The 139,733-nt window shown below is 49.7% G+C and overlaps 6 protein-coding genes and 1 long non-coding RNA gene across 21 annotated transcripts; 6 read left to right on the top strand and 1 right to left on the bottom strand.

Annotated features, from left to right (window-relative positions):
• The first annotated feature begins 8,825 nt into the window (after positions 1-8,825).
• Positions 8,826-20,149, top strand: ZDHHC4 (zinc finger DHHC-type palmitoyltransferase 4). The gene is made up of 6 exons (XM_036241709.1): positions 8,826-8,949; positions 9,694-9,767; positions 11,146-11,324; positions 14,296-14,421; positions 15,550-15,794; positions 19,813-20,149. The coding sequence occupies exons 1-6, from the start codon at positions 8,833-8,835 to the stop codon at positions 20,101-20,103; spliced, it is 1,032 nt and encodes a 343-aa protein (XP_036097602.1). The 5' UTR covers positions 8,826-8,832; the 3' UTR covers positions 20,104-20,149.
• A 1,096-nt stretch (positions 20,150-21,245) lies between these two features.
• Positions 21,246-37,034, top strand: CUNH7orf26 (chromosome unknown C7orf26 homolog). Of its 2 annotated transcripts, none has more exons than XM_036241707.1 (6): positions 21,246-21,708; positions 22,162-22,383; positions 25,203-25,368; positions 30,052-30,576; positions 31,884-31,923; positions 36,761-37,034. In XM_036241707.1, the coding sequence occupies exons 1-6, from the start codon at positions 21,517-21,519 to the stop codon at positions 36,993-36,995; spliced, it is 1,380 nt and encodes a 459-aa protein (XP_036097600.1). In that variant the 5' UTR covers positions 21,246-21,516; the 3' UTR covers positions 36,996-37,034. The 2 variants fall into 2 exon arrangements, with proteins under 2 accessions (XP_036097600.1, XP_036097601.1); XM_036241708.1 differs by having other exon boundaries at positions 36,260-36,868.
• Positions 37,035-47,161: 10,127 nt separating this feature from the next.
• ZNF316 (zinc finger protein 316) lies at positions 47,162-68,859 on the top strand. Its single transcript, XM_036241701.1, has 7 exons — positions 47,162-47,580; positions 48,315-48,437; positions 61,253-61,622; positions 61,847-61,959; positions 62,795-62,921; positions 63,378-63,491; positions 66,512-68,859. Exons 2-7 carry the CDS (start codon positions 48,408-48,410, stop codon positions 68,857-68,859), a joined length of 3,102 nt encoding a protein of 1,033 aa, XP_036097594.1. The 5' UTR covers positions 47,162-47,580; positions 48,315-48,407.
• Positions 68,860-76,287: 7,428 nt separating this feature from the next.
• Positions 76,288-90,113, top strand: LOC118616231. Its single transcript, XR_004956537.1, has 6 exons — positions 76,288-76,441; positions 77,145-77,336; positions 78,933-78,988; positions 80,222-80,331; positions 80,584-80,679; positions 89,846-90,113. It is a non-coding gene; the product is annotated as an uncharacterized LOC118616231 (long non-coding RNA).
• On the bottom strand, positions 85,450-106,871 carry LOC118616228 (zinc finger protein 12). 6 transcript variants are annotated; one of them, XR_004956535.1, is made up of 7 exons: positions 106,787-106,871; positions 105,680-105,743; positions 100,999-101,125; positions 100,642-100,737; positions 99,068-99,184; positions 87,522-87,765; positions 85,450-85,668 (listed from the first exon to the last, which is right to left on the bottom strand). XR_004956535.1 is itself a non-coding variant. In XM_036241706.1 (6 exons), the coding sequence occupies exons 2-6, from the start codon at positions 105,692-105,694 to the stop codon at positions 87,722-87,724; spliced, it is 399 nt and encodes a 132-aa protein (XP_036097599.1). In that variant the 5' UTR covers positions 105,695-105,743; positions 106,787-106,871; the 3' UTR covers positions 87,393-87,721. The 6 variants fall into 6 exon arrangements, 4 of the variants coding, with proteins under 4 accessions (XP_036097599.1, XP_036097596.1, XP_036097597.1 ...); XR_004956536.1 differs by having other exon boundaries at positions 87,591-87,765; XM_036241706.1 differs by lacking the exon at positions 85,450-85,668 and having other exon boundaries at positions 87,393-87,765.
• On the top strand, positions 106,847-116,140 carry LOC118616517 (speedy protein E4-like). Its single transcript, XM_036242105.1, is given in 8 exon segments — positions 106,847-106,943; positions 110,633-110,729; positions 110,731-110,849; positions 111,373-111,585; positions 112,498-112,556; positions 112,930-113,015; positions 115,730-115,898; positions 116,066-116,140. Coding segments are annotated over 8 exon segments (915 nt in total).
• Positions 116,141-121,645: 5,505 nt separating this feature from the next.
• Positions 121,646-138,856, top strand: LOC118615505 (RB-associated KRAB zinc finger protein-like). 9 transcript variants are annotated; one of them, XR_004956439.1, is made up of 8 exons: positions 121,661-122,082; positions 122,595-122,651; positions 130,324-130,450; positions 130,724-130,819; positions 133,229-133,292; positions 136,124-136,242; positions 137,189-137,315; positions 137,562-137,674. XR_004956439.1 is itself a non-coding variant. In XM_036240500.1 (7 exons), the coding sequence occupies exons 2-6, from the start codon at positions 122,637-122,639 to the stop codon at positions 137,277-137,279; spliced, it is 420 nt and encodes a 139-aa protein (XP_036096393.1). In that variant the 5' UTR covers positions 121,646-122,082; positions 122,595-122,636; the 3' UTR covers positions 137,280-137,315; positions 137,562-137,674. The 9 variants fall into 9 exon arrangements, 7 of the variants coding, with proteins under 7 accessions (XP_036096393.1, XP_036096394.1, XP_036096395.1 ...); XM_036240500.1 differs by lacking the exon at positions 133,229-133,292 and having other exon boundaries at positions 121,646-122,082; positions 137,217-137,315; XR_004956438.1 differs by lacking the exon at positions 133,229-133,292 and having other exon boundaries at positions 121,651-122,082.
• The last annotated feature ends 877 nt before the right edge of the window (positions 138,857-139,733 follow it).

The following is a 139,733-nucleotide window of genomic DNA, read 5'->3' as shown; positions in this document are numbered from 1 at the left end:
CAGTTAGTGTTGGCCCAGGCACCAAAGTGTTGCGGGTTTCAATTCCAGTCAAGGGCACGTACCACCTTGGTTGCAGTTCGGTCCCTGGCCCTCGTTGGGGTCGTGCAGGAGGCAACCAATCGATGTGTTTCTCTCACATCAATGTTTCTCTCTCGCCCTGGCCAGTTTGGCTCAGCGGTTAGAGCGTCGGCCTGCGGTCTGGAGAGACCCGGGTTCGGTTCCCGCTAAGGGCACGTACTTCGGTTGCGGTTTGTCCCCGGCCCTGGTTGGTCGTGCGGGTGGCAGCCACTCGATGTGTCCCTTCACGTCGATGTTTCTCTCTCTCTCTCCCTTCCTCTCTCTCCCTCCCACTCTATCTGTACAAAAAATGGAAAAATATCCTCGGGTGAGGATAAAAAGAAAAAAATAATAATAAAAAAAAATGTTTCTCTCTCTCTCCCCCACTCTGTTTGAAAATAAATGGAAAAATATCCTCCGGTGAGGATTTAAAAAAAAAAGTTAAACAAACAGAAAGGAGACCAGGTCAAAAACCAAATGCTGGCCATGGCCATCTAGGGCTCCGCTGGTAATAGGCAGACCCCTAGAGGCAAGGGCCAGAAGCCACCACCCATCAGCTCCTGCTTTAAGTGTGGCAAGGAGGGACACTGGGCCAAGGCATGCCCCAGTTCACCCCCCACCCCTTCGGGGGAGGATCACATCCCTTCCCTTCGGACAGCCTGACCGAATGGACGTCAGTCTCCCCAGCCTTCTCGGTCTTGCCGTGTAAGATTGAGGGTGCCTGGGCACCACAGCCCACCATAGCCCCCATGCTGATCCCCCATCAGAGCCCAGGGTAAAGCTGATGGTTGCAGGTAAGACAGTCCCTTTTCTTATTGACACTGGGGCCACCTATTCTGCCTTACCAGAATTTTCGGGCCTCACTTAAGTGTCCCTTTCAGGTTTCTATTGTGGGAGTGATGGCCTAATTTCCAGACCCCTGGCCATGCTGCCCTTAAACTGCATCCTCCTAGACACCCCATTTGGTCACTTTTTTTTATTGTTTATTTTAATCCTCACCTGAGGATATATTTCTATTTATAATCAGATAGAGTGGGAGGGAGACATAGAGAGGGAGAGAGAGAATCATCGATGTGAAAGAGACACATTGACTGGCTGCCTCCTGCATAACCCAACCAGGGCCGGGGATGATCTGTAACCGAGGTACATGCCCTTGACTGGAATTGAACCCGAGACTCACTGGTCTGTGGGTTGATGCTCCAACTGCTGAGCCAAACTGGCCAGGGCTAGTCACTCCTTTTTATTTCTCCCAAAATGCCCAAATCCAGTCCTGGGCCGGGATATCCTATTGAAGTTCCAAGGTTCTCTGACATTACAGTCCACAAATACTTCTCCTGACCCCTCCTCTCTCCTCCTCCTGTCCAGCCCAGATATTCCCTCTCCCTGTGACTTCAGTAAATCAAAAAGTATGGGATACATCCACCCCTTCAGTCACTAAGCTGCCACCCATCAGCCCGTACATGTAAAGCTAAGACCCCTCCTCATACCCTTGCCAACCACACTACTCTATCTTTAGAGAGTAGAAGGGGCCTCCAGCCCATCATCAATCATCTCCTAAAATATCGTAATCCCCAGTAATTCCCCCTACAATACACCCATCTTACCAGTAGGAAAGACATAGTTCTTGTCGTCTGGTCCAGGATCTCTGAATCATTAACCAGGCTATTCTCCCCATACATCCAGTTCCAAACCCCCACACTCTCCTCTCACAAACCCACCTAATACCTCAGACTCCACGGTCCTATATCTAAAAGACCCCTTTTTTACCATCCCCTTATACCTGGACTCCCAACACCATTTTGCCTTCACGTGGTCAGACCCCACCACTGCATAATCCAGGCAGCTAATGTGGATGGTCCTCCCCCAGGGATTCTGGGACAGCCCTCATGCTTCGGGTAGGTGTTGGCAACAGATTTATTTGCTCGATCTCCACCCCAGCGTCCTACTTCAGTATGTTGATGATCCCCTTTTGTGTGGCTCCTCTCAGCCTCTCACGCCAACACATCGCTTACCTTCTTAACTGGCCAAAAAGAGATACCGAGTCTCTCCAAAGAAGGCCCAGTTATCAGTCCCCCAGGTTACTGTCTAGGCCAGCCATAACCCCCCAACATCGGGCCATCACAATGGACAGGAAAGGGCTCACTGCCTCCATAAAGCCCCCAGCCTTAAAGCAGGACCTCCTCTCCTTTCTGGGGCTGGCAGGATACTTTCGAATTTGGATTCCCAATTGCAGCGTCCTAGCTTGGCCCCTGTATCAGGCAACAAGGGGCCCATTAACAGAACCTCTTGACCCCCACAGTTAATATCTACCCACTTCTGAAAACTCCAACAAGCCCTTGTCTTGGCCCCAGCTCTGACCCTACCTGACCTATCCAAGCCCTTTAAGCTCTACGCCCAGGAGAGTGAGGGCATAGCCCTGGTCGGGTTGGCTCAGCGGTTAGACCGTCAGCCTTCGGTTCACAGAGAGTGCGGGCATGGCAGTTGGCCTCCTAGGACAGGACAATGGACCTGATTTACAAGCCATTGCCTGCCTGTCTAAACAACTGGACCCCACCGTCAGGGGGTAGCTAACTTGCCTGAGAGCTCTCGCAACTGTTGCCCTCCCAACACAGGAGGACAAAAAGCTGACTGTCCCCCAACCCACAGTGGTGTACTCCTCCCATAACCTCTTAGACCTCCTGTTCCACCGGGCCACCCAAATGCTTCCCTCATCTAGAACACAGACCTTCACATAACCTTCATTGCATCCCAAATGTCTCCCTGGCTAAACGTCAGACACTCACCCCGTCCACTCTACCCATCCCTCACCGTGAGACCTCCCCTCTGCCTAGAAATCCTAGAATTTCAAATGCCTTTCTTCCCGCATATTACAAACTAAGCCCTGGCCAAACCGCAACGTACCTGGTTGATAGACGGGAGTTCATACACCTTGGGGAAAGGCTGGCTGGCTATGCCTTTGCTTCCCCTAAGGAAATCTTAGATGCAGAACCCCTTCCCGAGGGAACTACCTTCCAACAAGCTGAACAAGTCAATTAATATATATACAGATTCCAAGTATGCCTTTCACATCAGACACTCACATGCAGCAATTTGGGAGGAGAGGATTTTTAACCACCAAAGGCTCTCCTGTTACCATCTCTCCTCTAGTCCCTAAAGGACTGCAGGCCGCCCACCTCCCCAAGGCTGCAGCAATCATACCCTGCAAAGGACGCCAGACAGGGAAGGATCCATCACCCATGGAAATAATAGGGCAGATAGGAGGCCAAAAGGGTAGCCCGACAACAACTTCCATCTCATCAGCTCTCAGCCATCCCCACCCTGACCCCCAGTACACGCCGGAGGGAACCCAGTCCCTGCTGTCCCTCGAGGCTTCCTGAGAAGACCCCTGGCTCCGACTACAAGGAAGATGTGTCTTACCTGAGAAACAGGCACAAGACGTATTACACAATAGCCACGGTTCCCTGCACATAGTGTATAAACCCCTCTTCCAACTCCTCAGGCCCTCACTTGCTCTGACCTCTCCTCCCTAATCCAGGACGTCACAGGAAACTGCCCTATCCGGCCCCTTTTCCCCCACGCACCAGGCCAGGGGACAAATTCCAGGAAGAGTTTGGCAAATTGATTTCACTCAAATGCCCCCTAATAAAAGAACTAAATACTAACATCAGTAGATACTTTTTGGGGTAGTAGAGGTCTTTCCCACCACCCCTGAGAAATTATCTGAGGTCGTCCACATACTGATACAGGAAATCATCCCCAGCTTTGGTCTTCTAACCTCTGAAGTCGGATAATGGTCCTGCCTTTATATCTCAAATAACCCAACAGATTTCTTCCACACTAAACATACACTGGAGCTCACACATCCCCTACAGACCACAATCCTCAGGGAAAATGGAAAAGGCTAATCCCATCATTAAATCATTAAATCCCTGACTAAACTATGCCTTGAAGCTAAGGAGCCATGGACCGCCTCACTGCCACTAGCCCTCGCCCACATCAGAGCAGCACCCAGGACCCCCTCCTTTCTCGAAAGTCCCTTTGAGTTAGTGTGCAGAAGGCCCTCCCTCCTAGACAACTTCCCTTCCAGAGAAACACCCTTGGGAGACTACTTACCTGTTCTTAACTTGGTCAGACAATTGTTGAGGGATCATGCAGACAAGACTCTTCCTTGGCCATTAGAGGGCAAAATACCCCCAGGCACCCTACAACTGGGAGATCGGGTCTTAGTAAAGGAATTAAATTCCCCACCTAATCTCGGGCCCTGATGGCAGGGCTCCTACCAAGTACTCCCAACTACCCCAACAGCAGCCAAACTTCTGGGACATCCCACCTGGTATCACCTCTCCAGGCTAAAGTCCCTGAGACCTCCACACCCTACGATTTATGAGAATAACAGTCTCCGACCTGCCACAGCCAGGATTCGGACCTACCAGACTCCGCCTGACCCAGATCCCGTAAGAAGAGGGCAAATAAGCAGGTCTCCTTGTTCCTGTCCTGTCTGTGAAGGAATAAGTATCTCTACTTCTGACAACCTCCCTCCTCTAATTTAACAAATACTCCAGGTCCTGGCTGCCGTTCCCCCTCCTCTCTATAGCCTTATTCTAGCTTTCTTGTGGGACTCATACCTACAGGGGACTTTGATTATCCCTGGGATGACATTGTAGAGCGTCTGAACCCCTCTAGGTCCTCATAATTATGGTCTAGTATATCTGGATACTTGTTCTATTTATTTTCCTCCTCATTCTCCTTGCTGCTCTCTTCAAGTGTCATTACAATCCTGCTCCCATACCAAGTAGATCTCTTTTTCTGCCTGTGTGGGGAACTCTGACCTCCACTAAACTTTCCATGTCTTGTGGTAGGACGCCTATCTACGGGGAGGTTTTGATTATCCGTGGGAGGAAATCCATAATTAACCACAATGCCAAATTGGCCCTTCTTAAACTGACATGAGTCCTTTCTTTCTTCTTTTATTTTTTCCCTTCCTACTAGCTTCCAGTGTGCCCTTAACTTCTACTTAATATCTCCCGAATTCTTAACCTCACTCATCGCCTCTTAAATGCTACTAATCCCAAATGGACAGAATTATTGGCTCTGTCTCCCCATGTCCTTTTCCAGATACACAGTGGCCCCACCCTCCCTGCATGCATGGACTAATATAGCTCTCCATTATATTGAGGGGGAGATCATAGGGGAGGTCATGGGGGAGATCCATTCCAGCTCATGCTACTCGATGAACTCTGACTTCAAAAAACCGAAGTCACAAAAGATACTCTAACAGCAAGGGGGGTACAACTCCTCTGATGGTATCTTTCCAATATAACCAGATATTTCTCTGCTCAGACCCCTATTTTAGAACCCATAACCACTGACAACACCCTGACCTTTTAAGCTCCCTTATGCCTGAGCAGGAATCAGGCCTCTGGCAAGGCACTGGGACACCTCAATCCTAGTTTCTGTAACTTCGCTCTCAACATCAGCCCTTCAACAATTCACATTAATTATCGTATTTCCCAATATGCGTCCTTCAGAAACCCTGCTCGATTTTCATGGAAGCCGTCGGTTGCCACCACCAGACTCCTTGACAGGCAGGCCGGCTTCTGTCCAGGCAGACCCTCCAACTGTCTGCCCGTTTCCCGTGGGAAGGTTGCATTAACCCCACCTCTACAGAAGGGCTTCACATATCTGCTACTTCTCCCTCCTCTGATTGGTTCTGGGTAGATGTCAAAGGAACTTTATTCACTGTGAAAACAGAACCCAAGGGGCATCACAGACCATACCCACAGGCCCTTTCCAGCCTCCCACCAGAGCCACCCTGACAGGGACCCTTTCCACACGGGAAAATGAAATGAAAACTTCCACCAGAAATAAAATTGCTCACCTACTCTCTACAGAAACAACCTCTGTTTAGGGAACGAAGGACTCCTTTTCCTCTGTGGCACTAATACCTGTCTCTGCCGTGCAGCGAACTGGACAGGAACCTGTACATGAGTATTCCTAGCCCCTGAAGTCAACATTGCCCCAAATAACCAATCTCTAAAAGTCCCTTTAAGTGCCTTGAGGGTGAGACCAAAATGGGATCTAGCTATTGTTCCCCTCCTCGCTGCTCTGGGTATCACAGCAGGCTCCGGAACAGGAATTGAGGGATTAGCTACCTCCCTCCGCTATTATCAAAGTCTCTCTAAAGATCTCTCTGACAGCCTAGAAGATATTGCAAAAAGCATTGTCACTGTTCAAGATCAAATCCATTCTCTTGCAGCTGTCACTCTCCAAAACCGGAGAGGATTCGATCTCCTGACAACCGAGAAAGGAGGCCTCTGTCTCTTCCCAGAGAGCAGTGCTGCTTTTATGCAAATCAGTCTGGTGTAGTTAGCGACACGGCAAAAAATTAGCTGATTGCCCTGGCCGGTTTGGCTCAGTGGTTAGAGCGTCGGCCTGCGGTCCTGAGAGACCCGGGTTCGGTTCCCGCTAAGGGCGCATACCTCGGTTGCAGTTTGTCCCCGGCCCTGGTCGGTTGTGCGGGTGGCAGCCACTCGATGTGTCCCTTTCACATCGATGTTTCTCTCTCTCTCTCTGTTCCTCTTTCTCCCTCCCACTCTACCTGAACAAAAAAGGAAAAATGTCCTTGGGTGAGGATAAAAATAAATAAAATAAAATAAAAAAAAAAATTAGCTGATCGGGCCTCGAAGATTTGGCAACAGCTCTCGGAATCTTGGGGCTCATTGTTACAAAAATGAAATTAGTCCTCTTGGCTCCTACTAATGCTTCTCCTTGCTCTTCTTTTATTTATTTATTTATTTATGTATGTATGTATGTATGTATGTATGTATGTATTTATTTATTTATTTTTATCCTCACCCGAGGATATTTTTCCATTTTTTGTACAGATAGAGTGGGAGGGAGAGAGAGGAAGGGAGAGAGAGAAACATCGACGTGAAAGGGACACATCGAGTGGCTGCCACCCGCACGACCAACCAGGGCCGGGGACAAACTGCAACCGAAGCACGTGCCCTTAGCGGGAACTGAACCCGGGTCTCTCCGGACCACAGGCCGACGCTCTAACCGCTGAGCCAAACTGGCCAGGGCTATTTTTTAAAATAAGTTTTTATTGGATTTTTTTAAAGAGAAAGGAAGGGAGAGAGATAGAAACATTGAAGTGCGAGAGAAACATTGATTGGCTGCCTTCTGCACACCCCCCCACTGGGGAACGAGCCCACAACCCAGGCATGTGCCCTGATCGTGAATTGAACTGGAACCTCTCAGTCCATGGAACAAAGCTCGATCCACTGAGCCACACTGGCCGGGCTTCTTGCTCTTCTTTTTGGTCTCCGTATCCTATGCCAATTTTCTTCGTTTCCCCAGAACCATGTCCAGGCCTGCACCAACCAGTCCATTGGCAAGGTGATGCTTCTTTAATCATCGGTCCAATACCAACCCCTGTCTCAGGTTCCAGAAGGCCAGTACTGCATTCCAGCTGACTCCTGTCGAAGTCCATCCCCCATCACCCCCGCACCCCCATTCAGCAGGAAGCAGCTACAGAAGAACCGACCTCGACCCCCAGTCCTTAACAACTGAAGGCTGGAATGTTAGGCCAGAAAGCACCCTGCCACAGGAATGCCTCCGTAGATATGGCCTGTTCCTTGTTCTCATTTATCAGAACATTTTGTTTATCTTGCCTTACCACACATTCTCCACTGGTCCATTATGGTTAAGCAGCCAACATCCAGTTTGCCTAGTCGTTGTTTCTGTATATGCCCCGAGAAACCTGCCAATAAAGCCCGCCTGAGACTCCATGTAAGCAGTGAGCCCTGGCCAATCTGGGGCTGATGCCACTGTACTCAGCCCGTCTGCTTTGCAGACGCCCTGAACGAAGTTCTGTTCCTGCATCCCTTTGGCCTCATGCGTTCCTCCCTCAGTGGTCTAACAACTTCCAAATTCTCTCCCATAATATATTCCTCCCGTGCCTCCCATTGCTCGAGTCGTCGTGTGTGAGGGTTGAATGGGTCTGCCTTTGCAGTCAGCTTCAGCCTCCTGGAGAAACCATGTCTCCTGCAGCTTTGGGTGTCACCTGTTGTACCGGGCACACGTCTCTGCACAGGAGCAGATGCCATTTGAATTCTCTGTGCATTTGGGAGGAGGAATGCCAGGGCTGCCTACCGAAAATTATCCGAACAAGAAATATGTGGGCCGGGGACCCCGAATCACCTCGCAAAACTGCTGCTCTTCGTTTCCTCAGTCTTGCCTCACGCACAGTTTCTAGTTTCGTTGTCTCAGTTGGAAGTCTGGCCCGAAATCCCATGTACTCAGGCCCAAAGTAACCATCTCCAGTTTTGAAATACAGGCCTGTACTCATACATCCCGTCAAAGACAGGATGCCTGGTCCCGGGCCTTTGCATTGTCAACAGATTCTCTTGGCTACATTCCGTGTTAATATCCGTGTGAATGTTTATATTTAAGGAAGTAAAAGAATGATTTGTTTCTGGGGGGAGGGAAGGGGGGTGCATTGTTCATATTCCCCACTTTACTTTGGAGTTTACAGATGGGAGATGCCCCAGAGCAGACACACAGTGGTTTGATTCGGAAACTTGAAGGAGAGCGAGCGAGCTAGCGAGCTCAGGATGTTCTCGGAGACCTGACCGAAGAGGCAGTGTGTGCTTCAGGGCTGATGAGTTTTGTCGGGGGAGCCATTTCGGGAGTCGATGTCTGAGAATGTGAGCCATGGAACGTGGAACGAATCCCTCAGTAGAGCCACTCTTTCTGTTTATTTGTAGCTCCAGGATGGACTTTCTGGTTCTCTTCTTGTTCTACTTGGCTTTACTGGTGATTGGTGGTGGTACGATCTGCATCTGCGCGAAAACCCGTCACCTGAAGGGCCTGGTCAGAGGAGGCACACAGGTAACCATGGTGCTTGGAAACCACTGGGTTTTGAATATCACCAGTGTCCTGACAGAATGAGGAAGAGACACCATTTTTATTCAGTGTGTACTTGTTCTTTCACTTACGGCAGTTGTGGTAGATTCCAAAGTCACCCTCCCTTTTTTTTTTCTTATTGTTGAAATTATTCTTGTATCGATGCTTTGATAGAAGGTAGCATTCCTATGGTTATTTTTCTCGGGATCTGATGCCTGTAATTGCCTGACCCATTTGAGCAGTGTCTGCCCGGAGGCTGAGGGGTGAGATGGGGACATAGGAGCAGAAAGCTGCGCCTTGGGCTGCCCATACTCCTTCGAGGATCAAAGTGAGCGAAACGGGGGTGAGCAGCCTCGGGAAGGACTTGACTTGGAAGGATCCGGGCTAATGGTCAGTGGTCTGGAGGTGGGCTCTGGAATGTAGGACTGAATCCGGACAGAGAAAGGAGCAGTGTTCGTATTAGCATTACCTGCTCCACCGCTCTGCTGCCCTCCCTGTGCCCGGAGACCCTGGCGTGGTGCCTTCTTGAGGTCTGGGTGCGAAATGGGGGAGTTGGCTCCAGAGGAAGGCCAGCTGAGGAAGCCATCCTCCTCATTCTCTCTCAAATCTCTTCTCTGCCCATATGCAGAAACAGTATTACCATACTGCCTGCTGAACAGGAAGCATCTAACTGGGGCTAGGGGGAGAATGAAGAATGAAATTGAATGTTTCTCTTTGCTTTTGTTTTAGATATTTTCCTATATAATTCCAGTATGCCTTCAGAGAGCCACGCTAAGATTGCTTCATTACCTCTTTCACACACGGTATTTCTATTCTGTTTTGATCGTTAATTGTTGCTGTCCTGTAGCTTCAGGAAGCTCCTCGTGTTTTCCAGTGTGGCACAGAGAAGGGTGCTGCAAAGGATTGGGGTGTTGGGTTCAGAACTCTCCTCATAGATAATCTGCCTTTGTCTCTGGGGGTTCGCCATGTCTACTTTCATTTATTTATTTTAAATATTTTTTCTTTGCCCTGGCCAGTTTGGCTCAGCAGTAGAGCGTCGGCCCGTGGATCAATGAGTCGTGGATTCGATTCCAGCCAAGGGCATGCACCTCGGTTGCAGTTTGTCCCCGGCCCTGGTTGGGATTGTGTCGGGGACAACTAGTCGATGTGTCCCTCTCACGTCGATGTTTTTCATTTTTATTTTATTTTATTTGGTACATGCCCCTAGCGGGAACCGAACCTGGGACTCTCTGGTCCACAGGCCAATGCTCCAACCGCTGAGCCAAACCAGTCAGGGCCACATCATTTTTCTCTCTCCCTTTCTCTCCCTCGCCCTCTCTCCCACTCTATCTGACGATAAATGGAAAAGTATCCTCAAGTGAAGGGAAAAAATATAAATTAAAAAGAATATATTTTTTTTCTTTATTGATTTTAGAGAGAGAGAGAGATAGAAACATCAATGAGAGGGAACATTGATTGGCCACCTCCTGCATGCCCAGCTTGGGGATCAGGCCCACAACCTGGGCACATGCCCTGATTGGGAATCGAACTGGTGACCTCTTGGTGTATGGGTCGATGCGCAACCACTGAGCCACACTGGCCAGGCTACTTTTATTTATTTTTTTAATATGTTTTATTGATTTTCTTAGAGAGAAAGGGAGAGGAAGGGAGGGAGGGAGGGAGGGAGGGAGGGAGGGAGGGAGGGAGGGGGAGAGAGAGAGAGAGAGAGAAACATCGACGTGAGAGAGAAACATCCATTGGTTGCTTGGTTGCCTCCTGCATGAACCCTGACTGGGCATGAACCTGCAACCTGGGCATGTGCCCTGACCGGGAATCGAAGCGGCGACCTTTCAGTGCATGGGACAATGCCCAACTAACTGAGGCACACCGGACAGGGCCCATGTCTACTTTTAAATAGAAATATTTAAAGGATGAGAAAATATTGATTTGCATTTCTGTAAAAAGAAATATTTTCTGATACCGAGATCTCAATTCCCAAGACAGATGATAATAATAATAATACATAACATTTATTGAGTATTTACCATGTGCTAGGCACTATGTTTGATGATTCAAATAGTTTCTTATGTAATTCTTATTAGTACCTCAAGCCCAAAGGAAGCAGTTGGCCCTTGTCTTAGTACTGTGTGATTTCTTCATGGAGCAGCCCCCAGGAACAAGCCATGTGCTCTTTCCTTTCAGAAACCACACCTTCATCATCCTGCACCTCATCTTGCAAGGAATGGTTTATACTGAGTACACCTGGGAAATATTTGGCTACTGTCAAGAGCTGGACTTCTCCCTGTGGTACCTTCTTCTGCCCTATCTGCTGCTGATTGTAAACCTGGTTTTTTTTACCCTGAGTTGTGTAACTGACCCTGGTAAGTTGAGGCTCTTGGTATAGACAGCTCAACTGTCAGTCTTACTAATAATGCTGCAAACAAGTAGTGATTCCTAGAAGGACTCTGCAAAATATTTGATATTTAGTGTTTGCATGATCTTTCAGGTTTTGTTTTTTGTTTCTGTTAATCCTCACCCAAGGATATTTTCCCATTGATTTTTAGATAAAGTGGGAGGGAGGGAGGGGCAGAGAGAGACATCAATATGAGAGAGACACATCAATTGGTTGTCTCCTACACTCCGACTGGATCTGTGGATCGAACCTGCAACTCAGGTATGTGCCCTTGACTGGGAATTGAACCCGAGACCCTTCCATCCGATGCTCCAGTCGCTGAGCTAAACCGGCCAGGGCTGATCTTTCAGTTTTGAGTGTTTTCTAATTTTAGAAATTTTTTTTTTTTTTATCCTCACCCGAGGACATTTTTCCATTTTTTGTACAGACAGAGTGGGAGGGAAAGAGAGGAAGAGAGAGAGGGAAACATCGATGTGAAAGGGACACATCGAGTGGCTGCCACCCGCACGACCAACCAGGGCCAGGGACAAACTGCAACCGAGGTACATGCCCTTAGCGGGAACCGAACCCGGGTCTCTCCGGACCGCAGGCCGACGCTCTAACCACTGAGCCAAACTGGCCAGGGCTGTTTTCTAATTTTATTTTTTCTCTCTTTGACTCATGGGTTATTTAGAACAGTTCAAAATTTTCCATATAAAAACCTTTTTAAAGATTTTTTATTGACTTTTTGAGGAGGGGAGGGAGGGAGGGAGGGAGGGAGGGAGGGAGGGAGGGAGGGAGGGAGGGAGGGAGAGAGAGAGAGAGAGAGAGAGAGAGAGAGAGAGATACATTGATGTGAGAGAGAAATATCAACTGCCTGCCTCTTGGGAATCAAGCCAGCAACCTGGGCATGTGCCCTGACCAGAAATCAAACTGGCAACTTTTCAGTGCACAGGATGATGCTCAGCCAACTGAACCACACTGGCCAGGGCCAGATACATTTTTTTAATTTAAATTTTTGATGCTTCCACTTAATTGTGTTATATATAGAGCTTATGGTCTGTAGGATACTATTTCTTTGGAAAATTGTATTGATATTTGCATGGTGCCTGGGTATGTGGTTTTTATAAATGCTCTGTGTGTGCTTGAAAAAAATTTGTTCTTGCATACAGAGAAACCATTCATTTTCTCAAGTTTGTTACTTATGTTCAAATCTTACCTTCATACTAATTTTTTTGTTTGATCAGTTTCTGAGAGAGGCATGTTATCTTATTCTGATGATAGATTTGACTGATTTCTTCTTGTAAGTTTTTGCTCCATCTTTTTTGAAACTGGTGTGTGTATATGTATATTAGTTATGTGTGTGTGTGTGTGTGTGTGTGTGTGTATGATGCATTCAAGTTTAGAATTAGTATTATCTTTTCTTTGAATCTTTTTTCAAAATATAATGAGCTCTGGCTGGTGTGGCTCAGTAGTTAGAGCATCAGCCCTTGCACCAAAGGGTCTTATGTTTGATCTCTGTCAAGGGCATGTACCTAGGTTACAGATTTGATCCCAGCCCCAGTGGGGGTGTGTGCAGGAGGCAACCAATCAATGTGTCTCTCTCTCACATTGATGTTTCTCTCTCTCTTTCTGTCCCTATCCCTCCCTCCCTTCCACGCTTCCTAAAAATCAATGAAAAAAATATCCTTGGGTGAGGATTAACAAACAAACAAAAACTACACACACACACACACACACACTGAGCCTCTGTCACTGGTCTGCTCTTTTAATGCTCTTTTGTCTGATATTAACATTGTAACACTGTCTTTTTTTGCTTGTTTTTTCCCTCAGTGTTTTCCTTTTAACCTTTCCTGTCCCGGAAGCATTGAATGTCCATCAGCTGATGAATAGATAAATAAAATGTGGTCTGCCTATTTAATAGACTTTTATTCATTAATAAGAAGAAATGAAGTAGTAATACCTGCTACCACATGGGTGAACCTTGGAAATAGTATGTCAGTGAAAGAAGCCAGATAGAAAAGACCACTCATATTGTATGATTCTATTTTTATAAAATATCGAGAAAAGGCAGATCCATGGAGACAGATGTATTGATCAGTGGTTGCCAGAAGTTAGGGGATTAGAGAGAAATGAGGAGTGACTGCTGAAGGATTTCTTTCAGGGGCGATGTAAATGTTCTAAAATTGTGTGGTTGCACAACTCTGAATATACTACACACCACTGAAGTGTACGTTTTAAGTGGGTGAATTGGTTTGTTTGAATTGTATCTCAGTAAGCTGTTAAAAACTATACAATTAATTTTTTTAGTGTAGTAAATATGGCTGTTTTATTTTTATTTATTTTATTTTTGTTAATCCTTACCCAAGGATATTTTTTCATTGATTTTTTTTAAATCCTCACCCGAAGATATTTTTACATTTATCTTCAGATAGAGCAGGAGGGAGAGAGGGGGGAAGAGAGAAACATTAATGTGAGAGAGACACATTGGTTGCTTCCCACACGACCCCAACCAGGACTGGGGTTTGAACCTGCAACCCAGGTATGTCCCGTTGACCAGGAATCAAACCTGTGACCCTGTGGGTTGCAGGCCAACACTCTAACCACTCGGCCAAACTGGGCAGGGGTGTTTTATTTATTTTTTTAAATGTGTTTTTATTGATTTTAGAGAGAGAGGAATGGAGAGGGGGAGAGAGAGAGAGAAACAGCGATGAGAGAGAAACATCTATTGACTGCTTCCTCCATGCCCCTTACTAGGGCTTCAGCCCACAACCCTGGCATGTGCCCTTAACCAGGAGTCGAACCAGTGACCTCCTGGTACATGGGACGAAGCTCAGCCCACTGAGCCACACTGGCTGGGCTAAATATGGCTGCTGTAATTGTGCTGTGTGGGGACAGGTTTTGTGAATATCCGGACCACTGTATTGCTTGAAACTGACATTTGCCCTCACTTTTTTCAGGTACTATAACAAAAGGAAATGAAGCGTTGTTTCTTCAAGTTTATGAATTCGATGAAGTGATGTTCCCAAAGAACGCGAGGTGCTCTACTTGTGCTCTAAGGAAACCAGCACGATCCAAGCACTGCAGTAAGTGTGGCTCTGGCTGCTCCAGCTCCTCCCTCCCACAACAGACCCTGGGCTTCATCGGAACGGGGTAGTACAGAAGTCGGAAGGCAGGGCCACTGGACTCCCAGACATAGGGCACCCCCTGCTGGAAGAGCCCAGCAGTGGTTTCCTTCTGATGACTGGATGTGAAATGTGTTCTTGTCCAGTGGGCGACCTTCCGCCCTTCCTTAGCCGCATGGCCACGCACGCTGCCCAAGAGCTGTTTCTGCAGGGTTTTGTGCTTGCAGATTTCAGTCCTGGCAGAGCCTTTTCTGGGGAGTTACCAAGACTAGAGCTGTCCAACAAAAACATAATGTGAGCCACATACATGATTTAAAATTTTGTAGTATCCACTTTACAAAATTAAAAAGAAATAGGTGAAATTAATTTTAACAATATAATTTATTCAGTGTATCTAAAATGCTATTTTAACATGTGGTCAATATTAAAAAGTCATTCATAGGGTAGTTTATTTTGTTTGTCATGCTAAGTCTTTGGATCTGATGAATATTTTATGTTTACAGTACCTCTTATCCAGACATTAAATTTTCATTGGAAATACTGAATTTGTATTTAGTTTTCATAAAATTTACAGTTAGAGGAGCAGAATCACTTACCCAAGGTATTCCAAACATTCTTAAAAGTTTTTTAATAACTGAATCAGCACCAAAATGTCATTTCATTTAATACCCACATCTACACTGATGTAACATTTCATCTTTATCAGAAGAATTGATTTGACTTTAAACAAAAAGTATTAGCTTTGAAACTGCCTAAGTTAAGTAAATTCACTAACTCTTATGTCATCTGAGTATTATTCACATTGAATTCAAAAGGAATATTGCACAAACTGAAAACAACTGTAAATGGATCGAGGTCAACAGAGTGTTCTTCCCAGTGTTTCTTGCAGCCACATATCATGTGCTTAATACCCACATGTGGATAGGTTGATGGCTGCTGTGTTGGACACTGCCGTCCTAGAAGTTGGGGACAGCAGCTGCCATTTCCCCCAGCTCCCATGGCCAGTGTGAAGAAGTGTCGGTAGGTGTGCAGGGTATCATCATCTCCTCAAGGACCAAACCAGGGTTGTGGCTCCCTCTTTCTGTGCAGGTGTGTGTAACCGGTGTGTGCACCGTTTTGACCATCACTGTGTTTGGGTGAACAACTGCATTGGGGCCTGGAATGCCAGGTACTTCCTCATCTACCTCCTGACCTTGACAGCGTCAGCTGCCACCATGGCCATTGTGAGCACTGTGTTTCTGGTCCGCTTGGTGGTGGTGTCGGACTGGTACCTGATGACTTATGTTGATGACCTTGGACACTCCCAGGTTATTGACACCGTCTTTCTTATTCAGGTAATTAATTATTCAGGTAATTATGTGGTGGGCTGTATGTTTCTAACATCCGGTTTCAATTCGGAAAAAGGACATTTGTTTTCCCAGTGAAAACATGAAACCATTCCTGTTTTAAAAAAATTGTTTTTCTTAAAAAAAAATTATTTTTAATCCTCACACGAGGATTTCCTTTTTAAAAATTGACCTTAAAGAGAGGAAGGGAGAGAGAGAAACATCGATCGGTTGCCTCCCACACGTGCCCCAACTGGGGATTGAACGTGCAATCTGGGCATGTGCCCTAACTGGTAATTGAACCCGCCACCTTTAGGTACACTGATGATGCTCCAGCCAACTGAGCCACATTGGCCAGGGCAAAGCCATTCCTTTTTAAAAATTAATATATAGCCCTGGCCAGTGTGGCTCAGTGATTAGAGCATCAGCCCCAGGACTGAAGAGTCTCAGGTTTGATTCCAGTCAAGGGCACAGTTCAGTCCCCAGCCCTAGTTAGGGTTGTGTGGGAGGCAACCAATTGATGTATTTCTGTCACATCGATGTTTCTCTCTCTCTCTCTCCCCCTCCCTTTCTCTCCCTCTCTCCCTCTCTCCCCCTCCCTCCCACTCTATCTGAAGATAAATGGAAAAGTATCCTTGGGTGAGGATTAAAAAAATTGATATATAATATTTTTAAATTGATAAATAATTCACATACCATAAAATCTACTCTTTTAAAGTAAACAATTCAGTGGTGTTAGTATATGCAGGGTTGTGTAACCATCACGACTAGTTTAGGAATATTGCCTCATCCCCAAAAGAATATTTCATCACCCCAAATCTATTAGCAGTCATTCCTCATTCCATTCTCCCCCCAACCATGGCCACTACTAATCTACTTTCTGTCCCTGGATTTGCCTTTTCTGGACATTTCATATAAATGGAATCATACAATATGTGGCCTTTCAGACTGGCTTTTTTCACTGAGCATAAGGTTTTCAAGGTTCATCCATGTTACAGCATGAATCAGTACTTCCTTTTTTTTTTTTTTTTTTTAATCCTCACACAAGGACATTTTTGCATTTATCTTCAGATAGAGAGGGACGGAGAGAGGGAGAAAAAGAGAGAGAAACATCGATGTGAGAGAGACACACTGACTGGCCACCAGCCACACAGCCCCATGGGGCTGGGGACAAACTGCAACCAAGTCACATGCCCCCAGCAGGGACTGAACCCAGGACTCTCTGGTTCATGGGCCAATGCTCTAACCGCTGAGCCAAACCGGCTAGGGCAGTATTTCATGTCTTGTTATGGCTGAAATATATTCCATTGTGTGGATATGCCACATTTTATTCCATTCATCAGTTGATGGACATTTGGGCTTTTCACCTTTTGTTTATTTCTTAACAGTGCTACTATGAACGTTTGTGTAAAGTTGCTGTGTGGACAGTGGTTTTTATTTCTCTTGAGTTATACCTAGGAGTGGAATTGCTGGGTCATATGGTAACTGTATATGTAATCATTTGAGGAACAGCCAGACTGTTTTCCAAAGCAGCTGCGCCATTTTACATCGTATAAAGGTCCCAATTTCTCCATGTCTTCCCCAATACTTGTTATTTTTTTTATAGTCATCCTAGCTCTTTTACCTCCTTGAACCAGATCTACTTTATAGTTATGCATTGCATTTGAATTTCCTTCCTTCCTTCCTTCCTTCCTTCCTTCCTTCCTTCCTTCCTTCCTTCCTTCCTTCCTTCCTTCCTTCCTTCCTTCCTTTTGGTTAATCCTCACCTGAGGATATTTTTCCATTGATTTTTAGAGCAAGTGGGAGGGAGGGAGGGAGACAGGGAAATATCAATGTGACAGAGACACATGGATCGGTTGGGAATAAGTCAAGGTGGTCAAAGGGTACAAACTTCCAGTCCACAGATGAATAAGTCCTGGGGATGTACAGCATGGTGACTGTGGTAAACAATATTGTATTGTGTATTTGAAAGTTGCTAAGAGACTAGCTCTTAAAAGTTCTCACCACAGCCCTGGCCTGTTTAGCTCAGCAGTTAGAGCATTGGCCTGAGGACCAAAGAGTAGCGGGTTGGATTCCAGTCAAGGGCACGGTTCGGTTGTGATTTGATTGCGGTTCGGTTCCTGGCCCTGGTCTTGGCTCTGACTGGGGTCATGTGGGAGGTAGCCAACCGATATCTCTCTCTGAAGATAAATGGAAAAATATCCTCGGGTGAGGATTTAAAAAAAAAGTTCTCACACAAAGAAAAATTGTAACTATGAGGTGCTACATATGTTAACTAACCTTATTGTGGTAATCATTTCTCTCTATATATATATCATTATATTTGTTGTGCACCTTAAACTCTCACAATGCTACATGTCAATTATATCTTAAAGCTGGGTGAGGGGGAAGGGAAGAAAATTTAAAACATCTTGAAAATAAATGAAATGAAGTGAAAACTTTTACCCCTCCCCTCCCAACACTTTCACTACCCAGAAGCAACTGCTTTTGTAGTTTGGTGTCCATATGTCAGGCTTTTTTCCTACGTTTCTTTTTCTTTTCTTTTTTCTTTTTATCCTCACCCGAGGACATTTTTGCATTTATCTTCAGATAGAACGGGAGGGAGAGAGGAAGGGAGAGAGAGAGAGAAACATCAATGTGAGAGAGACACATCAACTGGTTGCCACCTGCACAACTCCAACCGGGCCGGGGACAAACTGCAACCGAGGTACATGCCCTTATTGGGAACCGAACCCGGGACTCTTTGGTCTGTGGCCTACGCTCTAATGCCCGAGCCAAACTGGCCAGGGCTCCTACATTTCTTTATATTGTCATATATGTCCATAGAGTCATTTTTGTGTTTGTACACATGGGGTCCCATTGTGATCCTTGCATCTTGAGTTTCTCACTGGGCAATATATTACCAACATCTTTTCCAAATAAGTACATAGAAATTGATCTCTCTGTTAATTTTTTTTTTATTAATCCTCACCTGAGGATGTTTTTCCCCATTGATTTTTTTTTTTTATCCTCACCCAAGGACATTCTCCTATTTTTTGTTCAGATAGAGTGGGAGTGAGTGAGAGGAAGAGAGAGAGAGAGAAACATCGATGTGAAAGGGACACATCGAGTGGCTGCCACCCACACGACCAACCAGGGCCGGGGACAAACTGCAACGGAGGTACGTGCCCTTAGCAGGAACCGAACCCAGGTCTCTCTGGACCGCAGGCCCATGCTCTAACTGTTGAGCCAAACCGGCCAGGGCTTTTCCCATTGGTTTTATTTTAGAGATAGTGGAAGGGAGGGAGAGACGGGGAAAGAGAGAGAGAGAGAGAACGATATGAGAGAGACACACCATCTGGTTGCCTCCTGCACATGCCCTGACTGTGGCCAGGGATCAAACCTGCAACCCAGGTATGTGCTCTTGATTGGGAATCAAACTTGCAACCCAATCAAACTTGCTTGGGCTGATGCTCTAACCATTGAGTACACTGGCCAGGGTGAAATTGACCTCATTTTAATGACTCCTTATTATTCCAATTTGTCCCAGAATTTTACCCTTCCTCATGAATGGACATTTCAATTGTGTATTTTGAGAAGAGGAACTATTAAAATAATTGCCACTGTACAGTGAGTACCCTTGTACCTGTACCTCTGCGGCCATTTTGTTTTGAGAGAGAGATTTTTCTCTTCTGTCCATTTGGACTTTATTTTGATGCATGAACTAAGATCTACATGTATTTCTTTGTGTGTTTTATAAATAGCCAACTGGCACAGCACCATCTCCTGAGTATCTTTTTCCTTTTCCTTCAGTATACACACTTCGTTTATCCTCTATTAAGCTCTTGTACATACTAGGATGTCTTCCTGGGCTGTTGGGCAGTGCTGTGTATGGTTCTGATTTGTGTTCAGAGTGTCAGATGTGCGTGGGGGTGGGTGACCTGGGGAGGCAGCTCTGACAGTCTTATGGACAAGACCAGGACTGGCGGGTGCTGACCCTTACTTGTGTCAGAGCCCAGCGCCTAACTCATTTCTTCTTTGTTCCCAGTACCTGTTCCTGACCTTCCCAAGGATTGTCTTCTTGCTGGGCTTTGTCTCGGTGCTGAGCTTCCTCCTTGGTGGCTTCCTGTGCTTTGCTCTATACCTGGCCGCCACCAACCAGACCACGAACGAGTGGTCCAGAGGTGACCGGGCCTGGTGCCAGCACTGCCCCCAAGTGGTGGGGGCCTCATCAACAAGGCCCCAGGTCTACCGGAACATTCACTCCCATGGACTTTGGAGCAACCTTAGAGAGATCTTTCTACCTGCTGCTAAACATTATGGGAGAAAGAAGAAATGAGAACGGGAAGAGTATTACTGCCATTTAAATAGAGTGTATATTTATTTATGCATATGGATACTTCCCAAGCATTTTTTTCCCCCAGTTTTCTGCTCTGAATTTATAAATGGGCTTTCAGTGGTTAAGGAAGGAAGAGAAAGGAGCGTTGACTGAGTGCCCGGCAGAAATCTCCCCTGCTCATCCTTTGTTCACTCAGCTTGTTGGAACAGAGCCTCTCTGGAGTCCTGGTGCCTTCTCAGGGGTTCTAGTTGACCTTGGTCTCCCACTAGACTCTGCTCCTGGACAGGAGGGGCCTCGTGGTTGTGTCCCCTGATGTGTGGGAGGGTTTCAGCGGCTTGGAGTTGTGTCTGGCTGTGCCTTCCTGATGCCTTCCCATCTCCCAGAGAAAGCCCTTGGCGTTTTGTTTTCTTTCATCTCTTTAACCATACCCAGCATCATCAGCTCAGCCTTTGCACAGGCCGATTTCTGTGCTCGTGGCCTCCTGCTCGCTCTCCACTGGCCTTTTGTGGCCATATTCAAGTCTTCTCTGCCCTGTTTAAAAATCCCCAACTAACCCAGGTAATTCAGTTCAGGGAGATGAATGCAGGAAAGGAGATTCACAAAGTGCTGAGGGTTTTTAGGACGGGAGAATCTTTAGGAGCGGAGTACCCAAGCCCTTGGCCCTCCCAGGCCACTGTGAAGGGACTGGGGAGCTGGAGACTCTGGGGACAGGGACTGGCAGTCGGGTAGGGAGATACCAGCTGTCATCGCAGACCCTTGAGTTCAGGCACCATCGCCTATCCTTACTGGTGGGAAAGCACAGTGAAAGCAAACGTTTAGGCTTTGAAGCCAGGCTGGGGAGGCCAGGGGAGGAGCCTCGGGCCGTGCTGCAGGGGGTGGGAGTGGGGGCAGCGCAGGACATGAACGCTCCCTGCGGCTGTGGCACCCGGGCTTGGCCGCTCCGGACCCGCGCGGCCCAAGGTCCGAAGGAAGGCCAGAGGCGCGGGGGCGTGGCCTTCGGGGGCGGGGCGAGCCTCTGGCCGCGGCGGCGCCCTTCCGCGCCCGCGGGCCGAGCCGCCAGGTGGCGCCCTCCCGAGAGCGCGGCCCTCGCCGCGGAACGTGCTTGGCCCCTGCGGGCCGCCGTCGCCGCGCTCGGCATTCCCCCGCCGTTCCCCTCCGCGGCGTCGGGCTCCCGCGGCTCTCGGTGGTGCCGCCGTCGCACACCTGGGTTTCCTGCTGGCCGGCCGCACGGATGGCCCCCTGACCGAGCCCGAGCGGGGAGCGGCGGGCGGGCGGGCGCCGCGGCCCAGGCCCTGCTCGGCGGGCGGCGTGCGGGTCGCGGCCTCTTTGTCTCCAGGGCGGCGGGCGCGGCGGCGGGGCTCGGGGCGGAAGTCCCGCCGCGCTCCTGGAGCCCCGGGCCGCAGCGGCCGCGCCATGAGCGACATCCGCCACTCGCTGCTGCGCCGCGACGCGCTGAGCGCCGCCAAGGAGGTGCTGTACCACCTGGACATCTACTTCAGCAGCCAGCTGCAGAGCGCGCCGCTGCCCATCGTGGACAAGGGCCCGGTGGAGCTGCTGGAGGAGTTCGTGTACCAGGTGCCCAAGGAGCGCGGCGCGCAGCCCAAGGTGCGCGGGCAGGGCGGCCGGCGGGTGATCGCTGCGGAGCCGCACACGCCTGCTGGAGTGTGAGGCCGGGCACAGGCGCCTCCCGGCCGGGCTCCCTTCTTGCCCTTGGTGTTGCCCCTCCAGCGGCAGCCCCAGCTCTACCCCCTCGAGTCCTGAGCTTCGCTCAGCGGCGAGCCTGCTTTGCCGGGCGAGTGACAGCCATGCCTCGGTGGTCTGAAAGGAAGACACTTGAAAGACCTCCGTGGGCATTCTGAGCCCCCGGGATAGTGCATAATGATGTATCATAACATTTCCTGGGATTAACAGTAGAGATCTCCTTCCTGGCACCTGGGTTTTCGAGGGGTGAAACGTTCCCTGGGGAAAATAGCGTATTTTTCTTGATTTCTTCCTGTATGAGTTCATATGCATGTTAAAACTAAATTTCTCTTCGCTTCTCCTGGATTTGTTTTGTAGAGATTGAATTCACTCCAGGAGCTCCAACTTCTTGAAATCATGTGCAATTATTTCCAGGAGCAAACCAAGGACTCTGTCCGGCAGATTATTTTCTCATCCCTTTTCAGCCCCCAAGGGAACAAAGCCGATGACAGTCGGATGAGCTTGTTGGGAAAACTGGTCTCCATGGCAGTGGCTGTGTGTCGAATCCCAGTGTTGGAGTGTGCAGCCTCCTGGCTTCAGGTACTTCTCTAGTAAATGGCTTTTTCCTGAATCTCTAAAGAGCTTAGTGTCAGGAATTTTCAGTTAATTGGATTTTGAGAGGCCTTGGCCATGTAGTTATCTCCTTGATGTCACTACAGTGTATGCTGCTGCACAGACCTATGTTTGTATACAGGTAACAACCATTCTTGAGGAAACGGTAGTTTGTGATGGTAAATTAATTTTAAAAAGAAAAGCTCTATTTTCAGAACAAGTGAAAAAAAATTATTTTTCTTAGTTGAGAATGATAGGTAGGATTTTGAAACAATTGTGCATGCAGCCTCAGTGATAGGATTTGCTTTTTGTTTTTTAAGATCACTACATGTCAAATTTTGGCGTGTTGGCTTGTTTTCTATACAGTTAGGTGTGAGTTGTTTTGCCTTGTTCCAGGATGATATTCAAAAGTGAATGGCTGGTCTAACAAAGGGCATAACAGCTTTCTAGAGTGTTTATATATATCAAAGGAAAAATGTATATTTACAGTAGGTACTGTGGTATTTTGGAAGATTCGTTTTATTTTTCTTTTTTGTTTCTCAGAAGCTTTGAAACTGATAATCCAGTTAGAGTAATTATTAACTGAAAATTTTTTTTTTTTTTTTTTTTATCCTCACCTGAGGACATTTTTCTATTTTTTGTTCAGGTAGAGTGGGAGGGGGAGAGAGGAAGAGAGAGAGAAACATCGATGTGAAAGAAACACATCGAGTGGCTGCCACCTGCACGACCAACCAGGGCCGGGGACAAACTGCAACCGAGGTACATGCCCTTAGCGGGAACGAACCCGGGTCTCTCAGGACCGCAGGCCGACGCTCTAACCGCTGAGCCAAACCGGCCAGGGCTTAACTGAAAATTTTGATTAATAGTCTCAGCTATGTTAACAGAATTGACTGCATTCAGTTTCACAAACCTGTTCATTCTCAAGTTCTTGAAATCATTTTTAAAACTTTATTTAAATGTTTTTCTTTTAACTCTCACCCAAGGATATGTTGTTGTATTTTTTTTTTCCTCACCAGAGGATATTTTTCTATTTATCATTAGCTAGAGTGGGACTGAGGAAGAGAGAGAGAAACATCGATGTGATAGAGCCACATTGACTGGTTGCCTCCTGCATTACCCGACTGGGACCGGGGATTAACCGCAACCGAGGTATGTGCCCTTGGCCAGAATTGAACCCATGACTCATTGGTCTGCAGGCCCGATGCTCTAACCGCTGAGCCAAACTGGCCAGGGCCAAGGATATGTTTTTATTGATATTTTTTTAGAGAGAGGAAGGGAGAGACAGAAAAAAATATCAGTATGAAAGAGAAACATCAATCGTTGCACCTCGACTGGGGATTGGACCTAAAACGTAGGTATGTGCCTGACCGGGAATCAAACTCACAACCTTTTGGTGTATGGGATGATGCTCCCACCAACTGACCCACCCAGCTAGGACATCTTATAATTTTTTTTATCCTTGAAATTTGGCTAGCAAGCCCTGACTGGGTGGCTCAGTTGGTTCAAGTGTCATCTCCATACACCAAGGTTGTGGGTTTGATCCCCATTTGGGCCACATACAAGAATCAACCAATGAATGCATAAATGAGTGGGACAGCAAATCAATATTTTTGTCCCTCCCCCCAAAATCAATAATGATAAAAAAAAATATGGCTAGAAAAAGATAACATTGTTCTTTGTGGTACACAGGTAAATCTCAGTGTAATCTATGCCTTTATTCTCACCAGTATGATTTCTGAGACATCTGAATTGAGTGTGTGTTGTTGTTTTTAACAACATGGTTACCTCTGTCCCTTGGCAGCCTAGTGAAGTCAAGTTTAGTGTCGTGTAACTCGCATGATTTTCCATCTGTCTCTCATGATGCAGTTACTCTGGCAGAATGAGAGCAGATGTGAACAACAGGACTGGTCTTAGTGGTCTGGGTCAGGGTTTGCCACGGGGGTGAGGAATGGCAGAGATGGCTGGTTTGGTGTTGTGGGCAGAGTTCAGTCTGAACGGGCAATCTGGCCTGCTGTCTCCTTGCAGTTTCCCCGGGAGGCCACCTTGGGGCCCTGGCGTCCCGAGCAGCTGCTGAACGTGGCAGTAGTTACAGATCGGCATCTGAGTGAGAAGGAAAAAGGCCAGGGAGTGTGGCGATGTAGGACCTGAAAGTATTATGGACCCTGTAAGAGGATAGACCCGGGAGGGAAGTGGAGAGAATCCTGTGGCAGGTCACAAACGCTCCTGAAGCTCTTTAAAAGGTGGCCGCTGTTAACTTTTACCAGTGGAGTCTCCGCTGCAGCGTTACAGAAGTCGGAAAGGGTCTTTCCTACGTCAGCTTCGGAGCAAGGGCGAGCAGGCCTTTTTTGTAAGGGCAAGATCGTAGTTACATATGGGGTGTCCCAAAACAACATATACACAAAAAAGGTGTAATTATAAAGCCAGTGTTTATTAACATACATTTTATTTTCAAATTGTAATGGAATCCACAACCACTCTGTATACATTTTTGGGGGATACCCTGTATTTTAGGTTTTGCGGGTCCTATCGTGTCTGTAAGAACTGGTCAGCTCTGCCCTAGACATGCAGTGATAGGCTTAGACGATAGGCAGGCATGTGAGCGGGGCAGTGCAGTAAAACTGCGTTCACAAACAGGTGGGGGATGGATTTGGTCTGTGGGCTTGAGTTTGCCAAGCCCTGTGTCAGAGCAAGCTGTTAACCGCCTGGAGGGTTCTGCCAGTGCTGGTGTCTCCACCAGACAGATGTGCATAGCTGCTTGTCGCTAGCTCACGACACCTGTGCTTACACGGACTGTGGCTTCTTTGCAGCGGACGCCTGTGGTCTACTGTGTGAGGCTGGCCAGGGCCCTCGTGGATGACTACTGCTGCCTGGTGCCAGGCTCCGTGCAGACGCTGAAGCAGATATTCAGCGCCAGCCCTCGCTTCTGCTGCCAGTTCATCACTTCCGTCACTGCGCTTTACGACCTGTCGTCAGGTAACCGCCGAACAGGTTGTTGCCACTTTTGTTGCCACTAACACCCAGGTAGAAAAGTGTTCAGTGAGCGTTTTGGTGTTTTGGCTTTTTTTTTTCCCCTCTGAAGTGTGTGTTGTATTTTAGGTTAAAAGCTAAAGGAATGGGCCACCTGGACTTCTGAAATTTGCTAACAGGGAGCTTTCTTTAGTGATTTCCTTCCGTTGCCTGGTTCAGAATGGTCCAAGTGGCAGACAGCTCAAAAAATTAGGGTCTGGTGTCTGGGAAAGATGTGGCTTTCACCATAGGCTTGTTTTTCTTTTTTTTTTTTATCCTCACCCGAGGACATTTTTCCATTTTTTGTACAGATAGAGTGGGAGGGAGAGAGAGGGAGAGAGAGAGAGAGAGAGAGAAACATCGATGTGAAAGGGACACATCGAGTGGCTGCCACCCGCACGACCAACCAGGGCCGGGGACAAACTGCAACCGAGGTACGTGCCCTTAGCGGGAACCGAACCCGGGTCTCTCCGGACCACAGGCCAACGCTCTAACCGCTGAGCCAAACTGGCCAGGGCAGGCTTGTTTTTCTTAATCCTCACCCGAGGATATTTTTCTCTTTATCTTCAGATAGAGTGGGAAGGAGGAGGGGGGAGAGAGAGAGAGAGAGAGAAACATCAATGTGAAAGAGACACATCGAGTGGTTGCCTCCCGCATGACTCCAACCAGGGCCAGGGATGAACTGCAACTGAGGTACGTGCCCTTGACTGGAATTGAACCTGCGACTCCTTGGTCCTTGGTCCGACACTAACCACTGTGATAACCGGCCAGGGCAGACTTGTTATTTTTTTGATTCCTTCTTATTTTGATACATTTAAAAACTTCAGGAAAGTTGCAAGACTGTTACAACAAACACTCCTGTAGCCCACCTAGGTTCACCAAGGACAGCGTTTGCCGAACGTGCTGTTTCTTGCCCTTCCTTCCTCCTTGTCCACACACACTCACAGATATTTTCCCCCTGATCTTTTGAGTTTGTTGCCAGTGTTAAGCACTTAAGCGTGGATTTCCTAAGGACAAGACCATTCTCTTTCATAACCATGGTGTCATTATCACACCTAAGAAATTAAATATTGAGGGAATGCTATTGATTATCTCACACATAGCCTATATTCAGATTCCCCTGATTGGCTCTTGTATAGCCTCCCCTCCCTCCTTCAGGGATCAGGAGATGTCAGCATTCGGCTCAGCGATCATACATTGTACAGGGCTATTATGTCACTTTAGTCTTTAAATCTAGAACAGTTCCCAACATTTAAAAATATGTCTTAAGCCCTGGCCAGTTTGGCTCAGTGATTGGAGCATTGGCCTGCGGACCAGAGAGTCCTGGGTTCAGTTCCCGCTAGGGGCACGTACCAACAAAAATAAAATACAATAACATGTCTTGTGACATTGATTTTTTAAAGAGCTCAAGCCTGTTGTTTTGCAGACTGTCCCTCAGTTTGGATTTCTCTGAGGATTTCCTATGAAAAGATTCGAGTGAGCCCTGGCTGGTTTGGCTCAGCGGTTAGAGCATCAGCCTGCGGTCCAGAGAGACCCGGGTTCGGTTCCTGCTAAGGACGCGGGCCTCGGTTGCGGTTTGTCCCCAGCCCTGGTTGGGTCGTGCGGGTGGCAACCATTCGATGTGTCCCTTTCATGCCAATGTTTCTCCCTCTCCCCCTCCCACTCTATCTGAACAAAAAATGGAAAAATGTCCTCGGGTGAGGATAAAAAAAAAGAAAAGATTCGAGTGAAACATTTTTGGCAACAAGACTCCCTCTTGGTGCTGTGTCCTCGGTGCATCGCACCGGGAGGCGTGCACTCAGGTCTGCTCGTGGCGATGTTTTTGAGACTCCCTTAGCAGGATGCCAGAAGAGGGCCTCAGGTGGCCATTAGATGGCATTTGCCTTCAGCTGGGAGAAGCCCTTGTCCCTGTCCAGCAGCAACAGAGCCCTGGTCAGATCACTTTATGCAGATTCCCAATAAAGGAAACTGATAGCAGCTGCCCAGCTCTGGTTGAACTGGGGCAGGGGTGTGGCCCTTGTTTTCCACACGGGCAGTTAGGGCCTCGCCCTGGTGAGCAGCTTTCTCTGCAGAGCTGTTCAACACCTGCTTTTCTGTTTCAGGTTCCTGCTCTGCCTTCAGGTCTTGCCCTCAGAGGGTTGACAGTTTCCTTTTTTTTTTTAAGTATGTTTTTATTGATTTGAGAGAGAGAGAGGCAGGAAGAAGGAGAGAGAAACATTGATCAGCCGCCTCCTGCACACCCCCTACTGGGGATTGAGCCTGCAACCCAGGCATGTGCCCCGACCGGAAATCAAACCAGTGACCTTTTGGTGCATGGATGACATTCAACCAACTGAGCCACACCAGCCAGGACAACAGTCTCATTCTTATCCCGACCTGGTAGCTAATAGCTGTTAGTAGCTGGGAACAGTATTCAGGCCTTTTGCTTTCCAATAGGAAAGATTTAGTAAAACGTAGCTTACAGCATCGTATTGCTCTTTCAGTCTTCAGTTATTCTAGACCACTGAAGACAGAAATTGGCCTTAGCATTGGGAATGGGTTAGTTAACACATGGAAGAAGAAATCATGTTCGGGAAATACCACTAACATTCTTGAAGTGGATGTGGGACGAGAAGTTTTTCTCTCAGGCAGTCTGATACAACAGTGATTGCTTTTAAGCCACTTGATTGACGTGTGATCTCATAGGAAAAGCTGTACGTAGTTAGTGGGTACAACTTGATGGGTTTGGAGTAACAGGGATCACCAGGCACACAGCAGCCCGAGAAGGGGCTGGGCCTGGAGGCTGCTGTCAGTATGCTGCTGCTGCTGCTCTTGGGCGCTCCTGGTGACAGGAGAGCATTCCTGGGAGTCTGAGCCAGAACCACACCCAGGGAGCCGCTCCCTGAACCCAGCAGGACCTCCTGTGGCCTGAATGGGCTCTGAGTAGGATGGTTGTAGGGATTATTGACTCTCGAGTACACGCTCGTGTACACACATGGCACACATGCACACCCTGCCTTCAGGTTCTTGGAGGTGCCTCAGCTTAGATATAGAGGGAGTGGAATGCCAGAGAAGTGGGCGTTTGGTGTTTCCCAGACACGTGTCTCGGGGGGGATTGGGGACCAGACACAGGATCACCCACTGTTTATTTTGCCATGTAAGGATCACAGACAGCTGCTTCCTGCTGTTACCATCATTTCAGCAGAAGGGTTGGGTGCAGTGGTTTAACACCCAAACAACAGGCAGAATCTCGGTGTCTCCTGAGAAAGAGCACTCAGGAACCTTTCACCGACGTGTCTCCCTCACCCCACACTTTCCCTTGTCATGCTTGGCCCTGGCCGGGGCTCTATCATGAGCTGCGGGGCGCACAGCCCCAGAGACGGGAGGCTGGGGACCTCTCCCGTGCACAGCCACCTAAGGGTATTGCGTGCTGATCCCAGAAAGGGCCGTGGAGCCTCGTGGTTAGGAGCCGGGCCACCTGGCGTTAGGTCTGGGCCCACCATATGCTTTTTTTTTTATAGCATGTTTTTATTGATTTTTTTTTTTTTTAGAAAGAGAGGAAGAGAGAGCTAGAAACATAGTGCACCTCCCCTTTTGGGGATTGAGCCCACAGTTGGGGCATGTGCCCTGGCAGGGAATCAGACCAGAACCTGGCAGTTGACACTAGTCCACTGAGCCACACTGGTCGGCCTGCCACATATTTGATGAGTCTCGGGAAAATGACTTTACGTCACTGAGCCTGTTTCCTCTGGGGTTGTTTGAGGGTTAAATGTGTTAGTCTGTAAAGGAATCAGACCAGTACCTGGAATGTAGTAAGCCCAAAAAGAATGTCAACACATGTATTTATTATTGTTGTTGTCTGTTTAGGCTGTAGAATGTACCCGTTCTAGGGTCACAGGAAATCAGGCTGTTGCTTAGACAAGGGTTCCAGGTTTGGGGCTGGGGTGGCCCTTGGCAGCTGACAGATCATTGACAACGCCAGGCTGTTCCCTGAAGGCCACCAGAACTGTCATGTACCCTGGAGGAGACACCAAACACAGAAATGAAACCTACGCCCAAGGGGAGGGGATGAAGTGTGGTGATAGTTTTACATGTAAGAAGTTTGGAATTTTATTTAAAATGACACGTAGGCCCTGGCCGGTTTGGCTCAGCGGTTAGAGCGTCGGCCTGCGGTCCGAAGAAACCCGGGTTCGGTTCCCGCTAAGGGCACGTACTTCGGTTGCAGTTTGTGCCCAGCCCTGGTTGGTCATGCGGGTGGCAGCCACTCGATGTGTCCCTTTCACGTCGATGTTTCTCTCTCTCTCCCTCCCACTCTATCTGTACAAAAATTGGAAAAATGTCCTCGGGTGAGGATAAAAAAAAAAAAAAAATGACACGTAGGATGAACTTTCAGGTCATGGTGGAGTTCTAGGAGTTGTTGTGTTAACAAGTATTTCTTGAGCCTTCCCTTGGCCAGACAGTCCTGTCACCGGGGATATAACACTGAGGAAGGCGAGAGTCCCAGCCCTCAGGAGGGGATATTCTGGGGAATGAGACAGAAAATAGATGAGGAAAGAAGTAGATAATCGGGCTGTCAGGTGGTAAGTACTGCGAGTTTAGGTGGTCCATCTCCCCATCGCCCACTTCTGTCACGGGCGCTGGAAGCCCCCTGACTTAACGGTGTCTTTGCAGATGACCTCATCCCACCGCTGGACTTGCTTGAAGTGATTGTCACCTGGATTTTTGAGGACTCAAGGTTGATTCTCATCACTTTTTTAAATACTCCGATTGCAGCCAATCTCCCAATAGGATTTTTAGAACTCACCCCGCTCACTGGACTGATTCGCTGGTGTGTGAAGGCCCCTCTGGCTTATAAAAGAAAAAAGAAGCCTTCCTTATCCAATGGCCACGTCACCACCAAAGCTGCCCAGGACTCGGGAGGGATGGACAGAGACTCCCACCTCTTGTACTCAAAACTGCATCTCAGCATCCTGCAGGTGCTCATGGTGCTCCAGGTGCACCTAACCGAGAAGAATCTCTACGGGCGCCTGGGGCTGATCCTGTTTGACCACATGGTCCCGCTGGTAGAGGAGATCAACAGACTGGCAGATGAACTGAACCCCCTCAATGCCTCCCAGGAGATCGAGCTCTCTCTGGACCGCCTCGCACAGGCTTTGCAGGTGGCCATGGCCTCCGGAGCCCTGCTGTGCACAAGAGGTGGGTGCCTTCCTGCCTCCGCCTTCCGGGATGGGGGGTGGGGACACACCACCATCCATCCCAAAGGAAACGGGTTCCTGGACCAGTATGGCCTTCTGCCTCTTTTAAGACTTCTTCCTGTTAGTGACCCTGGGAAGTAGGAGGAGTCTCAGGACACACCCAGGCAGAGCACTGTGACCATGACGTCGCTGTGTCTCCTGACCACCGATGCCCAGGACTGGGACGCCTCGGGAGGTGTGAAAGCTTAGTATCTTTCCTCCTAGGGAATCTTTTCTTTTCTCGTAGTCCTTTATTTATTGAGGCGTAATTGACATGCAGTAAAATGCATAGGTTCAAATGCATAAACATTCCCATCACCTGTTTTGAGGGTTCCTTACATTCTCCTGCATTTTAGTGTTTGCTCCCAGGAGAATAAGCTTGTGCTGATGGCACACCTGTGTTTGCCTTTTTATTTTTTTTAATTGATTTTAGAGAAAGAGGAGGGGGGAGAGAGAGAAACATCAGTGTGAGAAAAACATCAATAGGTTTCCCTGAATGGGGGTTACCCCAACTTAGGTATATGCCCTGACTGGGAATCGAACCCGCAACCTTTTGGTGTATGGGGCGACACTCCAGTCAACTGAGCCACACCAGCGAGGGTTGTGTTTGCCTTTGAACTGTTGGCTCCCAGCAGCTGCTCGTGGCCCCAAGCCATGGTCACTGGTGATGGGTTTCTCTCTTATCACGCTGAGCTCTTAAAGCCTTTGGTGACGATCTGCTCAGTTAGAGCCCTGCCTTAGGGCCCTTTGCCAGCTTTTGACAAATTGCCGATAGAGCTGCCCCTTCCCTAAGTGGTATATTTTATTTTATTAGGGCCCAGTTTATTAAAGCAAAAACTTTAAAAAAAGAGAATAGTCTTGGCTGGTTTGGCTCAGCGGTGAGAGCGTTGCCTTGCGGACCAAAGGGTGGGAGGGTCAATTCGTGGGTTCGGTTCCAGTCAAGGGCACGTGCATGGGTTGCAGGTTTGATCCCCAGCCCCAGTCAGGGTTCTGCAGGGGGCAACCAATCAATGTGTCTCTCTCCCATTGATATTTCTCTCTCTCTCTCCCTCCCTCCCTCCTTTCCACTCTATCTGAAATCAATGGAAAGGTATTCTTGGGTGAGGATTTTTAAAAAAGAAAAGAAAGAATACAGTTTCTACATGATTCTAGGAAAACTTAGTATCAGACAGTAGCACTGTCTCACTGACACTCTCGAAAAGACATCAGTGACCATTTCATCTTGTGTTCTCCACTCCGTCCCTTAATTGTGTATCTTCTTGATTTCAGATGATCTGAGAACCCTGTGCTCCAGGCTGCCTCATAATAAGTAAGTGCTCTCTTAAGACTTCTAGTTGGGTGGGGGTTGCAGGTGGGTGCAAGGCAGGGTGGACCCCTGTCTTGGTGTGCAGGGCCCAGAGCTTCTGTGTATAAGGAGCTCCTTAAGGACTGATAATAAGCGGGGTACAGATTTGATGGCGTGACCCATTTGAGAGGAAGGCCTGGTAGGGGGTAAATCAAAGATTTACTGGAGTCAAGGAAAGAAACCAGTATCAACTTAGGGTGTGATGCTCACTGTGTGCTTGTGCGTACATAGGTTTTGTGGTGACATTGGTGCACAATGTTGGTGACGTGAGTTGCACAGCCATTTGGGAAATACTGCAGAGCCGCAGCCCTGGGGCACCGTGTCGCCCAGGCTGGCGCGTTAGCATCGTTGGGACATTGACCGGTGCTGGGCACGGTTCTGTCTGGTTTGTTGTGATGTTTGGGCCGTCTCTGCCTGTCTGCCTGTCTCTGAGCCTCAGCTGACCCCCTTGTAAAATGGGGGCACTGATTCACCTGCCTCTTGGGGTTGTAGTGAGGATTAAGCTGGGTCACACTTATACATTTCTCAGCATAGTCTATGGCGTAAGGGGCTCTCCATAAAGGGTAGTTATTGTCGTGATTCGGGGAAGCAGTGATGATGGTGGTGGAAAGGAGCTGTGGTCACACAGCTTCTGGGAAGTATTCCAGCCCTGCTACTTTCCGTCTTTGTGCCTGCAGGCAAGTTCCTTATCTCCCACTGCCTCCTTTTCTCTGTAAAGGCAGAAAATAGCGGTACCTGCCTCATGGCCTCTGCCTCCTCCCCATCCTGTTGTAGGAGTCTTGTGAGCATCAAATGAGTAAATACACAGAAAGCACTTGAAACAGTACTTGTTATGTAGCCAAGTGTCTAAGAAGTGTTAGCTGCTGTCACTTTTACTATTACTTCCATAATTTAGGAATTCTACATAACCTAATTAATTTCAGTGACTAAGAAGCAAAAGGCTATGTGTACAAAAATATTTCATGCAAACACTGTATTAGCAAAAACTTGAAAGCAACCTAACTATCCTGCAGGCAGGGATACTTAGTAAGTTTGTAGTGTTACATGAGGATAGAACATTGTATCCATTAAAAGTAGTCACTGGCAACTGGCTGTGGGAAATTAGTAAGTTTGTAGTGTTACATGGTAGAACATTGTTTCTGCCAGAAGTATTCGTTGTGGCAACTGGCTGTGGGAAATTAGTAAGTTTGTAGTGTTACATTGTAGAACATTGTTTCCGCCAGAAGTATTCATTGTGGCAACTGGCTGTGGAGGTGTGTACTGGAGGCAGAACTCCCACGCAGGGCTTACAGAAATGAAACAACCCAGGTACCGAGGTTTGTTGGTTGACATTCTTTTTTCATATGATTGCATTGTTTTTTAAAAAATATGTTTACTTATTTCAGCCCTGGCCAGTTTGGCTCAGTGGTTAGAGCATTGGCCTACGGTCCGGAGAGACCCGGGTTCGGTTCCCGCTAAGGGCACGTGCCTCTGTTGCAGTTTGTCCCCGGCCCTGGTTGGCCGTGCGGTTGGCAGCCACTCGATGTGTCCCTTTCACGTCGATGTTTCTCTCTCTGTTCCTCTCTCCCTCTCCCACTCTACCTGAACAAAAAATGGAAAAATGTCCTCGGGTGAGGATTAAAATATATATATATATATATATATGTATATATATATATATATTTACTTATTTTAAAATTTATTTTAGAGAGGAAGGAAAAGGGAGAGAAAGAGAGAGAGAAACATTGATGTGAGAGAGAAATATTGATCGGTTGCCTCCTGTAGGGGCCACATCTGGGGATTGAACCTGCAACCTGGGTATGTGCCCTGACTGGGAATCGACCCTTCGACCCTTCAGTGCACAGGACAGTGCTCCAACCAGCTGAGCCACACTGATGAGGGCCACATTGGTCTTTAGCAGGGGTGGTAAGGCCCAAGGGCTGGAGTTGGCCGGCAGTGTGGACAGAGGATGAACGAACAGCGCCGTGTGTGCCAGGGCCAGCGAGTCTGGGCAGGGATTGGAGGCTGATACAGAAATGTACGTGATTTGAGGCCAAAAGATCGGCCAGATGCTAATTCATGAGCTACCAGTGAGACAGCTGCAGCCTGGGCACCGTCACCCTCCCGTGTGCCTGGGGGACTCCGTGTCCACTGTGCGGGGGAAGCTCAGTCAGGTCCGGGTAGATATGGAAATTGAGAAGGTGGAGCACAGTAGTTCCTGGCAGGACAAAATGGCCCCGCTTGAGGTTTCTCCATGGTGTGGACAGCTTGTCCAGAGGGCTGCCTTGCCCCCGGAGCCCACACTTCTTTCTTCTGGGCTCCAAGAAAATGCCCTGTCATCTGAGGACGTTAATGGATGCGGGGACCTTTACCCCTCTTACAATAATCCCTTTGTAACATTTCCCTTCTCTGTACACAGCTTTTTTTTTTTTTTTTTTAAGGTTTATTGTTTTCAGGGCCTTAAAATAATGATAGGCTATATATGCTTTGTCATCTGAGTGCCTAACTAGTGCCAGTGGGGACCCCTCTGGGACATTTAACAGCCCCGGCTGGGCCCTGCTTCTGCTGATGTGCCGTCCGAACCCCAGCATCCGGGGCAGCCTGGCCCTGAGGTGGGGAAGGAGAGAGGAAGGTCACTTGGAATACGTCTTTGCTTTCTGATTGTCTCTTTTGTGTTAACTGTCTTTCCAACTAGACTGGAAACTTCTTGAAACCTCGCTGTCTCTGGCAGGGTGTGAAGGAGGTCCAAACTCATGTCCTGAATTTGGCCTCTGTCATTCTCCCCCTTAGGTGTACTCTCTTGTTTATCTCGGTTGAGTTTCCTACGTAGAGCCACAGAAAAGTGACGCAAATGGAAAGGGGCCCCGAAGAGCTTCAGGCCACCGAAAGGCACCCGCTTTCTGCCTACTTGGGTGGGAGTGTCCGAGGGTCAGACTGCAGAAGAGCCAGCCCCTCTCTCAGAGAGGTCACAGGCCGACAGTAGTCAGGGTCCACCCAAAGGCACTGTCGCTGGGGCCAGCAGGACAGTGGCAGGGTAGCGCCCTGAGACAAGGAAGCTGAGAGGTGTGAACGGGACCTGGCAGCTGGGAATTGGTGTGGAGAGAGGGGCATGGACACGGGAACCCGGGAGCCAGCTGGAGCTGAGGCCAGGCTGGGAGGAGGCCTCTGTCCTGGAGGGGGCGCTCCTGAGAAGGTGTTCGGCTGGGGCTGACCTGGAGCTGAGGCCGGGCTGGGAGGAGGCCTCTGTCCTGGAGGGGGCGCTCCTGAGAAGGTGTTCGGCTGGGGCTGACCTGGAGCTGCGAGCAGGGTGGGGCTGAGGCCTGGGAAAGAGAGGTTAGGAATCTCTGTTGCGGGTGCTGGGCTGGCAGAGTGGAGTCAGGAAGGTGAACTAGGAAGAGGAACCCTTTAAGGGGTTTCCGAAGGGACCAGACTGGAAAGGACGCTGAGTTCAGGACGGCAGAGGATTCCTGGGACGGAGGCTACTGACACCTGAGCCAGAGCGAGGAGAGCACGGGCTGGACGAGGTGCTCCGCACCTGGGCGTGGGGTCACGGAGGGTGGAAGGGAGTTGCAGTGGGAAGGGTGGGTACAGAGACCCAGGTATGTTGAAGGAGGGGCGTGCGTATGGGTGGGAGGGGATGCGCCCGAGGCCTGGGAACCTGTTACCCAGGACAGAAGGAGCAAGTGGCCGAACGGAGCTCCTCGGGCAGGAGGGGCAGGGAGTGGGCCCCTGAAGGTGGGTCAGGCTGGGCCTGGCCTGTCCAGGACTCTGGGTGTTGTGTGGCTTTACTGAGAATTCAGTTCGGTCTGTCATTAAGAATGACTGAGGAAAGTGCCTGCTTGCCGCGTGTCTCAGCCCCGCCTCCCCTAAGTGCGGATGGGTGAGGCCGAAACGGGTGCTGGCCTGCAGCCTTGCCCAGGCCCCGAGGTTGCTTTGTGGACTGCAGCCCTCCACCAGGGTCCTGTGGGCCTGCCGCCCCTGCTGGGACACCTGCAGCTTCCTCAGGCTCCTTCCTCCAGTGTCGCCTTGTCCCCTGGAGGATCCTGGCTTTCCTCAGTCCTGGCCCCTCCTTTCTCCTCTGCCCTCCCAGGCTACGTCCATCCACCTCCTCCTGTCCCTGCCCAGCCACAGGCCACCCTCCCTGTTCTCAGTTTCCCCGTCTAGTGCGTCTGTCGGCTCGCGAGTGAGGTCCTGCACATGTCCAGGCCTTCTGTCCTGTCTCCCATGACGCCAAGCCCAGGGAACAGAGCCGGCTTGATGCCACGTGTAGGTGACTGTCACCAGTGGCGCCTGTGTCTGACCCTTCTCCTTGTGTTTGCAGCCTGCTGCAGCTGGTGATCTCGGGCCCCGTGCAGCAGTCGCCACACACCGCGCTGCCCCCCGGCTTCTACCCGCACATCCACACGCCCCCGCTGGGCTACGGGGCCGTGCCTGCCCACCCCGCCGCCCACCCCGCCCTGCCCACACACCCCGGGCACACCTTCCTCTCGGGAATGACGTTTCCGTTCAGGCCCATCCGCTAGGCCTGCCCGCCTGCTGCCGCGTGGCACTGTGCCTTCTGCGCGGGTGGAGGGCCTTGCAGAGCGGGGGGCGACCCCACAGAAGAGGACCTTCGGGAGGCAGCCGGGAGGCCCCTCCTCACCAGCCTGGCTGTCTTGGGGCAGAAGTTTTGTGATGTCACAGGCCTGGTGCCTCCTACCTGGTCACATTCGGGAGCGCCCAGTCCGGGTAGAAGAGGAAGTGTCCTGCCCTCCGCAGAGCGATGTGGGCATCTTCAGAAGGTGCCGCTCCTGAGAGCCTGTTGTCTCGTGTGTCGTTTCAGATGCACACGCTCTGAGCCTGTGCTGCTGGGGACACGGGTGTGCGAGGCGGCATTTGCACGTCCACTTGTCTGCTTCTCTCCTTGCGAAGAGATGTGTCCCTGCACGAACGCAGGTCACCCCAGCTCTGCGAGCTCCCGTGAAGCCTGTGCTGTCGACAGCGCGTGGCGGTTCAAGGGAGCCCGTGGGGATCGCCGTCACCAAGGCAGGGAGCGTCTGTTCCGCTGGGGTCTCTAAAGTTTCTTTCACATGTTCAAATAAATCTTTTCTAAACAGTTTCATAGACTTTATGGCATGTATTGTAAGAACTTACTAAGTGTGAGCTGCAGTGGCTTCCTCCCCAGGCTCTGTGGTCATAGGGAGAGGACTGGATACGTTTTAGCTGCTCTTTCGACAGAAACACCACAAACGGAGGCCCCGCCTGCGCAGGGCGAGGGGCTCCAGGGCGTCGGCTGCTCCCGGTCTGTTTGCTGCCGGTGCAGTTCTTTCCCTCGGGTACAAAGCAGCCCTCAGGAGTGTCCCAGCACCCACTGGAAGGTGTGCGCTTTCAGTTCTCACTTATCCGTTTGGGGAGAAAGAATGACACCAGTAACCACGAGCTCCCCTAGGCCGAAACCGAGGAGTGAGACACGGTCACGGCACACGGTGAGCACCGATGACTAAGGACTCACGGGGACGAGATTTAACCTGGGGTTGGTTTGCCCTTCTGCCGGCTGAGGCCATGACCTGGAAGGTGGGAGCAAACCAGACTGCCTGAGCACTTCTCGTGTGTGTCCGTCCGCTTCAGGTCTGGAGTTGAAGGGTCCCTGCAGGTAAGGGTGCAGGTGCAGTGCGAGGCCTCGGTCGGCCAGGACCTGAGCACAGGTCTTTCCAGGGCCCCAGGGCTCAGCTCCCACAGCCACCGCCGGTGTGAGGACCAGCCTGAGAATGACGCCTGTCTGGAGCCTGTTTTTCAAGTGCTTTCGAATGTGCACATCAGTGGTTTTCAGTAAATTTACAGAGTTTTGCAGCCATCAGTACTATCTACTTTAAAACACTTCACCAGCACCCGGGCTGGTTTGGCACAGCGGTTAGAACATCGGCCTGTGGACCAAAGAGTTGCCGGTTCGATTCCAGCCAGGGGCACGTACCTTGGTTGTGGTTCATCCCCGGCCCCTGGTTGGGGTCATGCAACCAGTCGATGTGTCTCTCTCACGTCCATGTTTCTCTCTCCCACTCTATCTGAAGATCAGGGGAAAACTATCCTTGGGTGAGGATTCAAAACAAAAACAAAAAACATTTCGTCATCCCCCAGAGAAACCCCCACACTCATTAACAGTCACTACCCCTCTCCTCCGAGCCCCTGGCAACCGCTGGTCTACTTGCTGTCTCTGGATTTGCCGCCTCTGGCCACTTCGTGCAAACAGCACACAGGATGTGGTCTCTCGTGCCTGGCTTCCGTGAACCCGGTGTGTTCAGCATTCCTCCATGTCGCAGCAGGGGTCAGTACTTCATGACCTTTGTTTTTCTCCTCACCCTAGGGTATGCTTACTGATTCGAGAGGGAGAGAGAAACATCGATGTGAGAGGACAGCGGTTGGTGGCCTCCACACAGGCCCTGACCGGGAACAGAAGCCACAGCCTTTCAGGGCATGGGTGACGCCCAACAGCCGAGCCACACTGGCCAGGGTGGTACCTCATTACTTTCTGTGGCCCAGTGAGACCATTGTGCGGGTGTGTACCACCTTCTGTTTATCCAGTTTTGAGGAGATGGGTGCTTGAACCCCTTGGCTTCTATGGGTGATGCTGCTACGGACGAGTTCTGCTTCGATTCTCGCAGACATGCACACTGTACACATTTATATGGAAACGCTGTGTGCAGTGTTTTCTCAATGTGGCAAATTCAGAAACAGCTTGAAGAGCCATCGCTGGAGAACCAGCCAGTCCCGGGGTAGGGACGGCGATGGTGCCGTTTCCGGGAGCAGACGGCAGGAGGAGCTGGGGGCCGGGACTGGAGAGGCTGCAGCTGCCGGGTGCTGTCGCTGGGCACTCGGACCCAGCCGAGTGCTGCCAAAACTCGTTTTCAGGAGAAGACAGAAATGCGTTTTCATGCTGTATTTTTTAAATTTAAAAACCACGTTTGGTGTTAGAAGTTGTGGGGGAGTGGGGGGTGGAGAATGGGTAATAATCAGAAGAGGCTTCTTTGGTGCAGGGACAGGTGTGTGCAGTTGGTGTACATGGAAGCTGCGCACCAATGTGCACTTTTCTTTTTCTTTTTTTTATCCTCACCCGAGGACATTTTTCCATTTTTTGTTCAGATAGAGTGGGAGGGAGAGAGAGGAACAGAGAGAGAGAGAGAAACATCGACGTGAAAGGAACACATCGAGTGGCTGCCACCCGCACAACCGACCAGGGCCGGGGACAAACTGCAACCGAGGCACGTGCCCTTTGCGGGAACCGAACCCGGGTCTCTCTGGACCACAGGCCGACGCTCTAACCGCTGAACCAAACCGGCCAGGGCTGATGTGCACTTTTCCATGTGCTATCAGATGCTGACAGAAACGCCCTCCCCCTTTTTCAGGCTGTGCCCTCAAACACAAACAAGAACACCTCACAACACTGGACTAACTGATACGTTCATTAGCCAGATTTTACTGGCGGGCTTCCTGTTTTGGTCCCTGGGCTGCTGACATGGGAAGATCCTCCAGAAATATTGCCACGTTGAAGCATTCATGGCAGTATGGAGAGTGTAATGTCACGTAGGAAAAACAGAACAGGCCCTGGCCGGTTTGGCTCAGCGGTTAGAGCGTTGGACTGTGGTCTGGAGAGACCCGGGTTCAGTTCCCGCTGAGGGCACGTGCCTCAGTTGCAGTTTGTCCCCGGCCCTGGTTGGGTCATGTGGGTGGCGACCACTCGATGTGTCCCTTTCACATCGATGTTTCTCTCTCTCCCTTCCTCTCTCTCCCTCCCACTCTATCTGAACAAAAAATGGAAAAATATCCTCGGGTGAGGATAAAAAAAAAAAAATGAGCCCTGGCCTGTTTGGCTCAGCGGTTAGAGCATCGGCCTGCGGTCCGGAGAGACCCGGGTTCGGTTCCCGCTAAGGGCACATACTTCGGTTGCAGTTTGTCCCTGGCCCTGGTTGGTCGTGTGGTGGCAGCCACTCGATGTGTCCCTTTCACATCGATGTTTCTCTCTCTCTGTCTCTTCCTCTCTCTCCCTCCCACTCTATCTGTACAAAAAATGGAAAAATGTCCTCGGTGAGGATTAAAAAAAAAAAAAAATGACACATACCAAACTGAAACCGGTGGAAACCTCTCGGGATGAGGCTGGGAGTGAGGTCAAGACCAAAGGAGACCTGGCCTTATCTATATAGTTTTAAAGTTTCAATTTTATTTTGAAGTTTTGAATTGAAAACCCAGTCCATCCCTAGTCACCGTGAAAGACTGCAAGAGTTGAGTCACCCCGACTACTGGAAGTTGAGAGAAGCCCCCTCCTGGTGCATATACCAGCCAATACTGCCTGTGTTTTACTTTTTTATAAGAGTGATGTACTCACGTGTTACTTGTCTAATTAAAAGTTGTTTTCTAAGTGCATTTTAGAACTTCTTTGCCGACAGGTTGTAGAGAACTTCCGGGTCAGATGCTGGGAGGCAGGTAAGACAGCACTCAGACTTGCCCCGAAGCCTGAGGGACTCAGGGTCTAGGTGGGAGTCCACTCGGAACCCCTCTCTCCATTGTGCAGGAGCCCTAAGGGCACCATTGGTAAGAACAAAAGACTGGGGAAGGTTCTGGGCCCTAACTGAGCACAGAAAACAGGGGAGGGGGACTTGTTTCTGAGAAGCGAGTGAGAGCTGGTCCTTACCCCAGGCGACAGCATGGGTTACCCCAGGGCATCTCCCGCTGTAACCTCAGTTCATGGGGATCCCTAGACTTGTCCTCTGGAGGAGAGGCATTTGTCCTAGGCCTCAAAGAGCCCACAAACGGTTGTTCAGGGACAACACCACGCAGGGAGAAGTGCCCAGGGCACCATGAGCGGGAACTGTCAGGCAGCCAGCGGCAGAAACAGGCTCAGGCCAACAGGATTGTGGCTCAGACGAAACACTCAGGCTTACTTTGTTTAAAGGAACAAAAGGCGAGGATGGCTGTATCTACAGGGAAAAAGAGCCAGATGGAACTTCTAGAAATGAGAAGTATAATCACACAGAAGTCTTCCAGCCACTTCAAAACGCAGTGTTTTAGTGATATCTATGCCTTCTTCAGCTGAGGAGATGATGCTCAACATCACCAAGAGTTTTTAAAAATGCACACTAAAGCAGTGAAGTAATTTTGCCTGTCACACTGACAGTTGTTAAAAAATTGTTGTCAGCAAGTGTACATGGCAGAGTCATTGGCCAGCTCCTCTTCCTCCATGAAGAACCTCACTTGGGGCAAATACTGCTCACACGCCTGCTCCTAGACCCTGTGTGACTTAAGAAACCCACCCCCAGCCTGGCTGGTGTGGCTCAGTGGTTGAGCATCGATCCATGCACCAAGAGGTCACTGGTTCGATTCCCAGTCAGGGCACGTACCCGGGTTGTAGGCCCGACCCCCAGAGGGGGGCATGCAGGAGGCGGCCAGTCGATGTTCTCTCTCATCAGTGTTTCACTCTCTCCCTCTCCCTTCTTCTCCCTCTCAAATCATTAAAGAAAAACAAAAAACTTCCTTTCATGTACTCAAAGCTGTAAACCTACTTTTGCCCACATATACATATATGGTTTGACCAACAAGTCTTCTGTTAGGGATATGTCTCACAGAAGAACTCTCACAGTTAAATTCAGTTTTAGGTACAAGCATGTTAGTAGCAAAAGAGGAGAAGCAGGTTCATTGGTAGGTACCTGGGTAAGTAAATGAAGGCGTATCTTTGCAATTGGAGGCTGGGGGAGTTTTCCCCAATTAGGTGAATGTCCTATATGGAAAGGTGTCCGGAATATATTTCAAGAGCAAGGTGTTGCCCTGGCCGGTTTGGCTCAGCGGTTAGAGCGTCGGCCTGCGGTCCGGAGAGACCCGGGTTCGGTTCCCGCTAAGGGCACGTACCTCGGTTGCAGTTTGTCCCCGGCCCTGGTTGGTCGTGCAGGTGGCAGCCACTCGATGTGTCCCTTCACGTCGATGTTTCTCTCTCTCTCTCCCTTCCTCTCTCTCCCTCCCACTCTATCTGAACAAAAAATGGAAAAATATCCTCGGGTGAGGATAAAAAAAAAAAAAAGCGCAAGGTGTTGAAGTCCACGTGTGTTATGATCCCAGCCCTGTGAACCCATTATGAACAGCAGTCTATTCTGGTTGTGAAGGTTGTTTCTGCCCACCTCAAACCCAGTCCCTGATGTTACCCCCAAGGCCCTGGCTCCATCTCTGACACCGGCAGGGGGGACAGGCCTGGCAGGGCTGAGCACTGTGAACCCCACAGTGACTGGCTGAACTCATGAACCCAGCAAACCCTAATGAAACCCAATTCCAGAACTTCAGGAGAGAGAATCTCTCTTTGCACTTGAGGCTGGGAGGATGGAAGGGTGTGGGGGTGCTATCACATCGACAGAGGTGGCTGTCACCAAGGAGCATGGGCTGAAAAATGAAGAGCTCCTGAGTCCTGGTGATGTTTTAACCCCGGACCTCAACGTGCCTTGAGACAGTTTCCACACCCTGCCTTTAAACGACGAGCCAAGCCCTGGCCGGTTTGGCTCAGCGGTTAGAGCGTCGGCCTGCGGTCCAGAGAGACCCGGGTTCGGTTCCCGCTAAGGGCGTGTACCTCGGTTGCAGTTTGTCCCCAGCCCTGGTCGGTTGTGTGGGTGGCAGCCACTCGATGTGTTCCTTTCACATCGATGTTTCTCTCTCTCTCTCTGTTCCTCTCTCTCCCTCCCACTCTACCTGAACAAAAAATGGAAAAATGTCCTCGGGTGAGGATAAAAAAAAAAATTAAATAAATAAATAAACGACGAGCCAATAGATGTTTCCCAAACTTTTCTTTTCTTCAGCCACTTTGAGGTGACTTTCTTTCACTCCCAACTGAGAGATTTCTGGTTAATTCACAAATATACACACCTATGTATTTTTTTTTATCCTCACCCAAGGACATTTTCCCATTTTTTTCTTTTTTTTTTTTTTTAATCCTCACCCGAGGACATTTTTCCATTTTTTGTTCAGATAGAGTGGGAGGGAGAGAGAGGAAGAGAGAGACAGAGAGAAACATCGACGTGAAAGAGACACATCGAGTGGCTGCCACCCGCACGACCGACCAGGGCCGGGGACAAACTGCAACCGAAGTACATGCCCTTAGCGGGAACCGAACCTGGGTCTCTCTGGATCGCAGGCCAACGCTCTAACCTCTGAGCCAAACCGGCCAGGGCGCATTTTTTTTGTTCAGATAGAGCGGGAGGGAGAGAGAGGAAGGGAGAGAGAGAGAAACATCGACGTGAAAGGGACACATCGAATGCCTGACACCTGCATGACCCAACCAGGGCCGGGGACAAACTGCAACCGAGGTACATGCCCTTAGCGGGAATCGAACCCGGGTCTCTCTGGACCGCAGGCCGACGCTCCAACCGCTGAGCCAAACCGGCCAGGGCCTCCTATGTATGTTATAGAAAACACCTAGAAGACTGCTCTTAGCGGTTCTCAACCTTCCTAATGCCGTGACCCTTTAACACAGCTCCTCATGTTGTGGTGACCCCCACCACAAAATTATTTTCGTTGCGACTTTATAACTGTAATTTTGCTACTGTTATGTCTTAGGCGACCCCTGTGAAAGGGTCGTTCGACCCCCAAAGGGGTTGCGACCCACAGGTTGAGAACCACACTCTAGAGGTTGGGATTTCAGGAGCCTTAAATCTTCCTGAGTTTATGCTGTCCCATATGGGAACCTCCAGTGGGTGTGACGATTGAGCCCTGGGACTGGGGCTTGGCTGACTGGAGGCGGGCGGTAGGTGTGGAAGACAGATAAAAAAGAACGCAAACCCTGGCCGGTTGCTCAGCGGTTAGAGCTTTGGTCTGCGGACCAGAGAGTCCCAGGTTTGGTTCCCGCTCAGGGCATGTACCTCAGTTGCAGTTTGTCCCCAGCCCTGGTTGGGGTCATGTGGGTGGCAACCACTCAATGTGTCTCTCTCACATTGATATTTCTCTCTCTCTCTCTTCCTCCCTCTCTCCCTCCTGTTCTGAGGATGAATGCAAAAATGTCCTCAGGTGAAGATGAAAAAAAAAAGAATGCAAACGTTCTCAATAATTTTTTTAATCAATTACATGTTGAAATGATACTATTTTGGATATATTGGGTTAAACAAAATATATTGCTAAAATTAAATTTATCTGTTTCCTTTTACTTTTCTAAATGTGGCAACCAAAAGGCTTCCAATTACATTAAAAGTCTGCATCATTTCTATCAGGGCCCGCATAGAGAGCATAGGAAAGTCAACCTGTAAATATTTGGGGAGTGAGTATGTTTAAAATATTTGCAACATACAGCCCTGGCCAGTGTTCTCAGTGGTTAGAGCGCCAGCCCATGGACCAAAGAGTCTTGGGTTCAATTCCTGGTCAAGGGCATGTTACCTCGGTTGCAGATTCGATCCCTGGCCCCGGTAGGGGTGTGTGCAGGAGGCAACCGATAGATGTGTCTCTCTCTTCCCTTCCTACTCCCCCTCTCTTCAACGCTCTCTGAAAAATCAATGGAAAAAATATCCTCAGAGTGAGGATTAACAACAACAAAAAGTGTTTGTAACATTCAGTATTAACTTCGTAATCAGATAAGGAAAGGAAAGTATAGAAATGTTGGACACCGTTGCTTTTACAAAGAGGTGGACTTTTGGAATTCCACTATTTTCATTAGCCCCAACTCCTTAGTATTCTACTGTAATGTATCCTTTAATGTTTTGGCTCTGTGTCTGGTTTTGATTTGTGTTTTCTGAATGTGGTTTTTGTGTGTGTGTTTCTCTGGGAATCATAATGGTACATTCCTAATTGTCACAGTCTACTCAGAGTTTATTAACATTTTAACACTTCAAGTAAAGTATACAAGCCTTACAACTTGAACCCTCCCCCTTTTATGTTACTGTTTTCATATTGTTACATCTCACACACTGAAACCCCACTAGATAATGTTATAATTTTTACCTTCCACATTATACATATTTTAAAGAACTTAGGAGAAAAAGTCTATTCCATTTATGCATATAGTTATAATTTTCGTTGCTTTTTCTTCCGTTCCTGAAGTTTCAAACTTCCCTCTGGTATCCATCTGCCTTTTTCAAAGTGGGGTGTCAACAGATACTACCCACCAAGGAAAATCAAGTGATAGCACCATTAGCACATTATTTAGAAATGTGGCGACACTTACCCAAGGGAATGGGAGTTGCCACTAAAGCCACGGAGAACTACTGGACTTACTCAGTGAGGTACATGTTACCTTGAAAAAGTATAAAGGGAAAACGAGGAGAAAGGATGGCTGTGGGTTGGGTTGCGTGTCCAGGTATGGGCATGAAGAAGACTCTCGGGGGACAGTATAGGTCTGGGAAGACACCGCACTGTGATCTGCATCATGCCAAGGTGAGCAACCAGCCCAGTGAAGGAAGCAGAGCCCTCACAGGAGTCAAAGAGGGGGTGAGGAGAGGCAGGGAACCAAGGCCGTTCTAGAACCTTTGGCAGCCACCAGACAGGTGTCCAATGCTGCCTAGATGTGTAGTCAGATGAGGGACACAGAAGTCCTGTCTGGTAGAGTGATGGGATGGAGGCCAGGTTGGAGAGGGGGAAAGAGAGTAGGCAGATGGGGATGCCGACAGAACCACGATGGGGCATCTTTCCGGGAAGTTTGGCCACCAAGGGCAGGAGAGAGGGGCGTTTGTGTTTTCAAGTGGGAGTGTCGTGAGGACGAGCAAGTGCAGTTAGAAGAACGCAAGCAGAGGGAGAGGTGAAGGATTCAAGGAGGGGCGGCTTCTCTGGACCCTCTGAGCCTGGGGTCTCCCAGGAGGCAGGAGGCAGACAGCCCTGCTCTCAGCCTCCCAGGGAGGGGGGGTGCTGGAAGGAGATGCTCGCTTATCTTTAAACTCCGGGGGCACAGTGCTGTCCCCCTTCCCCAGCTGGAACGTAATCGCTTGTCTCAGGTTTCCCGGCTGGAAGAGGCCGGTGAACCCAGATGTTCCTACCACCAAGGTAGGTTCTAGTTGCTGCCCCTTCGCCTGAGGAGGCAGAGTCTGCGGGCAAAGCCACCAGCAGAGTGCAGGCTTCCCAGGCCAGGGCCAATGGGGACGCCCCGAATTCCAGCGCCTGCGAGGCCAGGAAGAATCAAAAGGTGGAAAAGGGAAGCCGAGTGTGTAAGGAGGGGAGGGGGCTGTGACCACATGAGGGCTCCTGGTCCCCAAGTGAAGCACTCCCGCCCCCCACCCCAGGAGCAGCTCTCTATCCCCAGATCTTCGGGTTTTTCAGAGAACCCAAGTATCTCGATTTTAATGAGAACTCTCTGGATTAGCGAGGTCTGCCTGAGGGCAGTCCAGCCAAGTGATGGGGTCCTGAGCCTGTCAGGTAAGGCCTCTCGGAGGAGAGCCATGACGCAGGCAGGAGGCAGCTGGGAGCCGAGGGGAGAGGGCCGGGAGGGCAGACGGAGGGGCGCGGAGGCCTGGCCACGAGGCTGCACACGGACGAGCAGGGGGTCCGGAGACGGATGCGCTCAGTGAGCGCTCCAGCGAACGAGGGTGGCCTGGACGGCCGGTCTGGCCTTCCGTGTCGCAGCCCACTGCCCAGCCTGGCACAGACTCGTCGCCCCTCAGGCCTGCCCTCGCGTCCCAGGATCCGGGAGGAGGGGTCCGTGGTGTGCAGGGGGAAGCCCCTTCAGAGCCTGCTGGGCCTGGAATGCGGCCTCCTCATTAACTCGGTATCTTCCCATTGAGAGCTAATTGACCACCACTTGTACCCTCCGGAGGCGCCCCGAGGCTGGGCGCCTCCCCCGACACCGGTGCAGGGCTGTCGGTCGCCAAGCCCGGCGCGGGAGCGCGCAGCCGGCGATGCGGGGATGCGGGGATGCGGGACGCGGGGAGCGCGCTGCCTTCTGCACCGCAGGGCCCCCCTCGCGCCCCCCGCGCGCCGGAGCGGCTGGGCCGGGAAGGGTTAAGCCCACCGAGCTCGCGGCTGCCTAGAGCGGCGGCGGCGGGGGCCGGGGCGCGGGGCGCACGGGCGGCGGGCGGGGGACAGGATGCGGATGCCGGGGGTACTTCCTGTGCCGGCCCCCGCCGCCCCCGCCCCGGCCCCGGCCCGGCGGCTGCCCACACGGACGCAGGCCGGCCGGACGCACGCTCGGGCGGGCGGGCGAGCGAACGGGGACCCCTGCCCGGCCGCGCCGCCCGCCCCCCGCCCGAGGCCCGCGGGATCCGGACACCTGTGGCCGCTGGCGGACCCCGGCCCGACCCGGACTGCCCTGGGCTGAGCCGAGACCAGTGTCACCCGGCCACTGCCGACCTCATCCCGGGCCACCCCGCCTGGTCCGCTCTGGTGCTCTCGGCGCGCGCGATGGTCCCCCCGGGCCAGCTCTGAGCCGGCGCTGGATGGGGCTCTGTCTCCTCCCCGCCCCAGGGAGCTGACACCAACTTCTGCTCCTGAACTCTGCTCTGCCGCTTCTTTTGGCCCAGGGCTACCTCGGCAGCCCTGAAAACGCCGACCCTCCCCAGTGCCCAGAAAGGCGCCTGGGTGGCCCAGCGCCTCCCGGGCTCTTTCTGGATGGAGGCGCCTCAGGAAGGAGCTGGCTGCGGGCTCTGGCCTTCACCTTCCAGCCCCTGCTGACCACACCTCCCCTAGTGCAGAGGCTGCGGTGAGGAGCAGGAAATGCTGTACCAGGTGAGGCCCTGTGGGGAGGAGACCTGGGTGAACCTTGGATGCTTCCCTTAAGAGATTTTGGACTGGGTTCTAAAGGCTAGTGGGACCTGGAGTCATCCTGTGGGAGGGGAGGGAGGGCTAGGTGTGGGGACACCTCTGCAGGGGCCAGGGTGGACATGGAGAGGCAAGAACCCTCCAGACCTCAGGAGTCCCTGGCACAGGGCCAGGCTGGCAGCTGGCCAGTTCCATGGGTGCTCTGGAAGCCTGCCTCCCATGGAGCTGAGGCGACATCAGGACACACGTGGCCTGGGGAGGCTGGGAGGTAGGAGACCAGAGAGTGAACAGACCTGTCAGTGCAGGGGATGTGAGATGGATAAAATCTCTTTTTTGCAAACTTCCCACATGTCCCTTTGGGACTTCATCTCCCCATCCTAGTGAGGGTCTGATTTCCCACTATCCTTTCAGAGAGGGCAGCTGCAGGGCTGCCCCTAGGCCTGGGCTGAAGGAGGGTCCTGCAAAAAGTCGGGAGAGGAAAGACCACCTCCGGGGCAGGGGCCTGGGAGCTGAGCCTCCAGGCTGCCCTCGCTCCTCCCATTCCCAGACGTGGGCTGCACTGTCCTTCTCTCCAACGGGGTGGAGCTACCAGCTCCAGGGGGCCCTGGCTCAGATTTGGGGGTTCTCTGGCAGTCAGTGCCATGGGCCGGGGGGGTCACAGCACCACTGTCCACCTGAATAGCGTCTTTCCTTCCTTTCAGCACGGCCGGCTCCCTGGAATCTTGGTCTGACTAACAGGATGGAGCTGGGGCCAGCGGCTGAGACCTTCGTGCTGAAGCTCCGGTGTCTTGAAGATGGGGGCCAAGGGCCTGACACCCTCTCAGGTGAGAGGCTGGGGGGGCCTCTGACCTCCTAAACTAGGAGATCGTCCTCAGGTCCCTGGCAAGGATCCTTTGACACGGCCCTCGGCCTGCCGTGGTGGAGAGAGGGGCCCGAAGGGTGGCAGGCATCCTCCGGGTTATCAGGACTAGTTTTCTAAAAGGAAATCATTTCCATGGAGATATGCCTTGGTTTCATGAAGTCAGTATATTCCTGGGAAAGTGACCAGAAAGGAACGTTTTATCATTCAAACCTCTGCTTTCCATTACGAAACTGAAAACATGTCGAAATCAGAGGTGGGACTGGAGGAAGCCTCAGAGTTTCCGCTAACCCAGTAGTGATGCTCACGATGGGACGCTGCCTGTGGGCGCTGTGCGGCGGGGTGGCTCCTGCTCGGCAGGGCTCCCTGTGTGCCGGAACCACGCTGGGGCTGGGCACTTGTCCTCTCCAGTTCTCAGTGTCCCCGAAAAGGGTCTGTCTTCTTTAGTAGAAGGAGAAACACAGGTTCCCGGAGATTAAGGAGTTGGCCAGTCACCATGTTCACATGGGGCTGTGAGATTTTTCTGTTCCAAAGTAACAGTCTGAAACACTTCCCATCTTTAGGCTGTTTCAGGTGGAGCTAGTTGTATTCCTGGCATTTCCAAACTGCGGGTTAGTTTGCAAACTGATTCCTAGCCCACAGGGCGAGGGACTCCCCAAGTATCTAGCAGGTTGTAGCGGGTGTGCCAGGGCCCTTCCTGCTTCACTCAGGACGCTGTCAGGGTGGGCATCATCAAGCTATTTTGTAGACGAGGAGGGTGTGAGCCTGCAGGAGGCTGGACAGCTGCTAACTGGTAGAGTAAGGGCCAGAGCTGAGTTCTCTGAACTGAGGACTTGCCACTGGAAACCTCGTGTTCTCTTTGAAACGTCGGTGACTTGTAGAAACCGCCTGTAACCCTTCCAGGCAGCTTTACAGAAATGTATTCTTATTTACAGAGAAAGCACGATTCCTTTATTAAGGTGTGACCCTAACTGAGGCCAGAGTGCAGCATGGGCTAGTGGCTTGGAATGGCTGGTTCACTGATCCCCACTGGATGGTGACGGGTACAAGGGACTTCCTGGGAAATGGTGTTGGGGAGCCCAGGCACCCCGGCTGGTGTCACTGCCAAGCTCTAAGCTTGGAGCCTGTGCGGGGGACGGCCCAGAGAGGGGCCAGGGAGCTGGGATCCAGAGTGACACGACCAGCAGTCTTTCGGGCACATTTATTTCTAAGCCAACCCCACACCTCTGGGCATTTCAGTTTCTGCCAAGCTGCCACGGTCACCTGATCCAGTACTTTTGGGTCGCTGCTGAGAGCTCAGTCATGTATCCTAGAATGACGGTACATGGGACAGGGGAAGGGGGCGGTCCTGGGGGTCTGAACCAGAGAGCTGCCTGTGGATCTTTCTCTCCTGGCTTCCTGCCATGTCCACTCCAGGCGGCAGCGGTGGGAGTGAGAGTCAGGAGGAAGAAGAGGCTCAGGAGAGGAGCGGTAGGCCACCACGGCCCGCAGTCTCAGCCCCAAAGGGGGCCAGTGGGATTGCTGAGGACGCCCAGCCAGGACAGCAGGAGTTGCGATGGCAACAGCTAGAGCAGCAGCCAGAGCTGCAACAGCCACAGCAAGAAGAGCTGCGACAGCAGCAGCCATCAGGACACCGGCCAGAACTGCCACCACAGCAGCAGCAAGACAGACAAGAACAGCTGCCTCAACAACAGCAGGAGCTACAGGAAAAACACCAACCCTGGCAACATCAGCAACTAAAGCCACAACTGCGACTGATGCAACAAGTGCAAGAACAACCACTATTGCAGCAACAGCAGGAACAGCCACGGCAGCAGCAGGATGGGCAACAGCAGCTGCCTCAACTACAGCAGGAACGACAGGAAGAACCCCACTCTGTGCAAAATGAGCAACTGAAGCCACAGCTGCCACGGGTGCAGCAGCAGGGAGAGTTACAAGCTCAGCAAGTGCAAGAGCAACAGTGGTTGGAGCAACAGCAGGAACATTTACAACCACCGCAGTTGCCACAACAGCCACAGCAGGAACAGTTACAGCAGGCACAAGTACAGCAGCAGCAGCAGCAGCAAGAGCAACAGGAGCAACAGGACCAAGAACAATTGCAGCAGCAGCAACAACAGTTACAACAGCAGCAGCTGCTACAACAGCAGCAACAGTTACAGCAGCAGCAGCTGATGCAGCAGCAACAAGAACAGTTACAGCAGCAGCTGTTGCAGCAGCAGCAACAGTTACAACAGCAGCTGTTACAGCAACAACAGTTACAGCAGCAGCTACTGCAGCAGCAGCAGCAGCAACAGTTGCAACAGCAGCAGCAGCAACAACAGTTGCAACAGCAGCAGCTGCAGCCCCGGCCGCTGGAGCCAGAGGAGGAGGAAGAGGTGGAGCTGGAGCTCATGCCAGTGGACCTGGCGTCGGAGCAAGAACTGGAACAGCAGAGGCAGGAGCTCCAGCAGCAGCAGGAGCTGGAGAGACAACAGGAACAGCGGCAGCTGCAGCTCAAACTGCAGGAGCAGCTGCAGCAGCTGGAGCAGCAGCTGGAGCAGCAACAGAAGCAGCTGGAACAGCAGCAGGAGGTGCAGCTGGAGCTGACCCCGGTGGAGCTGGGGGCCCAGCAGCAGGAGGTGCAGCTGGAGCTGACCCCGGTACAACCTGAGCTGCAGCTGGAGCTGGTGCCTGCTGCGGGCGGAGGAGCGGCTTCCGGACCAGGGGCTCCAGCCGCGGTCATGGTGGCCCCCTCGGGCTACGTGGTGCTGCAGGAGCTCATGGTGCTGCCGGCCCTGGCCCCGCCGGCTGTAGTGCCCATCTCAGGCCCCGCGGGCAGCGCGGCCCTGACGCCCGCCCGGCAGCGGCGACGGCGGCGCGCCCGCGACAGGCCGACCATCTGCGGGGAGTGCGGCAAGGGCTTCAGCCGCAGCACGGACCTGGTGCGGCACCAGGCCACGCACACGGGCGAGCGGCCGCACCGCTGCGGGGAGTGCGGCAAGGGCTTCTCGCAGCACTCCAACCTGGTGACGCACCAGCGCATCCACACGGGCGAGAAGCCCTACGCCTGCTCCTACTGCTCCAAGCGCTTCAGCGAGAGCTCGGCCCTGGTGCAGCACCAGCGCACGCACACGGGCGAGCGGCCCTACGCCTGCGGGGACTGCGGCAAGCGCTTCAGCGTCTCGTCCAACCTGCTGCGCCACCGGCGCACGCACTCGGGCGAGCGGCCCTACGTCTGCGAGGACTGCGGCGAGCGCTTCCGCCACAAGGTGCAGATCCGCCGCCACGAGCGCCAGCTGCACGGGGCTGGGCGCTCCCGGGGCCTGGGCCTGCTCCGCGGCACCCGCGCGGCCACCGCTGGGCCACCGCGCGCTGAGCAGGCAGCTGGGGACAAGGCTCCGTGACCCGGAGGGGACCGGCTTCTCCGACTGGGGACGGCTCCATCCTGCTCCGTGGCCTTTCGGGCGTCTTGGACTCTCGCTTGGGAAAAGCTTCCTTCTTTCCTCAGGATCACCAGTGGAGTGGGACAGGCTCACCTTCAGAAACAGCCCGCGAGAGGAACGCCGGTGTGGCTGCAACAGCACAGACGCTGCGCATCAGCACGGACAGCACTCGGTGCACATTCGCTGTTCGGCACCGACTGGTGAGAAATCCGCCAAAACGCCTACCCGGGAGAATTGGGCTTCCTTAAAACGAGAGCCACCCGAAAACACTTGCAATGACAGATGGAACAGTTGGTGACGTTGGACACGGATCGAACATGAACCAGGGAGTCAGATGTGCCTGGTGAAATACACAGGAAAATAGATTTGATCCTGGTGAAAATTATTTCAAGGAAATACGGGGGGAAAGGCAACTTGTCTGCACTACGTAGAAAACTGATCAAGGCGTACCATTGCCCTCGGTGGCATGCGCCCTGAAAGTACTTTCTCGAATGGAAATCCATCAGGGTGGATATAATCCTGATTTAAATGTTTGTGTTTATAAACACAGGGTCAGAGTATCTGCTGGGTTAATGTGCAAATGCCAGGAAGTCCCTGCTCTGGGTGGAAGGTAAAACCTTCCCTCTGGGCGGCTCCTGACGGTCCTGGGAGGAAGGCGGTAGGCCTCTGCTGCTGTGTCCCCATGTCCAAGCAGCCCCCTCATGTCCTCTTGAATAGCAGCCTGTGGCTGAGGCAGAGGGCGTTGTGGGAGGGCTACCCAAGGTCCAAGGTAATGCTCCCCACTGGAAAGAGCTCAGAGCCCTCCCCCTTCCCTGCGATCCTCCAGCTTTAGGCTTCTCAGGTGCTGGCCCAGCTACTGAGGCTATGGGGTCGGGCGTGAGAACCAGGGGCAGGGTTCTCCTGGGCCAGGCTATTTAAGGGGCTGGCCTGAGCAGACCCTGCCTCATCGCTGGGGGTCAGAGGGAAAACGTTGGGGACAAGGATGGGAGATATCAGAAATGCTCTTTACATTTACAGAATCATCTGGGGGTCACTGATATGGGAAGGCAGGCCAGTGGGGGAGGCTGCCCACCACCTCTGCCCCCCAAGTGCTTCCTGCTCCTGACTTCCCATGTGTGGCTGCGTAGGTCCTGCCCCCTCTTTTCTCCCTGCTTCTCCTTTACTGACACAACCTGCAACATTTTACAAATGTGTTGGTAAGTGAGGAGCACAAGTGAAAAATAAACTTACATGAAGAAACACATTGTCCCTTCTGTGTTTTCACCTGGAATTTTGTGCGGCTTCATTTCTGGAACATTTTCCTGGTTATTCTGACGTAAGGAACTTCGCCTCCAGGTCCACACCCAGTGCTCCTCACCCAGACCCTTACTTCTGGCTTGAGACCCTCGGCTGGGATGGACTTATGCAGTAAAACCCTGCTGGGTGGAGCCCAGGGGGTAGACGCTTGAAGAGGCCATGCTGGCATTTCCTGAGGACAAGCTCTGAACCAGTCCCTTCCAATTAATACAATTTCCACGTCGCTGTTATGCATGTATAAGCCATTTGGGCAGGCACATCAATGTATTCATGGACCGGTCCACCGGTGGTGCCCTCTGCCTAGTGTCTGCTCTGCCCTCTGTGGTGCGTGCAGGGGGCGAGGAGGCTGTCAGCCCACCCAGTAATTATCATGACACCCATTCTGTGTGTCAGCCTTCCTGTGGCTCACCAGCAGGGACGCTGGGACATGGGAAGTACGAGGACTCTGGGGACGAGTAGGACTCTGAGATCCAGGTCGCCTCTGGTGGAGGCGCCCTGCCTCTGCACAGCCTGCCTGCAGGGCACACTGCCTTCGCCCCCACCGGCTCTCAGCTGCCCCCTCTAGGGAGCCCCTCCTGGGTCCCTCCTGGGCTCACACAGCAGGCAGGAGGGCGGGCTGGCAAGGACCCTGGCACAGAGAGGTGCTGGCCCCACCCAGCCCTCATGTGCTCAGCTCGGGGAGAGCAGAAGAGACTCATCCGGAGCTAGACGGTAGTTCAAGTGGTAAAACATTTTACTCTGGGCCAAATGCAATAGGGGAACAGGGACCTCAGAAAAGCAGTGGACCCAGTTCTGAATTCAGCAAGGACACGTGGGGATTTAGAGCCGAGGAGCAGGGTGTGTGTGTATGGGGGGGCTGGTAGATGGAAAATTACTAAGAGGAGAGAAATATCAGCAGTGGGGGGGGGGGTTCTGGTTGAACAGACCCGACAGGATTCTTGTTGAAGGCAGGCAGGATGGTGGGGTGAGCATTTGGGGGATGGTGGGGTGAGCACTAGAGTCAAATATGGAAGGTAATCAGATATCCAGGGTGGGGATTCTGGCTGAACTGACTTGGCAGGATTTTTGCTAAAACTGGGTGATGAAAAGACAGACACGGAAGCCCAGAAGTGGGGGCCTAGTTGAGATGAGGCTCAGGTGAATAGTTGGGTCAGGCTGAGCATCTGTCACGCCTGCCCCCATGCCTCCTGTCTGTGGTCCAGACCACACCCCTGCTGGGTTCGCTCCGCTTCATTGCAGGGGCCTGTCCCTGTTTTGTGGACACTTCTGTCATCTCTGTCAGCACCTTTTTCCTGCCTTTTGGCAGCCCAGCCTCCCCTCTCCCCAGCCCCAGGGGACCACTCTCTCCCAGCTGGTGGAGGGCAGACCTGAAGGAATGCGGTCTGCTGGGGTCACAAGCATGGGGAATTTAATTTTTTTTTTTATGCTAAAATAAACAGATACCAGGGCTCCTATCAAGTGGTGTAGGCTTCATTCTCACAGAACAGTGGGCGGTCTGCCCCAGCACCTTGCTCCTGACATCACAGGTGCGGGCCAGGGATAGGATAAGCCTAACTGACCTGGGACACGCTGAACCCGGTGAACTGTGAGTCCTCTGTGTGGCTGCATCGCTCAGTGTTCTGGCTGGGACAAGCTTTGAGGACTCTGCCTGTCACAGGGCAGGGGGAGGGAGAGGCTCCTGGGACCATGGGGAGGAGACCCTCCAAGAGGGGAGGAAAGGGGGGCCGAGGGGCAGCAGCCTCTGTGCTCAGCTTCTGGGTGGCTGTGAGCTGAGGGGGGAGATTCAGGTGGTGACCAGATCTCACTGAGGGCAGGCCTGCTGAGTGGGGTGAGTCTGGCACACTCCACGCCCTTGAAAATCTGGTCTTGGGTCAGGTAGTAGGTGGGATGGGCCAAGAGGAGAACAGAGGAGATACTGGGGTAATACTGGGGTGACACTGGCAAGGTGGAGGGTTCGAAGGCAGGAATGGAGCTGTTGGTTCTGTTTCGTCTTCTCCCCCACTGGTTCTTTACCTGGTTCTGGGCACCACTGCAACTGCATCCCTGGGCTCCCGGCCTCCACATTATGAGTGGCTTTGGCTAACGGGCAGAGCTGGTGGGATGGGATGGGAGAGGGCAGGGTTGGGGTATTCTCTCCCCTCCCTCACAGTCACAGACCACCAGCGGCCGCATCCCCACTCCTCCAGCTCTCTGGGCCAACATCTTCCCCTACCTCAGAACCTTCAGGTCCAGGTGCCAGTCTTGGGGTCTCTGTTCCTGTGGCTACTCTGTATCTGGGTTATACTGCTGATGTTAGTTATTCTACATTCTCTCGTGCTTGTAGTGCAGTTAGATTCTCTCACTGCAACCAACTGGGGACGAAGGCTGGGGGGGGGGGCCTAAGCCAGGGGCTGGGGTTCCAAAGCCTAGAGACCCACAGGACCAGACCGGTGATGCCATGCAGAAGTGAGCCTGGTGGGTACTGGGAAAGGCAGGCCGAGTCTCATCCACAGGGACTGGTCACCTCGCAGGCCCCCTTGACCAGTGCCCCACAAACTGGGGGCTCTGTGTTGGCAGAACTTCGGATTTTTTTCTTTTTTCTTTTTTTTTTACACGAGACCCTCCATTTTAGCAGTTAGAGCATCGGCCCCTGGACCAGTGAGTCTCGGGTTCCATTCTGGTCAAGGACGCGTACCTAGGTTGTGGTTTCTCCCCTGCCCTGGTCCGGGTCCTGCAGGAGGCAATCACTGATGTGTCCCTCTCACGTCAATGTTTTTCTCTCCCTCACTCTGTCTGAAGATAAATAGGAAAATATCCTTGGGTGAGGATTAAAAAAATAGAAAGAGCACCGGGAGCCGCACACTCACTGTGAGGAGTGAGATTCTGCTGGAGGGCAGGCACCTGGTGCTCTGGGCTTGGGCACGGAGGCTTCCTGCAGGGGCTGCGCCCCTCTGTGAGACAAGTTTGAGCCCTCCTGCAGGGGCTCGCCAGCCCAGGCTGAGGTTCTGGAGGAGAGAAGCTGTTATTTTAGGCAGGTATGAATTTGCCCTGAACAGAGGGTCCCATGCTGGGAACACTACGGGAAATAGAATAATGGTACCAGTGGGAAGGAACGGGCTACACCACTCCTGACTAGCTGCAGCGAGCCTAAGGGGGCCACCCTCAGTGGGTGCAAGCCTCACCCTCAGACCTCAGCGGTGCACCTGGGGGCAGACGCAGGCAGGTTTGGGAGGGTGCCGCGGGGGCCAGCCAGAGTCCACCGACCTCACCTTATCACAGTGCCTAGGGCCACCTGTCGCTTCACTTCTGACTCCCTCTGCTTGGAGAACCCCTCCCTTCCCAGAGGCAGGCTCTCCCCATGGTCCTGATCAAGGGTCCCTATCTGACCCGAGGCCTTTATTGCTTTTATTCCGCTGCCCCTGCCCCTGAGTAATCGTCCTCATCCATTCAGGGTAACCCTCCGCACCCTCGCCCCTAGTTTCCCTGTCCTTGGCCCTACATGTTCTAGTGTCCCCAGAAGCTGGGCCGGTGAGCTGTGGGCACCCGATCTACCCATTACAGTCCCGCTCAATCGTCCATCACCAGCAAGGGACTGCCCAGCCCACGACCACTGCCAGGCCGACGGTGCGCAGGCGGAGGGCCTCCACGAGGTCCCCGGAGGGGTCCTCTAGTCCCTTCACCATCGTGGGTCCCGGGGAGGGTCCCGAGGCCTAGCGCAGGTCTGGCGTTCAGAGGGTCCCTGAGTCACGCCTGATGGGTTCGGGGAGGGGTTGCGCTCGAGCCGCCGGACCTCGAAGCGGGGGTGGGAGATGGGGTCTCGAGGGTCAGGGCAGGGTGCCCAGGAATGGGGTCAAGTCGGGGGTCTCGGGGCAGGTCGGGGGCTCCGGGGTCCGCGGGGCGGGCCGGCGTCTCGGGTGGGGATCCAGCGTCTTCCGGGACCCGACCCGGGTCGCGGGTGCACACGAGCGCGGGGGCCGGGGCTGAGCGCACCGGGGCACGCAGGGCGCTTCCTCACGCTCCACGCACGCCCCTCCGGGAGCCGCGCTCGACCCCGCGTGACCGGAAGTGCCCCCCCGTGGGCGCGGGCGGGGCGGGGCCGGCGGCGGTACTTCCGGTGCCCACGCGCCGCCGCCGCGCAGCTCCGGGGCCGTCACTTTGTGTAGCGCGGGGCGCGCAGGCCCTGCCCGGCCCCGGCGTCCGGCGGCGGCTCGGCCGGCCCGGCGCGCGGTGAGTGGGTGGCGGGGCCGGCGGGTGGCGGCGCGTGCGGCAGGTGCGGCGTGGGCGTGGGCGTGGGGCTGAGGCTGGGCCGCTCCTCGGCGCCGGGTCGGGGGCTGGGAGGCCGCTGCGCGCGGCGGGGCCGCGGGACCTGGGCCTGCGCCGGCGGGTCGGAGCGGCGCGGGGGCCGGGACCTCGGCAGCCGCGCCCACGCCCGTTGGACCTGCAGCCCCCGCCCAGGCCTGCGCGAGGGGCGAGCTCCGAGCCTCAGGGCCTGTCCCGGGGGGCAGGGCGGGCTGGGGAGGACACGCACGACTCCTCGGGAGGGGGTCGCCGCCGTCTGCGGCGGGGGTTGGGCTGTGGCCGCCCCCGGGGACACACCCATCCAGGAGGGGCTGTCACCGCCAGGGCCTCCGTGGGAGGCCGAGACCGCTGCGCTCTTTGGAGGAACGGAGGGGCTTGGCCTGACCCCCGTGAGCTTGCTTAGAGACCTTGAGGGCCTTGCTGGCTTCTCCCTTGTCTGCAAATGGAGGCCCCAGTGGGCTGCTATGCTGGGTTCTACAGCCAGTACTGGAATTGGATGGGGTCTGGGCTGCCCCATGTGGCCACAGAGGTGGGAGAGGGGCTGGCCTTTGGTGGAGGACCCTGTGTGTGTGGGGGGCAAGGGGAGGTTGTGCAGGGGGATCAGTCCCCTAGCTGCTCCTGTGTGGGGAGACCTTGGCAGTTGATTTGGTTCAACAAGTGTTGATAGGTTTGGGGAGCTGGCCTGCCTGCACCAGGACCAAACCCAGGAGAGCAGGGAAACCCAAATCCATGGTCAGACAGTGAGGACCCTGGTAGTCAGGGCAGGAAGGCTTCCTGGAGGAGGTAAAACCTTGAAGGTCTGAATACAGGGCTGTGCTTAGTAAGGCCACCCAGAGGGAAGGAGTCCATGTACACCCAGTGTGTGGAGCACACCTCCCCTACTTTTGTGTCTACTTACCCACCTTTGTAGAGCATTTCTGACAGTTTTTAAACTTTGCCATTTCTTTCTGTCCTGGGGGCCCTCCTTCTCAGCGTGGAGGGTATCTTGTCACCCCCAGTTCTGATTGTCTGCAGCACCGTATCCTAAGGTGCAGGGCTCCAGCAGAAATAAGGGTCTGGGATGACCCGGGGTTTGTGTTGATGCTGCCGCTTACGTGACCCTCTGTGGCTGCTGACCTGGAATTGAACACTGGGAAGTAAGCAAAGCAAGTTTCTGGGGGGTTGACAGGCTGGGCAGAGAAGAAGGGAGAGTGTGCAGGTCTGGGGAGCATACCCAGCACCCCCCTGGGCTGCGGAGGCAAAGTGAATGTAGTGCTCAAGTTACCGAGGCCCATTTTTCAGAACCACCCTGTTCTGGATTCTGGGTCAGGGTACATGGAGTGTCTGGCTGTGCTGGGCCCCGATCACATCTGCAGGGTGACTGCTGGCCTCCATGGCTGCTGGGCCTTTCCCTTTCCTGGTCACCAGCAGGTGCACTTCTTGGGAGAAGGGACTTCAGACCAAACCTCTTTGGAGGCAGAGACTCTCCAGGGCCTCTGGGATGGAACCCTTGACAGTGGTCAGTCTGTCCTGGAATGCGACAGGCCAAAATACTGAGTTTTTAAAGTTTCACGTGCATCACATTGACAACAGACTGGAGAGTCATTCTTCAATAAATGTTTGAGCACTGTGTCTGGCATGGGGGCATTCAGAGATGAGCAAAGGGAACTTCCGCCTTCTCAGTTGACGGTGTCCCCAGGAGACTGGCAGTGAGCAGACAATTCCATAAGCGTATAAAGTACGGGTGCTGTGAGAGCAGAGGCCAGGTCTCTGCGGGTAACTGGGCCCTTGGAGCTGCCTCCGGAGCATGAGTGAGGAAGAGGGGAAGAGAATTTCAGGGGGAGGGGATGGCACATGCCCCGGTGGTGAGGCAGGACAAGCATAGGGATGATTTATTCCAAAGCCATGGCATTTTTTTTTTTTTTGAGTGTGGGTTCCTGGATCCTGAGACCTGGCCTGTGGGAGTCAGGTCTGGGTGGTGGCCAGGAGGGAGGCATCTCTGCCTGGCTTGGCATGGCCTCTGGGCTCAGCCTGAATTTGCAGCCTGAGGTCTTGGTGAGGAAAGACCCCTCTGAGCCTGAGGCAGGTGGTAGTTGGGAAACCTCTGCTGGTCTCTCATTGCCCCGAGTGCTGGGCAGGGCTGTGTCCTCCTGGAGGTGGCTGGAGTGACAATTGGGGCACCTTCACACACCCAGAGAGCTGTGGAGACCGAGGAGGTCACTTTGGGGCAGGTTGGAGGCTGGGGTTGCGGGGCAGTTCTTTACCTGTGACCTTGGGCTCAGTGATCGTGAATCTAGAATGGGGCTGGAGCCAGCTGGAAGGATCATGAGGGTCAGGACAGGGGTGGCTTCTGCGTGCTAATGAGCCTCAGTTGCTGGACCTGGGCCCTGGTCTCTGGGAGGAGCTGTATGAATGCTCCAGGCTCTCTCACCAGTACAGTGTGGGTTTGAAGCAGCAGCTCAGCGAGTGAGTGTACACTGCCTTATTAGTAGAACAGTGATGAGCTGTGGAGTAAGAGCTCATCGCTGAGCAGTTCTCCTGGGCACCCAGTGGTCTGACCTGTCCTCCTGACCATGGGCATCTTTTTTAATCCTCACCTGAGGATATTTTTCCATTTATCTTCAGATAGAGTGGGAGAGAGTGAGAAGGGAGAGAGAGACAAAGAGAGGCATCGATGTGAAAGAGACACATCAACTGGTTGCTGCAGCACGACCCCGACCAAGGCCAGGAACCAACCACCACCGAGGTGTGTGCCCTTGGCCGGAATCGAACCCGCGACTCTTTGGTCCACAGGCCAGTGCTGTAACTGCTGAGCCAAACCGGCCTTGTCAGACCGTGGGCATCTTTATGCTGGCACTCCTGTCCTGTTTTAGGGGTTCTACGGTAGATGCTGTCCGCTGGGAGAACTGGATGAGCTGGACTGGGCCCAGTTGCCCTGTGTGGCCTGACATTAAAAGACCCTTCCGGGTTCATGTCCTCATCCCAGGATTCTGGGTTTGTTGTGTTTGTAGTGCGCTTGGCTCGTGTCAGAAATGAACCTGTTCGGGTCTGAGCTACTGATGGAGCTGGTGCTGGGTGATGGACCCTGTGTTTAGGTTTATACTCAAGAAGGAACCATCAAAACTGACTCATTGAAATGGACTCTGTCCTGCCCCTCAACTTGGCTGAGGCTGGTGACGTGTTCACAGCTGCGAGGGAAGAGCCGCCCCAGGGCTGGAGGCCTCCCATCTCCGTGAATCCACAGCCCCGGGCTCTGGACCATGCTGCTGCCTGGCTGTGACTCCCCTCAGTGCCTAGGTTGTCTGTGACATTGGTATGAGACTGGGACACCCCCCCACCCCCCCGTAAGCCACTGGGACTTTAACAATTCAGCTCGTAGGATTCTCTGATCTCCAAAATGGAAGAGATGTCCCAGGGTATTTTATTTTACTTTTGCTGATCTGGCGATGATCCAATTCCCATGATCCATTGAGCTCTTTCCAAATGACCTGGACAGAGCAAGGGGTGAGAGAGATGCCGAGGGTGGTGCATGCTCAGGGCCTCTTCTCCGCTGCCTCTCGCAGGCCCCCAGGGGTGAATGACTCAGTTGGTCATACCTGTCACCTCTGCCCTACCCTGTCTCACTGGGTACAGGATGTCTTGTGCCATGTGAGACCGTGGAAAGAGCTCCAGTCCACCCTCCTCTCGCCATCACTGTACAGTGGAGGAAACAGGACTTGCCTCCCTCCCGGGGCCGGGGTGAGGCCCGCGGAGGAGCCCGAGAGCGCGCTGGGGGTGGCTCCTCACCCCGCCCGTCTTGTTTCAGGCCGAGCTGAGGCTATTTCCAGAGAAGATGGCAGCCCATCACACGGCCCAGCTGGAGAGGGCGGAGGACGGGCTGGAATGTGATCCCGAGCAGGAGGAAGAGGAGGAAGAAGAGAAGGGGGACGAGGTGGAGACAGAGAAGGAGGAGAGAGCAGTGGAAGACGAGGAAGAGGAGGACGTGGCGGCGGTGGTACAGGAGCTGCAGGCCAACGGGCCGCAGGCGGGGCAGATAGCGCAGGGGGAGCAGGTGGAGGTGGTGGAGGCCGAGGACGTGGAGGAGGTGGTGGCAGAGGAGCGGAGCCCAGCGTGGGGGACCCAGGAATGCCTTAGCCGTGGGTGTGATGCCAAGTCCCCAGCTCTTCCAGAAAAGGGTAAGAGAAAGGAGCTGGCTCTTGGGGAAGGAAGGAAGGTGGGGGACTTGGGCGGGCAGGCTGGGAGAGCTGTTAGGTCCAACCGGTGGGAGCTGGGATGTCGGGGCCCAGGCTTGGAGGGGAGGGCAGCAGGAGCCCCTGACCCTGCCTGCTGCAGGGCAGCGGTGCCCAGGCGGCGGGGCCCCGGGCCAAGGCAGCTGGCCCCTGAGAGATCTTTCCCTCAGCCCTGCAGGCCTCTCAGGCTCCCGCTGAGCTGAGGGAGGAGGATCTGGAGGACGAGGACGAGGACGAGGAGGAAGAGGACGAGGACGAGGATTTCCTGACAGCTGGGTCTCAAGTGAGCTGTTGTCTCATTTGGAGTTCTGTTAACCAGCCAGGGTTCCCCAGAGGGCTTGGCACCTACTGTCCTGGAGACTCCTGCTGGCAGGGCAGTGGCACCGTGGTCCTCGGGTCAAGCCCAGGCTGTGGAGCCGGGACGTGGCTGCAGAGAGCACCAGGCGTCTCCAGCCCCAAGGCCATGGGGTGTGGTTCTGCTGTCCTGGAACCCACCCCTCCCAGGCCATTGGAATGACCTGAGTGTATTGACCGCCGCCCACTCACCTGCCCTGTGCAGGTTCCTTCAGAAGCCTGGCTCTCCCCTAGGGTCAGGCTGTCCCCCTTACGTGGAGTGCTTGTCACTTGTCCAGGCTCTGGTTTCCTGCTGAGCCCAGTCAGTGCCCACACGTGGGTTAGCTGGTGCCACTTGTCCACCCAACAGTGTGAGGGCCCTCGCTGCTGACGTGACTGCTGGCTTGAGCCAGACGGTGAAGTCCGAGGGGACGAGGCGGCCATACCACAGCCGTCGGGGCTTGAGTGTTGTCGTCCCCTGACCTCCGTGTGGATCGGGCTCTGCCCCACATGAGCTGGGTGTTCACCCTCTCTGAGCCTGGGTTCCTGATCTCTGAATGGGAATGGGGTCCCTGCCTTGAAGGACTGTGGCAAGGCCAGGAAGTCCCCAGTCCTGTTGGGCTTTTGTCAGCCAGCTGGCAATGGGGTTAGGTTGTGTCCCTGTGGGCTCCATGTTTCAGGGCCACAGTCTGTCCTGCTGAGGTCATCTTCCATTGCTCCCTTTGTAGGCCCTGCCCTTCCCCCAGGGCAGTGTAGAGCAGTGACCAGGGCGCTTTGTTTCCCAGGGGCTGGTGACCTTTGAGGATGTGGCTGTGTACTTCTCCCTGGAGGAGTGGGAAAGGCTGGATTTAGAGCAGCGGGACCTGTACAAGGAAGTCATGCAGGAGAACTACGGGGTCCTCGTGTCCTTGGGTAAGCAGAGGCCTTTTGTCCCCAAGAGGCATCCTGGTGCGATGGCTGCCAGGGGCTCATCTGTCTGAGAGGGTCGCAGGGTCTTGGAGAAGCGGGTGCTGGAGCCAGCCCGCCACCCAGGGACAGCCCCGCTTCTGGGTGGGCGGGGTGTCATGGGGGCCCCGCTGTGGCACAGCAGTGCCATGAGCCAGGTGGACATGTTCTGGAGAGCTACCAGGCCTGAAGGGGTGACAGAGGACAGGGGTGGGCACCCTGCAGAAGGTGTGCGGAGGGCTTGGCAGGAGAGCCGGGGGTATCAGGGCAAAGCGCTGGAGAGAAGGGGATCTGGAATTTTCCAGAGTGCAGCAGGGAGGAGGGAGGGCTAGTCCTGGAGAGGACGGAGGAGAGGAGAGGAGCTGGTGGGCGACAGTGCGGAACAGTGTGAGGGCCACAGCCACCTGTTTCTCGCCACACCAGGGTACCCCATCCCCAAGCCAGATCTGATCTTCCGGCTGGAACAAGGAGAGGAGCCTTGGGTGCCAGATAGCCCGCGTCCTGAGGAGGGAGACATTGTCACTGGTGTCTATACAGGTGAGCGTGAGACAGTGTCTCATGGGATCTTTGCCAACACGGCTCCTCAGAGCTTTGCCAGACTTCACCGTCACCTTCGCTCTCTGCTTCGGCCTGGTGCTGGTGGGCTGGGCTGGGGTGGGCTTTGTGGAGAGAGGGTGGCCACCATGGGCTGACCTCTGCCTTCATGGGCTGGCTCCTCTAGGTCTCAGTCTGTGGAGACCTGAGGGCTGGGAGGTCCTTAGAGAAGCTAGAGTTTCCTTTTAGGAGGTTTTAAAAATGACCCCTTGTCCTTGCCTTAGAGCCTCTCAGTGTTTTGTTTATTATTGTTTGTAAATGAGGGCCATTTGTTAAGTTATTGGCTCACGGGGGCTAACTGCAGGTGCAGAGTGGACTGTCGTCCTGGCACTGCACGAGCCGAGCCGGCCCTCTGGCTTCTCCACCCACTGGGCCATCTCCGAACAGCAGGTCCCTCTTAGCCTTCCCTCCGCTCCCCGGAAGGCCCGGAACCAGCCTCTGTCTGGGTGGGCAGCTCTGGATCTTCCAGAGAGAAGATCTTGGAGAGATTCTTACAGGAGGTGCTCAGGGTGGCAGATGTCTCCAGGGACCTGGGACCTGGCTCTGGCTCTGGTTCTGTTCTCCTATCTCTCTGAGCCTAACTTGACTTGTCCGGAGAATAAAGAAGGTGAACCAAATCTGTAGTTTCCAACCTGAGGACGTCGGACTGTTGGTTCTGTGGAGGTGTCTCATCGAGGTCTGTGAGTTATTCTTGGTGTTGCAGAAGGTTCGGGGGAGGCCCTCCCTCAGCACGTGTATTGGGCTTTGGGCTGCAGTGACGCCAGCCTAGTGAAGGTCACGGGATGTCTCATGCCAGTCACGCGCCTGGATAGATTCGGAGTAGCTCATAGACGTGTTTTAAAATAAAAAAATACAGAAAAACACAGACAGTGCTCTGCCTACATGTTTATTCTTCAGAGTATTTCCCCACATACTTTTTATGCTCATAACAGCCCAGTGAACCAGCAGCACGGACATTAGTCTCCCCTCGCACATGCGGAAATTGGCCTTTCGAGGGTGATTGCCTGACTTGCCCGTGCCAGGCTCAGCTTCAGGCCCCACTTTCCGTTGTGTTGCAGGGAGCACTTTCTGCCCAGGTGTCCATTCTCTGGGACCCTCTTGGAATCTTCCCTGGTCTTCAGAATCAGGAGGGCTCTGGCCAGTGAGAAATACTGCCGCTGCCTCCATAATGAGACCGGGATGCCGGTGATGGGTTTCAGAGGGTCTTACAGAGACGTGTCCTGTTCACGGGCACAGCTCAGAAAAGATGCCTGGGGGTGAAGGGCTCACAAGCTGACATTGGCCTGTCTTTTAAAAAAGAAATTCTCACCCGAGGATACTTTTCTCCATATTTATCTTCAGAGAGAGTCGGGGGCAGAGGGAGGGAGAGCGAAAGAGAGAGGCATCGATGTAAGAGAGACACATTGACTGATTGCCTCCCGCATGATCCTGACCAGGGCCGGGGACCAAACCGCAACCAAAGTACGTTCCCTTGGCCGGAATAGAACCTGCGACTCTGGCCCGCAGGCTGACGCTCTACCGCTGGGCCGAATGGCCAGGGCATTGGCCAGTTTTTTGCACGGGGTGTAGATGTGCCCTGTTCTCCGTGGTTCTTCGAGAGTCCTGGGGTGGAGCCACACTGTGCCCGTGAACCAGGCTAGGGGCCTGGAATGCTCTCCACCCCCGCCCCCAGCCCCAGCCATCTGCAGCGTCTGAGGTGCGTAGAATCCAAGCATGGTGTTAGACGTGTCACCTGCTGGCTGGGGTCACTCTTCAGGGTGAGTCCATCTAAGGTCCTTTTTTTTTTTTATCCTCACCCAAGGACATTTTTGCATTTATCTTTAGGTAGAGTGGAAGAGAGCGAGAGAGACATCAATGTGAGAGGACACATCGACTGGTTGCCACCCACATGACCCCAACCGGGGCCAGGGACAAACTGCAACCGAGGTACATGCCCTTATCAGGAACTGAACCCAGGACTCTCCGGTCTGTGGGCCGACGCTCTAACCGCTGAGCCAAACCGGCCAGGGCCTAAGGTCCTCCTTAACCATAACCACAGCCTGTCTGCTAAATGGCCTCACTCCCCTCCCTTCATTTCTGTACAGCTAAGCCAGCTTAAGACGGCTGGGTCTGAGGAGGACAGATGCTGACTGTTCTGAACCCAACAGAGTTTCTGTGTTTCTAGATTGTAGCCTTGCAGAACATAAGCATATCCCTCTATTGTGCATCTTGATAAGTTGGGCCACATCTAAGGCTTGGATTCTGGCCAAATTCTCCCACGCAGGTGGGCTACATCCACTGTTGGACACACACAGCATAACGTGTACATGAGAAAGCATGCAGGTGCTTTGGGACACGTGGGGCCAGGGGTTTTCCCTCTGTTCCCTGTGTGACTTGGTGCTTGCTCCATAAATATTAATTCCCTCCTGGGTGTATCATGATGGCAGGCATACCAGCACTCCCGTGTTACAAAATAGGAAGCTCTGCAGACCTGGCCCCATATCCACACTCTGTGCTGAAGGGAGAGGTTGGGGTGTGGCTTGGTGGAGGGACAGAACAGCAGGAGCTTGAGACTCCTTCTCCTTTGGTGAGAAGTGGCTTGCAGCTCACCTGCAGTCTCAACCAACTAGGGACCATTTCCCAAATGCACAGCTGCTCAGAAAAAGCCAAGCTGGGACATGGCTTACCAGGGAAGCCTGGGCTGTGCCCGCACAGTTGCTGGAGCCTCGAGGTGAGTGGAGAGAGCCCCAGAGTTCCATGGCCCAGGGCGGCCTTTCCTGGTTCTGGTCTGGGGTAGGAGGGAGAGCCCTGGTTGCTGGCCAACCTGAGGCTGGTGGAGAAGAACCCAGAGAGGAAGGAATGCTGAGCAGAGTTTGCAGCAGCAGCTGGTCCCGCAGAAGAGGTTTCCCAGAGCAGAAGCCTGCAAGGGCTCCTGGCACACAGCCTCTCTCAGCTCTCTCCTGGCCTTCCCTTGTTGCCTTCAGGTGCCTGGTTCTGGACCGACGACATGGAGGACCACGAGGAGGAAGATGATGAGGACTTCCTGGCAGAGGTGACCGAGGAAGAGAATGAGCCCCCCGGGTTGTGGTCAGCGGCCTATGGTGTGGGGGACGTGCCTGGGACGTGGGGCCCGGATGACTCGGATTCGGTGCAGACTCCAGAGGGCTGGGGGCTCGACCCAGGCGGCCTCGGGGCCCTGGCCGAGGGATCGGAGGTGAAGCCCTTTCTGCCAGACCAGGAGCCAGGCGTGAACCTGCTGGCGCCTTGGGTGTTCCCAGCTGAAGTGGCTGCTCAGGCAGGGAGACCCGAGACCACGTGCGACGTGTGCGGCAAGGTGTTCCCGCACCGGTCCCGGCTGGCTAAGCACCAGCGCTACCACGCGGCCGTCAAGCCCTTCGGCTGTGACGAGTGCGGCAAGGGCTTCGTGTACCGCTCGCACCTGGCCATCCACCAGCGCACGCATACGGGCGAGAAGCCCTTCCCATGCCCGGACTGCGGCAAGCGCTTCGTCTACAAGTCTCACCTGGTCACGCACCGGCGCATCCACACGGGTGAGCGGCCCTACCGCTGCGCCTTCTGCGGAGCGGGCTTCGGCCGCCGCTCCTACCTGGTCACGCACCAGCGCACGCACACGGGCGAGCGGCCCTACCCGTGTCCGCACTGCGGCCGCAGCTTCAGCCAGAGCTCGGCGCTTGCGCGGCACCAGGCAGTGCACACAGCCGACCGGCCGCACTGCTGCCCCGACTGCGGCCAGGCCTTCCGCCTCCGTGCGGACTTCCAGCGCCACCGGCGCGGCGGCGGCTGCTCCGAGCCCGGCGGTGACGGCCCTCGGCGGGAGCCCTGTGACGCGGTGCCCGCAGCGGGGCCCGAGGAGGCTGAGGCCGGGCAGGAGGGGCCTGAAGTCAGTGAGGTGGACGGAGAGGCCGAAGCTGAGGCCGAGGCCGAGGCCAAGGCCAAGGCCGAGGCGAGAGAGGAGGTTGCAGCTGCAGCGGAGGCGCCCACCCCCGAGACCAAGGAGAACCCTGAGCCGGACAGGCGGTTCCTAGGGCTGGGCAACGGCCTAGGCGAGGGCGAAGGCCCCTCCTCGCACCCGCTTGGCTTCCACTTTCCCGTTCACCCCAAGTCTTGGCTCCATCCGGATGGCTTCCCGATCCTGGGCCTCCCGGACTTCAGGGAGCGGCTGCCGGCCGATGGGCGCCCCCTGTCGGGACCACTGGGGGGCCGGCTCTCCCTGGTGGAGGGCGCAGGGCTGGCCAGCGACCCTTTCCGCGGTGGCGGGCCTGGGGGCGGCGGCGGCGGGCTGCGCGCATTCGGGCCGGCCGTCGGGGGGCTGCTGACTGAGCCGGCTCCCGCCTCCCTGGCCGAGGAGGAGAGCCCGTGGATCTGCTCCGATTGCGGCAAGACGTTTGGGCGCCGTGCCGCCCTGGCCAAGCACCAGCGCTACCACGCGGGCGAGCGGCCGCACCGCTGCGCAGACTGCGGCAAGAGCTTCGTGTACGGCTCGCACCTGGCTCGCCACCGGCGCACGCACACGGGCGAGCGGCCCTTCCCCTGCCCCGAGTGTGGCGCGCGCTTCGCCCGCGGCTCGCACCTGGCGGCCCACGTGCGCGGCCACACCGGCGAGAAGCCCTTCGTGTGCGGCGTGTGCGGCGCGGGCTTCAGCCGGCGCGCACACCTGACGGCGCACGGGCGCGCGCACACCGGCGAGCGGCCCTACGCTTGCGGCGAGTGCGGCCGGCGCTTCGGGCAGAGCGCGGCGCTGACGCGACACCAGTGGGCGCACGCGGAGGAGAAGCCGCACCGCTGCCCCGACTGCGGCAAGGGCTTCGGCCACAGCTCGGACTTCAAGCGGCACCGGCGCACGCACACGGGCGAGAAGCCCTTCCGCTGCTCCGACTGCGGCCGCGGCTTCGCGCAGCGCTCCAACCTGGCCAAGCACCGGCGCGGCCACACGGGCGAGCGGCCCTTCCCGTGCCCCGAGTGCGGCAAGCGCTTCTCGCAGCGCTCCGTGCTGGTCACGCACCAGCGCACGCACACGGGCGAGCGGCCCTACGCCTGCGCCAACTGCGGCCGCCGCTTCTCGCAGAGCTCGCACCTGCTCACCCACATGAAGACGCACCGCGGCGCTGCGGGCGCCCCCGGGCCCGCGGCCGCCGCCCCCGCGCCCAAGGCCGAGGTGCCTGCCAAGGGGCCGCCCGGCGCCAGTGCGGGCGCCCGGCCGGGGGAGCGGGGCAGCACCCTGCTGGAGTTCGCGGGCGGCACGAGCTTCGGCTCGGAGCCCACGGCCACGTTCGCGGGGCCCTCGGGCGCCTACGGGCAGAGCGTCCTCTGAGGCCCGAGGCCGCCGGCCCCTCCCCAGGGCGGCTAGGGTGCCGGCCGCTTCTCGCCAGCCCCTTACCCCTCCGGCCTCTCTGGGTTGAGGGTCCTAGCCCTGGTGCCGTGCCTTCCCTCAGCCCCTGGCCTCAGGCTTCCCTCCTGCCCGCCCGCCCAGCGTGTGAGGGGGCGCAGGTGGCGAGGGGAGCCGCGGGGGAGGCGAGGGCCAGGCGGCCACCCCGACAAAGACTACAACATCCCTGGTTGGTGCTGTGAAGCCAAGTGGGGGGGCTGTCAGGCCATGTTATTTATTTTATTCGGTTTCTGACTTGGTAGCCCTCGGGACAGGTGGCCGATAAGTCTGCATCCGGGTCTTACAGCGAGGGAGGGGGAGCCCTTTTGTCAAGGAGAGGGTGGGGCGGTGGAGGGCCGAGCCTGGGCTACTCTGCGGGTTTGCTGACGACTTCCTCCGTCCCCCAGTGGGAGACAGGGATCTTCTGGTCATTCGAGTACCTCCGGGAAATTTAAGACTGTGCGTGGGGAAGCAGGGGAAGACCGTGGGTTACCAAGGGACAACGCTTGTCCCTAACCCGAGGGATGGAAACGCAGCCGGGAAGCTTTGGTTCTGACTGGCTATTTCTTGCCATCTCTTGTACGGCCTGAGGAGTGGAGTGGAGGAACAAAAGCCAGAAACCTGATCTGTGGCCCTGGGTGGGCAGGCTGCAGGTGTTCGCAGGCCCCCAGGGAGTTTAAAGCCTTATTCTTGGGAGTCCCCCCACTCTCTTCACCCCACTTGAGCACCGAGATGGGTCAGGTGCTAGTTGTCCCGGTCGTTTTAGTCTCAGCCTTCCCTTTGGGCTTTTTAGTACTCACCTCTGGCACTGGAGGTGGCACTCAGAGATCCTTGGGGGCCCTGGGCCCCAGCCTTCAACCCCCTGGACTGCCATCTCTCCTGGAGCAAGTGGACACATGAGGCCCAGTCCTTCTGAGCCCCATGCTCACTTACATTTAATAACCAAGTGTAAAGTTACTGAGGCAGGATCATTTCTCATACCCACAATCAGGGCCCTATGACAACTGCAGGTCCCTTTAACTCTGCTTCTGTCATTATTCTACACCAGAAGCAGTTTTTCTGCTTAGATTCCCATTTCACAGAGCAGGCAGTCTGCACAGTGGTGGTCCGCCTCTGGGGGCGTGGACATGGACCCCTGGTCCCACAACAAACCAAGAACCCAACTATGCAAGGCCCACACCCTCCCCTCCAGGCTGGGCTGTTGGGAACCACTGGGCAGCACAGCTCATGTGAGAACCCTCCCATCATAACGCCTCTTTGGCCAGTGTGAGTGGGGCCAGAAAACCGATTTTGAAGCAACTGCATTCCCTTTTAGACCTAGTTCCTTCTGTTTTAGTGTAGACATGGCCTTGGGGCCTGAGAGCCAGCAGCTGAGCTGCTGGGAGCTGGGAGTAGGAGGCACAGTAGTCAGTGGGTGGGAAAAGGGCCTGGATGGTGGTGGTATGAATTAGCCTGGCTGGGTGAGAGGGTGGGGTGGAATGGTAAGGAGGGTAGGGTTTCTGGTCCCTGGTCTCTCCTCTCCCTGTGGGTCAGGAGCCTCAGAAAGAGCCAAGGGCAAGGTGGGCTGGCCCCGCATGGCTGGGGTCTGGCTCCGGGCTGGCCCTCCTGGCACAGCCTTGAATACATACCTTCGGTGCCCCTCCTGGGCCCAGCTGCTTCTGCCTTGCTCCGAGCGGTGGGCAGGAGGACCTAGCTTTAATAAAGACTGGAGAAACGAGCTTTCTGACTGAGTCCCATGTTGTTGCCACTCCTTGCTGCCCTCGGGGAGGCTCTGCAAGGCCTCGGCCCATCTGGTTTCGGCAAACATTTTTTAGGAGTTTTTCTTTTAGGAGACTAGTATTGGTCCATGAGGAATCAGCCCAAGGTGAGCTTTGTCCCTGCTGTCTGTGTCCACCAAGTGTTTCTGGGAGTCCCCACACTGCCACATACTCCCGTAATACACTCAGCTGTATGGGACAGTAATGTGTTCAGGATTGTTTTGGCCAGCCTTCCCATGGTCCCCTTCCCGGTGGTCCAGAAATGTGCCTGAGTCACGGACCCCCTCCTCGGAGGCCCCAGTGCCATGTACATTTATCCAGGCTTCCCTGCTCTGTGCCAGGGCAAAGTGGGACTCCCCTACCTTTGAACTGATTTATTGACTTCACAGCCCATGGTGTCCCCACAACCAGATCAGACCCCCCACATTCTTTTTCTATGGACTTAGGAACAGTGTAGTAAACTCTTTTCAAATGTGATTTGGGGGCATCAGAACAGAACCCAATATTTCAGATTCAATAAAGACCTAGTCAAAAAAGGATAGCCTTGAGGATCTTAAAGTCTATTTGGGAAAGCTCAATTATTCCCTGGTAGAGCTTACCATTGTCCAGCCAAAAAAAAAATAAAAATTTAATCTTAGGGGAGAAAAACCTCTGGATGGTCATAGAAGAAAAGGATGCAGCCTTCGGGGTTGGAGAGGACTTCCACATTTCTGGAGTCCTGATTCATTCTGCAAGTGTCAGTTTAGCATCTCCCATCATTGCCCAGGAGGGATGGATGCCTGCGAAATGTGACCCATGAAAGGTGGTACTTCGAGAGTCACCAGGCCCTGAGCACCCTTCTGGCCACCTACATTTGTGATTTTCCTGTTCTCTGTTGCTCACATTTCCCCCACCTCCTTTCTTTCTCCTCCCCTTCCACTTAATCTCTTCAAACATTTCCTCCTAACTCTTTTTTCCTTTCTCTCATTGGCTATATATCGAATAAAGTATTTTGAAATTTTGGGTTATATTTATTAAATAAAGCTTCATGATACTGGTTCATTATTTAATTTTTTTTTCTCGATTACGAAATACATATTAGTTGTAAGAATTCTAACAGCACAAAACTTTGTTAAGTACAAACACGTTTCATGTCCTAAAATGTCATACCACGAACAGCCACCGGGCGACACAGTTTCTGCAGGACATGTGGGAGCACATTTCTTCTATGTACATGGAAATATTTTAAAACTAGGAACCTACTTGGCATATTCTCTTGCAACTTGCTTTTATCATTTAACATATATCATGACATTCTTTTCTACCTGACAGAGCTACCTCACTCATTGTAACTGCACCATCACAGTGTTTCATTCTACGCGTGTATCACAATTTATGTCACTCCTCTGTCAATGGGGATTTGGGTTCCAATGTCTCACTATTATAAACAATGCTGCAATGTGGATTCTTGTACATACATACACCTTTGTACAGTTATGCAGATTTTAATATATCTGTCTATGTTGCTGGGTCAAAGGGCATGCATATTAACATTTTTGGATATAACTACATTGCCACCATGAAAGGCTAACTCCAGTCCAACAGCATATTCTCCAGTGCAGTGAGGAGGTGCTGTTGGTCCATGGCCTCAACGACACAGGACATCAACAATTGTTTGAATCTTTGTTCATTCCAGAGAGGTGAATGGCTTGCATTTCTCCATTTCTTTTTATTTATTTATATATTTTTTATCCTCACCCAAGGAAATTTTGTTGTTGTTGTTCAGATAGAGTGGGAGGGAGAGAGAGGAAGAGAGAGAGAGAGAAACATCAACATGAAAGGGACACATCGAGTGGTTGCCACCCGCACGACCCAACCAGGGCAGGGGACAAACTGCAACCAAGGCACGTGCCCTTAGCGGAAACTGAACCCAGGTCTCTGGACCGCAGGCCGACACTCTAACCACTGAGCCAAACCGGCCAGGGCTCCATTTCTTTTTAACATGTAGATACACTACAGTGTTTAAAAAACTCAGGGCCTTTGCCAAGTATTTCTGTGGCTATGGCTATAAAATATCCCCACTTAGGCCAAACATTCTGGTATGAATAGAAGTCTCAGGCTTACCTTAAAATTTCCTCCCCGAAACCTCTAATCAGCCAGTTCTCCAAGGATCCCTGATTCCTTTAGTGGAAAATATTTAGAGACCACAATTTGGGTGCTGGGGTGCTTAATGCCATTGGGTTGATTTTTCCCCCTGAGGAAAATAAACAATTTTCTATCTAGAATTCTATATCCAGCCAAGCTATTCTAGCTATGAGGACAATATTTTTAGTCGTGAAAAAGTTCAGGAAATTTACCACCCATTAATTGATTACTAGCAGGCATATCAGAAAGTGGGAGGATCAACCAAGAAAGAAGATTTGGGATGTAGGAAATAGTGCAGCCAGTCCAGGAGAAAGCTGTCCAGAATGACTGCTATACTTCAGTCCCATTCGAGTAAGAGGATGGGCAGCTTCAGGGAGGGGGCGCTGATAGGGTGGAAAATATGACTGAGAGGTTGGGCATGGAAGGGCAGAGCTGTAGTTAAAGGCAGGTCAGGAGGTAAAAACTGACCTCAGCTTGGAACAGCCAACGTGGGGCTTCTCAGAGCCATTAAGTGAACCGTTTCCAGGCACAAATTGGGTCAGGGAGGAACCAGGGTCTTCCTCCCAACTTGAGACATAGACTGAATGTTGATGCCCCTCCCATGTCTGACCACCGTCAGGTGAGGCTCTGTGCAATTTTTGTTCTGTAATTTTTAAACAAATGTCTTTATTTTTATCTTGGACCATTCTTTTTTTTTTTTTTTTTTTTGCATTTATTTTCAGATAGAGCGGGAGGGAGAGAGGAAGAGAGAGAGAGAAACATCAACATGAGAGAGACACATCGAGTGGCTGCCACCCACACAACCCCAACCAGGGCTGGGGACAAACTGCAACCGAGGTACATGCCCTTAGCGGGAACCGAACCTGGGCCTCTCTGGTCCGTGGGACGACGCTCTAACCACTGAGCCAAACCGGCCAGGGCTTGGACCATTCTTTTTTTTTTTTATCCTCACCCGAGGACATTTTTTCTATTTTTTTGTTCAGGTAGAGTGGGAGGGAGAGAGAGGAAGAGAGAGAGAGAGAGAGAAACATCGACATGAAAGGGACACATCGAGTGGCTGCCACCCGCACGACCAACCAGGGCCGGCGACAAACTGCAACCGAGGTACATGCCCTTAGCGGGAACCGAACCCGGGTCTCTCGGGACCGCAGGCTGATGCTCTAACCGCTGAGCCAAACCGGCCAGGGCTTGGACCATTCTTAACATACTTATTTAAGTTTCTGCCATATTGTTCCAAGAACTTAATTTCTATCTGGAGTGAATTCATGCTTTGATTGGTAAATAAGATTTCTTCATGTTTTGGAAGCCTACTTTGCAGACAGGCTCATCTTGATTAGGAGGGTTATTTTTTATTTTTATTTTTGGGGGCCAGTGTTTCGGTTTTATTCTTTTCCCCCCGTCCAGCAGTCCAGCAGTTGTTGGTTACCTCTGCGGTAACCAGGAGACGTGGTAACAGTGCTCTGGGATGCTGCTCTGTAATGGTACCAGGCATGCTGCTGACCCAGGGAAGAAGGCAGCACGTGTCTGGCCTGGACTCCCCATCATAAAGGTAGCTCTTAGTCCCCTTTGCCCACCTTCCTAGGTCCTCAGCTTCTTATAATCACAGGTCCTAGCAGCAGGGGGCAGCCCTGTTCCCAGTTCTGTTTCACCCAGCGAGCCCGCCTTTGGCTCTTCTTCACCAGGATCTCTTAAAGTGTCCTTTCTCCCCAGAACTGAGCTCCCAGCCCCCCTCACCCCATTCATTTCCAAACCTAGAGCCCAGGAGGCCTTTGCTTCTAACCACTCACATAGTTTTTGCTGATTTTTGGTTTCTGGAGATGTTTACCTTGCGTTATGAGCCTCTTTTTGAGACTTTTACATTTTCTACTTACAGGTGTTATCTTTCACTGCTTTTTTATTGAAGCAGGAATGTGTAGGTAGAAGTGGCCGATTAGATGTAAGATCTTTTTGTGAGGCTTCCAGGAAAGCTTTTGTGTGTGTGTGTGTGTGGGGGGGGGGTTAATTCTCGCCCAAGGGTATTTTCCCATTGAGTTTTAGATAGAGTGGGAGGGAAGGAGGGAGAGAAGGGGGGGGGGCATCGTTGGTTGCCTCCCATACAGTGGGGGGACCAGGGCCAGGGATTGAACCTGCAACCTAGGTATATGGCCTTGATAGGGAATTGAATCTGCAACCCTTTGTTCTGTGAGCCTACGCTCTAACCGCTGAGCCAAACCAGCCAGGGGCGGGAAAGCTCTTTAAAAGAAGCCAATTCACTTGGGCTCTTGCAGTAGACTCATATGAAGATTCCTTTTCCTTTTTTTAAATTGTAAAATTTATGTAACATAAAAATAACCATGTTGAAGTGCACAGTTCAGTGACATACGGTTCTAATCCAAAACATTTTCACCACCTGGAAAGGAAATTCTAAAATTTTACTAATGCGAATTTGCTTTCGAATTTTGAAATCTTGAATCCACATAAAATGTATTTAATATGTGAGCTAGGGCCCTGGCCAGTTTGGATCAGCGGTTGGAGTGTCAGCCTGTGGTCCAGAGAGACCTGGGTTCGGTTCCTGCTAGGGGCGCGTGCCTTGTTGCGGTTTGTCCCGGGCCTTGGTTGGTCCTGCGGGTGGCAGCCACTCGACGTGTCCCTTTCACGTCGATGTTTCTCTCTTCATCTCTCTCCCACTCTATCTGAACAAAAAATGGAAAAATGTCCTCGGGTGAGGATAAAAATATATATATAAATAAATATATATAAATATAAAACCCTAATTGTACTGGAGAGTGGTCACTGGTGGAATATAGGTATTACATATGTATGGAATGTATGGAATACCTTATTCTCCCACAATGCCAAAGGCTCTGTTGTCATTTGGTAAAAAGTTAAGTTCCATTTGTCCCAGGCCTGTTCTCTGGCTCTTCGTGATCCTTTTTAACTTTTTCTTTATGGTAAAAACGTCAGAAAGATGCATACTTTCCGGTTCACACAGTCATCTCTGGGGGAATGTGTGACATATTCTTTTTATTGTTTTTGTTGGTGTGCATTTCGACCTACTTCCAATTTTCGTGTATTGCAATCTAAATTTTGCCCCCGGCCCTTATTTCTTTATCATTCATGTTTTTTAAAATTGCTTGGCTGTGCTAATTTGATTAAATTTTTCATCTGTGTTCCAGAATCTCTCTCCCTTGCTTGGCGGCTGTGAGGAGGCCCCTCATCCCAGGGGCCGGAGTCCCCAAGAGCCGGGACTGGGGGTGACGAAGGGGAGGAGCGAGGTGAACGAAGTGGGGTGTGGGGCGGAGGGGTGATGTGAGGTTGAGGGGTACAGAGAGGGTCCTGCGCAGGCCCCGCCCACGTGTGGGCGGAGCCTCCCTCAAGGTCTGCTTCACGCACAGCCCGGGGCGCGTCGAGCTCTGTGCGCAGGCGCGCGTCGCGTCTCCGCGGGGCGTCCCGGTGGGCTCGGGCCTCCCTCGGCGCTGTCACGCGTGGGGCGGGCGTGGGGCCTGGACGGCAGGCGGCAGGAGGCTACGGGGGCCGTGTCCACACTGAATAGGGGGCCGAGCAAATGCGCTGCAGGTGCCGCGGGGTCTCCAGTCTCATAACCGCCGAGGCGCCAGAACGCCGGCCCAGAGGACGGAGGACGGCCCGGGGCCCCGCCGGCTAGGGAGGTGAGGGTGACCCGGGGTGCGCCCTGCCCTGGGCGCTGCGGCACTCGGGTGGCGCCCCTTCCTCTCTTAAATTTACTTTTTTATCCTCACCCAAGGACATTTTTGCATTTATTTTCAGAGTGGGAGGGAGGGAGAGAGAGAGGGATAAACATCCACGTGAAAGGGACACATCGAGTGGCTGCCACCCGCACAACCCCAAGGGCCGGGACAAACCGCAACCGAGGTCCGTGCCCTTCGCCGGGCCGAACCGGGTCTCTCTGGTCCGCTGGCCGAGCTCTAACGGCTGAGCCAAACTGGCCAGGGCTGGCGCCTCCTTCCTAAGTCCCCAAATGCACACCCGAAGTGTGTGTGCCCAAGGCCTGCCAGGCCGGTTGAGTCCGGAGGCTCCTTTGAGCTTCCTGCGGCCCTGTGGACATCCCGCCCGTGGCCCTCCCGCCCGTGGCCCTCCCGCCCGTGGCCCTCCCGCCCGTGGCCCTCCGCCCGTGGCCCTCCCGCCCGTGGCGCTGCGCGGGCCTGCGGAGCTGCCGGCCCTTAAGGAACAGCCGCACCCGAGGGCGCGCTCCACTGGCGCCGCTGCCGTCCCCAGCCTCCTGCTTTGCGCTTGGGGAAGGGCCGCCTGAGCATTCTGGCAGCTGCGTGTTACTAGACAGGCAGACCTGGGTCCCCTGGTGAAGGTTCCAGCTAAAGTGAATTTGTCCCCTAGGCTCTGCTGGGACCAAGCAACTCGACTGAGGCCAGAAGGAAGGGGCTTCAGGAACCGGACTTTCACCAGGAAGAAACCCTCCTCTCCAGCCCGCCATCAATCAGAGCGTCAGAAGAGGCGGCAGAAACCCAGAAAAGGAGCCTGTCGCTTCGAGGGGCCAAGGCTTGAACGATTTCACCATGTTCAGAAGCTGTGAGTCACTTTGCAGCAGAAAGAAGGGAACTGGGACCGAGAAGGGTGGCTAGGGACACCTGGTGGAAAGGTCACCTTATGGACGTTGGGATGCTGGAGGATTCCAGAGCTGGGAAGCATCTGTCTTCGACCCCCGCCCCCACCCGGCACCCTCCCCTCCCTTTATTCTCCACTGATTCTTTCCAGAAGCTGAGCAGCTTTCTAACCAGTCGTCAGCATGTCAGCATCTGGCTGTGCTGCTGTCTTTCATCTTACCGGGTGGAGAGTAGTCAGGGAGGGTTTGCAGGGTTACTGATTCCGTCTCATTTGAGAAGGAAAAGAGAATGTGAAAGGAGACATGACTCATCCAGGACCAATGAGAGGCAAATGGGGAAAGTCAGTTGCCAACTGCTGTCTTGGTGTCATCCACGCAATCAGACTGAAGCAACTTTCCTCTTAAAAGGTCCTTTTGAGAAACAGCAGTTGAGTTTTTTTGTTTGTTTGTTTTTTTTGTTTGTTTTTTATCCTCACCCGAGGACATTTTTCCATTTTTGTACAGACAGAGTGGGAGGGAGAGAGAGGAAGAGAGAGAGAGGGAAACATCGAGTGGCTGCCACCCGCACGACCACCCAGGGCCGGGGACAAACTGCAACCAAGGTACATGCCCGTAGCGGGAACCGAACCCAGGTCTCTCCGGACCGCAGGTAGACGCTCTAACCGCTGAGCCAAACCGGCCAGGGCAGCAGTTGAGTTTTTAAAGAGACCTTTGTTTAAGGCACCTAGCCCCCTTTCCAAAACTTATGAGGATTCTTGGGTAACAATAGACGTACAAAATAAACCATGTAGGTTTTCCCTCCGGAAATCAGTTTCTTTTTCTTTTTAAAATTTTTCTTCATTGATTTTATTTCATTTTATTTTGATAGAGGGTGATATGATCAAATTGTGTGTGTTTATTTTATTTTATTTTTGTTACAGATGTTTCTCCTTATATTCCCCATTGACACCCTCCTCCCCATCCCCCCACCCCGTCTTCAGCTTGGTTGTCCATGTCCACTGGTTATGCGTATACATGCATATAAGTTCTGAGGTTTATTTCTTCTCTCCCCTCACCACCCCCTCTTCTTCTTTATTGATTTTAGAGAGAGAGGAAGGGAGAGGGAGAGAGATAGAAACATCAATGAGAGAGAACATCGATTGGCTGCCTCCTGCACGCCCCCACTGGGGGTTTGGTCCACAACCTGGACATGTGCCCTGACTGGGAATCAAACCAGTAACCTCTTGGTGCATGGGTCAACACTCAACCACTGAGCCACACTGTCCGGGCCAAATATTCGTTTCAATGATGACATCATATTTCATCTTTTGAGATGCTATTATCTGCCTTGATACTTCAGTTTTAAATGTGTCTGTGTTAGTGAGAAGGGGGCATAAAGAGTTAAAGGAGTTGTGAACACTGCAGGTTTAAAGAGTCACAAAGAGACGGATGTTACCGTCTTCTCCGCCAAGGTTGAAGGTTACCAGCTGGTGTGTAGAAGTTTGTAGGGGGACATTCGAGGGGCTGCAGGGCCAGTCTGCTTTCATTCTGTTCCTCTTTCCTCCTCTTTCCTCCTCTTCCAGATACGCCTTCCCAGGTTTCCACCCTCTTCTGAGAACAGGCAATGAACAAGCCCCAGGTGAGTGGCTTCTTTTCTTGATCCCTTACTTTATTTACCAGTGGAATTCATGGCTTTTGGAAGTGTGTTTGTATGCCAAGATGGAAAAGTAGAAATAGATAAAAAGGCTACTTCCGGGAAAATGAAGTGAGTGAGTGGCACCTGACTAGCAGGCAGAGGTGACTGTCCTCTGCAGGTCACGCGGTCCTACCTCCACCAAAGGTGAGCAGCGCCTTTGTCTTTGACCTACACAGGATTTTCACTGACCACAAAGAGAAGTCAGCCAGGTATTCCCGGGACAGATAGACTTCCTGGCACTGGAGTCTGGAAAAAATGCCTTTGGAGGTGTTCATCAGTGAAGAACCAGTAATTGTTCTTTATTGGAAGTAGAGGGCAGAACTCAGTGGGGTTTTACTAGGGACCAAAGCAGTCACTGCCCTCAGCCCTGCTCTCCTGTTACACTGTGGGTTTCTCACGCCTCTGACGTTGCTTATGCGCTGGTACCACCTTAGTGAAGATCCGCTATTCACAGAGGCCTTGCCTGATAATACAAACCAGAACTATCTTTTCTGCCGTTGTTTAACACCAGCTAGAATGACTCTAGCATAGCTCTCACAATACCTTATTACAGGGGAAATGTTCACAAATAGGGTTGTCTCCTTACTAAGATGTAAGCTCCTTAGGGCTGAAGAAAGGGATTGATTTAGCTCAGTATTCCCGGCCAGCTGGGAGTTTCAGACACATGGTAGGAACTTTCTTTTTTTGATTGTTTGTTTGAATTAATAAGTTAATACACTGCCTGGGTTTTCCTATCAGGATATCACTCTATCCCACAAAGTAAAATAAAACATGGTATAGAATAGACGACCTATATAATATTGATGGTAAACTCTCAACATAAACATGTTAAGAATTATTTTCCAGCCCTGGCCGGTTTGGCTCAGCAGTTAGAGCGTCGGCCTGCGGTCCAGAGAGACCTGGGTTCGGTTCCCACTAAGAGCACGTACCTTGGTTGCAGTTTGTCCCCGGCCCTGGTTGGGTCGTGCGGGTGGCAACCACTCGATGTGTCCCTTTCACATCAATGTTTCTCTCTCTCTCTCTCCCTTCCACTCTATCTGAACAAAAAAATGGAAAAATGTCCTCAGGTGAGGATAAAAAAAATAATTATTTTCCAGGTGTCTCTCGCATGCCACCCAATATTGATCTCTTTGGCTTGAACAGCAATGTGTTGATTAGGGATCTGTGTTATTCAAGGATGTCACTGTGAGCTTCATCCGGGATGAGTGGCTACAGCTGACCCGTGTGCGGAGGACCCTGCACCGGGGACGTGATGTTGGAGAACGACGACCACCTGGTCTCCGCAGGTGAGGAATTTTCCCTGTGCAATGCCTCACAGCAGGTGTTTCTTTTCCTTTCCATCTTAGCTGCCCACCTGTATGGGCCTGTAGAGGAGGTTAACCTTTGTGTGTACATCGAGCACAGAAAGAATGTTTGTGTTCTCACCTCCCTAATGAGGCGTTCAGATGGGCACCTTTATCACGACACCTTCCTCGTCCCTCAGGGGCCCCAAGAGCCAAGCAGCTTGTCAGAGGTCTGACCCCGTGTCTCACTCACAGGGCATTGCATCACCAAACCAGAGGCGATCTGCAAGCTGGAGCAAGAAGAGGGCTCGTGGCCATTGGAGGGAGGATTCCCGGGTTGGAGTGGTCCAGGTGAGTCAGTCATTACCAGAAGAAAAAGAGAAGCCAGTGGAAATCAGGCCCCAGACGGCTGGTTCAGAGGTTGGAGCCTTCCATCTGGAGCTTAGTAATTCTGTTTAGGGCCCTCAGACCTTCGGAAGTAACCCAACAATGAGCCCACACACTTCGGATGACCCAAAGCACACTGCCGTCTGTCCCTCAAATGCAGTGCTCTCCTGTTCTGCCCAACTTCTAGGGAAGCGGACCATTCTTGTGCCCAGTGTTGAACCCCCGCCTGCCTCAGCTCAACCCTTGTTCTTGGTTTCTCTTTCTCTAGTATTTTCCCTCCATTTTCATCGAGTATTTTTTTTAACCCCCCCCCCCCCCCGCAAAGGCTTTCACTCATTCATTCTGCAGATATTTCTAATATGTGCCATGTACATTTTGGTGGTGGGGACGTGCCTGTAAGCAAACGGTATCCCTGAGCTCCTGGAGCTCACAGGCCAGCAGGAGAGCCGGCGTCGTAACCCAGCTTTCTTATCAAGTGGTGACTAACCACGAAGAGAATGAAAGCCACTGGCTGGAGACAGAGGTGGGGTGTGCTCCCTGCAAAGGTCAGAGAGGGCCTTTGGACAAGATCAGCATTAGAGCAGGTAGCTGAACGAAATAAGGAGGTGAAGCACAGGGACTGTGGGGGTCCCGGGCAGAAGGAGCCCGTTCTCATGGCCGGAGGCAGCTGTCGGTGCTGGCTACACGGCTGCGGTAATTCAGAGGGTGCTGCTGGTGTGAAAATCGATGGAGCAGAAATAAGATCCCAGAACCAGCTCCACACGTGTGGAGATCAGAGACGTGAGAGAACAGGCAAAGGGGAGGTTATTCAATAAGTGATGTTGAAATGGTTATTTATCCTCATGGGGGAAAACATTCTGCCTTTACCATTACACAAAAGTGAATTTTAAAAAAACATGTTGCCCTGGCCAGTTTGGCTCAGCGGTTGGAGCATCCACCTGCGGTCCGGAGAGACCCGGGTTCGGTTCCCGATAAGGGCATGTATTTTGGTTGCAGTTTGTCCCCGGCCCTGGTTGGTCGTGCGGGTGGCAGCCACTCGATGTGTCCCTTTCACATCGATGTTTCCCTCTCTCTCTCTTCCTCTCTCTCCCTCCCATTCTGTCTGTACAAAAAATGGAAAAATGTCCTCGGGTGAGGATAAAAAAAAAACCACATGTTATATTTATGTTATATACATTCATTAAATTAATACAAATTCAGTTTTATTTATTATTATTTTTTAGTCCTCACCCAAGGCATTTTTGCATTTATCTTCAGATAGAGCAGGAGGGAGAGAAAGGGGAAGAGAGAGAAAGAAACATCAATGTGAGAGAGACACATCGACTGGTTGCCACGCACACAACCCCAACCAGGACCGGGGACAAACTGCAACTGAGTTATGTGCCCTTATGGCCCTGGCCAGTTTGGTTCAGGAGTTAGAGCATTGGCCCGGGCCTGGGTTCAGTTCCTGCCAAGGGCACGTACCTCGGTTGCAGTTTGTCCCCACCCCGGTTGGGTTCATGTGGGTGGCAACCAGTTGATGTGTCTCTCTCACATTGATGTTTCTCTCTCTTCCTACCTCTCTCCCTCCCACTCTATCTGACGATAAATGCAAAAAAAAAAAGGCCTCGGGTGAGGATAAAAAAAAAAAAGTAAAATATGTAAAACTTGTATAAGAAAGTACAGAAAGTACAGTGGAATATGTTTATAATTACATAGAATGGAAAACATTATGATATTGTTATATAGGTATCATTATCTATATACAATCCTTACGAAAGGATTTCCCCAACGGCATACATACTATTTATAGAAGAAAAGTAGATTAATTATGTTAAGAGGATTCAGTTATCACAGAACACCATAAAAAATTTCAAAAGACATGGCATGCAGTGAGAGAATTAGTTATAATACATATAACCAGCAAAAGTTTAATATCTAACATACATTGACAGCTTTTCTGAAATAAGATGTTTTACATTATTCCTTTGACTTAATTTCTGCTTCCTCCCACTAGATGTAAACCTCACAAGAACAGAATTTGTGTTCATGTCTGTGTCTCCACTGTCTGGGGTAGTGCCAGCCACATTTTAGCATTTGATAAAAGTTTGTTGAATGATGAAATCCTACAAGTTGATAAGAAATAGTAAAACCACCTGACAGAAGAGGGGACAAAAGGCGTACTCAAAGAGGAGGCACGGACAGGAAACAAGCACAAATGATACAATATCTACAATTTCACTGGGACAATGAAATAGCAAATTTGGCAAAAATTAGACAGCTTACAGCCCGGCTGGTGTAGCTCAGTGGTTGAGCATCGACCCATGCACCAAGAGATGGCCAGTTCGATTCCCAGTCAGGTTGTGGGCCAAATCCCTAGTGGGGGGCATGCAGGAGGCGGCCATTCGATGTTCTCTCTCATCCATGTTTCTATCTCTTTCTCCCTCTTCCTTCCTCTCTCTCTCAGATCAATAAAGAAAAAAAAAAAAAAAAAGACAGCTTCCAATACCGAGCAGTTATGATCACATGATCACCGTCCTGGGAACAGTCTGTCGAGACTGGGTCTCCTCATGTTCCTTCTCTGATGGATGCTCCAGCGCCCCAGCCATCTGGAGATTTGAGCACTCTACTGTCCTTGAGGTCTGAACAATCCCCACCTTCTCTGTCCTGTCTTAGTCTCATCTGCAGCCCACTCTCCACTTGATCTGCAGCACTTGTCCTTTCCTCCTCAACGTGGCAGAAACTAGCCCCGAGTCATTTCCTCCGCGGTGTCAGTTCCCACCCCTTGTTTCCACTTCAGGAGGCTCTTTCCCGTGTCTGACAGCATCTAGTCAGGATACTGATCTCTTCATAGTTTCTCTTACTTTCTAGTTTCCTTCTGTAGCTTCTATTCTTACCTTCCCGTGACCTCACTGAAAACCAGAATCTTCCTCTCTGATGCTTCCGTCCCTAATTGTAAATGTGTATCTTTAAAGCTACAGTATCCACTCCGTCTTGTTGCTCACCTTATGTAAATCTATATGATAGGGTTGTCCTCTGTTCCTTAGGACACCTCTTCTTAAAAGGAACGTATCGGTTCACATTCATGCCTTTTTTTTGGTTGCTGTTGCTCAGAAACTCAGGATGCATTCCATTGGCTCGGTCTCATAAGTGAGTATCGCTCTGACCTCCTCTGCGTCGGCGCCTCTTCTGTGTGCGCCTGTCCAGTTCCTAAAGACGGGGTGTGGACTGGGCCTCCATGTCCTTCCCGGTTGTGCTTGTTTTACACGTGTTTACATTTGAGCTAAAGTTTTCACATCCGCTGCTGAATTACTCGAACCAACATTAATCCCTCTCTTCTTAGAATTCTCATTTCACTTGTTGGCTAAGCCACAAGCAGCTCAGACTGGATCATACACTGTGACACCTGAGAGCACCTGGTTCCTTGCATGAGGCTTTTGTCCCCACCTGAAGGATCTCTTTCTTTCCTCCTCTTCAACGCGATGTGCAGTAGATAGGAGATACATTCATCTTTTAATACTGACAGATCTGTTTATTCAGAAAGCATTTTCTGCCCTGACCAGTTTGACTCGGTGGTTAGAACATCCGGCTCGAAGACTGAAAGGTCACAGGTTCGATTCCAGTCGAGGGCACATACCTGGGTTGCAGGTTCGATCTCTGGTCCCGGTCAGGGTTGATATATTTGAAATTCAGTGTTACCAAGTGCTACTTGGATATAGTTCATGCTTTCCAGAGTGTACTAATTAGAAGTATAGGTAGTGACTACTTTCAGTGTTTGAGAAGATGAAGTTTAAGAGACATGATCTGAAAAAGAGCGTGTGGGGGTGGGGGTGGAGGGAGCTGCCTAGGGAGAAATACAATTCCTGGAGGACATCTGAGTTCTTAGTTGAACCAAAGTGGAAAAGCAGGCTAGCTGAGCGTAAGAATCTGTACCAGACTTGTAACTTGTGATTGGGAATGAATATTTTTTAAAATATCGTGTTTTTTTGGTAAGGGTATCTTGAACAGTTGATAGAAATCTTTTCCTGTCCATTGGCATTTGGATAGTGGGCTATATCTACGTAGACATAGATGATCTGTTTTATCCCACACCTAAGACTTCCTGTGATATGTCTCCTGAACATTCATGTACACTAATATTCCTGTCACTCTACTTCCTGGCTGTGGTTTCTGTCGGCCTGACCCCATTCTCCGAGCTCCTGTACAGTGCTTTCCCGCAGTTCTTCATTTCCTGTGTTTAGTTTCCCCTTCTTATTTTATTCCTAAAGGTCATATTTTAAAAATAGCAAATATATATGTGTTCATTGCTAGCTTTGCTCTTTCTTTTCCACTATAGCAGGCATTTTCTATTTTTGTTTTTTTCTGATCCAAGGAGAAATACATGCTTGAGATTTCATCCTAGGCATTTGGGCCTGAAAATTGAAAATTATACTCACATAGGAAATGTGTTAACATTTTGAAAGTATACTTATGTTTTTTATTTCTAGAAGTGAGGAAATTTGGTGGTCAAATAAACAGAAGCCAGGAAAACCAAGATAAACATTTGTGGCAAGTTTCACTCATCAACCAAAAACACTGACTAAGAAGAGAGAGAATGTTTTCAGAAAAACATTTATTCTGGGCACAAACCCAGTTCCTGCAAGAAAAACATCCTGTCAATATGACTCATGTGGAACGAGTTGCAGAAATGTCTCAGAATTAATTACTGGTGATAAAAATCATTCAAGTAAGAAATGTGATGAAATTAATGCATGTGGGAAGTTACTTCTTGAAAATAAGCAAGAAAGCACTCATATTGGAAAGAAATCTGAAAAATACAACGAAGAAGAGAAATCCCTAAGTCATGATAAGGACCTTATTGAGCAACAGAAAATCCAAACGTTGGGACCATCATTTGAAGACAAGGAGTGTGGAGAAGCCGGCCTTAACAAAGCAGCCATCCTTCCACTGAAGAGGGCTCAAACAAGAGAAATCCTGTGATGATAAGGAACATGGGGAAAATATCATTGACAAGTCAGCCCTCAAAGAACATCAGGAAATGCACATAAGGAAGAGTCACTCTGAAGTTACTGAGTACAAGAAGTGCATCCTCTTTAAACATCAGAAAGATAACATGGAGGAGAAAACCCATGAACCTAATGAAAATGAGAATAATTTGAACAAGAAGTCACATCTCATTCAACCTCATAAAACTCACACAGGAGAGAAGACCTTTGAGTGTAGTCATTGTGAGAAATCTTTTGACCAGGAGTACCACCTCATTCAACATCAGAAGACACACAGAAGAGAAACCAGGTGAAAGTAATCAATGTGGGACCACCTCCCAGAAACCACAACTCAGACCCTCAGAGAAATCGCCCAGGAGAGAAACCCAGTGGACGTGACAAAGCCGCTGTGAAGTCGGCCCTAACTGAGCAGCAGAGAACGAAGTCAGAAAAGCTTTATGTGTACAGGGAGGGTAAGAAATCCTTTCGACATAGCTCAGCCCTAAAAGTCCATCAGAGAATTCACTCGGGAGAGAAGACCTATAAATGTACTGAGTGTGGGAAAACCTTCTGCTATAAGTCAGCCTAATATACACCAAGTATCTCATACAGGGAAGAAACACTATGACTAGGATGACTGTGGGAAAACCTGTGTGAAGTCAAATCTCACTGAACATTAGAAAATTCACCCAGGTTTTAGCCCTGGCCAGTTTGGCTCAACGGTTAGAGTGTTGGTCTGTGGTCCAGAGAGACCCGGGTTTGGGTCCCGCTAAGGTCACGTATCTCAGTTGCAGTTTGTCCCCGGCCCTGGTTGGGTCATGCGGGTGGCAACCACTCGATGTGTCCCTTTCACATCGATGTTTCTCTGTCTCTCTCCCTCCCACCCTATCTGAACAAAACACGAAAAAATGTCCACAGGTGAGGATAAAAAAAGAAAAAAATTCACTCAGATTTGAAACCCTACAAATTTAACGAGTGTGGCAAGTCTTTTTCATTGAATTTGATCCTCACTGCACACAAAATCACACAGGGTAAAACCCTATGGATGCAATGACTGTGAGAAGTCCTTCTACAAAAAGTCAGCCCTCACCACACATCAGAGAACCCACACGGGGGAGAAACCACATGGATGTAATGTGGGAAAGCCTTCCATGTGAAGTAAACCTAATCAGGATGAGAACTCACACTGGTGAGAAATCCCTTCCGTGTAATGAATGTGAAACATCATTCTATGTGGTCGCTTGTTCGTATTCACCAGAGAAATCACACAGGAGAGAAACTACATGTAGGCAGTGAATGGGAGAAAGCTTTTCTGTGAAGTCAGCTGATCACCAGAGGACACGTTCAGCAGAGAAGCCCTATGAATGTAATGAATGTCAGACATCCCTTCACCATAAGTCAGTCTAGCTGTTCACCAGAGAACTCACACAGAAGAGAAACGCGGTAAATGTCATGAATGTGGGAAACCCTTCTGTATGAAGTCAGCTCTCAGTCAGCACCAGAGAATACACACAGGGGAGAAACCCTATAAATGTAAAGAGTGTGGGAGAACCTTCCAGAAGTCACAGCTCACTAAATATCAGTGCACGCACACAGGGGAGAAGCCTTGTGAATGTAAGGAATGTGGGAAAACCTTCCAGAAATCACATGTCATTGGACACCAGAGAACACACATTGAGGAGAAGCCCCATGAATGTAATGAATGTGGAAAATATTTCTTTTATAAGTCAGCCTTAACCATACATCAGAGAACTCATACAGAAGAGAAACCCTGTAACTGTAATGGATGTGAGAAATATTCCTGTGTGAAATTAGACTGCACTGTACATCAAGAGAACTCACCCAGGGTAGAAACCCTTCGCATGTGGTGAATATGCAGAAAGCTTTTATGTGACTGGTCAGAGGACTCACACAGGGGTGAAGCCATGCGAAGGTAAGCGGTGTGGGAAGTCCTTCCGTACGAAGCCAGTCGTCACAGCACACCAGCACACAGGAGAGAAGCCTGATGGGAGTCGTGAATGTAGGAACCCCTCTGCGAGAAGTCAGCTCTCATGGAACATCAGGTGATTCACACAGGAGACATACCCTAAATTGCAACAAATGTGGAAAATCCTGTGTGAGGTCAAATTGTGTCACACTGTAGAGAACTCGTGGGAGAAACCTTATGAATGCAGTAATGTGGAGACTCCCTTCGGGGTCAGTTTGGTCCTTAGGTGACACCAGAAAACACACCTGGGGTAGGGGCTGGAGGGCTCCCCATGAATGAAATGAATATTAGAGAACCTGTGTCACACCTTACTAAACATCAGAGAACTCCACACAGAGAGATTCCTGAGAACATCCTGTACTCTAGTATCTACCTATGAGTCAAATATGTACTTCAGAGGAATCGGGGGAAAACAAGAATGCAGCAAGAGTTTTGTTTTGTTTTTTTTATCCTCACCCGAGGATATTTTTCCATTTTTTGTACAGATAGAGTGGGAGGGAGAGAGAGGAAGGGAGAGAGAGAGAAACATCGACGTGAAGGGACACATTGAGTGGCTGCCACCCGCACGACCAACCAGGGCCGAGGACAAACTGCAACCGAAGCACGTGCCCTTAGCGGGAACCAAACCCGGGTCTCTCTGGACCACAGGCCGAGGCTCTAACCGCTGAGCCAAACTAGCCAGGGCTGCAGCAAGAGTATAAAAGCATTTAAAAACTCACAACTTGCTGAATACCAGTTAATTGATACCAGAGTAAAATTATATAAATATTTGATATGCATGAGTGTTCAAGAAAACAACTGTTTGATAAAAAAGGAATTAAGATGGGGGCATCTATCAATTTAGAAAACATGGATATGTTTCTTTTTCTAGAAATAATGTAATATGAGAAGCCATGATTCTAATGAGGTACTGCCTTTTGAAAATGTGACATAGGTGTATCTGATGCTAATGACACTCATTGTTGGAATACAAAGCCTCTTGAAAAACACAAGTTGCAGCAGCAAGGTGACAGCATTAGAACCTTGAGGAATCCTTGAGGTCAGCAAGGCCTAGGCGTGTTAGTACAAATACATATGTTGTGTATGTTTGATTTACGTAGCAGACATCCAGACAGTGGTCAGCCCTGGCCGGTTTGGCGCAGTGATTAAAGCGTCAGCCTGCAGACCAATGAATCTTGCGTTCAATTCCAGTCAAGGACACGTACCTCAGTTGCAGTTCATCCCTGGCCCCTGTTGGGGTCATGCAGGAGGCAGCCAGTAAACATGTCCCTCCCACATCAATGTTTCTCTCTCTCCCCCTTCCTCCCACTCTAAAGATAAATAGAAAAATATCCTCAGGTGAGGATTAAGAAAAAAAAAAACAGTGGTCAGTAGGAAGTATCTCCCCATAGCTTAATAACTATTATGACAGATTTCTCACACTGAATGCCACCAGTGTTTCTTGGTATTTTGACAGTACAATATACACTACAAGTGACATATCTGACCACTTTGAAGTGCTCTATCACAGCATGTTATTAAGTGATAAAAGCAGAGCACAGAAAACTATATATAGCATGCTACCTGCTGTGTGAGAATGAAGAGGAAATGAGCGTGTGTGTGTATATATATCATTGCTTATTTTTGTGAACAGAAACACTAAAAGGATAAACTACAAGCTAATAAAAACGAATACCTGTGGAGATAGGCGTGAGCGGCGTGGTGGGGAGAGGATGGAAGCAAGGTTCTTTGATTAAACTTTTAAATGAAATTTTGGCTTTTGAACAAATGTAAATAATTTACATATTAAAAAAGCAGATTCTAAGGTTGAAAACAGAAACAAATCAACTTTATATCAAATTGGTAGCTTAACCTCAGAAAATCATTTAAGAAACTTTTGAACACGCTATTATGAGTATACATGATACTTAATGGGATGTGTTGAAGGACAAAAAACACCTGCAAAAAATTATAAACACTCATTAATTTTCTTGTTACTAATATTGGTGTCATTTTGAATATTGCATATTTGTGTATATTATAGGATAAAGCAAAAAGAAATTTGCTAAAGATACTGAGAACCAAAATGACCAGTTTGAGAAGACCATAAAAATAAAGGAATTTATGTAAAACTCCCTATAATGATAAATATGAATTGAAAATATTACTCACTAATTTTTAGAATGTGTTTATTTCCTAGCCCAGTCCATGGAGAGGGCCTCGGAGCAGTGGCGCCCCCGCAAGGATGAGCAGACTCAGTCCCCATCGCTGCCCACTACAAGGTCCCGAAGTGTCCAAGGTGAGCCTGGAACCTCTTGTGTCAAAAATCAGGCAAGCACTCAGAGATTAATGGGATGTGCCAGAGGCCACAGCAGCTGGCTAACGGGCTCCCGCTGGCCAGGTGTGAGGGAACCTGATGGTCGAACAGAAGGGCTGTAACCGACTATAACATTTGAATAAACAAAACTCTGCGGCAATACATAAGAAAGGATAAAGGGGTTGAGCTCACTGGAGGCGAATCTTACACAAGCTCCTTACTCTGTCATTAGAGGGAATGAATTTGGTTTTCACCCTGTCCTTTTAGTAGGAGTTGTTCATCTCCAATTATGGGAAGGCTGTTTGTTACAGAAAAATGTCAGCTGACAAATGCAGAAGAAATGGCCGTTCAGAAAGTTGTTAGCGCACCATCCCTAGGCATCTAGGCAGAGATTCTCAGTGGATGCTAAGATCATATGCAGAGGAAACGGTGTTTTTGTGGTGCCAAAGCATCACCCTCAGACACCTCAGTCGCTGAAACTGGGGAAGATGCACCTGTACCTCAGAGTGATTGGGCCCCTTGAACCAGGTGGCCAAACACGGCATAAACAGCGACACTGCGCCTCCTGATGAGATGCTGTGTGAAGGATTCATGTTGTACTGTAGGTGGAATCAAGTGTTTGTAGTCTTCTAGTTTATGGGAAATGCAGGAGATGGAGGCAAGCTTCGGGGGAGAAATTAGACAAATCCTAGACGTGGGACAAAGACAAGACAGCTGGCCTCTGCAGAAAGGCAGTGTCGTTTCAAGAGAGAAGTTTTCCTTCAAAGAGACTGAGACGTAATCAAATGCAGTGCACGAACCCCGATTGGATCCAGACGACACCTCAGTAGATTTGGGGGCAATTGGAGGAATCTGGATGTGGAGTGGGTATTAGGTGGTAGTAGGGAATCAGAGTTCACTTTTTAGGTGTGATCATTGTGGTTATGAACTTCAGCGACCATTTCTAGGACAGGCTGAATACAGACACATGGACTCTCATGATGTCTGCAGCTTTGAAGTGGTTCAGGAAAAACTCATGCATAAGTACATGGAGCAAAAATAGTCAAAAAGTGTCCAACTTCATGGCAGGCACATGGGTGTTCACAATATTTTTCTTAAAAGAGCTCAGAAACTTTTTTAAAATCCTCATTCAAGGATATTTTTCTATTTATATCCAGATAGAGTGGGAGGGAGGGAGAGAGAGAGAAATATCCACATGAGAGGGACACATCGACTGGCTGCCTCCCGCATGACCCTGACCAGGGCCAGAGACAAACCACAACTGAGGTAAGTGCCCTTGATTGGAATCGAGCCCTTGACTCTTTGGTCTGCGGGCCAATGCTCTAACCGCTGTGCCAAACTCACCAGGGCTGAAACTTTTTTAAAAAAATATCCTTTTATTGATTTTTTTTAGGGAGAGATAGAAACATCGATGTGAGAAACATTGATCGCTGCCTCCTGCATGCCCCATACTGGCAATTAAGCCCATAACCCGAGCATGTGCCCTGGCCAGGAATCGAACCAGGACCTCTCAGTCCATGGGACGAGGCCCAGTCCACTGAGCCACACCAGCCGAGCAGAGCTCTGAAATTTATTTATTTATTTTTATCCTCACCCAAGGACATTTTTCCATTTTTTGTTCAGGTAGAGTGGGAGGGAGAGAGAGGAACAGAGAGAGAGAGAGAGAAACATCGACGTGAAAGGGACACATCGAGTGGTTGCCACCCGCACGACTGACCAGGGCCGGGGACAAACTGCAACCGAGGTACATGCCCTTAGCGGGAACCGAACCCGGGTCTCTGTGGACCGCAGGACGACGCTCTAACCGCTGAGCCAAACCGGCCAGGGCAGAGCTCTGAAATTTTTAATGAAAAGTTTCAGAAAAGTATCGTAGCACTTACCTATTCTTTTCCTGGCTTCTGGCACACATAAATTATTCCTGTTGATACTGACCCGCTGTCAGTGACACAGACACTGCCTTTTTTAAAATGGTTTGACTTGTCTTGGGTTTGGCTGGTTTCATGGAAACACGTGGATAAGGTGCACAGGCAGGCACAGCGATGGAAACAGCACAAGCTTGTTCAGAAATAGCTGCGAATGTAGTGCTCATCACGCCCGAAGTAGTGCGGGGATAGAAAACCTTTCTCTCCTGTTCCTGACGGGCTCGGGGCCTCTGGGGCATGGCAGATAGCCCAGGCGGTAGGAGCCCAGGAGGCACTGCTGACAGGGTGCCAGGGGCTGTGGTGATCTCCGCTTCTTCCTTATTGGGGAGACTTGATGTGGCCCATCTTCCCTCTCCTCCCCAGGATGGCTTGGGGTTGGGCACATGACCAAGCGTGGCCTACAGGATGTTTAGGGAAGTATTCAGGGTGACTTTGGGGAAAGGTCTCGTTACTGATAGACATGACAGAATGGCGCTGTCCATCTGGATACCAGCATCAGTTGCATCTTGTGAGTCAGGGCTGGTGGTTCGAGGACAGTGAGCAGAGGGGTCCAGAGGTGTCACCAGCTCTGAAGCGGTGGCGGGAAGACCTGAGGTCAGGAATTTTCCTCATACTTGGAGCTACAATAAGGCATTGGAACAGGGCAGATGTCTTCAAATCATGTCATTCAGAAGTGCTAAATACAGGAATTTGGGGGCAAGAATGATGTGTTTTTGAGAAAATGATTCAGTAACTGCTTTGTGCCTTGTCAATTCCCATGTAATGTTAATTGTAATTTAATGTAAAACTTCCAAGAAATGTTATTTCTTGCTTGAAAGAAATAGAGCACAGGACATTTCCTTCAGGAGCCTAGTCACACATTAAGAATTCTTCCTCTTTATATGAAACAAACATTTCAAAATTTAAATGAATTATTCATTGATATTTTCCTTGACAAGATGTGGCTTGATGAACTGGTCTGATTTTGTTGTTGTTGTTCTTAATTCTCAACCAAGGACATTTTTTCCCACTGATTTTTAGATAGAGTGGAAGGGAGGGGAAAGGGGGGGGCATCAATGTGAGAAAAACATCATTTGGCTGTCTCCTGTACACCCCTACTGGGGATTGAGCCTGCAACGTGGGCATGTGCCTTGACTGGGAATTGAATTGGGACCTCTCAGTCTATGGGACGAAGCTCAGTCCTCTGGGCCACACTGGCTGGGCATAAGATGGTGTTTTAATTGTTCTTATTTTGTAATGATTTTCTATGTATTGAAGAGAAAGCCCCTCTTTATTCTATTTTTAAAAACTTCCTTGGCTTTCCCATTAGTTCTTAGAGGTGACCTATAGAATGGATCTGACTAGGTTTGTGTTTAAACTTAGTCTCAATAACTGACCGAGTGGCGACCAGACACTGTGGGCTCTGCAGTTGGCTTCTGTGAATTCTCTTTCCTGAGAGTGGGCCTTACTTTCTTGTTTCTTTGCATGTTTTATAACTTTTTTTTTTTTTTGGCTCAAAACTGGATTTTTAAAATATTATAATGTGGTTACTATGGAAATCACACATACACCCCACTGCCCCAGGGTTTTTGTTTGTTGTGGCTCCTTGTCATTTGCTTCTTGGTTTTTCTGAACCACTCCAGTGAGCCTGTATTCTTTGTCACATGCAGCCCCTGAATTCCTTGTTCCACTAGATCAGTGGTCAGGTGGGTTTCGCCAATTTCCTTAAACACTTGGAGCCAAAGAAAGCATAACAGAAAGGGGGATACAAAGAAAAAGAGGACAAAATACTCTCCCAGTCTTTGCAGATTGGCTCTGTGTGGGGCCCCCCTGGTTACAGTTCTGCCTCAGCCTTGGCTCCCAGCCTAGACATGGAGCATGACTGGATTGCCCAGCCAGGTATATTGAAATTCAACAAGAATCAGATAGCTGTGGCCGTGTCTTCATTCTGACCTATTTGAGAGGCCACAGGAGCAACTGAACCAACACTTCCCTAACCTTAGGACTGAACACATGTGGGCATCTCACCTCCACCTGCCAGGAGGTGTCGCCCTCCTGCTCAGCCCTTGAAAGTCCTGCTCAGGGTTCCTGATCTGCTCACACCACCAATTATGAGGTCTCTGCTTACAAAGCAAGCAGTCACGTTGTGTCTCAATTGTTTTCAGTTCTTGATGCCCAATAGGTCAACTAGGCCAGGCCCCTGAGGTGCTTTCTTTCACTAACTCCAGCCTGTGTATCTTACATGCTGCCTGAATAGTTCAGACCTTTTCAGATATGCCATCCCATCACATCTGAGTCAAAAATGTTATTTTAAGTACCTCTAAGGAATTGGAAAAACCGGGCCAGTTAAATTAGAACACACTAATTTCAGAGACATAACATGGCAACATGGACATCTGGGAAACTGCAAAGAATTACAAGTCTGGATTACTGAAGAGGCTGTTTAGAACCACTTACACGTACCAGCCCTTGTATGTGCAGGATCTGTCAACGGAAAAGAATGTGGTAAACCACGTAAACTTTTTATTTTTTTTCCTTTTTTTTTTGTTGTTGTTCAGATACAGTGGGAGGGAGAGAGAGGGAGAAAAAAACATCGACGTGAAAGGGACACATCAAGTGGCTGCCGCCGCACGACCAACCAGAGCCGGGGACAAACTGCAACCGAGGTACGTGCCCTTAGCGGGAACCGAACCCGGGTCTCTCTAGACCGCACACCGACGCTCTAACCGCTGAGCCAAACTGGCCAGGGCAACCACGTAAACTTTTCAGATATTTTACTTAAAATGCATACTGTGTATTTAAGCTATAATGGAAGTGTAGGAAACCTTGGTAGATATATCAACAAATATACTGTGAATACATGGTTCCTACACAAAACGACAACCCACCAGACCTTTGAGTCCTGTTATGTGGCACAGTCACAACCACCGAAAAGAACATGGAGGGAAAGTGCTGAGCAACAGAACAGGCACCACCACGAGTGAGGGAAACCCATGAAGATATGGCTGTTCATCTCAGTGATGAAGGGTAAATTATTCAAATAACACAGCATCAGCCTAACAACTGGAAAGCAAGCAAAAGTAGGTCCTTACTTTACACCATACGTTGTCAACTAACATTGGAGCAATGATCCACAAATAAGATAAATTAACCTAAAGGAAATGTATGCCCTGGCCAGTTTTGTTCAGTGGTTAGAGCGTTGGCCCATGGACCAAAGAGTCACAGGTTCAATTCTGGCCAAGAGCACATACCTTGGTTTCGGATCATCCCCGGCCCTGGTCGGGGTCATGTGGGAGGCAGCCAATCGATGCCCCCCTCCACTCTATCTGAAGATATTTGAGAAAATATCGAGTGAGGATTTAAAAAAAAAAGAAGAAAATTTATGTCATGCATTACAAAAAGGAAGATTATATCAGGTTCCAAAGGTCCTTAGGTTAATGATGTAACAATTCAAGAAAACAGACACATTTAATTGTTTCTAATGCTCAAACTACTTACATCAAAATTGACAGAAAATAAGATAAATCTCTATGTCAACATCTCGAAATAAATGATTTACCTAAAGTCCGCTTCTCAATTGTGTAACTCCTACAAAAGTGTAAATTTGTAATTCACTAACAGAGCAACCTAAATCCATTGGCTGAAAAACAAATTGTCTTTCACGGAAGGACAGTCCGGAGGTGCAGTGGCTCCATGGCTGGCCGGTGTGGTGGCTCAGCATCCCCATCCAGGCCCCAGGCTCTTCCAGTCCTTCTGCTCTGCCATGATCCAGTTACACGTCATTGTTGAGACATAACCAGGCATCACCCCAGCAAGGAAACGGAAACGTTCAATGAAAGACTCCACGTTACCCTGCAGGACTCCTTGGATCTTTAAGGAAATCTTTTCCCAAAATAACCCATCAGCTATCTCCTTTGTATATGTGTCTAGAATTGGATCCTATGACCACTCCATTGCTGGTAATGAGAAGGGATTATCATTACTGATTGAAATTGGTCAGGATTTATCCCCTTTCCATAAGCAGAAATGGATACCCTGCCAGCAAACAGTAAGGAGCAAGTGATGAGGGTGGTTACTCAACAGTGTCTACCACAAACCCACATGGAGGTGTTCTTCAATCATTCAGAACAGAAGGAGTCCAGCACAATGTTTAAAAATAGTATCATAGCAAATAAAAACACAGATAGTTCCTAAATTACACTTATATTTGTGTAGGCATCTAAATAAAAATAGTGGATGAAAAAATTAGATAAAAAATGGGAATATTTTAAGTATAATTTAAAACTGTATGGAGTTCATTGAATACTACAGTTGTTTCTCATTACTGGAGACTTCTGGCATTAACAATTTAAAATTTCCTATGCAGTTTTCTACCTATTTTATGCATATGTTTCTTTTTTCTTTTTTTTTCTTTTTTATCCTCACCCGAGGACATTTTTTTGTTCAGATAGAGTGGGAGGGAGAGAGAGGAAGAGAGAGAGAGAGAGAGAAACATCGACATGAAAGGGACACATCGAGTGGCTACCACCCACACAACCAACCAGGGCCGGGGACAAACTGCAACTGAGGTACATGCCCTTAGTGGGAATCGAACCTGGGTCTCTCTGGACCACAGGCCGACATTCTAACCACTGAGCAAAACCGGCCAGGGCTTATGCATACATTTCTATCTCTTGCTGACTCAGATACAGTTGAGAACATTATAAAAAACACTGATTTCTTTATGGAAGATTTAGTTCATTAACAATGATAAAATACATTTATAAGCACTAGAATACAAGAAGAAGCATACTTTATACCTATCAAATATTAGTTCAATGGCAATTCATATTAAGTACTAACATGGTGTGCTATTTAAAATGGGTAATCTTACCATGTCTTACAAATTATTTCAATACGGATACACTGCCTTTTCAAACATGATTCAGAATAAACATATGATTCCTGTAATGACCATCCTAAAAGGCAAGCTAACAAACAAAGGCCTACATTCTCAGGAAACACTCAGGTACGACTTTAATGTGGCTGTTACTGTCTTGATCAGCTATCTGGTTTTACAGTCTCTATTTACAAGGAGTACAATTTATTCACAACATATTATTTTTTAACAAAAAGCTCAATATTATATCAGAAACATAACTTTTAGAATTAATAATTTTCAAAGGAGTGGGTTTTCCACATTCCATAGAATGACACATTTCCCCCTGGTATGAATCCCTGATATGTGAAACAGTTGAACCCACAAAAGTGTATATACATTTTACACATTTATACATTTTACTCCTGTATAGTCGTATCTAACAAGTGATGTGGTCTTGTTGCAGTTGTGGTTTCTACCCTGTGAGTTCTCAGATTACAAGTCTGACTAATGCAGAGGCTGGTCCACATTCCCCCATGGGAATCTGACTTGACCATGGTAGGAGTTTCTTACACATTACAAAGGGTTCTCTGATGTGAAATGAGGCCTGACTTCAGAGAAGCCTTCCCACATCCAGCACATTCACATTCCCTCTCCTATGGATTCTCTGATGGCTATTGAAGGCTGATTTGTGGTAGAATTTTTTCCCACATTCATTACATTCATAGGGTTTCTCTCCTGAATGAGTTCTGTAATGTACAGTGAGGTATGACATTCGAACGAAGGCTTTTCCACATTCATTACATTCAAAGGGTTTCTCTCCCGAATGAATTCTATGATGTATGGTGAGATATGACATCTGAGAGAAGAATTTTCCACATTCATAACACTCATAGGCTTTCTCTCCACTGTGTGTTCTCTGATGTCGATTAAGGGCTGAATTCTGGCAGAAGGTTTTCCCACATTCATTACATTCATAGGGCTTCTCTCCTGAATGGATTCTATGATGTATAGTGAGGTATGACTTCTGAGAGAAGAATTTTCCACATATATAGCATTCATAGGGCTTCTCTCCTTTATGTATTCTCCGATGTCTACAAAGGGCTGAATTCTGGTAGAAGGTTTTCCCACATTCATTACATTCATAGGGTTTCACTCCTGAATGAGTTCCCTGATGTATAGTGAGGTATGACAACTGGGAGAATAGTTTTCCACATTCATTACATTCATACGGCTTCTCTACGGTGTGTACTCTCTGATGTCTCATGAGGGCTGAATTCAGGTAGAAGGTTTTCCCACATTCGTTACATTCATAGGGCTTCTCTCCTGAATGAGTTCTATAATGTACAGTAAGATACGATAACCGAGAGAAAAATTTTCCACATTCGTTACATTCATAGGGTTTCTCTCCTGTGTGTGTCCTCTGATGTGTAGTGAGTGTAGACTTGCGGCAGAAGCATTTCCCACATTCATTACACTTATAGAGTTTCACGCCTGTGTGAATTTTATGATGGTCATTAAGTGCTGACTTCTGGGAAAAGGTTTTTCCACAGTCATGACAAACATAGGGTCTCTCTCCTGAATGTGTTCTCTGGTGTTGGGTGAGGTGTGTCTTCTGGCAAAATGCTTTTCCACAATAACTACATTCATAGGGCTTCTCTCCTGAGTGAGTTCGCTGATGTTGAATGAGGTGTAACTTCTGGTAGAAGGTTTTCCCACATTCGTTACATTCATAGGGCTTCTCCCCTGTGTGTGTTCTCTGATGCACAGTGAGGGTTCCCTTTTGGCAGAAGGATTTCCCACACTGATTACATTCATAAGGTTTCTCTCCTGTGTGAGTCCTCTGATGTATAATGAATTTTGACTTTTTACAAAAGGACTTCCCACATGCACTGCATTCATAGGGCTTCATTTCCATATGAGACGTCGGGTGCACACTGAGGTTTGACATCTGGAGAAAGGCTATTTCAGATTCATTCCATTTATAGGGCTTCTCCTCCATAGGATTAACAAAAACTGCATCCTTTTGAAAGGCTTTCTGGCATTCAATATAGTCAAAGGGTTTCTCCAAAATACGAATGTTCTGATAGATACTTTCTTCATTTAGAGCATAAGCTTCCCCATTTTGATTAAACTCACAAGAATTCTCCCCTGGGTGAGTTTTCTCAAGTTTCACACGGAGACGTGATTTCCCACAGGCACAGCACTCATCAGGCTTCGTTCTTGCATAGCTTCCGTCGCTACTGATGTATTCTGAAGTGGACTTCAAACTCTCTTCGCATGAGTCACATTGATAGGATATTTTTCTTGAAGGAACTAGGTTTGTTTCCACATTAAAAGTCTTACCAAGAACATTACCTCTCTCTTCAATCAGGATTTTGTTGCTGATGGATACAATTTGCTTCGAATGTTTGTCTTCACTTTCCTGGACTCGCTCTGTCAGATCAACTTTCCAGACTTCTTCTAAAAAGAGGCAAAATTAACCAAATGTACATCTTCCTACATAAACTATGGAATGAGACATACACAAACATTTCATGTGGCATAGATGCTAGCTTCATAGACAAGTGCATCCTTTCCCCTTATTCTTTGGTTTGGAATAAACACACACACACACTCCCCAGTGGTGACAAAGGTGAGAAGTAAACTGACAAAAACACAAGCACCTCTAACCTTTACTGCACTATAAGGTCTTGTTCAAAACTGAGTATAGAAGGTAAAATAGGAACAGAGAGCAGTGATCAGAAGACAGGATGCCAGATGAATGACTGACAAGACAGACATGAGAGGACTCCCAGGAGGTGGGTCAAGTGAGGGAAGGGCCTGGAAATTTGAGCTCTGACTTAGAGAAAGTGTCATCTGGCCAAACGAGGTGCACCCCACTGAGACGCAGAGCTGTAGAGACGGTGACCATGTAAACATTTAGGAATATGGACTAAATGGAGTTCAGCAACATTTGGGGAAATAACCGAATATTGATTTTCCAGGTTACACGGAGCTAATATTGTGGTGATTCTTAGAGGATGAGGAATTTAAGTGCCCTCTGGGAATTAACAGGGAAACACCATAGGCTCATCCTGTGAGACAAGTGATAGATCACCTGGAAACTTCGGGTGAACACATCTTGCAAATCCAAGAAGAATGAAGGTGTGCTGTCCCAAGAAATTCTGGACTAGAGGACAGCGGACGAGGCACATAACACAGACCAACAGAAACCCAGAGACCTGAGACAGGAGGAGCCCTTTACAGAACAGATCCCTGAAGGAGGAAACAGATCCTTCAGACACACTTGTGGAGGGGCGGGAGTGTGAATGAGTCAGTTTCTCTCTGTACTTATTGAGCACCTGCTGTGACAGGACATTATGAAGGCACTGGGGACAGAACAGGAAATGAGAGACAAGATGAACAGCATTCAGGAAAAGAGGGAGACCCAGTTCCTGCTGGCACCCCACTTAAGAAGGGCTGGAGCTCAGGAACAGTGAGCAGCACAAGTGCACATGACCACACGGGGAATGGAACTTAATGGTGGAGTTTGGGAAAGAGGATGACAAGTGACACAGGACAGAAACCCATCTGAGGCACTGCACAGTGAAGGAGAAGGAAGGTACTAACATAAGGCCACATAAGTTATTGTTTAGTAATAGACTTATGAACGCCTCCAAACAAAAGGAATCTATGACAACAGGTTACTGAAAATGCCGCAAGAGCGAGTGAGACCCACGGTGTAAGAGGAAGAAGGAAGTGATTACATTTTGGTGCTGGGAGGTAAGCGTGGAAAAGCTCTACAAACATCAGTTTTTGGGAGTGAGAAGCATACAGGTGACTATGTCTAGTCACTTCTAAAAGTTTGAGACCATTAAAAGTCCCTGGGAAAACACTGCCAAGTTAGCAATAACCTCCCCACTGCCTCCCTAACACACCTGGGTGACTCTGAAGTAGGAATTCTCCTTCTACTCTCCATGGCTCTTCTCCTTGCTCCAGCTTGATGATAACTTCCGGTTTGACAATGTGACACCCTGTTAAATGAAAGAGAACTTGAGTCTGGCTGCTGGGTTTCCGATCTCTGCCGTCTGCGGAAAGTACTGCCTTACGAGCTACACAACCAAAGTGCCCATCTGAGCTGTGCCAAAATCAGGACTATTCGTTGGGGAGGTAAAGACCAAAATGCCCTGCCTGGTGCCTAAAACACAGTACTCACGTTCGTCCCATCAAATTCAGTCAGTAAAAGTGAAGGAAATCCCATACGTCTTAGCAACTCAGGAAGCCGCTCTGCTCACCCACGGAGACGAGGTGGCTGTAGTTCTCCAGCATCACATCCCTGTAGGTTGTCTTCTGCTCATGGTCCAGCTGCTGCCACTCCTCCTGGGAGAAGTCCACGGCCACGTCCTTGAATGACACTGGTCCCTGTAATAGCATGATGGGAATTGGGTAATGTGGACAAGACATCTGAAGACTGGTAAAGTCAACTATGAACATTGTATCCCTTTTATGTTACAGGTTATGAAAGGAAAATAAAGCTATCAGACAGACACGGGAAAGAGTTCACTCACTATATATCAAAAAGAAAATGTTGTCTTGCACTACAAGCCAGGAACCATCCTGGCTGTTGGGGACACTAAGACCAGCAGATGCAGCCCTGCCCCCGAGGGCACAGGCCTGAGGGCCACTTGTGGAAACACAGGATGTACTTTGCTCCTTCATTTTGCTTCCACAACATGAACGGTGTGTGTTTGTTCTGCGCGTGCTCCCGGCCACGCCTCCCCTCCAAGTCATCCTGAGCTGTAGGGCCCTGGGCTCCATTCTCAGTCCTTTCCTCTGTGCTTTCTGCACTCCCCGCTTTGATGGTGGTCCCATCCTGCCTCCTGCTTTAATTACCCTCTAAACATTGACATCTCCCAAATTTATATCACCATCCCAGATTCTCTCCTAAATTCCTGATGCACAGGTCCCAGATCTCAAACTCAACATGCCTAAAATTACACTGCTGTTCCTGTCCAAACCTGTTCCTCCTACAGCTCACAGGAGCCAGTCTGCAGTGTCTGCCACAGTTACCAAAGCAACAGGCGAGCCAGGCAACGCCCAGCCTCGTTTTGTATGTTTCTGCACGGGAAGCCTGCAGGTCTGACCACAGCCCGCCACGAGAGCTGTCAGCAACCACCTGTATTTGTGATGCACTGTTGCTGCTTGAAAACAGCACTACCATGACTATTCCAAACCAGGGTTTGATTTGGTGGCAGCTGGAAGTAGCTCGCCCTAGTTCACTTTTTTTTTCTTTCTTTTTCCATTTTAGACAGAGGGAGAGGAAGAGATAGAAACATCGATGAGAGAGAATGTCGACTGGCCATCTCCTGCACACCCCCTACTGGGGATCAGGCCCACAACCTGGGCATGTGCCCCGACCGGTAATTGAACCAGCTACCTCTCGGTGCGGGGGTCGATGCTCAACCACTGAGACGTACCAACCAGGCCAACTTCACTTTTCTGCATAAGGAAAAGGGGAAATTGCACTGTTCTTCCTCTGGCTTAAAAGAAGAAGCTTGACGCGCACTTTTAGCTTTAAACCTGGGTGACATACTAAGAAACCAACAAGAATTGCAGATATTTAGGATTTTAAGTTAGTTACAGAAGATAAGGGAACAGCATATGACAGTGTGTTTTAAAAGATCCCTCTGTTGAGTAACTGTCCAGAGAAAGCTGTGTGATCACAGAATTGGAGCTGCTTATACACTGTCACACAGGGCAGAACATCGGACGTGGCAGGAGGATATTTTGTCACCACTGTCTCAGAGCTAGCTTTCCCTGCTGACGACACCAGCTCACTCACCTGTGGTGGGGGAGGCGACACCAGCTCCTTGCCTTTCTGAGAGGCCAGGAAAGGAAGGAGCACTGGAATTCCATTAGTAAAGACAGGGAGAAAACTGGGATCCCCCAGAGGACTGTAAATGACAAAGACCCAAGAGGACTTTAACAAACAGGCTCAGAAACCTCACAGGCATCACTTGGAAAGGCGAGAGCCTACTGGGGCCAAAGACTGCAGTCCAGGGATCCCCAAGCCAGCAACAGTCTTTCTGTACATCCGGAAAAAGACACTTAGAGACACGCACAGCCTACAGAACAAGAGTCAGTACATCACCTGCGTGGCCTGTCCACAGAAAGGGACTGACGGGGCACTCCAGAGCCACAAGGGGAAGACTAAGAGCAGACAGAAATGTAAGAACTACCTAGATCCACAAATTCCCCCTCCTCACCACCACCACCATCAAAGACGCTACAGTACTCACTGAAGAGGGCGCTCTTGAACTAGGAATCCCACCCATGCAAACTTGCTCCTTTGGGGAAGTTTTATCCTCACCCGAGGATATTTTTCGATATTTTGTTCAGATAGAGGGAGAGGGAGAGGGAGAGAGAGAGAGAGAAACATCGATGTGAAAGGGACACATCGAGTGGTTGCCACCCACACGACCCAACCAGGGCAGGGGACAAACTGCAACCGAGGTACGTGCCCTTAGCGGGAACCGAACCCGGGTCTCTCCGGACCGCAGGCCGACGCTCTAACCGCTGAGCCAAACAGGCCAGGGCTCTTTGGGGAAGTTTTAAAAATACCATGTACTGAAATTCTCAAAATAAAAATATTACAGAATTATATAGTAATCCTGGAAAATAAAGTAAAAAGGCAAATAAATGGGAAAAAAATGTTTACTAACATGACCCAAACTGGAAAAATTTATAAACCTTTAAGACTATAAGTCAGCAAGAAAAGCAAAAGAAAACAAACAGTATCGTGATGAGAAAGATGGGCAGTGGACATGCACAGGCACTTCACATGAAAATAGAAACGGGCCCATCTGAGAAGGCTCCAGACTGCATGGTGCCAACTCCTGACATTCCAGAAAGGGCAAAAACAGACAGTAAAAAGATCAGTCGTCAGGGGCGGGGAAGGGAGGAACAGGTGGCGCTAGGGGACCACCGAGTCCTGAAACTATTCTTTAAGGCACGGTAGTGGTGGATACACGTCGTTATACATGTGTCCGTACCTAAAACATACAACTCGGAGTGAACCCCAATGGAACTACAGACTTTAAACAGTAATGTATTGGTATTGATCCTTCAATTGTAGCAAAGTATCACATGGTAACAATAGGGGAAGCTGAGAGAGAGGAGTATGAGAACTCTGTACTGTCTCCTCAACTTTTCTGTAAACTTAAAACTGCTCAAAAAATAGTCTATTAATGGGGGGGAAACTTCTAAATATGTAGAAATATAAACCTCACTCATGATTAGGAAAAAATCTCAAGCTGACATACTCTTGGGGCCTAGGATCAGCCAGAACACCCCGTCACATTCCTTTTTCTGGCCTCCCACTAGGAACCGGCATCCCCTTGACTCACCCCCACCCCTGCGTTTCATGCCACTCACATGAGCAGCCTCTGCATACGACATCTTTTTATCAGATGACTCATTTGCCCAATGAAAAGGTCTCATTCTCAGGCAGCCCCTCCATGTCATGTCTACCTCCATTCACACACCCCCGTCCTCGGCAGAAGACCCGGTTCTGAGGAGCAAGCATCTTCCCTGCACTTCCAGAGCCGCCTCCAGTCCGCTCATGCTGTCTCTGTCTACGCACCTCACAGCCTCTGCTGCTACTCGGGCCCTGCTCGCTTCAGGGCTGTCACAAACTACCTCGCCGCCTCGCCGCGTGACAGCCGCGTCACCCACAGCAGCTGCAGCCAGGCTGCTTGCCATCACTGCAGCCTCCCACGTACTGACAGACCAGGGTTCCGTGATCTCCCAAAACGAGTTCTATGAATTGCCTCCTCCACGGAGAACAGAAGTTCCCTGAGGGTAAGACCTGCCTCTTGAAATCACCTCCAAGAGAAGATCTTCACAGAAACCAACACGGGGACTGCAGATGGGCAAGGTCCATGGCTAGGACTGGCAGACCTCCATGGGCTTGTACACTAGATCACGGGGACCTTGACAGGGTCAGGTTCAGGGGAGGGGCAGGGGCAGAACCAAGACTATAGGCTGCCAGATGAAACTTGAATGAGAAATAGGGATCTTTGTCAGACACCTCACCTCACGGTCTGCTGTGCAATCCCAACAGACGATCAGAGAAATATTTGGGGAGATTTATTTGATGGGCGAGAGGGCCACTCCTACAGAGAGTCATTGTTTTACCCCTGGATCAAGCAGTAAAAATAATGTATCTATGGGACAACAATGTTTTCGTCACCAGCAAAGGTCTATGCACTGAGAGCTCCCTGGGCAGTATGCCCTTGGATTACAGGAGGCGCGAGGCAGCAATGGTCATGGCTTAGGGCTTGTCACTTAGGAAGGCAAGTCACAATTATAGTGCGATCATCCACAAAATCTTTAAAACCCGTAAGAAAACAAAAGTGTTTCACCTGGTCAGTGTAAGTCAAGTAATGGATGGTATTTGTCATTTTCTGTGACGAATGTCAAGAACACGAGGCATACCTGTACTTTGTCTTTTTTTTTTTTTTTTTTTTTTATCCTCACCCGAGGATATTTTTCCATTTTTTGTACAGATAGAGTGGGAGGGAGAGAGAGGAAGGGAGACAGAGAGAGAGAAACATCGACGTGAAGGGACACATCGAGTGGCTGCCACCCGCACGATCAACCAGGGCTGGGGACAAACTGCAACCGAAGTACGTGCCCTTAGCGGGAACCGAACCCGGGTCTCTCCGGACCGCAGGCCGACGCTCTAACCGCTGAGCCAAACTGGCCAGGGCCTTGTACTTTGTCTTTAAGAGCTCTGAGGATCATGCTATCTATACACATGAACATGACAGAAATGCCTGGTGCTGACCTGCTGCTCTGTGGTTTGTCCGACCATATCTTATATCTGGTCTACTTTCACATTTCAAAGTTTGAACTATTTGTCTCCTAAGGTGTATTATAAAACAAACTAGGGAACACGTAACTAAAAACACTCACCAGAGATTTATTCATTTTCTGCTGCTCTTGGAAAAATATGGAGGGCTGTGAAAGCGGAAGCAACCTGGAGACAGAAAAGGCAACGAAGTTAGGAGGATCTGGCCTGCCAAGAAAGTTCTCTTCCTGCACAAGAACTCACCCAGAAAGTTCCATCAAAGACACCTCTGGGAGACTATCACTTTAAACCTTGGGAAGTGACTGGAAGAATGATAAGGAGGGAGCCCCCATCTGTATGTCTATAATTCCCACATGATTATGTGGTATGTGGTGACTGAGTGGATACATCTCTCATTAGTGAATGAACATCAAAGTCTATTGTAATAATCCTCCATCATTTGCACAAGATAAAAGAAGAAATTTTGTTACAGTCACCTATTTTCTTACTCTTAACATGATCAGCAAGTCAGCAGGATGCTCTGAGTAAAGGGATACACTCAAGCAGGACTAAGTCTTTGCATTATTTGTACAAATGGGTGTGCTGCTCAAAGGGCCTCTTATTAAGAAACTTTGACTTAACAGAAATACAGCGGGCACAACACCTGGCCTGCGAGTCTGAGTGCTGTTAGCAATCCCACCTGCACAGCACACCACCTCCGACAAGTCACCGCCCTTCTCAGGCCCAGCCTCTTCCTCCGGCACCTAGCAGCAGGACGTCGCCTTGCAGACCTGTCCCCGCTGCACTGGCTGCACAGGGCAGGACCCAGGGGAACGGGCACACACTTAGATCAGAGAACAAAGGTCCTGAGGGGCGTTGAGGGGGAAGGGGTGCTGGGTGTGCAGGGAGGAGGGCACACGGCACATCCGCAGCCCAGCCTGGGACCCCAGGTCCCCCAGGAGACCCAGAAGTCACAAGCCCCAGGGGAGCGCCCATTCCGGAGCAGCCTGCCCCTGCCCTCCGGCCCGGACACGGGATCTCCGGGGAGCGCCGGCCGCACACTCTCGTGTCCTCGGCCGGGGCGAGTCCCCAGCACCACCTACCCCGTGGGGACTGCGGATCTGCCCCAAGGCTCCCGAGGCTCCGCCGCTTCTCCCCCGGGGTCCCCGCCTCTGCGCCTCCCCAGGCCGCGTCCCCGAGGACCAGGCTCGGGGCCTACGGGACACACTCACTCAGGAGAATGTCCCTCCCGGGGACGTCACTGTCCCGCGCGCCTCGGTCCGGTCGCCGCGATGCAGACGGGCCGAGCTCGGACCGCGCCGCCGCCGCCGCCCAGCTCCTCGGGCCTGGCCCGCGGGCTCGGGGTCGCCTCGGAGGTCCCGCTCCAGAGTCCGCCCGCGCGCGAGCCGGTCCCGCACAGCCCCGCGCCCGCTGGGTGGCGGCCCGACCCACAGCGCCGGCCCGGCAGGCCCGGGACCCTCGCCCAACCGAGGCCAAAGCCTGGGAACCACGGCCAGCGGTGACCTGGGCACGGACAGGAAGCGACAGCAGCACGGCAGCAGTGCGCCTGCGCGAACACGCACACAGCCCCAGGCGCACATGCGCACGAGGACACCGGAAGTCCGCCTGCCGGAGGCCACCCGGGGCTGTGGGACAACTGCCAGGACTCTATTTCCCATAAGTCTCCGTGCCGTGGAGTTAGGGAGCGTCTCGGTAGTCCCGGCCCTCCCGCATTAGGGGGCGCGTGCGGGGAGAGCTCGCGCCGGAGGGGGCCCCAGTTTCCCGTTTGTCTTGACTCCCGTTAGGGCTCAAGGAAAGGTGTCGCCTGTGTGACTGCGCCCTGGAATCCTGGTCCTTTCCTTGCTCCAAGACCTTTGGGGTTAGGGACTCCCCCACAACCAGGGGAAGGGCAGGGAGGGGGTGTATCATGTCCACGTAACTGAAAAACCAGAAGTTTCACCAAAATGCTAGGAATCAGTAAATGCCCAGCTTATGACATAACATAGTATTGCCCATGGGCATCTGGTTTCTCCAAGGAAGGAAAAGATAATAGAAATTGTAGCTTTTCTAGATTACACAACGAATTCATAGAAACTGTAAAAAGTCAGAAAGTACTCACACACTGAAGAAAGGTGAGCGGATCTTACCTCCTAAAGAGGATGGTTGGGTAAACGTGTCGCTTTTCAAAAATGGAATCATAAGGACAATGATGAACACCTCTTTGTGGTGAAATAATACCGTGTTTGGGGCCAGTTGTTTCTACAAAGCTGTTGTGCGTGTGTGGTGGAGGGGATTAAAAATAATATCTCGAACAACCCAGACAATCATGTCCACAGATGTAGAATAGAGAAGACAATTTTGTTTGTTGTTGAACAGCATTAAACCAGACTGTGCGGGGCATGGCAGGGAGCCACTAGTGAGCTGGCAGGAGAAAGGACCCTCACCTTTGCATGGAGCTCAGCAGGCATAGTCCTTACAGACACACTCTCAAGTTCAACACTAACTCCTCTCACGAGAAAGGACAGTACATTTGCTATACATTCTTCCATTGTCCATTATACATTTACCTGGTCAGCTGAGTGGCCATCCTGCTAGTCAGTTGCCTTTATGCCAAAGGAAAAAGAAAATCTCTCATGTCTCCATGACAAGTAGGTATTTACAGCTCAGAGCAAGGGGCCTGGAGCCTCGCCTCAAGTCCCGGGGTGACTGAGACAGGGATCTTATCTTCCTTGAGCTTGAACTGCAGCATTAAACTTACCCTGCACAAAGCCTGTGCTTGTCCAAAGTTGCTCTTGAAAGTGGCCGTGAAGCCAGGGATGGTCTTTTCCAGCTCTTGCTGCCATTCACCATGGCCTGTGCCTGAATTCTCACCCATGGAAGGCTGGGATGTGAGGAACAGTGACCACACCTCTGGGCCTGAGCCAGGAAAATCACAGGGCTCATTTCTCTATGGTCCTTTCCATTTTCACCAGGTACAGGATGGGAGCTGTGCCAAGCACCCTGGAAGCCCCACGGTGAAGATGAGCAGAGTGCCCATCATCCTGGGCCCCTGGCCTCCAGCTCCCACCTTCCCCACATGCACTAACTGGTGCTCAGTGAAACTCGGGGGTGCCCTCTGCGCCTGGCTCCTCTGTGTGCCCGGCTCCTCTGGTTCTCTGCCCTGCGAACCGCAGCTGCCAGGTCCCCGCAATAACCCATTCTGTCCCTTCAGTTCAAACACGCAGGGTGCAGTGTGTGGCCTGGGCTCTCTATGGGCTGGCTTCTCTCTCCAAATGGCTGAAAACTGTCCTTTTACACACTTCCCTCTTTTTAAAATCTTGTTTAAACTGGGAGGGTAGCCCTGGCCGGTTTGGCTCAGCGGTTAGAGCGTCGGTCTGCGGTACAGAGAGACCCGGGTTCGGTTCCCGCTAAGGGCACGTACCTCGGTTGCAGTTTGTCCCTGGCCCTGGTTGGTCGTGCAGGTGGCAACCACTCGATGTGTCCCTTCACATCAATGTTTCTCTCTCTCTCTTCCTCTCTCTCCCTCCCGCTCTGTCTGAACAAAAAATGCAAAAAAAAAAAAAAAATGTCCTCGGGCGAGGATAAAAAAAATAAATAAATAAAATAAATAAAAAATAAATAAACTGGGAGGGTAATCTGGACCCTGTGATTGGCCAGAAGCAGGAGAAGCCCACCTCTTCCTGCACTTTCATAAAGACCCCTGCATATATTGTAGTTAGAATATAAAGCTTTCTCTTTTTGTATTACTTAAAAATGCAAATATTCCCCCAATTTGTCATCTGTTTTTTCCCAGTAAATTATTTCCAGTTATTTATTCACTTATTTTGGTATTTTTGTGGGCATTATTTCACTTTACACAGTGCAAAAGTACATGAAGATATATAAGCCCCCCCCTACTGCCCTGTAACCCACCCCTCCCCACCAGATACCCCCACACCCATCCACTCCTGCTTCCCATTCCCTAACCCTGAACCCAACCTCCCTAAGTAACCCCTTGTTTGCTAAATGTTTTTCCAGACCTTTTTCTTTGCTTATTCAAACATAAAGCTATAACATAAGGCACACGTAAATCTATAATATACATACCATACATATACACACAATACTTTTGTGGGTTTTGTTTCACAAAAAGCAAAATTAGTCTTTGGTATTTTTTAAACAGTACAATAGACATGCCTCCAGTACAGTACGCAGGGTCTGCCCCTCCTTTTACATGTTTCTTGTATTTTCAAGCTTTCTTCAGCTGTCTCCTTCCCCATGGCTCCAGTTTCTCTCAGATTCTCAAGAACTCTGTCTCAGCTGTGTCTCTCCCCTCCCCCTCCCCCTCCCCTCAGAGCAGGGTCCTGCCCACGGCTCTCCACTGGCTGCACTTCCTCACTCCCTCCTCTCTCCCCACAGCCTATCCACTGGGCTCTGCCCCTCCCCACCTGGATTTGCTCAAAGATCAAAAGTGTTTGCCAGACCCATGGAGCACTTTTCCCTCCTGCCTCAGGGGCCCCCTGCAGTCCTGAGCACTGCTGAGCATGCTCCCCTGGCCACTCTCTTCACCCCATCCTGACTACTCCTAGGTACCTCTCTGCCTCCATGGTACCCAGTGTGGGACGACTTTACTCCCTAGTGGACATGTGGCAATTTCTGGAGACTTTTCTGGTTGTCACAGCTCAGGGGTATGTGCCACTGCATCTGGGTAGAGGCCAGGGATTCTGCCAGACATCCTACAGTGTACCAAACAGTCCCCCGCAGCAGAAATGGTCCAACCCCAAGTGTGAAAGAGCACAGAGGTTGGGAATCCCTGCACTAGAGGGATACAAACAAGCCCAAGGATGAGTCTGACAGGTGCAGGCTAGGTTTTTTGTTTTTTGTCTTTCTCAATCCCTCCACATTCTTATACGATCTTATCATTTCTGCGTTTTTTAAAAGTGATTTTGAAACCTTGAAACTGGGAAACTGGTTGCCAGGTTGGAATGACTGATGACATCAGAGGCTTCCGACCTTCCTGATTGGAAGGACCAGATTCCGTGGTGCTTGGCAGCGAAGGTGGACAACAGCATCTTCTCGGATCCTTTCTCCACTCCCAGTGTCTACTCAGCTCAAAGAAGGGATAAGGGTCTGTGTTCAAATCGAGAACAAGAGTTTGGACAGATCAGAGTCTAGGTTTCTTGAAAAGGAAGAGTTTGGGAGAAATCATGGCCAGTTGTGAACCAAGTTCACATTCTGAGAACCAGAGCCCTCCACCTAACTCCCCAGGGTACCCCTTGGAGGTGAGAGTGGGTGAAGAAGTCCCAGGACCATCAGGTGAGGAAACTAGGTGCAGAAGGGATTTGAGAGGCTTGACCATTACGGAGGAAGGGGAACCTGACTAGGGTGTGTGTGAAAGAAAGGAGAGATTCAGAAAGCCAGGAACTGGAGGAGTGTACAAGAACCGGAGACAGGACTATCCCATGAAAAGAGCCCGGGAAGCCAGGGAGGAGGGTGAGGCGTGAGGTCCGAGGAGAGAATGGACGCGAGGGCACACCAGAGGTTCCCTCCCCCAGCCACGGGAGAAGTGATCTCTAACGAAAGAGTTTTGAGGACAGAGACACAGAACAATGGCAAGATGAATGGGGCAGGGGAGGGTGTGGGGGACAGATGGACATCACCAAAAGAGAGAGAGGCAAAGAGGTCTGGGGAAAAGGCCAGTCGTCCCTGAGACTGGAGAGAATGGAGGGGTTTGTTTTGGGGGGAGATAGGTGGAGTAAAGTGGGGGTGGGGTTTAGGTGAACAGCAGCTGAATTCCAAAGGCAAAAGCATTATATCGTAGCCTGGTTTCTTTATTCAGCACCCTGGGTCAACCCCAGCCCCCTGCCTCAGTCCCCTGACCGGAAGAGGAAGAGGGAGTGGTCCACAGAAGAGGAGCCGGAGGAGGAGGCGGCCCCTGGGGCCCAGGACACCTGGGTTGTGGAGACCCTGTGTGGGCTCAAGATGAAGCTGAAGAGGCAGCGGGTGTCCTCAGTGCTGCCGGAGCACCACGAGGCCTTCACCAGGCTGCTCGGTAGGAAGAAACCCTGGACAGCACCCTCCAGTCCTGTTCTTTAAAAAAACAAAACACTTCCAATAACGACTCTCTTCCAATAGGAAATAATTCCCTGCTAGCTGGTGAGCTTTCTGTCCTAGGAGGACTCTGTACTGACCGCTCATTGGGGACACTTAGGAATGACAGAAGATTGGTCTAGACTTGAAAAGGGTCTGCACTTGGGATCAGAAAGCTTGGGGTTTTTTTGTTTTGTTTTTTATCCTCACCCGAGGACATTTTTCCCATTTTTTGTTCAGATAGAGTGGGAGGGAGGGAGAGAGAGAGAAACATCGACGTGAAAGGGACACATCCATTGGCTGCCATCCACACGACCCAATCAGGGCCGGGAACAAACTGCAGCTGAGGTACATGCCCTTAGCAGGAACCGAACCCCGGTCTCTCTGGACCGCAGGCCGGAGCTCTAACTGCTGAGCCAAACCGGCCAGGGCAGAAAGCTTGGTTTTCACTGCACACTTCGAGACTTCTTAGCTCTGGCCTCGTGAATCTAAATCCTTCATGTGTGTAAGGGGGGTACTAAGGCCACCTTCGCACCCTGACCTGACAGTCAGTTGAGAACATGCCTGAAGGGCTATGGCCTCGGCAGAAGCACATTCGTGCGTGATGAAGGATCATCACTGATTCTTTAGGATCTGAATCGTGCAGATATGCTACTGACCCCCCCCTGTCACTCAGGCACCCTGACCGGGTGGGGCGTGTCACCACTGCTTCCTGGCCCAGGGAGCAGTCTCCTCTGAGCCTCTTCCTGTCAGCCTCACCCTTGGCCACATCCCGAAACTCCCCCAAGAGGCACGTGGCGCTCCTCTTTGCCCTGGACCGCTCCCATGGCAACCCTGTTCCAGCTGTCGAGCTGACCTAGGCCCTCTTTCACAGAGGATCCTGTCGTCAAACGATTCCTGGCCTGGGACACAAAGCTGAGGGTCTCTGACAAGGTAAGATGCACTCCTGCTCCGCCATCTCTCCCAGCCCTCCGTTCTCTCTCCAGTCTGATGCCTTGTCAGGACTTCCCTTCGGGACCGAGGAGTTCTGTGCAGTGTGGACGGGCAGCCCTGCCTCTGCCCGGCTCCTCTGGGACCTGAGCTCAAGGCTCGTCCCTGTGCTTCTGACACATCAAGTCCCTTCTTCTCTCAGCTCCTGGGGACTCCCCTTTGCTCCAGCTTGTCAAAGACCCTCCTGATGCTGGCTGTCCTAACCACATGCCCTCAGACTCTGGCGTCTGCCCTCCTGGGAGCAGCAGCCGGCCCCTTGTCCCTCTGCCCGTCCTCTTTCCCAGTGTGAGTCCTCTTGTTTCCCCCTTTCCCCCAGTACCTCCTGTCCATGGTGGTCGCTTATTTCAGCCGGGCGGGGCTGTTCTCCTGGCAGTACCAGCGCATTCATTTCTTCCTGGCCCTGTGAGTATTCTGCCTAATCCCATCCTCAGTATTCAGCCCCTGGGGGGTGGAGAGAGAGGCGTGGGTCTCTGACCATGCATCTGTTTTTTTAACCTATTTGTACGGTTTAACCTATGTATAAAAATGATAGGATTATAGTATAGTGTTTTTTTTTATACTGTTCTTTGTGAAAACCAACAATCCTAATGTCAGTTAAAAGACTGAACAGAGCCCTGGCCAGTTTGGCTCAGCGGTTAGAGCGTCGGCCTGCGGTCCGGAGAGACCCGGGTTCGGTTCCCGCTAAGGGCACGTACCTCGGTTGCAGTTTGTCCCCGGCCCTGGTTGGTCGTGCGGGTGGCAGCCACTCGATGTGTCCCTTCACGTCGATGTTTCTCTCTCTCTCTCCCTTCCTCTCTCTCCCTCCCACTCTATCTGTACAAAAAATGGAAAAGTGTCCTCGGGTGAGGATTAAAAAAAAATAATAAAAATAAAAAATAAAAGACTGAACAGAGCCCTGGCTGGTTTAGCTCAGTGGTTAGAGCGTCGGCCCGTGGACTGGGGAGTCCCAGGTTCGGTTCCCACTGAGGGCACGTACCCCAGTTGCAGTTTGTCGCCCATCCCCGGTTGGGGTTGTGCAGGTGGCAACCAGTCGAGGTGTCTCTCTCATGTTGATGTTTCTTTCTCTCTCTTCCTCCCTCTCTCCCTCCAGCTCTATCTGAAGGTAAATGCAAAACAATATCCTCAGGCGAGGTTAAAAAAAGACTGAACAGAGCAAAAGAAAACATAAAAGCCTCATAAAGAATTGACACCACCCTGCCCCCAAACAAACAGGCCTGAGACTGACCATTTATCTTTCTTTATTGATTTTAGAGAGAGGAAGGGAGAGGGGGAGAGAGATACACATATTGATTAGAGAGAACATCGATTGGCCGCCTCCTGCACGTCCCCCACTGGATATTTGGTCCACAACCTGGGCATGTGCCCTGACCAGGAATCAAACAGGCGACCTCTCGGTGCATGGGTCAGTGATCAACCACTGAGTCTCACCAGCTGGGCGAGACTGACTATTTCTAATTCCTCTCTCCCACATCAATGCCAAGCGTAATGGTCTTCCTCCTTAATTCATACCCTCATTAAACAACACAGATCTAGTATAAAATGCTCCCCAGGGATGTTTCTTACAAGTTTCTCTGAATATCCTTCCAAAACACAGGCTAACCACTTCACCACCCTCCTCAACGATTTCACTGGGTGATTTCACTCTGGATCAAGGCTGAGTTCTCAGCTGGAATCCAGCTGTTTCTACGATCTCTATCAAACGTGCTTCCACCCTGATAGCTTAGTCTTTGTTTCGCCACGCTTCCCAACACCATGCCCTCTGTTTCCATATTGTTTTCTATCTAGGTGTTTTTTTTTACACATATGTATCTGGAGAAAATGACCTATTCTTAGAATTGATTCAAACACCCAAATCTTCGGATACTGTCTCCAACCCACTAACTTCTGCATCCCAGTAGCACTTTAATTAAAAGTCTATTATAATGTGATATTTTGGATTACAGTTAGTTCTTATCTCCCCTCTTCCTCAGTGCCATTAGAGTAGACACCTGTTGGAAGCAGGTCCTGTCAAAATATCAATGGCTTCTTAAGACACTCAGTATAATTCTTTTTATTTTGCAAACATTTAAGTTATCTGAGTGTGTGAGGTAGTCAGTTTTACACTTGACTATGAGACACAGTATTCATTTTATCATTCTATGAAACCTTGTGAAGTGCCTCTCATGTGTCAGGGATTGTGAGGGCTGGGAGAGAATTCAAGAAGTGCTATTGGGCCCTGGCCGGTTTGGCTCAGCGGTTAGAGCGTCGGCCTGCGGTCCAGAGAGACCCGGGTTCAGTTCCCACTAAGGGCATGTACCTCGGTTGCAGTTTGTCCCCGGCCCTGGTTGGTCGTGCGGGTGGCGACCACTCAATGTGTCCCTTTCACATTGATGTTTCTCTCTCTCTCTGTTCCTCTCTCTCCCTCCCACTCTTCCTGAACGAAAAATGGAAAAATGTCCTCGGGTGAGGATGATTAAAAAAAAAAAAAAAAAGAAGAAGAAGTGCTATTGGGTTGCCCAGCCGGTGTGGCTCAGTGGTTGAGCATTGACCCATGTACCAAGAGGTCACCGGTTCGATTCCCGGTCAGGGCACACGCCAGGTTGTGAGCCCGATCCCCAGTAGGGGGCATGCAGGAGGCAGCCAGTCGATGTTCTCTCTCATCGATGTTTCTATCTCTCTCCCTCTCCGTTCCTCTCTCTCTAAAATCAATAAAGAAACAACAACAACAACAACAAAAATTTTTAAGTGCTATTGGGTCAAGGCACCAATGAACCAAGTCCTCTGTTAGTCATTTCGTAGGAAAGTGGTGCACACGGAAGTGGACCAGTCAGTCCCTGCCCTCGGGAGCTGTGTGGGTACAGAGAGAGAGAGACAGACGTGCGCCCACACAACAGGTTAAAGGGAAGGGGGCCGCCTTCCCCACTGAATTTTATCTTCATCATCAAGATATGAAAGTGCCCTTGAGGTCCCTGCTCAGCAGTGGCTTCTTGATGACTGAATGGCACTCTGTGACACAGGACAGGGCTCCTGTAGGTCCTGTGTGAAGATGACCCGCCGGTGCCCTTTCTGGGAAGCTGACCTCAGACAGGGGTCCTTCCTGTCCTGCTCCTGACTGGCAGCGTGATGTCTTTCCCCAGCTACCTGGCCAATGACATGGAAGAAGATAACCAGGCACCCAAACAAGCCATCTTCTCCTTCCTCTACGGGAAGAACCGCTCCCAGCGTCCCCTGTTCCACAAGCTGCGGCTGCAGTTCGTCCGTTCCATGGGCTGGAGGACGAGGGTCTCCCGGGAAGAATGCGAAGAGGTGGGTGGGCTGTGGGGACTTGGGGGAGGGGGCCAGATTGGAGAGAAGGGATCACGGAGGATCGGAGTTGGAACCTGGGATGAGAAAGAGTTAGGGTTTGCACAGGGGAGGGTGGGAAGTCCCCCTGGAGAGCCATGATCTTTTCAGGGGGCTGTCTGTCTTTCCAGATCCAGACTTTTGACCCAGAGCTCTGGGTGTGGGGGCGAGATCGCGCCCGTATCTCCACGACTGCAGAGGCCTAAGGTAGGTCTGGAGCGGGGCAGGTCTGTGTCCTCACAGGTGCAGACAGAATGATTTGTTGTCTGTTTAGGGAACGTGAGAATGCAATGTCTGGGCCCACACTTGTCATCCCCCACCCCACCCCCTTGCACGCACTGTGAAGTACACCCATAGGCACACAGCCAGGCCCTGACTCAGCTCCCAGCCGTAAGCTGACAGCCCCACACAGGCACCTCGTGGGATGTGTGGGTGCCCGACCTCAAGATTTGGCTAGCATCATTTTAACCAAAGCAACTCAGTTCAAATTGTTGAAATGTTGACTTTTGTGAAAAGTGAATGTTTTACATTTTTTCCCTATATTATGTTTTAACTTTCTCTTGTTAAGTTACTTTGGCCTCTCATCCCTCAGGAATACCAACTGTAGGGACTTATCTAGAATAAAGTCAGTGTTGAACAATAAGATATTAGATGGAACAGTCTCTATATCCAAAAAATAGAAGATAAATCGTGACTAGCTACATTTTCATTCAAATTTGCTCTAGAATAAATGGCTTATGGCCAGCCCACCGGTGTGTTCTTCATTTCCCACTCACCAAGCTCTCCTCTTGTACAATTACACAATTCCCTCGAATTCATGGTCAAGGAGTTTGTCAGAGGAAGCGATGGCTGAAAACTACTAGCTCCAGCATGGCTTATGATCGACACATTCGGGTCACAGATTTGGGCAGAGGATTAAGCCAAGATTTGATTTAAGTCTTGTGAACTAGCTATCTTAGTCCGTTCGGACTCTATGACAACATATCACGGACTGGGTGGCTTGTCAACAGCAGACATTTATTCCTCACAGTCTGGAGGCTGGGAGTCTGAGATCAGGGCCAGCACGGTCGGGTTGGGTGAGGCCCTTCTTCTGTGCTGCAGACAGCCCACTTCTCACCACGTCCTTACACAGCGGAAGGGCGAGGGATCTCTCTGCGGTCGTTTATAAGGGCACTGATCTCATTCGTGAGAGTTCCATCCAGTAACCTCATCACCTTCCACAGGCCTCACCTCCTAATACCATCACCTTAGGATTTGGGGTTTCAACACATGACTACGGGGGACACAAACATTCAGACCATAGTACTAGCCAAGTTTAGACTAGTCACATTATGGTTACACATTAGGATCCAGGGTTAGGATTAGGCATCTGGTCTCGTGGTTTGTGATGCTGACATGTTAGTGATGGTTGCAGTGTGGTTAGAAGTTCAGGTGCTAAGGAGTATGAAAGGACCAAGGTGTGAGCGAGCAAGCACCCTCTCCCTGCGTGTGCTACACCGAGCCCTTGCTGTAGAGCAGATTTCTGGCTGTCTTAAGTCATTTTTGGACTCAGAGTCATCAAAGACTCACATTTGAAAATGATGGTTCAAGATTGGGGTTGAGAATGGAAAGTTAGAGATAAAATTGGATTTATAAATTAGTCTAAACTCTGCTTAGAATTGACCGAGAATTTAAATAATCTTTATATCTGGAGAGTTGCATCTTTGAAAGGTGACATCCTATTTCCTTCTCTTGCATCTAGATCACTGAGCCCAGGGAAGATTCCAGTTTTCAGCAGAAGTCAATCCAGATGCTAATGACAGACCTGAGGGAGGGAAAGAGGAGCCTCCTGTGCAGATCATCTAGCAGAGCCCAGAATGTTCTAGAATGTTCTGAATCATTATCGAGCCATACTCCTGGGAGCACTTTTAGGAGTCCATAGAAGAACAATAAGAAGCCAGGTTTTTTAAAACTTCCATCCCTTCCTAAAGCACCACCCAAAATTTCACCTTGTTTAACTCAAAACTCCCCGGAGGTAGAAGTTGAAGGTTCCTTTTTTTATACACTCGATTGCAACACTACCCCGTCTAAAGGTGGTGTTTAGGGGCTCAGAATAGCAGGGAAATATTTTAAAAGTATAAACTTAGAGCCATAAATTATGATAGCTTAATATATGTCATACCTTTTATTGGTTTATTTTGAAAATGTTGTCCATAGGATTATTATATTTATTCTTATATTTAATATTTATATATTTTAAAGAGTTTGAAATAGTCATAGTTTTGATGTTTTTGATGGTATTATAGCTGTTATATATATGTAAATATAATTTTGTTTACATTTTGAAGGTTTTTGTGTTTTTTATCTATTATATTTATATAATAATAATTATCTTTTTTATAATTAATTCACTTATTTTTGTTACAGATGTTTCTTTTCCCCTCACTGATCCCCCCCCCCGCCCTGTCCCCAGCTTTGTTGTCCATGTCCATTGTCCATGCATACATGCATATAAGTTCTGTGGTTTATCTCTCTCCCACCACCCCCTCTTCTGGGGATTGTCAGTCTGTACCCCACTTCCACGTCTCTGGGACTACCCCATTTCTCAGACTGTTATGTTCATTATATTCCACAAATAAGTGAGATCCTATGATAGTTGTCTTTCTCTGTTTGTCTTGTTTCGCTTAAGATAAATACTTTCCAGGTCCCTCCATGTCATCTTAAAAGATAAGAAATTTTTCTTTCTTATAGCTGCATCGTACTCCTTTGATATCAATTATCTTATAGCTAGTTGGGTAGTTCCCCCATATTCTGGTAACTATAAATTTTTATTTATTTTTTTGTCTTTTTTATTGATGGTGAGAATTGAGTTATAATTTTTTTCTTTATTGATTTTTTAGAGAAAGAGGAAGGGAGAGGGAGAGAGAGAAACATTGATGAGAGAGAACATCGATTGTCCGCCTCCTGCATGCTCCCCACTGGAGATTGTGCTCACAACCTGGGCATGTGCCCTGACCGGGAATCGAACCACCATCCTCTTGGTGCATGGGTCGATGCTCAATCACTGAGCCACACCGGTCAGGTTCAGTTGTAATTTTTTAACTTGCCTGGATGACATATTTGTATATTATTTTAGATCATTAAAGAGCACAGTGCAATGCATTTCTTGAAATATAATAAAGATGAAATTCTCACCTTCACAATGGGTGTGGTCATACCAGTTTGATTAGCCCCTTCACTGTCAAATGATAATGTAGCTTAATGGGGCTGTGATTATTAAACTGAATTTCTTTTTTTTTAATTCTCACTGTAGGCCCTGGCCGGTTTGGCTCAGCGGTTAGAGCGTCGGCCTGCGGTCCGGAGAGACCTGGGTTCAGTTCCCGCTAAGGGCATGTACCTCGGTTGCAGTTTGTCCCCGGCCCTGGTTGGTCGTGCGGGTGGCGGCCACTCGATGTGTCCCTTTCACATCGATGTTTCTCTCTCTCTCTGTGTTCCTCTCTCTCCCTCCCACTCTATCTGAACAAAAAATGGAAAAATGTCCTCGGGTAAGGGTAAAAAAAAATAATAATAATAATCCTGAATTATTTTTCACATTGAAAAAAACAATGGAAATTAAGGCAGATCCTAACGTAGAGTCTGAGTGCAGAAAAGCAGGGGACAATATTGAACGGGAAGACTAAAAAGAAGGAAGAAAGCACCACCGGCACCTATACAATAATCTGAAATTCAAAATAAAGGACAGGTGAACCTAGAGCCCATGGTGAAGTAGGAACCATGGAAAAGAAACCGGGGTATTGTAGGAGTTTTGCAGGGGGCTGGAGGGGGGGGAGGGCGGGGAGAGCTAAAGCTGTTAAAGGAGATGGGCCTCGGGAAAGAGGAACTGCTAAGGTAAATACTGGATTATGGAGGAAAGCATACTGAGAGATGGGAACATCCGAGAAGCTGGGAGAGTCCCAGATACCAAGCTTCCAGAGTCCTCAGGTTGTGCCTCCCTCACAGCACACAGATGTGTTTCACCAACCAGAGAAGCTCACCTGAGCTTTTTTATTGGGATTTCATTGTGTAGGCATGATCTTTACAACCACTGGCCAGGTGATTGAACCCAATCTCCAGCCCTCCTCTCCTCCCCAGAGATGGGTCCCTAATGTAGGACCTGTGACCACAGAGTTGGGCTCTCTGGCTGACTGGCCCCCACCCTGAGTTACCTCGTTAGCATAAACCCAGGTGTGCTCCAAAGGGCTCAGCACAGGTAGCAGACACTCCCCTCGCTCAGGAAATTCCGAAGATTTAGGGGCTGCTTCACAGAACCAGGGATAAGGACCACCAGTGTTCATTATACACCACATTGAGCTGGGCCGGGGGCTCTGTCAGAACTTGGGGTGGCCAGGGAAGGGAAACAGGTGTGCGTGCAGAGCTGTGCCTGGGCAGACAGAAGCTGAAGAAGTGGGGAGTGAAATAATGGGGTGCTCCCAGGCCCCTGGAATAGCTCAGGAGATGCAGAAATTCAGGAGCTGGGATCTCCTGTGTAACCGAGTGAAGAGAAGCCCAGGAGGAAACCTGGTTGTGCGTCGCGGGTGGGTTTCTTTTTCGGAACAAGGGGGGAGGAGGGCATCCAGACGAATACTCTATGTTGTTATGGCAGAACTCTGTTGACTAATGTTTCCATTAAATGTCACACTGCTAAGTGAGCATGCCGCACCCCTTTCCCTTATTTATCAGGGTTGTCTGTGGTCACTGATTCTAATCCTCAAACTCTCCAAGTAAGGAAAGGACTGGGGCTTCGGGACACCTGGTGCAGCGCGACAGTACAAAGGAGTCCTGTGACTTACAGGGGAATACCCAGCCGGTGTGGCTCAGGGGTTGAGCGCGACCCCTGCACCAAGACTCCCGGGTTGGAGTCCAGCTCAGGGCACCCGCCCAGGTTGTGGGCCGAGTCCCCAGTGCGGGGTGGGTGCAGGAGGCGGCCAAGGGATGTTCTCTCTCAACGACATTTCCATCTTCATCTCCCTCTCCCTAAAATAAGTAAAGGAAAAAAATAGTTGATGTTTACCAAATAATAATAATAATCATAATAATAATAAATTACGGGGAAACTGGGGCCCCCTCCGGCGCGACCCCTCCCCGCACGCGCCCCCTAATGCGGGAGGGCCGGGACTACTGAGACGCTCCCTAACTCCACGGCACGGAGACTTATGGGAAATAGAGTCCTGGCAGTTGTCCCACAGCCCCGGGTGGGCCCCGGCAGGCGGACTTCAGGGTCCTCGTGCGCATGTGCGCCTGGGGCTGTGTGCGTGTTCGCGCAGGCGCACTGCTGCCGTGCTGCTGTCGCTTCCTGTCCGTGCCCAGGTGCGGGCTGGCCGCGGTTCCCAGGCTTTGGCCTCGGTTGGGCGAGGGTACCGGGCCTGCCGGGCCGGCGCTGTGGGTCGGGCCGCCACCCAGCGGGCGCGGGGCTGTGCGGGACGGGCTCGCGCGCGGGCGGACTCTGGAGCGGGACCTCCGAGGCGACCCCGAGCCCGCGGGCCAGGCCCGAGGAGCTGGGCGGCGGCGGCGGCGCGGTCCGAGCTCGGCCCGTCTGCATCGCGGCGGCCGGGCCGAGGCGCGAGGGACAGTGACGTCCCCGGGAGGGACATTCTCCTGAGTGAGTTTGTCCCGTAGGCCCCGAGCCTGGTCCTCGGGGACGCGGCCTGGGGAGGCGCAGAGGCGGGGACCCCGGGGGAGAAGCGGCGGAGCCTCGGGAGCCTTGGGGCAGATCAGCAGTCCCCACGGGGTAGGTGGTGCTGGGGACTCGCCCCGGCCGAGGACACGAGAGTGTGCGGCCGGCGCTCCCCGGAGATCCCGTGTCCGGGCCGGAGGGCAGGGGCAGGCTGCTCCGGAATGGGCGCTCCCCTGGGGCTTGTGACTTCTGGGTCTCCTGGGGGACCTGGGGTCCCAGGCTGGGCTGCGGATGTGCCGTGTGCCCTCCTCCCTGCACACCCAGCACCCCTTCCCCCTCAACGCCCCTCAGGACCTTTGTTCTCTGATCTAAGTGTGTGCCCGTTCCCCTGGGTCTGTCCTGTGCAGCCAGTGCAGCGGGGACAGGTCTGCAAGGCGACGTCCTGCTGCTAGGTGCCGGAGGAAGAGGCTGGGCCTGAGAAGGGCGGTGACTTGTCGGAGGTGGTGTGCTGTGCAGGTGGGATTGCTAACAGCACTCAGACTCGCAGGCCAAGTGTTGTGCCCGCTGTATTACCATGTCCTTAATAAAAGATTAAACACAGTGCTAACCAAGTTTAATCAGATAAATAAAACCATGCCTGGATGTATATTTATCCCATTTTTGAGAGCTCCTATTCTGTGTTCCTGTTTATTATTTGATCTTTAACAATTGAAAGAAACAGCAAGAGAATAGGTGAACAGTATGACAGGATCTCCCCCCCCCCCCCGTTTTTTTTTAATGGTGGCCAACTATTTGAAAAAGAGGTCAGTGTTTATGTTAACCAGTAAGAGTAGCCTGTCTAATTACTTCCCACCCATTTGGCGTGTAAGTGGTTCAGGTGTGTATTTCTCCTCTGTCACCCTTTAGCCCCTTTAGAGTGTGCAGGGTATAATTTTATTGCATTTTCTTTGGTGATTCTTATGCAGGAGGTTCCTGGCTAGACAGGCCAGGTTACTCATTACTTCAATTACTTGCTTCTCCTCCCCTAGGTCCACTGTTAAGTCTCTACACTTTTCCAGGAGCGGCAGAAAATGCATGAGTCCCAGGTGAGTTTTCCCACTTTGCTTTGTAATATTTTTTAGGGGGTTCATAAGGATCCATACTTTAAAATGGGAACATAGATAAAAGACGTTATGTATGTTGGATCAGCAACAAGAGTGTTTGTCAAATTCACATGTGCAAGCAGTATGATACTTTAGGGCTATTGAAGTTGAGCTGCAAATATGATCAATGTCCTTGACCATCATAGGAAAAGGAAAACACCATCCATTATGTGATTTGTATAGACTGTAAGAGAAACTGTTTTTGTGGGTTGTAAAGATTTCATAGTACTTGAAAATTTTTCTTTAATAAAGTTGATATACTGTGGATAGCTTTCATAGTAACAACCAGGAAATCATTGCAATGTATGGCTTATGCAACTTTGTGCTTATGATTTTTCCAGGCACCAAAATACTGTGATCCAAATAGACACGTTTCCATTTTTACTGTTTGATCCAGGGATAAAACAGAAGACAAGGACTTACTCTTCCTTCAGATATTTCCGTTAGTCTGAAAAGTATTCTCCAGTCAAGATGTCCTCACTTCCCATTCCCACTGCAGTTCTCAGTGTCTTGGCTTTGTCCTTAAACACTTTCCTGCATCTGTTGGTCAGGATTAGCAGTGACCTAATTATAGTCAAATCCAGTGGACATTTGCCAGTCCTTTTCCTCACGTGACCAACCATTCATCTGCCTTTGACATCTGTTACTTCTAAACATATTTTCTCCCTTTACTTAGCTTTAAAAAAACTGACCTGTATTTCTGTATGTATCTTTGAACGATAAAGAGTCTTTCAGAAGTTGGGTGGGGATAACTCACAATATTATTTTATCTTATATAATATTCTTTCTTATATAATATTCTTATATAATATCTTTTATTATATAAGAAATAATATTTCTTATATAATAAAAGAAAGTTTCACAGTTTTTTTTTAATGTTTTTTGGTTTGTTCTTTTCAGTTAGGATACAAAAAGAGGTCATAGGTTGCAGTTGGTATATAGGTCTTTAAATCTTTTAATAGTAACTTTCTTGTGTTATTTCTTTGTAATTTATTTTTTTAAGAAATTGAGTTGTTTATCCTCAGTTTCCCACAGTCTGGATTGTGCTGATTGCATTGCTATCTGTTTTAACTTTACATTTTATTTTTGTTAATCCTCACCCAAGGATATTTTTTCATTGAATTTTTAGAGCGAGTAGAAGGGGGGGGGGGACATCGATGTGAGAGAGACACATTGATTGGTTGCCTCCTGCACGACACTGACCAGGGCTGGGGATCAAACCTGCAACCCAGGTACGCGTGCCTTTGACTGGGAATCAAACCCACAACCCTTTGGTCCGAGGGCCAATTCTAACAGCTGAGCCAAACCAGCCAGGACTCAACTTTAATTAAAAAAATTTTTTTTCTGTACTGATTTTAGAGAGAGAGGAAGTGAGAGGGAGAGAGAGATAGAAACATCAATGAGAGAACATCCATTGGCTGCCTCCTGCCGGCAACCTCTAGGTGCATGGGTCAGTGCTCAACCACTGAGCCACACCAGCCGGGCCTTTACTTTTTAAAAATTCCCTGGACACCTGGTAAAGTTGGTAGTTAGATCTGGAAATTTATTCAGATTTCGGTTCAATTCTTTTGGCAAGACTGTGTTTTCCATGACATTTGTCTTCTTTCTTCCGGAGGCCCGTAGTATCTTCCTGTCTTTGTTTTGTGGTGTTAGCATCTGTTGATTGATGTTTGTTGCCGTGATCCACTAATTCACTAGGGGTGACCAAATGGTGATGTGCTTCTTTACCATTTCTTCCTTGCTTACTAGCTAGAATCCTTGGCTAAAGAAAAACATCTCTCTACTTGGTTCTGTGATTCATACAGGGAAGACAATTTTCAAAATACTGAACAGGCACCTGAGCGACAGGATTTTTTATGTTTGCTTCATTCTGTTATCATTATGAGCTCATGGTTTTAAACAAATTTTAAGTATTTTGGTATTTTAAAGTTGTTACTCTTTTTAATGTTTAACTGAGTCCATCTTTGAATCCCTTCACGTTAGTTTCTGAGTCCTTTTGAAAACATCCCCTATATATTTGATAACATTCTCTTTTATTCATTTTATTTGTAGAAAATTTCATATTTATAGAACAGTTACAAGGATTGTACAAGAACTCCCAGGTTCCTTTTGCCCAAACACTCCACAGGTTTACATTTTCCACATTTGCTTTATTATTTTCTCTCTGCGTATATATATTTTTTTCTGAGCTATTTGAGAGTTGGTGTCATATGTCATACCCCTTTACTCTTTAATACTTCAAATTTACCCTCCCAAGACCAAGAATATTTTCTTACATAGCCATGGTACAGTTACTGAATTTAGGAAATTTAACATTGATGTAATACTTTTATCTAGTGCACGGTTCATCTTCCAGTTTTGCCAGTTTTCCTAGTAACTTACTTTAAAAATTTTTCTGATATAGAGAATTCAGTCTAGGATTATGAATTTCATGTAGCTTTCATGCTTTTTAAGTCTGTTTAACATGGGATAGTTTCTCAATGCCATTATAATATTCGAGGAATACAGGCTATTTTATAGAATTCTTTGAATTTAGATTTCACTGATGTTCTTCATGATCATGTTTAAACTGTGAATTTTTGGTAGGAATACTACACAAATATGATTCCTTTGAAATCTATGGCACAGCCCTGGCCAGTTTGGCTCAGCGGTTAGAGCGTCGTCGGCCTGCGGTCCGGAGAGACCCGGGTTTGGTTCCCGCTAAGGGCATGTACTTCGGTTGCAGTTTGTCCCCGGCCCTGGTTGGTCGTGTGGGTGGCAGCCACTCGATGTGTCCCTTCACGTAGATGTTTCTCTCTCTCTCTCTCTTCCTCTCTCCCTCCCATTCTATCTGTACAAAAAATGGAAAAATATCCTCGGGTGAGGATTAAAAAAAAAAGAGAGAAATCTATGGCACAGGATAGGGTCTCTCCCCGACAAGTTAACGTGCACTTGAGAAGACTGCCCGTTCTTCTGCTGGTGGGAAGTGTCTGTAAATGTCCCTGAGATCAAGGGGCAGTGTTGTTCAGGTGGACTGTATGCGTGCTGATTTTTTGCCTACTGGTCCTAATCATGAGAGGGGGAAGTCGAAATCTGTGAGTGTGGTTTGTCTATTTCTCCTGCAATTCTATCAGTTTTTGCTTCGTGTATTTTATTAGGTACAAAAACATTTAAGATTGTTAAGCCCTCCTGATTAACTGGCTGCTTTGTCATTGCGAAGTGGCCTCCTTTATCCCTGGAAATACTCCGTGCTGTGCAGTGGCCTTTCTCTGCTATTCGTATCCCCAGTCCAGCTTTCCTTTAAGTAGTGGTGTGTGTGTATCTTACCCAGGCTCCTGCCTTGAACCTATTTGAGCCTGTATATTTCAAGTGCATTTCTTATAGGCAGCATATAGTTGGGTTTTGCTTTTGTATCCAATATGACAATTTCTGACTATTTTCTTTTCCATCACCATTTATTTCCCCTAATTGGGATGTTTAGACCATTTACATGTGATGTGACTATTGATAAAACCAGTTAGGTTATAGTCTGTTGTCCTTGTTTTCTATTGGTCCCATCTCTTTTGTTTCCTTTTTCTTTTTTGTCTTCCTTCTTTTCAGTTAATTATTTTTTATGATTCCATTTTATACCTTTTGTTGGGTTGTTAGCTATCACACTGTTTTGTTATTTTAGTGGATGCTTTGAGGTTTATAGTATGCAACTTTAATTTATCATAGTTTATCTTCAAGTAATAGATCATTTCCTTGAAGTAGAAGTTTACAGATACTTTCCATTTATCTCATCTTGGTCTTTGTCCTATTGTTGCATTTTACTTTTATAGGATGTATCAATCCCATAATACATTGTTATTTTTCATTAAACAGTTATCTTTTTAAGAGACAGTAAGTGTAAGAGAAAATGCATAGTTACCATTTTTGGTATTTTTCTCTTGCTGCCTTTAAACTTTCCTCTTTATCATTGGTTTTGAGCAGTTTGATTGTGATATGTCTTGATTTTTTTTTTTTCCATGGTTCTGTGCTTGAGGAATCATTGAACTTCTTAGATCTGTTCATTCATGGTCTTCATCAACTTTGAAAAAAAACTTGACCATTATTTCTTCAAATATTCCCCTCCCCCCCTCCCCCACAGTGATTACTGTTACCTTTGTGTAATGGTGCTTGAAATTGTCTCAAAGTTCAGGGTTGCTCTTCATTTTCTTTCAATTCTTTTTTTCTCTGTGTGTTTATTTTACATGTGGTAAATGTTTGTCGGTCCTAAAACTGCCCCTTAGCACAGCACTGAAAACTGTGTTTGCTGGTCTCGAATGAGGTGTCCATTTTCCTGCGTTCCTCTTGCTGGTGCTTTTGGGCCTGGTGGAGTACACCTCTCGCTGCTGCAAGGAAACTGTTTTACGAGGTGATAAGTTGTCTTGCTTTTCCGAAAATACCTTTAGAGTATCATTAAGCTTATATGACACTTTGATTTGATATATAGTTCTAGGTTCAAAATCCCTTTTCTTTAAAAAGTGGTAGCAGTTCTCCATGAGAAACAACATCAGTTACCAAGATCTAGTACATTTTTTTTCCTCTGTAACTTTTTCTGGATCTTTTTCTTATCCTTTTGGATATTTTATCAGGGACTTTCGGGCTGTCTGTAGCTTTCCTCCTGTATTCTCTGCACGTTAGATGAGCCTTCTCGATGTGGAGGCTCACGGGGCCTTTAGCTCAGGCATCACTTTCGGTTCCGCCTTTAATATTTCCTGCGGTCCCTCCTCTACAGTCTGTCTGTCTGAAAATGTCGGCTCTGGCCACCTTAAATTTTTTTCATCATTTCAGTTTCTTACTTTCTTTAAAATTTTTTTTTCTTTATTGATTTTGGAGACAGAGGAAGGGAGAAGGAGAGAGAGCTAGAAACATCGATGAGAGAGAACATCGACTGGCCGCCCCCTGCACGCCCCCTACTGGGGATTTGGCCCATAGCCTGGGCATGTGCCCTGACCGGGAATCGAACTGGTGACCTCTTAGTGCACGGGTCAATCAATGCTCAACCACCGAGCCACCCTGCTGGGCTCAGTTTCTTATTTTCTGAGTGACTTCCTTGATTATGTATTCTGTATCTCATTTGTTATTCAAGCTTCTTACTTGAGGATCTTGAAAAAATTCAATAACCCAGTCTTTAATTTCTAAGTATTCTCTGGTGGCTATATCTTAGCAAAATGTTCTCATTTTATGGAAGCAATATCCTGCTTAATTTATTAAAAAATATAAATCAATACAAAATAATGTAAGTTGTTTCTTTTATGAATTTGATTCTATTGTTGGGTTGGGTTAAATATCTTTTATTTATACTGTTCTCCTCAGCTAACGATTGTTGACTTTTTAAATCTCAGCTTTTGAGACAATAATTGAAGCTAGTGTGGATGTGCTCGGTGAACAACCCCGTTTTGCTCCTTGGCGGAGAGGGCGGCTGCAGACGGGGGTGGGCAGGGGTGTGTGTAACTAGATTAGCACCACTTCATTTCCCCCCATTTTCTCATCGTGATGAAATACACATACTACAGAATTTGTATCTTCGCCATCTCTAAGTCCTCATTTAAAGGCTTAGGGCATTGAGCACTTTTCATATTATTGTGCAGCCATCGCCACCGTTCATCTCCAGAACGCTTCTCAGCTTGCGAAACTGCACCTCTGTCCCTGCTAAACACTGACCCCATTTCTTCCCAGCCCCCAGCAGCCTCCCTTCCACTCCCTGTCTCTGTAAACTTAACTCCTCTCAGGACCCTGTCTACATGGAGTCATACGGTATTCGTCTCTGACTGGGCTATTGCACTTAGCGTAATGACCTTGAACTTCTTCATGTTGTAGAATCTCAGAATGTCCTTCTTTTTAAGGCTGAATAATGTTCCATTTGTATCTATACCACATCTTGCTCATCCATTCATCCGTCAGTGACACGGGTCACTTCCCCATCTTAGCTGCTGGAATAATGCTGCTGTGAACACAGGTGTACAAGTATATCTTTCTGTCCTTGCTTTCAGTGTTTGGGGGTACAGACCCAGAGGTAGAATTGCCGGTTCATATGATAACTCTGTTGTTGATTTGTTGAGGAACCATCATATTGTGTCCACAGCAGCTGCACCGTTTTCCATTCCCAGCCACAGTGCCCAGGGTTCCAGTCTCCCCTGCACTTTGGCCAAGCTGAAGTCGCCTTATGTTGAGAGCAGTTCTCTGAGCGTTGCCTCCAGGAAAGACATCCGTGTTCAACGTGGATAGAGTTGAATATATGTCTGGTTTTCCCAAGACGGTCTTGGGTTGCACCTCCATCCCTGGTATCCCATCTGACTTACCATTGTCCTGATGGAGTTTTCTGTTTGGACCGTGAGTCGGTCATCACCTGATTATAGGGGTCTGGAGTGCGATCTGCCCGCTGTCTTGGCCATGGGGTTTTCCCAGGTTCGGCCTTCATCGGCTGCTCTGTGCACGGAAAGCAAGAAGCCGTTTGAGCTGCCCAGGTGGCCCAGTGGCTTATCCGGTCTGCCAGTCCCTGTTTGACGGCCTCTTGATGGGCTGGGGGTGCTCGGCAGCTCTGTTGGCGAGTCTGCTGCTCACGTGTGCTGCGGCCAGTGCCTGCCCTGTACAAACTGCCCTGCAGCTCTGAGCTCTCACCTGCTGTACCCTGTGTCTCAGGCGTTTCCCGGAGAAGTCCTGCTGTCAGTAAGCTCTGTGTTCCAGCGCTCCTGTGAAAATGAACTCAGTTGTCAGATTTCTTTGCATTGGACTTTTTGGGTTTTGTCTTAGGCAGGAAAGTAATTGTCAACTTACTTTGGAATTAGAATCCCTTCTTACTGTGAAAAAGCTGCCCTTAACCAAGTGCCCTCCTGGTCTCTGCCCTGTGCCAACCCCCTAGCACTGAAGCTGCTTCTGTTTTTCCACTGGCGCTTTTCACCCTCACCCCTTCCTTCCCTTTGTCCTGTGGAACACCCAGCAGAGCCGGGAAGCCTAATCCGGCCACAGGAACGTGAGATAACTTGTTTCTCTTTTGTTAAACTACCCTCCACCTTGTATGCATCACCCTAAGAACCCCTCGGGCATTCATGCCAGCAACAGATATTTACTGCTGCGAAAATGAGGTTCTTGAGATAAAAGCCCAAGGAAGTAGAGGGCAGAGATGCAGCGAGCTGCTTGTGAGAACGGGAGTCACAGGCTCAAGGAGCTGACAGTGGGGACCCCCAGGGCAGCGAGTGTGAAAGGAGACCAGGAGGGTCCTAGGGTGTCAGCACGAGCAGGCAGGGAAGAGGAGCAGCCACCAGCAAAGGCGACTGAGGAGAATGACAAGGGATAAAATGAGCACATTCATTCACATGGTGTCTCCTGACCGGGATACATCCAAGGCTTTTAGAGCAGGAGTGAAACTTGACTCATCCGTGTCCCCTAAACCCAGACACTTCCATTGCAAAATCAGAAGACAGTTTCTTTTTGGTTTGAGGGTTTTGTTTTTTGACACAAGAAGGAACCCAAAGGCCATGTGTTTGCATGTGATTTGTTTTCTTTTCACTACCTGTAACATAAAAGGGATACAATGTCCATGGTTGACTTTACCAGTGAGCTCGGGATGCCTTGTCCACGTCACCCAATTCCCATCATGCTGCTGTTACAGGGACCAGTGTCATTCAAGGACGTGGCCGTGGACTTCACCCAGGAGGAGTGGCAGCAGCTGGACCCTGTCGAGAAGACAACCTACAGGGATGTGATGCTGGAGAACTACAGCCACCTCGTCTCCGTGGGTGAGCAGAGCGGCTTCTGAGTTGCTGCTGTGTGAGGGCTTCTAGTTCAATGACTTTTATCCTTGAGTTTGAAGAAATAAGTGATGAGACTATTGAATTCCTTTTGGGCACCAGGTAGAGTATCTGTATCTCTTCTTCTTCATCAAAAAAGTTCTAATTTTGATAAGGTGCAAAACGGCCACCTTATAATGCAGCCTCCAAGGCAGCACCTTCCACCTGGAGACGTGGAGGCCGAGCATCTGGTCCAAGCCCGTCTCCTTCTCCCGTGCACAGGGTACGACAGCACCAAACCCAATGTGATCGTCAAGTTGGAGCAGGGAGAAGAGCCGTGGGTGGCAGAAGGTGACTTTCCTTGCCAGAGCTGTCCAGGTAAGTTAGAATGTTCCAGTTTTAGAAATGGTCCATCAAAAAAAAAAAAAAAGGAGAGACGTCTGTAACATAAATAAATTAATAAAAATTTTAAAAACAAGAAATGGTCCATGAGAACTTTGGGAGTGACCGACGGCATCTCTGCCTCAGATGCCCTGAGTCACAGCCCCCGGACTCAGGCTCTCCCTCCAGCACACGCCCGGTTTCCGTGTGAGTTCACGTGTGATTCCATGTGCAGGGACAGTCCGTGCATCGCCGCCGAGGAGCGGTCACCGCTGGCTCTTGAATTCTCGTGACTGACCTGCTCCCGCGCCGCAGGAGTGCCCGTTTGCAGGCAGTCGGAAGTCGGACAGAGCATCTCCTTGAGATTTGCCTGTTTGTTCTTTTTGTTGTCCATTTACTTTCCTTCCTTCTAGGAAATGCCTCAGGCTTACGTTCTGCCTCCAGTTCCTCTCCCCACCCCATGCGCTCAGGTGTCACCCCCTCGTCCTGTCCCAGAGGCGCGAGGCAGCCCCAGCCCCAGCCCGGTGTGGCTTGCGCTCTGTCTGGAGGAGCTGACCATTGCTCCCGGCCGCGCCCTCGGTCGATGGTGCTGGGACACGAGCTGGGCCCTCCTACCCCAAGCGCTCGCTCACGTCGGCCTGTCCGCCAGCCCCATCCGAAGCAGCTGTTCAGAAAGTCTTTGTCTCATCAGTGGGTTTAGGTTCGTTCTGTTGCCTCCCTCAGGAGCATTGCACCCTGGGACCTGCTTTCCATGTCTTAACTTTTCTTGGGATCCCTTAAAAGGCTTCATCTGGTCTCAACTTTTAGGACTTTGGACTCTGTGTTCATGTTACTGATACAAATTGATGCCTAACCCTAAGCTGTGGTCAAGTGAACTGTTTTACCTGACAGGTGCCAGTGCCAGTGAGCTAGTCCGCTGCCCCTGCCTTCCCAGAAAGACCCTCCCAGGTCACTAGTTCTGGGCACTCTCCTGCCTCTCTTTATTCACTACATGTACAAGTTGCGTGAACAAGAACGTGAGCACTGACTTGCGGTGGGGGGAGGAGCCTAGAATAACTTCTGTTTTTTCTGTCAGTGTTGGGACTCAGGATGTTGTAGATTTCAGAGCACAGAACAGTCAGTGTTGCAGTCAGTGTGGACGAGAGCAGCTGACGGTGGTTTAGCGGATCCCTAAATCTGTAAGATACCTAGATAAAAGTCAGTATTTTAGGGGCAACTTTAGGAATCACGTTTAAGGTTTTACACCAAATGAAACCTGGAGTGTGGGAACTCTTGTTTGTATTCAGAATTAGGTTACAGTGTTCTGTCAGGGTCATGACTGGTTTCAGAACGTTAATGGTGAAATTTAATGCTCATTTGTTTTGTGTCCAACATTCTAAGCAGGTGACATGTGCTAACTAAGTTTGTCCGTTCCCAACCTGTGATTTAGGCACTATTGTCCACGTTTCAGATGAGTGAAACTGCATCAGTTAAGTCACTTGCTCAAGGTCCCCCAGCTTGTAACATGTCTGTGTCGGGGTTATAGTGCTCCTAACCACTGTTCTGTGTTGTGCAGACAAGTTCAGTGAGTGTTAAATAGACCATCAGCCCTTCAGAGAGCTGATCTTATTGGAAAGATCTATTGCTGTCTGGTCTTTCTTACTTCTTGGGGACATTTATGTGCCAGGAACTCTCCTTCCTGGTGAAATGTGACCCGGGCTAGGGAGTTGGGACCCTGCTTGTGGGACTGTCTCTAAACATGAGGAAATGGAGCTTTTTAAATGTTTATTTGGATTTCTTTGCAGAATTGAAAGGCAGAGATTTTGGAAGGAGCTACACTAGTAAGGATGTTGCTGTGGTAATCTTGTTATGAAGTGATATCTTACAGTTTAATATAAGTTGTAATCTCTTTCTCCTAAATGTAAGCCATCCTAGAGTGTTTCCTTTGAATACGCATTCAGCAATTGTTGTCGGTTCTTCCAGTGCCCCCTGTGCTCTGAGCCCTCCGGTTGCTGCCTGGATCTAGCACTCTTTCAAGTCTTTGTCCTCGGCTCATCACTTCTTGTGTTTGTTACCTCTTCCGCCAAGTTTTAAACATGTTTGTAAAGTAACAAAGTCACCTGTGTTCAAAGTAAATTTATTCTTCCTTTATCCACAAACGTTGAGTCCTATCCAACTCTCATCTCTTCCCCATACCTCCCCTAGCTCCACCAGTGTGTGTGTGTGTGTGTGTGTGTGTGTGTGTGTATCTGTCTTGAATGACAGATCAAGGGGAAAAGAGGATTATACACTTGTAATTACTTTTTAGTGGTGGAGATTGGCCTAAAAGCCAGAGTCAACCCCACAGTAGGGCACTTGAGTACCACTCCCATTCTGTAGCTGGTGTATTCAGATTGACAAGGTTTATTTAACTTTATTCCTTTTCAGAAGAAATCTGGAAAGTTGATGACATGTTGGATAGAATCCAAGAAAATGAAGATGAACATTCAAGGCAAGCTATTTATATCAATAGCAAAAGGCTAACTGAAGAGAGAGAGAATGCATTTGATAAAACTTATAATGCAGAAGCAAGCCTCGTTCCTTCAAGCGTATCTCATAATTGTGTCTCATGTGGAAAAAAACTAGAATCTCGTTCAGAATTAATTATTAGTGATGGCAGCTATGCAAGAAAAAGACCTGATGAGTGTAGTGAATGTGGGAAAACATACCATGGAGAGAAACCCTATGAAATTAATCAAAATGGGGAAGGTTTTTCTCAAAATGAAGAAAGTATTCTTCAGAAAATTGACATTTTAGAGAAATCCTTTGAGTATAATGAATGCATAGAAGCCTTGGACAATGAAGCCGTTTTCATTCCTCATGAGAGAGCTTATGTGGGAGAGAAGCCCTGTGAGTGGGGCGATTCTGGACCTGACTTTCTCCAGATGTCAAATTTTAACATGTACCAGAGGTCACAGGTGGAGCTGAAGCCCTTTGAATGCAGCGAGTGTGGGAAGTCCTTCTGTAAGAAGTCAAAATTCATTATACACCAGAGGGCTCACACGGGAGAGAAACCTTATGAATGTAATCAGTGTGGGAAATCCTTCAGCCAAAAGGGAACCCTCACTGTGCATCGGAGATCACACTTAGAGGAGAAACCCTATAAATGTAACGAGTGTGGGAAAACCTTCTGTCAGAAGTTACATCTCACTCAACATTTGAGAACCCATTCAGGAGAGAAACCCTATGAATGTAATGAATGTGGCAAAACCTTCTGCCAGAAGACACATCTCACCCTCCACCAGAGAAATCATTCAGGGGAGAGACCCTATCCATGTACTGAGTGTGGGAAATCCTTCTCCCGCAAGTCAGCCCTCAGTGACCATCAGAGAACGCACACAGGAGAGAAACTTTATAAATGTAATGAATGTGGGAAGTCCTACTACCGAAAATCTACCCTTATTACACATCAGAGAACACACACAGGAGAGAAACCCTATCAGTGTAGTGAGTGTGGAAAATTCTTTTCTCGGGTGTCATACCTCACTATACATTATAGAAGCCATTTAGAAGAGAAACCCTATGAATGTAACGAGTGTGGCAAAACCTTCAATTTAAATTCAGCCTTCATTAGGCATCGGAAAGTACACACAGATGAGAAACCCCTCGAATGTAGTGAATGCGGAAAGTTCTCTCAGTTCTCATATGTTGCTGACCATCATACAACCCCTTTAGGAGAGAAACCCTATGAATGTAATGAATGTGGGAGAACCTTCCTTGAGAATTCAGCCTTTGACGGGCGCCAGTCACTTCCCAAAGGAGAGAAATCTTATGAATGTAATATATGTGGGAAATTGTTCTCTGATTTGTCATATTACACTGTACATTATAGAAGTCATTCGGAAGAGAAGCCCTATGGGTGTAACGAATGTGGGAAAACCTTCTCCCATAATTCATCCCTCTTTAGACATCAGAGAGTACACACAGGAGAGAAGCCCTATGAGTGTTATGAATGCGGAAAGTTCTTTTCTCAGAAGTCATATCTTACCATACATCATAGAATTCATTCGGGAGAGAAACCCTACGAATGTAGTAAATGTGGAAAAGTCTTCTCTCGAATGTCAAACCTCACTGTACACTATAGAAGCCATTCAGGAGAGAAACCCTATGAATGTAACGAATGTGGAAAAGTCTTTTCTCAGAAGTCGTACCTCACTGTGCATTACAGAACTCATTCAGGAGAGAAGCCCTATGAATGTAATGAATGTGGGAAAAAATTCCACCACCGATCAGCCTTCAACAGCCACCAGAGAATCCACAGGAGAGGGGATGTGAATGTACTCGATGGGGGAAATCTCCTGTGAAGTCAGACCTCATTTTAGAAAACCTTCTGAATGTAATGATTTGGAGTCAGATATGATCTGAGAGTTCATGTTTCTGAGTGGGGAACGCATTTAGGCGTTAGATTCATTTCTACCTGAATTTTGGCAGAGGAGGATCCCTAAGAAGGCAACGGGAAGCAACACCTTCAGCAAGACGCTACAACTCATTGGACACTAGATAATTTATACAGGAGTCAACTTTATAAATATTTAATATTTATTTTGGATTCAAATTGTATTTACATGTCAGGGACTCATACCAAGGCGAAGTCTGTCAAAGGGATAAATGTGGAAAAATATTTTTTTGTCTTGGAAATTGTTATACCAAAAGCCATATTTCTGATGTAAAAATCACCTGTTTATAAGAAAGATATCAAAAGCTATCGCCTTTATGTATAAAATGAACTTTTCAAATCATCAGGACTTAATAATGAGATCAGTAGCATTAAATACCTATGTGGAAGTTTCCATCATGTTTTAGAAATGCAATCTAACAATAATCCTATGCAATTCTGTGCAAGTTTGGATTTGAATAATTTGTGAAAAGGCAGCATTCTTATTTGAGTATTAAGATGGCGAAGTGTTGGTGAGATGTTTGCCAGGTCAAAGTAGTTCAATGCATAACCTTCTACTCTTTTGAGGCGCTTACAAATGGATTTCTAATAAATGCCTCACTAATAGTGATTTTTGTATTTTTCAACTACATTTGAGCAAAAATGATTTTTAAAAATACTATTTTCATAAACTGTGTCTAGATAATTGGGAATCAGGTCTGTTTCAGTGAAAAAGGACAACCCTCCTGTTCTCACTCTGTAAAGTAAGCCCAGCTCTCACACCGCTCGTTTCTAACCCCTAAGTTTGACTGTACAGTGTGCCAGCAAAGTGTGATTCAGATTTTGTCTATACTTTCATTTAATATGAATACAGTGTCTTTATTTTGTGCACTGCCTCTTATTTCCAGTATTTTGGAACAAATTGATACAAGTTTCTAGCAGACATTTTTTATTAACTCGATGTCCATGCTCCCCTCTCCTCGATGGAAGAGTTTGGTGTCTGTCATTTCTCCACCTAACTCAGAGGGTAAGTCCTAATTAGTCTAAACCAATCATGATAATTCCATTCTGATTGCCTGTACCTCTTTTGTAGTGGTTACGTGAGCCCGTCCTGGGCGGACAGAGTGATTGCATGTGTCTTACCCCAGGAATGTGGAGGGCATTTTAGTAATTAAGAATCAGTAACTGATACACCACGCGAAGAAAAGTAATCTAGCAGGCAGGGAACTAATAACATGGTAACATCACCATTCATTTTTGTTCTCAGCAAACTGTGGATAGAAAGGAACTTCTTTAATTGGATCAGGAGTGTCTTAAACTAAATCAGCAGCATGCCTAGTGGTGAAATATTGAAAGTTTTCTCCCAAGATCAAAAACAGATAAGGATATCTACAATCACTAATTTTGTTCAGTGTTGTGCAGAAGGTACCCAGCCAGCACTATAAGGGAAGAAACATAAAAGGCATAAGGCTTGGAATGAAGTAAAACTTTTATTTGCAGATGACATGATTTTGTACATAGAAAGTTCTGAGGATTATACAGATAATTAGAATTAATGAGTATAGGTCCCTGCATATAAGTTCATTATGAAAAATTATTTTAATATACCAGCAGTAAACATAGAAAGTGAAAAACTAAGAAGCAATACCACTTACAGTAGCATCAAAAACCCTTAAGTGCCTAGGGGAAAACTTACCTAACCATACTTTCAAGATAATTTTGTTTTAATTGCAAAACAGGAACATACCTACTTTGTGGATTCCCGGATAGTTCTTTAAAAGATGTCAGCTTTCCTCAAATTTCTATATTCAATGCAGTGTCAAAGTCCTAATAAGTTCTTTCACTGAAATGTAGTGAATGCTAACATTCATGTGAAAACTCAAAGGACCGATAGTAGGCAAGGCTGTCTCCTAGAACAGACAGAGCAAGAGGACCTAGGTTTGCAGATATGAAGACCTGTTGTAATGCCACAGGGGTTCTGAGGGTGTGGTGTTGGCACAGAGACAGTTGCCCAGTGGAACAGCCCGTGGAGTGCAGAAGCGCCCATACACAAGCATCCAGTGATGACGAAGATGACAATGCGGTGTCATTTGGGAAAAGGTGTGTTTTGTTTTGTTTTTCCCAATAAATGCTGTCAATTAAAATTCATAATTTAATAGAAAATGGAAAAATTAATTGAGGTGAATTTCAGATCTAAATATGAAATATAAAAATAATAAGGCTAGGAGACTATGTAACCTTATAATAAATAAAATTTTCTCAAAACTCAAAAAACATTAAACCATAAACTAAAATGTGTTAATTTGGATATATTAGGTTTTATTTTTTTTTTTGTTTATGAAAAAGACACCATTAAGGAAGCAAACAGGCAAACCACAGTGGAGAAGAAATTCACAATTCACACACATGGCTACGGACTTGAATGAAGAGGGACTGGTAAATGTTTCTGATAAGAAAGGTAGTAAGTATTCTGGGCTTTGCAGGCTACACTATCTCTGTCACAGCTACTCAATTTGGCTCTTGTATGGTGAAAGCCATATACAATATAGAAACAAATGAATGTGGCTTTGTCCCAATAAAGCTTTATTCACAAACAGGCTGCGATCTGGATTTGGCCTGCAGACCATAGTTGCTGACCCCTGATCTAAAGTGTAAAAAGAACACCTACACATCAACAAAAAATTAGAAAATGGTTAAAAGACTTGGACATCCACCTCACAAAAGAGGATATCCAGATGGCCAACCAACATGAAAAGGTATGTTTGTTTTATTAGTAATCAGGCAAATGCAAATTTTGAAAGTACCCATTGAAATGGTTAGAATTAAAAGCACGAGAAAGCATCAAGTTTTGGCAAGAATGTAAGCGACAGGAAGTCTATGCTGCGGCTGGTGTGGCCAATTGTCACTTCAAGCCGAACATGTGTATATCCTTTTAACCCAAACCTAGCAGAAATGCTCGTGTATGTCCATGAAAAGACATATACAGGAATATTTGTGTAAATGCAAAACCCAGAGCTATCTGAAGGCACATGCAGCAGGGTGTATGAACTTCAGTGGCATATTTCTCCCTAGAATGCTGTGAAGCAAAAAGAATGAACGGTAACAGCTCGATTCACAAACAAGGTTGAATGATGGCATCCAGACACAAAAGTGAACATCATGTATGACTCATCTATATACAGTATAGGAACAGACAAAAGTGTGCAGTTAGGAGTCAGAGGAGCAGTTCATCTGGGCAAAGGCTGAGAAGGGGGGGAATCACTGGTACTGGTAACATTCTGTTTGAAATGTGGGTGCTGGATATCTGAGCATTCTGTGCACTCAGATATGTGTGTTTTTCTGCATGTGTGTTATACTTCCATAAAAAGTGTTTTTAAAATCGCAGGTGTCTACTATTCTTGTTGCACACACTCTTGCCTGCCATCTTTTTCTAGATGGGTCGGAATATGCTGCAGAACTGGAATGATGGTAGAGTTGGCATGATTCTGTGCAGGGAATACTCTTTGTGGTGGTTTTAATGGCAACTGCTAAGATTTCCTACACTGTGACCATAAGGCTTAATTATTATAACGTATACTTCAAGTAAAAGATTTAAAAGGTGATGGAGCCATTACATATTTTGTCATCCTACCCTTTGCATATATAAATGGGTCTGAACTGCCTCTTCAATAAAGAACTGATGTGTGTGAACGTTTTCTATTTTCTCAAACTGTTGTTAACATTTCTGAGTTCGGGGTGCATCATCACCCTGTCACAAGTGGTGGCCTTTCTTTGAGGTAAATAAATATAATGGTGAGTTTGATGAAAAAGTATTTAAAAGGTTTCAGGTAATCCTTTCAGATGCACAGTTACCAGCACCAATGTGAGAGTAAAGAAAATGGTTAACTAAGATTTTGCACCATAAAAAATAAAGCTCTTGGGTCCTGCCGGTGTGGCTCAGTGTTTGAGCATTGACCCATGCACCAAGAGATCGCTGGTTTGATTCCTGGTCAGGGGACATGCCCAAGTTGTGGGCCAAATCCCCCTGGGGGGCATGCAGGAGGTGGCCAATCAATGTTCTCTCGCATTGATGTTTCTGTCTCTCTCCCTCACGCTTCCTCTCTAAAATCAATGAAGGGAAAAAAATTTTTTTAAAGAAATAATAAAGCTCTTGGTTGGAGGGAGGAGACTCAGCTGATGGCACAACAGGAATGAATGATGACATTTGATGCAAGAGTCTGTGTACTTGGTTTTATTTCACCTTTCCCCTACTCCACTGAGCCAAGGGAGAACAGATGAACTGCGCCTTGCAGAGGGGTCACCAAGCAGTTGAGTGGTCCTGGAGGTCTGATCCCCGCATGGGCTGCCTGTTCCCAGTCCTCTGGGCCTAAGTGGGTGAGCGGTCAAGCAAAGCCGAGGCTCCCCTTCTACACGCCTGCCCTTGTCATCATGAGGTCCCCTCCTCCACCCCCATGTTTACTCCTGCTCACCTTGGGGTCAGTTAACTTTTCAAATTTTTCTCTGAAGTCCCTTAAATAG

This window comes from Molossus molossus, unplaced genomic scaffold (assembly GCF_014108415.1).
Source record: "Molossus molossus isolate mMolMol1 unplaced genomic scaffold, mMolMol1.p scaffold_m16_p_4, whole genome shotgun sequence".
NCBI classification, from domain to species: domain Eukaryota; kingdom Metazoa; phylum Chordata; class Mammalia; order Chiroptera; family Molossidae; genus Molossus; species Molossus molossus.
This window is presented reverse-complemented; position numbering and strand designations above follow the sequence as displayed.

What these genes read in the sequence shown, in the direction of transcription:
- ZDHHC4 (XM_036241709.1), top strand. Translation starts at nt 8,833, where the DNA reads ATGGACTTTCTGGTTCTCTTCTTGTTCTACTTGGCTTTACTGGTGATT. An exon ending in CATTACCTCTTTCACACACG is followed by an intron (nt 9,768 to 11,145) that starts GTATTTCTATTC and finishes CTTTCCTTTCAG; the next exon opens with AAACCACACCTTCATCATCC. An exon ending in AGCACGATCCAAGCACTGCA is followed by an intron (nt 14,422 to 15,549) that starts GTAAGTGTGGCT and finishes CTTTCTGTGCAG; the next exon opens with GTGTGTGTAACCGGTGTGTG.
- CUNH7orf26 (XM_036241707.1), top strand. Translation starts at nt 21,517, where the DNA reads ATGAGCGACATCCGCCACTCGCTGCTGCGCCGCGACGCGCTGAGCGCC. An exon ending in AGCCCTGCTGTGCACAAGAG is followed by an intron (nt 30,577 to 31,883) that starts GTGGGTGCCTTC and finishes TCTTGATTTCAG; the next exon opens with ATGATCTGAGAACCCTGTGC. An exon ending in TCCAGGCTGCCTCATAATAA is followed by an intron (nt 31,924 to 36,760) that starts GTAAGTGCTCTC and finishes GTGTCGTTTCAG; the next exon opens with ATGCACACGCTCTGAGCCTG.
- ZNF316 (XM_036241701.1), top strand. Translation starts at nt 48,408, where the DNA reads ATGGGGGCCAAGGGCCTGACACCCTCTCAG. An exon ending in TCCTGACAGCTGGGTCTCAA is followed by an intron (nt 61,960 to 62,794) that starts GTGAGCTGTTGT and finishes TTTGTTTCCCAG; the next exon opens with GGGCTGGTGACCTTTGAGGA. An exon ending in TGTCACTGGTGTCTATACAG is followed by an intron (nt 63,492 to 66,511) that starts GTGAGCGTGAGA and finishes TGTTGCCTTCAG; the next exon opens with GTGCCTGGTTCTGGACCGAC.
- LOC118616228 (XM_036241703.1), bottom strand. An exon ending in CAGCCACCTCGTCTCCGTGG is followed by an intron (nt 100,738 to 100,998) that starts GTGAGCAGAGCG and finishes TTCATTTAACAG; the next exon opens with GGTGTCACATTGTCAAACCG. An exon ending in CCTACTTCAGAGTCACCCAG is followed by an intron (nt 99,185 to 100,641) that starts GTGTGTTAGGGA and finishes GCCTCTTTTTAG; the next exon opens with AAGAAGTCTGGAAAGTTGAT.
- LOC118615505 (XM_036240500.1), top strand. An exon ending in CAGCCACCTCGTCTCCGTGG is followed by an intron (nt 130,451 to 130,723) that starts GTGAGCAGAGCG and finishes TCCCGTGCACAG; the next exon opens with GGTACGACAGCACCAAACCC. An exon ending in TCCTTGCCAGAGCTGTCCAG is followed by an intron (nt 130,820 to 136,123) that starts GTAAGTTAGAAT and finishes TCTTATTTCCAG; the next exon opens with TATTTTGGAACAAATTGATA.